General features: G+C 40.2%; 2 protein-coding genes, 1 long non-coding RNA gene and 6 other non-coding genes across 9 annotated transcripts; 7 read left to right on the top strand and 2 right to left on the bottom strand.

Annotated features, from left to right (window-relative positions):
* The first annotated feature begins 35525 nt into the window (after positions 1 to 35525).
* Positions 35526 to 35597, top strand: Trnap-agg. Its single transcript has one exon. It is a non-coding gene; the product is annotated as a tRNA-Pro (tRNA).
* A 2038-nt stretch (positions 35598 to 37635) lies between these two features.
* Positions 37636 to 37756, top strand: Trnal-caa. Its single transcript has 2 exons — positions 37636 to 37673; positions 37712 to 37756. It is a non-coding gene; the product is annotated as a tRNA-Leu (tRNA).
* A 249-nt stretch (positions 37757 to 38005) lies between these two features.
* Trnal-caa lies at positions 38006 to 38132 on the top strand. Its single transcript has 2 exons — positions 38006 to 38043; positions 38088 to 38132. It is a non-coding gene; the product is annotated as a tRNA-Leu (tRNA).
* A 289-nt stretch (positions 38133 to 38421) lies between these two features.
* Trnal-caa lies at positions 38422 to 38544 on the top strand. Its single transcript has 2 exons — positions 38422 to 38459; positions 38500 to 38544. It is a non-coding gene; the product is annotated as a tRNA-Leu (tRNA).
* Positions 38545 to 54061: 15517 nt separating this feature from the next.
* Positions 54062 to 114731, top strand: LOC115769383 (slit homolog 2 protein). Its single transcript, XM_030714178.1, is given in 5 exon segments — positions 54062 to 54173; positions 66808 to 66864; positions 78188 to 78264; positions 97129 to 97423; positions 110947 to 114731. A coding segment is annotated over 1 exon segment (2412 nt). The 5' UTR covers positions 54062 to 54173; positions 66808 to 66864; positions 78188 to 78264; positions 97129 to 97423; positions 110947 to 111273; the 3' UTR covers positions 113686 to 114731.
* Trnad-guc lies at positions 76517 to 76588 on the top strand. The gene has a single exon. It is a non-coding gene; the product is annotated as a tRNA-Asp (tRNA).
* LOC115769384 lies at positions 87249 to 88179 on the bottom strand. Its single transcript, XR_004018746.1, has 2 exons — positions 87714 to 88179; positions 87249 to 87620 (listed from the first exon to the last, which is right to left on the bottom strand). It is a non-coding gene; the product is annotated as an uncharacterized LOC115769384 (long non-coding RNA).
* Positions 114732 to 115726: 995 nt separating the features above from the next.
* LOC115769411 lies at positions 115727 to 121527 on the bottom strand. Its single transcript, XM_030714217.1, has 3 exons — positions 121445 to 121527; positions 116415 to 116799; positions 115727 to 116358 (listed from the first exon to the last, which is right to left on the bottom strand). Exons 2-3 carry the CDS (start codon positions 116787 to 116789, stop codon positions 115828 to 115830), a joined length of 906 nt encoding a protein of 301 aa, XP_030570077.1. The 5' UTR covers positions 116790 to 116799; positions 121445 to 121527; the 3' UTR covers positions 115727 to 115827.
* Positions 117097 to 117178, top strand: Trnal-aag. The gene has a single exon. It is a non-coding gene; the product is annotated as a tRNA-Leu (tRNA).
* Positions 121528 to 144179: the final 22652 nt, after the last annotated feature.

Below are 144179 nucleotides of genomic sequence, written 5' to 3'. Positions count from 1 at the left end.
TTGCTCAAACAGATAAATTCACTTGTTAACACACGCATTCCACAAAAGCAACTCGCATGGCTTTGAAGTCAAATATTCCTTTATGTTCAAATCATATTCAAACCACATAGAAATCTCAGCTTTGTTATGCAATTTCAAGTCAAACTTCAACGACGAACAACGGCTGCAACAGCACAGATCCAATTTCACACAGACCCAAAAGCCAAAAACCACAGCACCACAAATCTTTCACTGCAGCCGCACCAACATTTTTTTTTTGCTTGCCCCAGTTTAAGCTATACACAGCCATTCATATTTATACTCTAACAGACAATATTATGAGCTTATCAGATTATTTGTGACGGCCTGAGATATGCTTACTTAAATATATTTTAGATGAGATCCATCTTTAAGCTGGCTAAGCATTTTGATATAATTCCGAAAACAGGCTATCTAACGTCTGAATATTGCTTAATTAATAACTTTTTAATTTCTGGTAAAACAAGGCTTTGTTACATATGTAATTTAATTAACATTATGAAATTATTGTTAAGTTTTTCAATCATAAAACTAATGAATTCATTGCATAAGAGTATTTCGTTTTCAACATGTCTAGTTGGAAAGCATTTTTTTTGGCTAATTTTTTTCTATAAAAACCCCAGCCAAATCTCCTACAGAGCGTTGGGTGGGTCTATATGCGTGTGCGGCGCTGTTTGAATTCAAACTTTTGTGCCAACCGCTTTTGACTCTCGTCGAAGCCAGCACGCGAGCTCTGGCGCTGTGGAGCTGGTAGTAGGGCTGGTGACGCCTTTGCTCTTGCATACACACACACACGCACACAGGCAACAAGCAAAGCGCGAAAGAGTTAAAAGGCACCACACACACACACACACACACAGAAAAACGGCCGAGCAGCATCAGAGGAAGGCAGCCGAAGCATTTTCACCCTATTATTTCGAGCAATTTCATCAAAACTAGATGGGGTCCGGCCTCTGCTCCAAAATTGTTGCCACAACCAACAACTATCCAGTTGCTAGTGCAACTCCCAGTTTCGGGTCCCGTCCAGTCCAGACAACCGCTGCTTTTTTTTCCAGCTTCGTTTGCTTTTCCACTTTTTTTTTTTGGTTTTGGTTTTTCCTCTGTTGTTGTTGCTGTTGTTGTAGTTGGACTGCTCTCAATAGAAGCAGGCAGCAGGTTTCTTTCTTTTCAATGGCCAGCTCCGACTGTCGACTGTTTTTTTTATTTGGTTTCCACTTTTATGTAGATTGGTATTTATTTTCCACGCGAAAAACTGAAAGAAACACAAAAAAAAGAAGCAGAGTGGCAGCGGTTCTCACACTGTGCGATTTTCTTGCTGGTGTTCCTGCCAGAAGTTCCTTAACTCTCCTCATCGCTCTTATTATCGCGTCAAGCTCCAGCAGCAGCAACAACAACGATGGCAACAACTAAAACGCTGCCAGCAGCTCGGCTGTGCAACTATTTTGCGGTCCGTTGCCTGACAAATGGCAGCAACGCCATCGTCGGAGCATTTAGCCAAAGTCCAGGGAGCCGACGTTGGTTGCCATTGCCAGAGCACAGCCACTGACCGCCCCTGGGTATAGGCTCTGGCGTCCACTTTTCTTTTATACTCTACTTGAAGGTATATGGTTCTTGTTGCAGTCATTAAGCTGCTCTAACATGTTCGATTCTAATAGTTGAAGAGATAGTAGTATACAGATATATCAAAATTCTCTGAAAATTATGCTGATTGATTGATGCGCGAAATCAAGTTCACATTCTTTTCGTTCTTACTATATTTATGCCCTAAATTGGTTAGCTATTTTATATACTTTTTATTTTAAAGGGTGAATCGGTTTCAGTTAGAATTGTTGTTTTTTTTTTATATATCATAATCGTATTAAAGAGAATTTCAGCTTCGTCATTCTTATTGAGTTTCGTTTCCTGCTTTCGATGTTTTGCTTTGCAGTCGCGCTGGTTGGTAATTAGATTTAGTTTAGCGCACAGATTTTGATACGTTAATTGTAAATTGTGCAAATACATATAATTGTGTGCTGCCTGAAGATAGCTGCCTCCGATTTGCCTGGTTGCCTTCGTACTCGTTCTCGGACTTGGAGACTCTGTCTCTTATTTCTGCTTTAGTTTTGCTAAATTAGCGACCGCCGCTGCTTTGCCCCGCTTCCTTCACTTTCATTGTGGCGTGAATAAGACAAATGCCTGGCATTCTTTTCTCAAGCCTTTTGGCTACGCTTTTGATATGTGACCGAGTCGAGAACTGGGCATGACCACTGGAGTTCAGGCGCAATTAATAGGCACGACAATTGCCTCAGTTGGCTCTGGTTCCCACGTGTCCATATACCTAAGTCTACCTATTTATGAGTCAACAAATTCGTTTTAATAACAATCATTAAAGGCTTATAGGAGCCTAATTGGAGTACAATTCATTTTGGATTTTATATAATACAAAAGTGGACTGGCTTTGTCCAAATCATAAAGGCTCCCATTATCCTGTGGTGGTAGCCTAAGCATCTCAGTATAATGATTGCAAATTAAATTCATGTCGGCTCACAAATTCTATTGGCAGTTCCTTGAGCTGAGACTGTGCCAAGCGAGGGATGTTTAAAAAGTTTTACGTGCATAAATATGCATACAATTCTACAATGAAACTGTTAAGTTTTATTTAAATAATAGTTCGATATTTCAAAGGGTTCGGCCAAACTTTATTTATTAATTAAATTATTTAATCCTGAATTTATGTAAAGGAAGATATATTTTTTGTTTATTTATGAACTTTTTATTTTATTTTAGTCAGACATTATTATTTTTTTTTACTAAATAAAACAAAATGAGAAGAATAATTTTTTTATAATTTAATTTATATACATTATATATATCCTCTTTTTGATAGTTCGGCTATTTCCAAGCACAAAATCCTTCTGATTTACGTATATTAATATTAAAAGTAATCATTATCTTTAATCCCTAATCTTTATCGACTTTGGCTTTTGGCTTTACATTACAAATATTCAATAAGTTTCCTCAATGAATACTTTCGATAATTTATCATTCGCCCCGACGGCTCTGATGACAAATCAAATTATCAGCGCTACAATAAACCATAAAAATACAAAGATCCAATTTAATGAAGATGATACACGCGTGTTTTGGAAATTTTATTATTTTTGTTGTTTAGCCAGATCCGACATTTATAATGAAACCCCGATCGGTGGTGCACTTGGCCACATAATGGATCTGAAAATTCCTGGAACTCAACCTTTTGCTACCTTTGCCCAAATTATGCGCTTCAATTTAAAGCGCTGCATAGTATGCGGATGCGCAGTCGCCTTGATATCCACTTGCTATACGTTTGGCGGCCGCATTTTGCAAAAGTTTCGCCGGAATACAATAACAAAATTATCATTGTCTCCTACATCATTGGCTTAATGTGGTTCCATCAATCTGTGTCCATGCGTCGAGCGACTGTCAAACACCGACGTGGACGACGGCGACGACGACGACGACGACGACGACGACTCCGACAGACGACGACGGACCATCAATCGCATTAAAACCATAAAAGGATTGCTCATATGTAGTCAAGACTGAGAATTGGCGATTCATTGTTGTTGTTTTTGTTGTTGTTATGGACTGTTTATTCTTTGGACTTTTTTCTTCTTTTACATGCGAGAGCGGCGGCTGTTTAGGCAACTGATGAAAAAGAATTTTTAAGTCCATTGTGTGTAGTGTTAAAAGTGCCCGAAATGTGCGAGTATGTGTGTGTGTGTGTATCTTGAGTGGCAAAAGGACAAAATGTCACAAAAGCGTGACGATGTGTCGTAAAGTACCCAACACTAACCCAAGGGGCGGATGGCTGAGTGGGTTGTGCAGGGTCCGGTGCGGCGTCTGGGACTTGGCTTTTTACTACTTTGTGTTTGCTTGGCTGCGCTTTTTATGATTTCCATGTGCCACACTCGGCTGTCGGCTGTCAGTCAGCCAAGAGGCCACAGCATGCAGAGGGACCAAGATCCAGATACACACACCCAGCGACTGACCCAGACCCAGTCCCAGTCCCGAAAAGCTCGCGCTTCACTGGCGGCTTAATCAGTTCAGTTCGAAAGGTTGCCAGGCACAAAGACTCGTTGGCATTGGCTTGGCATGGCTTGGCTTGGCTCAAAAGCCAGGACCAGGCTCTTTGTTATCCGAAGCATTCATGTGCGACATACCAAGCAGACATACCAGCTCACCCGCTTCATACATACATATGCATATAAATATATATGTATATCACATATACATATGTATATGAGTATTTTATAATGGGCTCTTCTCTTGGTTTTACAGCAGCTTCTTGCACGCATAAAGTGTCTCCGCATGGTCCGACTCTTTAAGCGTTTGTTTGTTGATTTTTCAGCTGTCCAATTAGTCATTTTCATCGGCTTAAAAAGTTTATTGGTAGCCACGAAATGCGATTTAAACTGCCCTCCTGCCTGTCAAGATCTCTCAGCTGCCTTTTATTTTGTTTTTCTGTTTTGCTGCGCTCGAGTGGTTGGCAATTAAAACTATAAATGTCCAAAAAGCCTCACGATATGCCAGCCTTTATGACCAATATACTTACAAATATAAAAAAAAAAAAACTGTTGTTGTTGTTAGCCCACTTTTACTATTGCTTCAGACAGAAGTCTAGACGAATTTTGCAGTGCTTTTAATTGCATGTTTAGTGCCACTTGGGCAACATTGGGCGGCATGTTGATTTCTGTGAGCTATTGAAAATATTGGGAAGTAGTTGCGTGAAATCGAGTGCACTAAATCTTTAATGGAAATGGTTTAAAGTAATGCAACAAGCGGCAAATAGCTGTAAAATTTAATTAGCTTTTTCCCATCGCCGATAAAAGTCTAACAATAAAATATTATTTTAATTACTTTACCAAATTGATACATTATGTAATCCCTGATTTGTGGTACTATTTGTTGCTTAAAATCAAAAAATGTAAATATTTAAAAAAAATGAACTTTAGTTCGGGACTCTTTAATATAACCAAATATTTTGTTTTAGAATATTCGCTGATCAACCATAACAAGAATAGTTTAATTAATAATTGGTTACCGCTTGAATTTATGAAATATATATTGAAATATATTTGATACATATATTATTAATTATGAGATAATCTTCTTGACAATACAAAAATTGAATAAGTTAAGCTCATTGTAGTTAATGAAATTAATTGCTCTATTGCCAGTCGGCCGGCATGTTTTTCCCTTTGAAATTGGCCTACATAGACTAAAAAATGATGTACAGAAAACTCGAACTAAGTACCCTGCAGTCACTTGTGATATCTTTTATTGTAGTCTCTTTGCTGCAGTCGTGGCTGCGTCTTTTGCATCATCTTGTTGTCGCTGCGCGTGAAATTCACAAGAAATTAACACAATTAACACTTTAATTGCAAACTTCCGTTTGCGCTACATTTTCTTTGGTAAGTTCCGCCACTGAGCAGCGCCACTGGGACAAAGACGACAACGACGCTCCGCCACATCGCTCCCAGAGTCTTTCGCACTGTCGCCGCGGCAGCAGCACCGGCGGCGTCGCATCCTTCTTGCGCCCCTTCTTCACATATGTGTATTGCAAATACACAGCAAGAGTTTGCTCTTAATGTAGATTTTGCCTCAAATGAAAGCAATTAACACTTTAATGACACTTGCAAATTCTATGGCGATGCCTGCAAAGTTTGTCTCGCACAAAGGCACCCAGAGAAGTTGGCGAGAAAAGAAGAATTACAGCCTTGGGGCAATACCTTCATTTTCTCAGCACAGCTAGAAACTTATTTTCGCATAGGCTTTTCTTTCAATTTCTTACTGATCTGCATTCAGTTGGGTGTGAAAATCTGCAAGCTGTTGCACCTTTAAATGCATTGAGTCCAATTTCGTTGCTAGAATTAAAATAGGTCAAACTACGAATTGGAATTCACTTTTATGCTCTGCTCGCTCCTGGCCAAACGATTGGATTGTGCTTCGATTTATAAGGATGCTATTATGCGTTTTGATTATACAGAACAGCCGCAAGCTGTTGTCTTTTACGTGTGCAGGAAATTGGCAACGGTTCTTGGTCTCCTTCTGGTTTTCAGCCCAATCTTGTTTATAGACCGACTCTGTGGATGATGTGAGGAGGCAGAATTTGATTGCTTGCAACATTTAATGCGCACACTTGGCACTTTTCCTTTGGTCAAGCGATTGGACTTGCATGCCACAGAACTGGTCTTGCATCGTGCAGGAAATCAGAGTTGGGCTTAAAAGTAAAGCTTTCAGAGTTTTCCGATTGTACAAAATATTTAAAAACCACTTTTAACAAAAACATATTATCTAACTATTAGTTTTTGTTTTGTGTGCCTGTTATTGTTCCGACTGACTGATTGCGGATCAAGCCGCACTAAGGCGGAGTTTTGATACATTTCACAAATGTGAAAAATTGAACATTTTTGTTTACCATCCAGCAGTTAAACTAATGAATGCCATTTTTATGTATTTTTACGAAACGTGATTATCCAATTGCAAAAATAAAAGACCGATATAACTACTTCAGATCTACTTACTGTTCTGTTACTGTTCTTGGAAGATGAAAGCTAATATATTTGAAGCTCGTGTGTTTCGCAATCAGGAATAAATTTTCTCACTTGCTGCTATACAGACTATATCCCAGTTGATATACTCATGTTGCTACAGTCTAAAATATTATTTTGCTAAAAGTTATATTGAATTCTGTTTGGATAATCCAATATCATATTTTTAGACAATAAATTGTCTCGACAATATTGGGATAACTGATGACAATATCTCACGTCTTCTAATTTAGTTTTACATTTGACTCTTCTTGTGACAATTGCCACTTCATATTTGCAGAGTGTTGCTTAATTTAAACCAATCCAACAGATCCATGGTTTGCTATTTGAGGAGTAAACATCAAAACCTTCAGAGCTTCCTTTTAACATTAAACTCACACCCGCCATGAATAAAACATATTTTAGCTTGTGGCACGGCTCCATGCGCCTTTTGCCGCCCTTTGTGGAGCGCCTCCTGGTCGAGTGCCCACCCGGAGGCAACTGGCAACTGGTAACTGGCCTGTCAATGCAATAAACGCAACAGCCAAAGGAGCAACATCATCCAAAGCTTTCTAGCCCACTCCAGAGTTGTTGCTGCTGCTTGCTGCTTGCTTGCCTTTTTCATGTTTATTGCAAGTATTTCAATTCGGCGTTTCTCATTTGAGCCAGAGCTGGTGAGCTATCCGCTATCCTGTTGCCTGGCTTGTTTGCAACAATTTTTTCTTTATACTTTGCCAGACTCCGACAAACAACAAAGAGGAGCCGGAGTCGGCGGCGAAGCCGCAGTAGGAGCCGGAGCCGGAGCCGGTGCCAGGACTGGGCATATTCTTATTTGCCTGCTAAAGCAGTTGCTGGAGTCTCGGCCGGCATTGCATATGGCAAATGGCTTGGCTGGACACGGTAGCTGCTGCCCTGCTGCTTTTGCTTCTTTACATACGCTGAGCGCCATTTTTTTCTTGCGAAAGAAGCTTTTTAGAGGGGAGGTAGTCATATGTTTTGGGAGCAGCCACGCCCACTAGACAGCCCGCTGCGCTGTAAGTAATTTGTGGTTTCAGGCAAATACTCTGATGATGTTTTTCTTAAATGCTTTTTTCGCTACCCTAGCCCGTGCACTTGTCGCCCTCTCTCCGCTTTTCAGATATTTTTTTTGATGCTTCCTTCCGCTTTACGGGGGTTTTCTCTGGCGCTTTTCTATGGTCGCCTTTTTTGCCGAGCTGTATCGTTAAAAATGCCTTAAAGGCATTTAATTTCTTTTGTTCATTGGGCGAGCGCTTTCTAATGGGGGGACGCTGCGAAAAAAGGCAAACCATACACACACTACCCCACGCATGTACACACGCACACTGAAACACACACTGTATGTGTAACAGTGAGACCTCAGCCCCACAGACCAAAACCGAAGCAAACAAATCGACGTTGCATATCCTGCTCTGTATTCCTCTGTCCTGCTTTTAACAATTTCAATAGAAAATTAAAACGCAGCGGAATTTGCTTTTCTCTTTTCCATTCTTGCTGTTTTTTTATTTATTTTTTTTTCTGGGCGTTAGCTCAAGAAAAATTGTTGTTCTCTGTGTGTGAGTTGGCACTTTTTGTTACTCTGAGCCGCAGCTGGACCGCCCTGGAGTGGGCCCTATGTAAATAGGCGTCGGTTTTTGGGAGTCCTATACAAATTGCACAATGTTCAGCGGACTGGGAGGGCAACTCTCTTTTTATTCGATGTTTGTGGATAGGGAGAAGTGTTTGCCAGCTTTTGGTAGCCTTTGTTTGCAGTTTGTTGAACTCGAAAAGGGCTGTGAGCAGTGGTGGCCGAGTGCTTGCTGGAGATATAAATGTAACTACTTCGGCATTTCACTCTGGATTAACTTAATTTGCGCAAAATTCTTTGAAACATGTACTTGCGAATTACGGCTTTTCATTGCCACAAATTAAAGAATTTAATTAGTTTAGTTTGTGTTGTGCGAAAGTGTTCTAGTTGCGTTTGTTGTTGTTTTCATAACCATTTCATACCCAAGCATCGCAGCCAGTAATACGTTTATGAATGCATACAAATAAATATAAAAAGTTTATCCCAAAAGCCTGACAACTCTGATGTACTTATAAGAAGTTTAATGCCAAACCAATTCATTTTAAGCCCCCGCTTGCATATATATCTAAGCGTATTTCCATTGCGTTGTCTGGGCTTTCCATTTTAGCGATTCTGTCGCAATTCGGATGATTTCCTGTCATTTCTGACATGCTCTTGTCCATGTTTATTAATATTGTTCGCTTATGTATTATTCTGGCACCCCCATAAAATTGCATCATGGTCAATCAGGGTCGCCATTTTCATTTGGCCCTGCCACCCCCCGCCGATGTTTTACTTAAGAGAACCCAACAGACTTTTTTGAGCTAACATACCGCAGCCACACTATTAGACATAAAGACCATATTTCGATTTAACACACAACGGGGGGGATAATTCTGTAGCCCGCACGCATAATTCTCGTCAGCTTTGCGCTAGGGGCAAGTTTAGATTTTCTAAAAAAAAGAGAAAATGCCGAAACCAAGGCGAATCTTTATGCAATCAGGCAGTCGAGAAAAAAACAGAGTTCTAACTTTTGACTGACTGACTGAACGAATGGAATGAATGAATGAGTGAGTGCTTGAGTGAATGGAGTTGAGTTCGGGGCGAATGCAATTTTTTCATTTCGACAATTTACGAGCAACGCTTTGTCGCCTCGGGGGGCGTCGAACGAGCGCGAAATCAAAACCCGACACAATTGCACAATGCAACATGGGTTTTGGGTCCGATTCCGACTGTGTTTTATTTTTGTTTTTTTTTTTTCGTTGCATGTTTTGAGAGACAGTGCCAAGCATTATAATCGGCTATAAATTGCAACCCTTTGTGCTGCAGAGTTTGCGAAATAAAAGCGGAAACGGCAGCAAGAACACACGCACCCGTTGCAAAATTACAGTTATTAATGCATGGGGTGCGAAAATACTCTACCGTGTGTAGTGTGTGTACTCGTACGTGTCGTACGTCCGTGGAACGCCCCGTGGATTTTCCCTCTTCTCATTTTTTAGCAACGCGACAATATAATTTACTTTGGTACTCCGAGCAGTTACTCCTTTTCCTTTTCCGCAAATGTATCGCACTTTTTCTTTTTTTTGGTGTGACATGTCACAATAATCTGACAGCTTAATTATATACGCGGAAATTTATACACTACCCCACTGTCCGAATGGGTTTTGGCCTAACCATAAACGTAACCGTAACCGAAACCGAACCCGAAACCCCCTTTAGCAATTTCCTATACCATTTCTTTGCTCCGGCTCCTTACGTATCGTTTAGCAATTCGTGGTTAAATCAATTTTGCACACTTGGTTCTTTGCTCGTTGCCTTCTGCCGGTTCCATTTACTTTTCATTTGACAGTTTTGGGTCAGCTTTTCCAATTTTTGGGGGTCTTTTTTGTGTTTCGTTGAAAGGTTACGTCTAGCTAGGCAAGTGAGATTTTTTCGGTTTTGTTGTTGGCAGCATGCACAGTGAAGAAGTCATGAATTACTTACTTACTTTAGTTTGGTTGCATTGAGGCAGGGCTACAAGGACATAGGTACTTAAATGAAGTAATTCAAACATATAATATGCAAATATAAATGTTGCAAAGAATCAAGCTGTACCAAATTGTATAGCTCATACTACATAAGCAAAGTCAGCTGATGAGAGAATCAGGAATCAAGTTCTTTAAATAGCCATAATTAGAATTACACTGCCACATAAAGATATAAAGGCAATATTTATCCGGATTTATGAAATAAATTCACTCTCGAGCACAAGATCAGATATATAAATTTGCGAATCCGACGCAATAAGAAACTTTAAATTTTCTACTCATATCTGACGGAAAGCCAAAACTTGTATTGCTCGTTTGTTTTATCCCCGTAAAAATAAATAAATAAAATAAAATATCTTATTAAAGAAAGGACCAGGCGTGCCCAGCATGTTACGATTTTCCACATTTCAATATATTTCGGTTGTTCTTGTATTTCTGATTTCCTTTCAAACCATCCACACTTTGCCTTCAAATATTTTCTGATCCTTAGCAATCTGCCTGTCACATGACATTTCTGCCCCTTGTGAACTTTGGGTTTAATCTTCGTGTGCCATGGCCCCCTTTAAAAGCTTTACGCTGTTGTTTCGGCACTTCCTGAGCGCTGCTTGCACATATGGGTCCATCTGGCCGAACTTCCGCAGCCTTTTGAAACAACAACTGCTGATGTTGCTGCTCAAAAATTCGATACATCATTCATCATCAAGCGCGTGGCGAGGGCCCATCAGACAAAAGCCATCCCATTAGAGCCAAACATAGTTTCAAGAGCAGCAGCTCTTACGTTGAAGTTTTTCGCCCGTAATCCCTTTCTAATCGAATTACGGCAAATCCCTTGAGCACTTTTTGTGCATTAAGGCAAATTCAAGCGTAAGAAACTAATTTGAGGCGCCGCAAACTTATGCATATGCGCACTTTCAGCTCTCTAGCTCTCTCTTTCTCGCCCCCTCCCTCTCGTATCTGCAGCCCGATACCAGTCAGCAATCTAATTTAATATAACTGCACCAACCCATCAGTGGAAAGTCATAAAAATGTTGCGGCTATTCAGATATTTAAGAATTGATAAAAAGCGTCGAATCAGTAAAAACCCACGAGAGGCAGATTAGCCAGCAGTCGAGTCGAGCTGTGGAACTTACCCCTAAATGGGTGTTCCCACAGGACTAGCAGCAGGGACTGGCCAACCACCAAGCGATAGCACCACCCCCTCCCCCTTCCATGCTCTGATGCTCTGATCACATTGTTTTCCCAAATCGGATTTTAGTTTTACACTAATTTCTTTGGTTTAAGACTCGCTGGCTCGACGGTCCACAGTCCTTGCTGCTCGGCATCTGATACCCGCTCCCGGCCCTCGGTCCTCGGTGGTGCTCTATTCGCTGCTGTTGTCTGGTGGTATTATAAACGCTTCGCTGGACATTGCTGGTCCTGGGCTGATGAATCCTCTTTGATTGCACTAAACTGCAATCGAGACGAATGCGCAAAACGTGCAATGTCATGCGGCAGGCTCATCGCTACGGGTTGCTTGGATGGTTGGTTGGTGGCTGCTTCTCCCGGTGTAGCAAACCCTCGATTCGAGCATCCGCTCCGGGTGTGGTGTGTGATAAAATTTCATTCACTTGACGGCTGACTGGCCAGGCCCTTATCACAATGCTCGGATCGTGATGTGTATAGTAGTATCGGGGCTTTAGTTTTACTTCCTAACGTTCCTTTCGGTTGCACATTTTTATGGCAAGGACAATTTAATTGGTTGGCAAGACAGTTTTTTTCCTTGTATTTTTTTTTTCTTTTTGGGGACACTAAGCTTACATTGTGCCAGATTTTGTGTCTAAAAGTTTGGCCAAGTTTGATGGCGTTTGAATTCCGGCTGAGTCATCTTGGCTGAGATTGATTACAAATTGCATTGGACACTGGGAGGAGAGCAATAAAATTGCAGAAAACTGTTCAAAATTTCTAGATATAAATATCAGATTAAAAAGCCATTAGACTTTTAAAGACAGCCAAAAAAGTAAGTGAAAGTTAAATACGCAACTTAGAGCAAACATACTTCCATTCAAAACGGAATAAGCACACTGAAGAAAAATTATTCTAACTCTAGGCAATTAACAGCTTCAAGCAATCGTTATAGAACAGAGTTTAATTAAACTTAAGAGAACCAAACTATTTTGTCTCAACACATTAACGCGTTCCTTGTCTGTAAGGTATTAATATATGATTTTAGAAAAAAATTGAAATATTAATGAGCGGGAATTGTCGGCTATCAAAATTGTCCAATTCCGAATTAGATTACTTGACGTTTCATATGACCGAAGGCACTGACTCACCGTCGACTGCAACTTGAAGTGCAACTGAAACTTCTCCAAGTGCCGGGGATGCTTAAGCAGGCAGCTGGTTGCTTCGGTGAGGCAACATCTTGACGTGATCGTTGTCGCTCCAATGGCACTTAAAATGCCAGAACTTATTTCCATTTGGCTGGGCAATTATAATATTTTGTGTGTGCCCCTGCACAGCTCTGCCGGAGCGTCTCATAAACTTTCGCCCTGTGTCCGCAGGCACAAAGAGATGCAAAAAAAAAAAAATAAAATAAAATGCGTTTACGTTTACCTTTTTGTGATTTGTGTATTTTACTTCATGAATTTCTCGTAACGGGTTGCCAGACATTTGCAGACGACGACAACGATGAAAGACGTCTTAAATATAATATTGACATTTCTTTTGCAATGTTTTTCTCTGTTTTTTTCATTCACTGGCTCAGGTTTCCGGTGGGTCCACAAACTTTGACTTACGCAGTACAAATAATTATAGACATTTCGGGTCACCCACAAGACGTAAACGGGAGGCGGAATAAAAAAGGGTTAAGTGCTTCTGCTTTGAGTGTCGTTTACATTTTTTGCGGCAACTGTCGCATAATTTGCTTTGAATTATTTAAGAGTGAGCTTTTATTTTTTCCTTTTGCATAGAGTTCGTGGCCGAGTGCGCACAGTGTGGCATGCCTAATTGAAAATGCTAGACGGCATTTTAGCTGATTTCGGTTTCGGTTTTTGCCTCTCACATTACTCATAAAGCAGTGCAATCCATCAATTAGCAGCTTCCCTTCTGCTGTGAAACCGCAGACCCAAAATTCAGTAGAGTGGGGGAAAAAATTGAATGACTCATTCGGCTTTCATCAGTGGAAGCGGCTGTCAATAACTCTGCCAAAACGATCCGCTTTAGTATTATGCACAATTGTTGCGGTGCGAGTTTCAACACATTCGCGCATTCGGACAGCTCCGATAAGCATGGGTTCAACGCAGCTACACTTAAAACGATTCACGAGCCTCTCCATATTGGGTTCTCCAGCATCTGCTCTTTGTTATACTTTATTCAATCGATAATTAGCGTGCAGCTCTTCAAATTGATGTTGTAAATTCAAAATGATGTTAGTGTTTCGCCAGAAAATTGTCTTCGTCTTCTTGTGAATAAGCCATAATAAGAGATGGCCCAAACGGTTGTGCCTCGTAATTTCGCACCCAGATCTTGAATTATTGTTATGATAATTGTGCGCCACACGTTCCCACTTCATGTTTTCAGCTTTGGACTCACCACAGACGGACTCTGCGAGTTGCTGTTAATTTAATAAACACATTTAGTTGGTTTATTTATTTAATATTTGTGCAGCGGAAATTCCATTCGAGTAACGTACACATAGACGAGTTCAAGGCTGTGACTCATGTGTGTTAAAATAATGCGACAACTCTTAGAAAATTATTAATGTCACCAAACCTCGGGTTTTGCACTCTAAATGAAATAAACTGTAAAGCTTATGTCTCTGAGCATCTAATTTTTGTCTACCTTTTATACTATTTCTCAATTTCAAATAGTACTCACAAGTTTTAAATACAATTTGTATAAAATGGACACCAGAATCCATATCAAGTTCATTGTTCTCCCCTAGCAATTTAGCTGTGTTCTCTCACTCTCAGGCACTCATCTGCTTGTTTAATAAACATACCAATCAATAAACACACATGAGCATTGCAAAGAAAGGAAATGTGGAATGAGTTCCAATTAGTCGTGCTCTCCCCCTCTACTGATGAACCCTCTCGCTCTCCTTCACTTACTCAAGCATGTTCTCGCTTTTCTCCTTATAATTCATAAGTATACATACATTACTTGAACTTATGAGAATTGCATAGAAAGGCAAGAAGCAATGGGCTCAATTACTCGTTCCAAATTGCTTTCCCTCATCTACTCAGGAATCGTCTCGCTTTTTTTAACTTGCTCTCGCACAAGATTCTTATTTACTTGATGGCTGTCTCTCTATGAGATTATCATATATTCAACAAAATATTTTAAGGCCCGATCTTAATGTTTTTAATCTTAAGAGATCCTTGTTGTTATTAGGATCACACAAATATGAATATATTAATACACTTCTGGGTCTGCAATTGCAGTTTATAATATGAAAATCACAAAAAGTAAATCAAATACACCTTAAAGCTTCAATTTAACTTTAGCCTTACAACAATATACAATAACTCTTTCTTCCAATTAAATGGAGTGACTCTCAATGTCATGGATGGAAGTTCCATCTTTTGTGTAGCAATTTATTTGCAGCTGTCCAAGCGTAGGTCCAGCCATAGACTGTCGCATCTGTGCCCATCCTGGTTGTTATCCTTGTCGTCTGCGACTTGGTTGTGATTTTGACATGCCTCTGGTTTTTACCACACCCCCACACACACGCACACTGCCCATATGGGTTAGGTTGTTGTTGCCGTTGCCATTTGTAGAGCTCCCATGTCTGATTCTGGTTCTGTTTCAAGCTCTGCCTCTCCTGCTGGCCATTCACTCAATGGGCAGCCAAAGCCAATTGTCAGCATGACAAACGGGCCAGCGACAGACATTTTGTTGCTTGTTTGTTTATTTGTTTGTTGGAGATGTTTGCTGTTGCTAATCCTTGGACACAGCATGGAAGGGTACGCGGCCCCCGCTTATTGGGGCGGTGTCAGTCACCATATTGTTTGTTATGGTGTAGCCCTGAAATTATTGACAAATATTTGTCAAACTTCTTTGCAGAATTATGCGCGAGTTCTTTGGGGGCCATTGTCAATGCTTGGGAAGGGCTTCTCCTGCTAAACATGATTGATTCATGGCTGGGCTGTCACCCAAACCCAGGTCCAGTCGAAAATGCAGCAGCACAAATAGCCAAAGCAGTGCAGTCATGTGGGAATTGGAGACCCTTGCTAGCTTTGGGGTGCAAAACGAAACTATGAATGCGATTCGAAACTCTGACGAAAATCCTGCTGCATTGCTGCTCGCAAATCGAGCGTATGCCTGACTGCGCTGCACAGGACATCAGCTCGGAGGACGCTGACTAGTACTGACAATGTTGACAGCAATCGTATGTTTAAAAAGCATAATCCCAGACGAATGATGATGAATGGTCTCACCGTCCAAAAACCACCCACCACAGACGCTCGCCGTCGTTTAACTAAATCCTTGATGAATGATGTTCCTAGCGCTCCCTGTCCCCTGGCTCCTGGCGCCTGGATCCTGCTGTCTGCTGCGTTTTCATATTTGCAACAGAAAATTTCAAAACGGCAACGACATTAGCAGCATGCCACCGATTCCAACACCAACATCAACGCCACACGAATGCTTTGAGGCAGCCGCCGAGCGCAATTTTCATTTACGCGTCATTTTAATGATGTTAAGTGATTGTGCAGAAAACGAAAAAGGGAGCCCAAACGATATGAAACCAAACGAAAGACGAGACCCAGGGGGTAGCGGTCTTTTTGCATTTGCACCATCCAAAGTTTTCGTAAATAGATTTTTGTTCTGGTCCTGCATATTTCTGGTTTCAGCAGCTTGTAATCCATTTGAAATCATTTTTCACTTTTCTATTTGCTATGGTTTTAGCTCTGGGTCGTACGGTTTAGTTGGGGGGCTTTCAGGTCTCAGCTTCGTTTTGATTTGTTTGGTTAGATTGATAAATGATGTCTGCGCCGCAAAGCAGACACGTCAGCTTTCAGCGAGAGAATATAACCGACATCCCGTAACCTTTGAAAGAGGTGTTGAGTTGATTTTAAGCGGGGCTTCGCCTAGTCTGCCACCAAGATGGGGCTGTTTTATAATGCAAAGGCTTAATAGTTAAGATTCTCTTTAAACGAACAAGGATCGTATGATAAAAAAATAAATTAAAAATCGGACTTTAAAATGCATAGCTTTATTTTAATTGCTTTTTCAAAGTAAAAGTTAATTGAGTTTTTACAAAATTAGGCACGAGTCAAGTTAGCTTGAGATTGTTTTAATTTTTTGAATTTGTAACCAAAGAATATACTTTTTCATCTTATTGACTACTATTTTAGGTCGATTACAAATTTGACAGGCTTGAGTTGACACCACAATCTAATAAATCCCAACGGAACTGGCTCTGCCATGCGTTCCTGCCAATAAATATTTCAATTTCCTGAGATTTTTGGTTGACTTGACACCGTTTTGTGTGAAATTACTTATCAAGTTAATGTGATTTTGGGTTTTAATGAATTTGCTGAAATTAATTTCAAACTCTGATCGTTTGCCGGCGATTGCTGCAGCTGATATCAGGCAGTTGGATGTTTCTGTACCGTTGTTGGTATCGGCATCGGTTCAGGCATTATCTCGAACGGCGTGCCGCATCGTTATAGAGCATGTGCCGATAAAAGTAATATCCTGTAAATGCCACGTGGCGATGCAGTCATGCGCATTTCGTTTGGTTAGCGTAACAAACAAGCCTCAAACTCTCAATGAAACTTTGCAAGTTGGCAGTGCTGTGACTCTGCGAGTCAGATTGGCAGTCGCTGAAGTAAGACTACGAGAAGAAAGATCTCCAATTTGTATGCGTATACCCTAAAGATTGGGCAAAATTGGGTATGTGATCTGCCCGACTTGTAGTTGTTAAAAAAAGCATCTGTGTCAAGGATTTTTTAATAAAAAATAATTATTATTATATAATATGGCAAGGTGGTTGGAAATCCTAGCTGGAAATCTTAAATACACGTCTATATGAGTTTTTGGCGGATAATTCGGCAACAGTCGGACTTTGTGTCCCCCTGCCTTCCACTATAGCCTTAGTTATCCAACTTGTTACCAAGTTGCATTACATCAAGTGCATTCGTTTCAGCTTAGGGGGTTGCTTTGCAGCCTAGTTGTCGTTACTTCTGCTCGTTGTTTGCACAGCGTTGCTAATGTTCTCACTTCAATAAAGTATTTTTCAACTTTTTTTCTTCTACACAAACACACACAAAAAGAGCAGTCCAGCCTGCAGTTGTTGTGCCTGCCACCCTGAAATGCAATTGCATTTGCTGCGACAATGTCCTTAGAGCCCACTTTGCGTCCTGCCCGAGCTCTATTTTTGAGGGTGGTTAAGCAATTGAGTTCGGCTACGTGAATTTATGAAGCATAGCGAAAAGTGCAATGGTCGGTGCAGGAACGGACAATGATTCGTTTGAGCTGTGTGGCAGGGGTTTTTTTTTTTGTGGGGTTTACTCGCCCTTTTATAGCACCAGGCACTCTGTCCACAACATGTTTACTCTGCTGTCGCTAATTGCTTGATATATGGTTTTACTTGTTTATACTTATATAGTTGTTGCTGTTGTTATGGTGAACAATTTGGTGTAAATCATTAAGACGAAACTTGTCTGGGCTTAGCTGGTATGGTGTTCGCTGTTTAGCCTATTGTTAAATGGGGCAGACTGTAGGTGAAATAATATCTAGTACTTTAAGATTATGCCTAAATCGGCTTTGTTTTCAATGAAACTATTGCTGCTGGCATGCTAATGGCATAGAACGATAATATTATAATTTTGGCATAGAATACTAATTGAAGAATTGTTTTTTGCTCATTCATTATAATTTACAAATTAACAGGCAAACGAAAAACTTAAAGTAGAGTACAACTAATGGATAGTCAAATATTAAAACACCTTTAAATATGTTCAATGTAATTTTTGTAACAACAATTTCTATATTGAATTCTGTTTCCTTAAAAAGAAAATAGTTATTGGTTAGATTGATGATTTTTTTTTTCAACTCAACTATTCAGATATTAAGGAAATAAAAAGAAATAGTGAAATAACTTAACCAGGCGCCTAATGACAATCTAATAAAAGAACCTACCATCAATATATATCTGAACGTACTATAAGTAAAATATAATTTTTATATACCGTTCCTATTACATACAAATGTTCACAGCTCTTTAAATTCTTAGCTTTGACACAAACTTCTTCGTTTATCCATCGAATGACCACAAACTTTTTTAAATTACAAAGTTTTTGATATCTTTTCACTTAAGCTTCTGAACTGACTGAAAGGTGGCCACTTTTATCAGTCCGAACAATTGACCCAAAAGCGAAGGTATTATTTATATTCCAAAGTTTTGCCGAGCCCCCACCCAACTTGCCTACTTGTCGTCAGTTCTCTATTCATAAACATCATTACAAAGTTGCCTCCCCAGCGATTAAGGCGACTCCAAAGTTGTTCTTACCTCACATAGCTTGGCTCATATCAGAAACCACCCCGGCCCGCAATCTTTGCCTGCCCAGCCAATCAAATTAACTACTTATAAAGTAATTTGAAGGAACTTTGACTGCGACCTGAACAATGCCAATGCGTCGCCGAAGCTCATGAAAAATTCTATTAACGTTGGCCCCTCAGCCCCTTGCAGACCTTCGCCCTGCAGCTGTCATATATGCTACGAGTGTATGCATTTTTGAGCCAATCAGGCTATGCCGCTGTTTACTTAAGCAGCTCCCTCTCCCCATGCAGCGACCCGTTGTGGTACCTGGCAAGTTTACATTTGACACACCTGCTTTCATTTGAAACTTGCCACAGGGCAATAATTGCAGCGACGAGCCGCTGCCGCCAACACCCACAACAACAACAACAACAACTATAAACAACAAATGAGTGGCAACATTGCAGTCTGTGCCCCGGCATTGTGCAAAACTTGTGCCAAAGAAAGCCGTCGGAAACGCCTGCCTGGTGTGGGCTGTCGGGCCTCCTCCGGCCCCAGCCAACGTCATGTCTGCGCTTGATTGAACGCCAGGCTGCCAAAACGCCTGCAAGCTGTTTGTGCTGGACGGGAGCGGAATTGTGGCTGAAGAGCGAGGGGGACAGCGGATTGGGTGGAGCGTGCGCCTTAAATAAACAATTCACATTTAATTACGTCTAAATTTGGTTTTGAGAACAAACAGCGACGACAGCCGCGAGTGCAGTCAGAACAGGAACAGGAACAGAATCAGGAACTGGAAACAGGAGCAGCAGCAGGAGCAGAACGCACACGTCCATGGGCGTCGTCAATGAATGTCGAACAAATTGGCAACACACGCGATGAGAAATATAGCAGTACGACGAAGCATTGAATGCTGAATAGCGGCCAGGAATAATAAACGGACCTATGCATGTACATATGCCCCGCATTCCTAGGGGATAGAATTATGGGTTCCTTAAGTTACTTCATGCTCTCTCGCTCTGCGCTGGCCCTAGTCACAGTCCTTTTGCCACTTTGGAGGCGAGCCAGTGCTGATTGCATGCAATTCAATGAAAACTTTTTGCCAAGACTTCCTCCACTTTGCTGCCATTCGGCTGGTCCAGTAGGTAATGCACCCTCAAATCGATAGTAATGTCGGTTTGGGGATGTCGGGAGAGTGTATGTGTGTGAGAAGCAAATTCCCAGTCTCAGTTGTGCCAAAGCACTAAATAATTGCCCATATGTGGCCCAGGAGCAAAGACTGACTGAAACCCGAACCCACCCTTTTCAACACCCCTCTGGGGGTTGCACTACCCGCTTTCGTTGTTGTTTCGTCGATATTTCTTTTTTCAATTTATGCTCATTTATTCTATCAATTTAACGAAAATACACACACACTGTGGAAATCTATGGCTGACAGCACCAAAAGACAGCTAGATAAGGAGAGAGAGAGGGGGACAGAAAGAGACAGCAAATGGAAGAACAGATTGCAACTCGTGCGTTAAGTCGGTCCCTGTGTCGACCTAAGAGCAGGAGATGGCAGCGGCAGAGGGTCGACCGACCGCGCGTTGTGTTTTGAAAGCAAATATTTTCTGACAAGTGGAAGTCAGATGTCATATATGAACTGCGAATACGCACACCCATGCCAAATGTCGTTCGTCTCAATTGCTACTTGACATGCACACACAGTCACACAGTCAGAGAGAGAGGGTTTCCCCAGCCACTGCCAAAAGAAGTTGTCAAAAAAAAAAAAAAAAAAAAACAAAAAAGAATAACGAGAAAGTAATATCTTCGGCATGTCGAACACTACATACACTTCTAGAGCAATGGGTTACAGGCTTGCGAGGATCCTCGCAATTGCTGACTTTGGTGAAGATATCTTGAAAATCATCAAATTTTTCCATACAAAAATACTTTAATTGACAGATTTTTCCTAAAGAGCTATATGCTAAAAAAGTCCGACGTTATTAAGGTGTGGCCTATAACAACAAAACGAACCCATGCAAAGTTTAATAATGATAGCTAGAAATATACGTCTGCCTGTGACACAGGCGGATCTGGCTATATCGACTAGCTTTTCAAACTGATCAAGAATAAATAGACCTTCTGAAGTCAAAGATACGGATTTGTTGACATAAATATAATACCCACTACAAGGGTATGAAAACAAAATTGGCAAGTAAATCGTGAATTCCAAAGAAAATGCCAGTCGGAACAGGAAGTGTTTGACAAAAAGAAGGCAAAACTCCAGGCTTAGAGCGACAACAAAGTTGACAATTATAATTTGACAGCTGTCAAGTTTATGGCGGTTGCGATTTCATGATTTCCCGAAACATGAATTGCCAGAATCTAAAACTAAGACGGTGCAATCTTAGAAGTAATTTTGCTTCAGACTGAGAGTCATAAAGCAGACTTTAACATTTTTCACGTGTTGGAATCCTGAAATGTAATTGCATAAACGGAAAAAACCATTGATGTGATACTTTCGTCAACTAACTTGTCTAAATTAGCCGGCATATTATATTTCTCGCAAACGGCTCCGATTTCTAGGAAACTTGCGAAGCATAAACCCATCAGGAAGCTTCATTAGCAACAGGACCCAACCCAGCTGGGGGACGTGCATCACAGCGTTTCTTCTTATGAGACGTTTAATAATTTATGTATTTCCGATTTATGTCCGCGCATTTTTGCGTACGCTTGCTTCCTCCCATCCCTCTTCAAAACAAGCTTCTCAGCCCAATAATTTGGCTTGTTCGCTCATTTGTATGCGTGCAGCGTTGCGCAGCGCACTTATTGCGAGACGGGGACACTTGGGTATTAAAAAATGCCAAAGTACTGAGCTGTCGAACCACCACCCAACCCACACAATGGGGATACCAACCCATCTACAGGGCCAGCACAGTCAACGAACCATTTACTATTTTATTCTCAGTCTCAGTCAAAAATTGTATTATGCACAAGTTGTTGTCGGTTGTAGGTTGTAGGTGGGTCGGTTGGTGGGTTGGTTGGTTCCTGCTTATGTTTACTACCCCGACCCCAAAGACGAGCGCCGGGAAGCGGCTTTTTATTAAGAAATCATCGTTGATTGTGTGGAAGGAAATAATGTTGATTTTAAATTTTACAAGATGGCAACTGAGACATATAGAGTGGGTGAAATAGAACTAACTGGGGGTTGTTGCTCTGTGGTAAGTTTATTATCATAATAGACAGCTGGTACTTTTGGGAGTTCTTGTTCCGCGGTTGGGGAACTGTCGAGTGCAGTCAATTACGTTTGTGTCTTATGCATAGCATTTGAACAGGTTTAATGGACTCACACAAGGGGCAGAAGACGTACCATGTACCATAACCATATTCTTTGTGATTGTGCCATATGGGCTATAGCATATTTATTCGAATTCGCATCAATATTTGAATATTTGATAAAGATTCAGGCAACAGATTTCTTTTTGAAGATTGAGATTGCGCTATAGGAGGAATATAACAATTAAACTATCTACCGTCTAGTTTTCTGTAAATATAGATCTTGAAATGCTTGTATATATTTTATTCAAGCCGATAAAATTTGAACGGAAGCCTTTTATATGCACATGTAATGATAAGGCGACCGCTTATAATTCCCAAGAACCTGATAATTGTTTATATGCACTTTAAGGCGATCGCTTATAATTCCCAAGAACCTGATAATTGTTTATGCGCACTTCATAAATAAATATAATGAGAAGGATCGCTACTTATCACCCAACTATCATCCTGCTACCCAAGTGCCTATACTGTTTTCTTCGTACATTCCATTTGGCAAAAAACAAAGAAAAATAACTAGCCTTAACCCAACTTAAAGTCACTCAGTTTTGATTATTCCGCTTGAAACTATATTTCGTCATGGCTTCCTTTCGCTAGCTTCTTGATGGCACTTAAAGCTCTGGCTCTTAAGCCGCCTCTTACCCTTTTGAACCCGAGCATTCGACATGCCAGCCGAAAATAGTTGGTACCCAAGCCAAGAGAGCAATAACTTGTGTACTACATCAAACCACAGACTTGCCACAGACTGAAGGTTCAGTCAACTGCTCAGCTCGTTTTCCATGTGCATATAGGTACATACGATATCTACGTATGAGTGATGACTCGTTGCAAATATCTATAAATATTGTCAAGCAGCCCCCACCCTGCGTGGCAAACACAAAAGGCCGTCCAAAATTCTTGGGCTTGAAGCATTTTCTATATACATACATATATATATATATATATTTTGCTTGGGTCACCGTCGACGCATTTGCAACAAAATTAACAGAAAATGTGAAGGCAAATTTTCACACTAATCGCACGTGGCAAGGTCCCAGTCTGGCGGGGGCTGATTGTGTCTAATGTTTTTGGGTGTCGTGCATAATCGTTAATGAATTATGGCTGCACATGTGAGGCAACGATGGCAACGGCCACTTTTCCTCTAATATGCGTGTAGCACATGTTTTTGGGTGTTACTGGCCTACATTGGGTGCCCGTCTGTGTCCGTGTGTGTTTGTGTGTGACTGTGTGTGTGTGTGTCAGTCGGGCTTTAATGAAATTTTCCTACGGCCTTTTGTTTTAATGCATTCCACACACCCAAAGGCAAACAGCCCCCAGACCTTAGCGAATGTTGTAGTTGCCTGCATTAAGTTGAACGCTTTGTAGTTATTTCCACCCCTGGCCATTCGCTGCCATTAGTCACGGGCTTATCAAGGTGCTTTCATCTGATGCGTGCTGAAAAATGTTTTGCCAAATGGCGCCCCTGGCTGACCACACCTCGTTTGCCACAACCCACATATTAATTGCTTTCCATGATAATATTTAATTTCTTCAATAAATTCCCGAACGGCATGTTCGAGTGCAAATTATGAAAATCGAGTGTCCAAAATGTGTGCTCAAAGCTTTTTTGACTTTCGCTTAAGTGCATCATTCACACTTTGTTTGCCATCCATCTACCCGCAGCCATCCCTGTCGCCAATTTTTGCTGCATGCATAAAACATTTGCCTTCTTTTTCATTCATTTGAATTGAAAAGCTTCTCGCAGCGATTTGTTATGCAAGTTTAGAAAACAAACAGAAAAAAAATACCAAAAAAAAAAGCATCCATAACGAAACCTGACGCTCAAAATTTGTTGAATGCCTTTCCTGCATCTCATTTCTACATCTTGCATTTACTTGCCTCCATGCTCCATGCTCTTCTTTGTGAGCATATCTTTCTTTTTTTTTTCTGTTTGTTATCAACTTTGTTGCTGCTGTAAAATGTAATTGCATATGCAGCCACGCTTCAAAGCGTCCATAAAAGAAGCCGCATCAGGCGGCAATGTTGGGAGTCGTCAGTTTTCAGTTGCCAGCTGGCAGTCGGAAAAGTTCCCAATGCAGCAGCTAGCACCCTATAGGGTATGGAAACAGAACAAAATTAAATAAGGAAATAAATTAAAGATATACAAATTTGTGAACTGTCAGCACAAAACTATTCCGAGCATAAATATATAATATGACATAATCGATATTTATTAATGGGAGCTCGTCTGTTAGTCTTTTTTTTTTTTTTGCAAAGTAGATTTAAAGTGTTACAAGATTACAAGCTATCTTCTAATCACATTCTAATTACATAATAGACATTTCATTTTTCTGTCAACATGTCTTGTTAAAATGAAATATTTGCTTGCAAAAAGTGTACAAATGGAAACAGTCGCAATTTTCGTCAATCAAATATTTTCTTTTTTAAAATTATATATTTCTTCAAAAAATATTTAGTGTAATAGTTGTTGGAGCTTGCAGACTTAATCATTACTTTTATCAGCTTTATGGGGTTTGTTGTCGAATCTCTTTCCTCAGGTCTTTTATCAGTATAGTTAACTTAACAGTTAACTTTTACTTTGTCTGCAGAGAATCCGAAATTTTCGTAAAGCATTTAAGTCGTTTAATATGCCATACCCTTGGTAGATCCTTCTACATGCACATCCAATATAACTCTTCAACACATTTTCCCATTTTATAAAAAAGGCGCCCCTTCGATGCTCTCCCCACTTTAGTTCACTATTCCATGCGCGCACATCGAACCACTTTCAACTCCAAAGCCGCATCTCTATCCTTAACTTGAAAAAAAAAAACAACAACAATTTGTTGTTGTTTGTCGTGTTATCATTGCCATCCGAGGGGGTGTGTGTGTGAGTCAAAACTATTTTTGAAATGTTTTAAGCGATTTTACCAAAGTATTTAATCCTTTGAATGTTTTATTGCTTAGATAGTGTTTACCCTGCTGCAATGGGTTTTTGGGATATCATTGCCAACATCGCCAGCTGGGTGACCTGGGAGCGAGACCATATATATGTTTCTATGGAATGTATGCGGCTTCTCGTAATACCCGCGCGCATAGTTTCGACTAAAAATATTTGTTAAAAAAGTCAAAACAAACAGTGAACTGAAATCTCTAAATAATAAATTTGTAACGAGAAAAACAAATTTCAACGTTGCATTTAAAAACTTGTTCATTGTCATGTTGTTTGGTTTGGTTGAGTTTTTTACATACTTGCTTTTTGCTCCTTTTGGACATAAGCTGGTCATTTATGTTTGTAATTTTCGATGTTATGTGAGACTTTGATATATGCCTGGCTATGACCCACTTATAAGTATACATCCTTCCATACAAACGGAACTTTTCATATTGCCTCTGAGACTCAACCAATTTTCACCAAGATTCAATCGGAAAATAGACTCTGATACTTACGCTGTACGTTTATCGTTATTTGACAAAAATAACAAAATGAAAAAATCATACTAATTGTCATAAGTTTTGCCAAGCTAGATTCGAGAGCAACAAGTGGCCAATACCAAGCTCATGAGTATACATTTGTCCCCTATCATGAACATTTTTCCATTGGTTAGCCATCCAACTATTTTTAAAATCAATCTCGATATTAATACCTTGTTAAACACAGCTGCAATTTCGTGAACTTATCCGGTGTATTTATGGGCCCAACTGTTATATACATAAATTCAGTGCTCGGATGGCCCGGGGGGCTGTCCGTAATTGGGCTTAAAATGTACTCGTACTTGTCTATGGGATTATGTTTTAATATTATACGTTATTCAATATGTGTGCATTTTCAATTGTGTGCCATCGGCGGTCGAATGCATAAAAATAAACGAACCGATCGCTTTGTTCGCCCTTTAAATTACTTTTCCTACATTCTTTTTATGAGTACACAAATTGTTGCCGCACTGTTGATTTATTTAAATGCTTTTTACCGCTGAATGCTACGTGTCAAAATATGAAAATTAAAATATCAACGCACACAATTTTATGGGCGTTTTTAATGGCATCGCATTTATTCAATGGCGCATTTCCAATAGCCGCCAGCTTAACGGAGGCAGATTTTTGGCTCTATTTTTTGTTTTTTAATCCTTTGATGCATTTACAAGTGATGTCATCATTTATACAGCTCGAGATTTTTTGTCGCTGGCAGCAAGTATATGGTAAATGGTATAGCAATGTATATTGTGATTGCCAGGCTAAGCTAACACTTCTAGCCTTTTCCAGAATGAAATAAATCGGTTTAAACGTTGTCTTAACTTTCCTGACTGGATATATCTTTAATTTTAAGCCCTTTTCCTCTAACTCAAGCTGAAACTATTTAATACCCAACTCATAAATAAAGTTTGAAGCCTCCGCAAGACAAAATTCGCGACTAATTAAATTCCACAAAACAAGCCGCAAGACCATTCCGACTTTGAAGTAAAGGTCAACCGGTCCGTGCTATACAAAACGAACATCTTCAGAACTCCGAACTGTCTCAATATATTTATACCCTAAGTCTAAGGAAGCAGCTCCAAGCCCATAAAGTATAGTACATTTGACGAGCCTAGACTATGTATCGGAGACTGCAAAAGCTAGGAACTTTTCATTCGAAATATATATTCTGGTTTGGCCATACGAATACCGTGTTTACCATTTTTATTTGTCCAATATTTCAACCCATTATTATAATATCGATTTTGATTCATGGTTTTATTTTCGTCCCCATTCTCTGTCTGGAAACACTCATCTTTAAAAGTGGACCCTTCGAATTTTAAACACCTAGTCGGGCACTCCCGACTAGGGCCTGCTTACTTGTTCGGTGTTGACATTGTTGGCTGCCAGGCATTTCTTCTAATTGTATCTCTTGAAAATATGTATATAAATATTTGAAATATTTCTTTTTAATTGTACAAAGTCGAAAAGTTTATTTAAAGCCTTTTTGGCATAATTACCGAAGAGCAGAAAAAGCAGAAAAGAGCAGAAAAGGCTCATTGATGCGAGCTGTTGTTGCTGCATCATCGAGTGGTTGCCACTGTTGCGACTTCCTGTTCCTGGCAGACCAGGCTGGTGTTGCGCAGGGCTGAGGCCATCGGTTGTTGCATATTCAACAGCTCCGTCAGGCAAAAATATTACATAATTACACAAAGTAAGGCAAACACAACAGAAGCAGCGACTCCTCAAGGACTGACTGACTGGCGTTTTGGTGTTTGATGACCCTGTTTATGAATACGTTAGCATTAATTAACTTTGATTTAATTAAACGTGCTGGGGCCAGGACGAGCAAGTGACGACCAGCACCAAGCCCAGGACCCAACACGGTCACTTTCAAGACGCAAGACCCCGCCTCAACTTGACTTGGCTTGAGTTGGCTTCCGTTTCTGCCTGCTGCTGCGACTGCTTCTTGTTAATCTTTTAACCAGTCGCTGGCGCGTTGCGCCTTTTGCGGTTTGGCGCCACAGTTGGCAGCCAAAGCAGCGAACTGGAAGAACAGCAACAGAACAGCCAACAAGAAGCTTCTCAAAAGAGACCTGCGCCACGGCTGATTCTTCGTTTTTTGTGCTTTGTCTTGGCACTCTTCATGTGGAAAATCCTTTTTGCCTATTTACGTGGCCTTAACAAGTCAACACCGAAGGCGTTGTACGAGCCACCTCCTGTGCCGCACTTCGTTGTCTTTTGACTAAGCCTTAATGTGCTTAGAACAAGGTTATTGCTATATTTAGATTTTTGGGACTGTATGAGGATAAGATTACAGTAGATAATTAGAGTAAAAATTAATTCTCTTCTTTTCGTTTTTATATATTTAAGAATTAACTTTTGCCAAGGAAACGGACTGGACTATTGGTTCACAGACTTTAAACTATTTCCATTAAGTCTTGGAATAGTCCAGTTAAGATCTCTAGCTTTGTTTCTAGCTTGCTGATAACATGCCATTAATGGCAACATATTTTTAAATGTTTTGTAAAAATCCTCACAGAAATGTGTATTTAAAAAAAAATTCCAATAATGTTGTACATAATATGGACCTTAAAACTGTACAAGGGCTTATATTGGCGTAAAAAGTGAGCACTAAAAATATTCGACCTGAAAATGGGAAATGCGATAACGAACACAAAAAACTGTGATTCGCATTCGTGTCATGGTGAGCTGCTATGCCAAGATGTCCGAGCGTCGGACTAGCAAGCGAGAGGTTGCCGGCTCAAATTCAGCAGCAGTTTTCAAATTTTATAAAATTGTGCTATTTATATAGAACTTGAAGCATGCTACAAGGTGGAAACCTTTTAAAAGCTCGTGTCTGCCGCTTTTAGGTGATTTTCGTTTTTATAGCTGCCCTCTCTATGGGTCTGTTTGTATATCCAATTCTCTGGATTTCATTTCATATGCACTTTGATTGTGCTCTCTCTTTCTTGTTTTCTATCGTTCTTATTTTGCCACTCTTGTACTTTTGTGTATATTTTGCTGGCTGCTTTCATAAATTAATTAATTGGCCTGCGGCTGGTCAACAACGGCAACAGGCAAATAAATAAGTAAAAATATTTGCTTTAATTTATGTGGCAAGTGGCACAGAGTACTGGATACCCACTCCAACTAAAACCGAGACTGAAACTGAAACTGAGACTGCGAGTCCGACTGCGAATGGAATTGGAACCCTTTGGCCTAGTTACTGGCACCCAACCTGCCTGGGCCTGCCTACTCGACAGTCCACCGACTGTCCGCCTGCGCCTGATGCCATTTACAAATTGCATTAGATTAAAGCGCGATAAAACGGCGGGACGCGCTCACTTGGCATGATTTCGACTTATTTGCACTTACAAAAAGGCCAACAGAAACGGTGGAAATGGTGGGAGGGATGGAGGAGTGGAGGCTTGTTGGTGTAGAAATACGGCCTGGTAATATTTCCACGCCTTGCACATTTTATAAAAGTCGGCCCTGTGGACGCTCTCCGAACGGGGCATGTAGAACATGGTTAATTAGCAATTAATGAAGCGATAATGAAGCCAAGATAAACGACAACACACCAGCGTCGGCGGCAACGGCGACGGCGACGATGATGATGATGACGATAATGATGATGATAATGATGATGATGACGATGACAACGAGGCTGTTGACGTGGCACCAAGGGGCCCAGTCGGGGAAAGCAGCCGCAGTTTGATGCTGTCGAAGACTTTGGCAGGCCCACGCCGGGACCGAGACCGAGGCCGAGTTTGTGGTTGCCGCTGCTGAGTGTGTGTGTGTGTGTGTGTGTGTGTGTTGGATCCACCGACGGCCTTGACGAGGATTCCGCTTGGAGGATGCGGATAAGCGGGAGCTGCCTGTTAGCTGGGCTTATTATATATATTTTTTTTATATTTTAGGCAGCTGCTGGGCATAAGCAGCTTCATTTGTTGCTGCTTTTTATTTTTTGCTAGCCAGCCGTAAAATAAAATGTGCTTTTTTAAGGGTCTCACTCCCTACGTATGTGTGTTTAAGTGTGTGTGTGGCTTGTGCGCGCGAAATTGTATCATTTCCTTGGAAAAAAAAACAATTTTTTTTTCAGGTTAATTAGTTTCCCGGCGCTGAGCATGAAAGTTTCCTGTCACTTGCAGTGGCAAAGGCGTTGCCAATTAGATTGCTGTGAAGGTTAGAAACTGGTCACTGAACACTTGGCTATGGACCCACAGCCAATAGATAGACGAATGGCCTTGGCCCGCAGCTTGTTGTTTAAGTGGAGCAGCCCTTATATATGTACATATGTACATCAATAATTGTAGAAGGCTTTAAAAGGGACTTCTAAAATTATTTTAAATATTAACAATTTATTCTTTTAAGTTGATTGTTTATCTACAATTCTAGTCTTTAACCATAAAAGAGTTTGCCCTAACTGACTGTCGACTAGAAAGTAAGAGGGCTTTTGACAAACTCGGCCAAAGTCAAAGTTTATATGATAATTATAAAAAACACATTTTGGGCTCTACGAAGGAGACGCCTTCGTGGATTTCAAGTCTAAGCCTCCGACTAGCCGGCGACCAAATTATTTGCAGCTGTCTAAGGCTGTCGCACTTCTGGCGCATTTCTTCTATAAAATTATAAATAGCCTATAAGTTAAAGTCAAGTTACATATGGCCAGCTCTAAGTGCAGGGTTACACATTTCTTAGATGTACCTTGATATATCTCGTTCTCCTCTTATATCTCTTCCACTTATCAAATCCCCCAAAACATACAGTTAGTACCTATTTTTCTATGTATTTATTATCGTGCCATCATATTAGCTTCCAATTCTTTCTCCAACCGTGGCTCTTAAATCTGTTGGCAGCACAATCTTTCTGCCACACTCAAACACAGAAGACAACTCTGGTGAATCTGCTGGCTCCCCTGCTTTATGACAGCAGCAGCTGAAGCAGCGGCAGCAATTGCAACTGCAAATGCAAGAGCAATCCCAAAATGCGATCTAATTTTCATGTTATTTGATAGAAAACTGTTGTAGGTATCCGTCGTTGTTCAGTTGCTTTGTGCAGTCATGCCAAGAATTTATCACACAGCCGCAACTTTAATACGGGGCGAAAGGGGAGTCTGGCCTGGGTAACATCGTCTTGGATAGGATGCTGCCTGTGTATAACCAACGCCACCTCCACTGCCACCGCCACCGCCAGAGCCATCTCTTTGAATATTATCAAAAATGGTGTATCTGAAGCTGAAGCTTCCTGAATCTCATATCGGGCATGGCAAACATGTTCAAAGTTGTTGTTGTTGTTACCCGTGGATGCTTCACTGGCGATCGTAACAACAGCAACTGTTGCTGTAGCTGTTGCTTGGCTGCTGCTGCTGATGCTGCTGTTCCTGTTGCTGGCGCTGTACGAGATTAAACAATGATTGCATTTTCATTTGCATTTTAAGTCACGGTGCAAGCAAAACCAAAGCATAAGAAGTCGAGGGTCGGGATCTCACTTGGCAAGTGTTGTTGCTGCTGCTGTTGTTGCAACAATTGCTGTTGCCATTGGAGATGGGCGCATATCGAGTATTTTCAACAATCTTTCATTATTTTGAATTTTTGACTTAATGAAGTCACGACTTAAAGTGAGGATTTCGCAGCACGAACACTTGCATTGTGGAGTTGTGCGTGCTCGTGTCACGTGACCATCTCTAGTTGCAATTGCAGCTGCCTTTTTACTGCTTGACTTCTTGGGGGCCGAGAAACGGGTTTGCCAAAACTAAACACATGCCGCCAGCGTCGCCTGGCTAAGATTGAAATGCAAATCAGTTAATGGTGTTCCTGATGCTGTTGCACTGTTGCACTGTGGCAAGGGCAAACACCATTCATTGGAGCTGATGTACGTGTCTGTCTGCCTGCTTGCCGCCTGCCGCCAGTCGCCAGCCGCCTGCTGCCTGAAAGCCTGCTGCTGTTGTTATTTCGACATACATATATAATTGGCTTGACTCCGGCCAACTTGAATTGTTTCCTGGCTACATCCTGGCGCATACCGTATGACCCATAACTTAAATGGCCAAAATGCTTGGCTTTAATGTCGCCTTCACGCTCATAAAAATGAAAATTTGTGCGACAGATTTTCGGCAACCGACCAAAACACACACAAAAAAAAAAGGAACTCAACGCTAATCTTTGTCATGTAACAGCTGCTCTTTTTCCCCCCACGAAATGCCACCACTACTTTGCTCTGTTGTTGGATACCGCCCACTCATCTCGATTACGAGGTGTAAATTTACTGAAGCACATAAAGCCATTTGGCGAGAGTGTCGCTCTCTAATCCCCTGCCCATGCCCCAGCTCAAAAGCCAATTCATATATTTAACGTTTTGCCAGTCGACTTTAGGGGCGCATTATGCACTAAGCTTTTTGGACATTCGATGCTAGGGACCATCATCATCATCATCATCATTATCATCAGCAACCTGATCATCGTCATGTGAGTGGGGTAAAGCTTTATAAATTTTGATTGTCTGCGGATTGGTGGCTCATTTTGGTAGCAAATCAACGTGTTGCTGGTATTGGGTTTTCGTTTAGTTTGCTAAATGATGTAGATACCCCATGTGTGCTGCAACAGTCCCTGCTACTCCAGTTGATTAAAGTACTCGCAAGAGTTGGCTTTGATTAAGCGAGGTGTATTCAGTTAAATGCAGCTGGTCACAAGTGCGCAAGGATAGCTCTGAGTGCATCAGTAGAGTTTAAATTAAGTACTTCAGAGAGGTAACAGATGATATGCAGTTATAAGAAGTTGAACTAAATGTAAAAAAGCTCACGTCCATTCAATATTTGAATTAGGAATTGTGGTTAGTTGCACATGATAGCAATTAATTTGCTTTCACATATATGGGATTATAAATGTGGAAGGGCCATTCCCTAAATAACTCTCTGATCTTTTAAAAGATTCTATCCGTAATAATATTTTATTTTCGGATTTCGCTTTTAAGGGTCTTAGCATTAAAGAGGTGTTCCCTGCCTTGTAGGTGTCGAACGTATACAATTTCCTGACTTATACATTGTACACACACCCCGGCACTTTAAATTTTTTGCAATTTCCTGCAAAATGTAAGCTGCTCGCAACGTTTGGATTCCAGCTCAAAAGTTTTTGCCAGCGCGCCACCAAAGTTGCTTCTTCCCTGCAAAAGTAAACACGCTCCACACGTTGCCCAGCATCAATAATAATGGCAACAGCAACAACAACGTCTTGTCTATGTTTAACAATCTATAAAATACAATCACTTTCAACAGGGAAAAATCAACAAACACTGGCACAGGCACAGGCCGTTCGGTCTGCCCTTTAAATCATTTTCAGATCGTACGCGGCGAGCAAAAAACGTGCCTAGATCCCGGCTCTCCATGTTCCTCTCTCTAGTAGCTACGTGTAATTTTTTTCATATATATATATATATATATATATATATATATATAAATATATTTCACACAAAGATCGTAATTATGGGTACGAAAAATCTTTGCCAGCATCTCTGGATGATCGACATCGCCGGTTGCGAAATATATGACCGAAAACCTGATGAAAGGGCAGTTAACTTAGTCTTGGGCTGGCGGACCTGGTGCTAGAGCTGCATATGGGAGCGCTTTATATGGTCGTGCATTAAATTTAGCACAATATTTTCTTGTTGTTGCTGTTGCTGTTGATGGTCACGCCCACCAAAGTGGCATGCGGCCATGGTTATGTAAACAGCCAGGAGTTGATGCAGTTGGCAGAGGAGCAGCAGACAAGCTGTTAAAGGCCACAAAGTCGCTTGGGCTTTGAAGATGATGAAGACAACCGCCAACCGAATGACTTGACGACCACGCTGGAGTAGGAGGTGCATTGTAATGTTTGGTGGCCAGAGGGCAAAGGTTGCAACAGCCCTCCCAGCGAAGACACAAAACACAGTGTGCATTAAGTGTTAATGTTATATAAGTTGACTGCAGCATCAACCGAGTCGAGTTGAGTTGAGACGAAGCGCTTTTTGGGTGGCTCGGCAAGTTTGCAAGAGGTGGTGCAAGATTAGCCATATTTGATGAGGGTTTAAAAAATGCATATTTGAGTGAATTGCCTTCTTAGCAAAACTCAATCATGTTCTAAAGCAGCTTCAATTCGGGCATAATTTCTTTAACTTTTACACAAAACTCATTGCCAGCTTTAAACGCCCTCGAAACTCCCTTAACAGCCTCGAATCTGGGCGTGGCTCTACCATTTAACTATTTATATAATTATGCTAGCATTATTATGCTCCATCAAACTCAGACCCGGCGCTAACCAGCCAGCCGGAGTCAAATCCCCAGTGCCATTAGCAACGCAACAGAGCTGTCAACTGCAGTGCTGTACGTAAAACTGAAGCTACCCTTGCCTCAGCCAAAAATAAAAATAGAAAAAGTGAAACACACCCGATGCGCAATTAAAATGAGTAATAGAAAGAAAATCCCCAACGAAATTCAACATGAAAATTCATTGAAGAGCAAAATTACGCACTATGCTAGCTGCGTGAGTTCCGTTGGGCTAATGAATTGAAATGAGCCACCAACTTAATGTAACCTTCGCTTAGATTGAGTGTCTACATATTAATTACAACAACACTTACAAGCCGCCAACGCTGCTCGTTTAAAGAAAACAAGGCTAAATGGAATATCCAACGAGCAGGACGAGACACAAATAAAAATAAAAAAAATCATAACATCTGTGACGTAACAAATGTGCCCAACGGGGGGTTGCCCGCAGTTCTCTGCCCAAAAGCAACCACTTCAAATTGCCATGCAACGTTTTTTAGCAGAATTAAGACATAAAAAACATTTTCTGCGGGGGGTTGCAACCCTCTAAGCACTAATGAAGCCATCAGCTCACACGTACCTTAAAAGTTACAAAGAAATTTTAAGTGTGTTTACCAAGGACATAAATTGAAAAACTGACCATACGAGCGTTCAGTTGTGGGCCAACTTTGATGTGCCTCTTAAGCATTTGTTCAAATATTAGCAGGGCCCGTAGAATAAAAGGCAACCCGTCAACATAAGGGGCTAGGCGGGTTTCGAAAAGAGATAGAAATCTGTGCACAGTGAGTAATATAAATATATAAAATAAATAAAATATGCAAAAGCTAATCATATAAAACAAGAATATATCAATTGTAAAAGCAATTCTTGTCTCCGAAAAAGAGTTATTTACTTTTTTTCTTAATTTTTTAATTATCCTAAAACAAGCATTTAAAAATTTGTTGTTAAATCATAAAATTTATATGATTTCTCAATTTTAAAGTGGTTTCATTTATTATTCACATTTCCATATTTAATATATGTATCATAAAAATGAATTCCTGCATGCTATGAATTTAACCACTGTGCAGCAGATCGCACTGGCAGCCAAAAGACGCAGGATAACCACAGCGAATCAAGTGAGTTTATGCGGGTCACCCTCCACTTGGCATATGATTTGTAACAATACAAAAAGCAACAGCTAGCCAAAAATAAAAAAATACAAATAAAAAAGACCAATGCATTATCGAGCAGCCGCACAATAATGTTAACGAGCAGCGCTTCCACAGATTACAATCAGTGACAAAAGGCAGCTAGAGGCAGCCGAGTCGAAAGGATGTGTGTTCCTGGCTACTCTCATTCGGGGTTCGACCCGTTCGCCTCTTTGGCAAAGTGGCAAATGGACTCTGGCGCATAATTTGAACTCTGTGGCACAGCTGCAGCCAAACTCAGATTTATCGCGTCCAGCATATGGGGCGGGTTCCCAATCAATGCAATTTTGCGGATGTAGCATATGGTGGGTCAAGCTCTGGCTGATTAGCTGTGAGTGCCATGCATGGGAACGAGCTGCTGTTGTAAATCCAAATCAGCTATTAACCAGCTAATTTCGGGCAATAACCACTTAAGTCTTTGACAATGTGACAAAACGATCAAATGAGCTCACCAAGGCCCGCTCTGTAACCAAACCAGTCGAAGACCACTTGAGTGAGTAGCTCCACCAAATTTTCTTGCTCTTGAAACTTTTATTGTGAACGGGTTTTTTTCGCTGAACAAACACCAATTTACATAATATATTCAACATCCAACACAACAAACAACTTGAAAGCCAACATCGCTGCAATGATCTAGCAAAATATTCGAACTTTGCTCAACTGGCTCGTTGGTCTAGGGGTATGATTTCCGCTTAGGGTGCGGGAGGTCCCGGGTTCAAATCCCGGACGAGCCCAAGTTGTAAACACTTTTTTAAAATGATTTTATTAATATGCTGCAAATGTTTGCTAGATAAACAAATTAAATAGGGGTTTTATACGCTTTTAGAATATATATTCTAGATCAACATAAACCGTCGAGATGATATGGCGTTTGGCTGTGAGCTTTTTTTTAATTTATTTTATTATCTCATCAAAACCACAGCTGATTAGCGAAGTGAACTTTTCAAGCTTTGGAGTATTAATTATAAAAAAAAATGCAAAAATATGCGAATATAGCTATAAACAGCTTTAACATCAAGATTAATAAGTTGGTTGCCCTAAAATGAGACCCATCACGCTCATCGTTAAAGACGTCTGCACATCATAAGGCGAACATTAAAAATTAGTTTGTCATTATATGGCCTCTTAAACAATGAGAACAATTAAAGGCAGCATACAATTACGTCGACTAACAGGGTTCACACTTTCCCTTCGGAGAATACCTATTTGGATAAGGCCAACAAGCAGCAGCACAAAGGCGAAGGCTTCGATTACCAGACGATGTTGACAGGCTGAGCGACAGGCAAAAGATGGGAGCAGAGACTGCTGGAGCATTTAAAGTGCACATGTCTGGCCTAGCGCTGACCTGGTCTGGCGCTCTGGTCTGGCTTTGTGGCTATTGAAAACCGATGCCCCACAACGCACTCGAGACGACACAGACGCAATGATCCCCTGTCTGGAGCATCCAATGAATTTATATGCATTGAAAATTAACACAACAAACTTTTTGGCTTGGCTGGCCAACACGGAGCCCCCCTTGGGTCAGTGTCCAATGGGGGCTTATGTCTGTCATTACCGTTTAAAATGCAGAGACCAAAATCCATTTGCCAGCCAGTGGCTGGCTGTATGAGAGAGCCGGTGCACATGTATTCCATTTAGGCTGATGTATCCGATTGCATCCATAACAGCTGGAAGCACGTAAATCCCATTGTTTCATGCGTTTTGCATGAGGAGTTTCAAAGTGTCTGCCCTGTCGATTTCAATGCCAAAGCCGCAGGCGACTCAAACTGCTGCCGGAACTGCATGTGATAGCTCGACCAGAGCGAGCGAGTGTATTGAATACTCTTTTTATAACTGACAAACGCATCCAGAGTAGCAGCCAAGAGGGTTGGCCCCACAGTCACCAGCAGCCAAGCCTGTGGTTAACTCATCTCAACTCATCTTGGACCGGAGCACGCGTCTCTGCCAGCTGCTGCCGCCGCCTGCGGACGCTGCAATTGACTTGAACCCGTGGCGCATCAATTGTTGGCTGCGGTTTGTGTGATTTTTATGATGAGGCCCCGGGGCAGCAACAGCAACAGCAACGGCAACAGCAACAACAACGCGACGACCAACAGCGAGAGTTCGTTTTGATTGCCCTGCCGGAAGCGGCGCTCAGGTTACATTTTAGCAACGTTTAGGCCAAGCATAAAATGTTCACTGAAATGTGAGGAGAAACGTACAAGTACAGTGTTAAGTGGCAAAGAACAAATTGTGCTAGGTAACATAGTATTTATATCAGTGTGATTTTCCAGATAGGAGCTCGTATAGAATGTCTTGACTCAACAGCATTTATCTCTTAACAAACTATTGGGGGGAGCATAAATTTTAGTTAAAATATATATGTATGTATATATATATATATTGATACATTTAGTACATGTATTATAATATTTTATATTATTATGTACATCTTCCGAAATCCGCAATGAATTACCTTAAGTGCAAGTGGACCAAGCACAATGTTCCTTTTCATTAAGATTCGATCAATTCTATGATTTTTCTTACGATGTCTGCATACTTTTGTGTATAGCTGTGTATGTTAACTAAACACATTATTTTAACACACGCACACAATCACATGTTACAACTCGTAATTGTTAATGTACATACATATAAAACATTTCAGTGTTTGTTCGTTTTCTTATCTAACATTTTGGCGCTCGTGATTGTTGCTCTTTCTATAAATAGCTCGCACTCACAAATAAAACGAGGCAAGTAACAGTTGGTCAGTTGGCTCGTCGCTCGTCACATGTCAGGATGGCCGAGCGGTCTAAGGCGCCAGACTCAAGAGCTGTACTCTTGCCCTTTTAGGAGGGTTGTGTGAGCGTTCTGGTCCTCTCTGAGGGCGTGGGTTCGAATCCCACTTCTGACAAATATTATTTTTGTAATTTTTGTCTGACAAATATTATTTTTGTAATTTTTGTTTTTTTTTTGTACTTATCATTAAGTGCATTAAGGCACAAGTTAAGTACGTAAGTAAATGAATGAAAATTTTAGCATGTTTAGGCTTTTATCTCTCGATTAAAATGATAAATGCGTAACGATATTTTTCATATTATTACCTAATGATCCTTTACACAAGGCTGATATGATTTGAAATTTTGTCATTTCGGACAGTCATGTCAGGATGGCCGAGCGGTCTAAGGCGCCAGACTCAAGAGCATTTAACTCTTGCCTTTCATAGAAAGGTGTTTGTATGAGAATTCTGGTCCTCTCTGAGGGCGTGGGTTCGAATCCCACTTCTGACAATATATATTTGGGATCCATTTCCAAAAATTAATTTTTTTATTCTATTTTTCCTTTCAAATATGAATGTCTCCTCAATTTCAGATCTATTCTGAGCTTATGATACAACAGAAATAAAATAATAAATAATAAAATAAAATAAAACTATATAAGATTATGAAAACCTTTAACAGCAATATGGGATCTAGTTAACTATATATTTATCTCGGTTCAAATATACATATCCAAATACATTTGTAGACTCAATGCTTTTAATCTTTAACAAACATTTTTGGCTCAGTTTTGCCACGTGTCAGGATGGCCGAGCGGTCTAAGGCGCCAGACTCAAGAGCATTTAACTCTTGCCTTTCATAGAAAGGTGTGTGAGAATTCTGGTCCTCTCTGAGGGCGTGGGTTCGAATCCCACTTCTGACAAAATGTTTTTGCTTTTTATTTATTTTTTTCTTAAAGTAGTATTGTATCCTTTTCATACAATTATATTTCATTATTGTGTTGCCCGAATACGTGTTAGTATTTTAGTTTCCCTGTTAAACATTTATCTTCAGTACTTTCTAGATTACTTTTTCTGGCTCTCACATTTTAATGCTTCTGCAGCTGCTCTTGTTTTTTAATTCATAAACTACCCAGACTTAAAGCCTGCTTCTCATAACCAAATTACCCGCTTTGCCTTCTTGAAACCCAGCATGCCTGCAACTAATTAGTTTGGTTTTTTTCTGTAGTTGTTTTTAAGACTACCCCAACACGTGTGTGCCTTCGTGTCTACCTTGTGCGATTGGGGAATTTTTCATTCTCTCGACTGCACTTGAATACACTTGTTAAAGTTCTGGGCTGCCACCTACGTTCGGTAAGCCACGACAACAAGAACAAGGGAAACTACAACAAAGGCCCAAGACACGCGTGGCGCAATGGGCACGCAATCACGCCCCTGCTCCTGTTGCTGTTGCTGTCCCTCCCCCACTTCAGAGTGCAGTGGGCAACTCGAAACTCAATTTAAATCCGGTGCATATGCAAAGTGTCACGTAATTTCAATTACACAGAATGGAAAACGCATAGAATAGACGCAGAGAAAACTGAAAACTGGAGAAAAAACTCTCGCTCAGTTTATAAACTAAGCCAAGTGCGACGACGATGGTGCGTTGCATGCCCCCAAAGTGGGCGCTCTCCAGCGCGTGTTGCATGTCAATCACGAGTGCACTTGCTGTCCCCCTCCTCCAGACAATAACTGGAGCAAGGAGGAGAAAAAATGTTAGAGCGAGTAGTCTATTGACTTTGGACAACAATGGAGTCGCGGCTTAGTGACCCATAATGCGTTTGCCAACGGGTCGAATCTCACTTCCTCGCACACACACACTCTCCCTCTCTCTTTCTCTTTTCACTTGGCTTGTAATCTCGCGTCTTGCCCACGCTTTGTCCGGATTCCAGCGCATTGTCATAGTGCAATGTCGTATGCTGGTTTAATTTTTGTTGTTGCTCGTGCTTAACTAGGGCATGTTGGTGATAAAATCTTTGATATCCTTTTGCTTATGGGTGATAATAATAGAGATATATATTTATATACTTTTTATTATTTATATATATATTTTTTTATATTCTTAAAACTCTTTTTACTTTGTATATAACTTTTATCAACTAAGTGACTACCAAGTATGAAGAACCATATACTGTCAGATTTTTAGAAACACATGGCTTCTTGAAAGGGTATCCACACAGTCGAGCGTTTCATCTGCTTGCGTAAACAATTTCCGTTCTTTCATTGAGCAATCTCAAAGGTGACTGGAAATGCACTTGTCCGGTTCGTTGAAGTTTCCGAAATGGTGGTTGATATCGGCGGGTTTCGGCCAGCGGACGCCAGCTGCATTTTGGCGTAACTAATTTGTTGGCGTTACAAATCCGTTTTAAATGCTGCTTGTTGCCGTTTTTGTTGCTGCTGCTGCACTGAAATTGATTTTGGCTTGTTGCTGTTGTTGTTAACTCGCTTGACATATGGACTTTTTGGTGTCGGACAAAAACAACAGGTAGTCATGGCCATGGTGGCTAACCACAAGCCGTTTGTTTCGCACAAAATGTTTCACGGGCGGGCGTCAACGTTACAACGTGTGCCACATGCAACGTGCAACACACCGTTCCGACAGTCCACTACGGGAGCAGCACCTGCCCCATTTACTATCAACAGCTATATCATGTGCTCTGTTGCATTTCGGGGTATTTAGCGGTTTTCGTTGCATCATTAATTTTGATGATGAACCTGAGCTGATGTTTTGTTGTCGCTTGCCTGGTTCCACTCTCAGCTGGACAGGGCGGGCAGGTGAGGTCGTCGAACTTGCGCAGTCTTTTGGTATTCAGTGTTGTAAAAGATGAGATGAAATGAGATTATTTAAAATACAAAATACTGTGAAGCTAAAAGAAATTACCTGGTGGTGCCCGGATTAAATGAGGTACGCTTAATCGTCTATTAAAGACCAAAATTTATTAGCAAGAAACTCTGTTTCAGGAGTTCGATCTCCAAACGTTGCACTCAGTGTGGCTGCTTAATAGACTAAGCAAAAAAGGCAAATACTAATTATTATAAAATACAATTTCTTGGATATATTTAATTATTTTTTATTGCCTTGTATCTAAATAGATTTTCCTAAGTTATATTCCTCAATAATATTCCATCTGTATAGAGCTTCCCGCCTGGTTTGCTCTGACCTCTGTCGCTTGCTTTGTCTGGCGGTCGAAATTCGCAACACTTTTTCAATAGGCATAACCTACATGAAAAATATAAATACATACAAATATTTCTCAACATTTTATGCCACTTTGTGTATGCCACAAATGCTCTCAAATAGACTGCGAAAAAAAAGATACAAAAAATGGGAAAAAATCTTATGCTGACACTGACAAGTCGTGTGAAGCACACCTGCAAGAGTCAAGCGCAGACCGCAAACAGAAACCTAACTGGAACGGGGATTGGGATCTGGGTGCTGGGGGCTGGGGATTGGGTACGGGGCGGTCTGCAATGCTAAAACATGTTGCAAACTGCAGTCGGGTGTCTGTCCGACTGTCAGCTGCGTCGACGTCGTCGACGTGGCCTTAAAATGAGTGCAACATTGGCTGTCTGACTGTGTGCCACAGGCTGGCGTTGCGCCAAACTAGCAAACTTGAAGTAGCGCAGGCCGTGCAACACAAAACAAAAAAAAAAAAACTAAGTAAGGAAAAGAAATAGAAAAACAAATGCCACGGCTTGTTGCAAGCTCCAAGCCTAAGGCCTTTCGCTACTTGAGCACACGCACACATACGCTCGCACACACGCAGAAGTGGCCAGGTAGCAGACTTGGGTGGTGCTAAGAGCCCAAGCCAAGGCATTGTCCTTTTGGCACACCGCAGGCGCTGCGCGTGCACAACAACCACAAGCCGTGTGGCAACGTCGCGCGTCGGCTATCCGTAACAATGTTGCACACTCAAGACGCGCCCGGTATTCGGCTAAGGCGATAATGTGACAAGGATAACGAGCCAGCCAACCAGAAGGCTTGTTATCATGCCCAAGCTCCACTCTCGGGCTCCTCTTAGTCGCCGTCGATGTGCGTAATGCGCTCATTACGTGACGGCATCGCCAACTTGCAACTTGCAACTTGCAACCGGCAACCGGCAACTGGCAACTGCCGAGTGGCAAGTGGCAAGTAGCTTAGTGTCTGCAGCAATAGGTAGTTGCTGGACCATGTCGCTATTTTTCACCAGTTTTCGGCATCGGTTTTAAGGTCCAGCAGCGAACACGACATTTTCATTCCAATTGCATGCCTTTCCTATTGGTTTCCCATCGCTTGCTGCTGCAGTTGTTGCTGCTGCTGCTGTTGCAGCAGCTAATTAGACAATTGCCAGTGGACGATAAGGCAAATGGATCTACGCATTGGATTTTTCGGGCTCAACTTCAACAGCTTTGTGTAGTAGTTGTGCTCTTCGGAATGCGAATTTATTGTAAATTGATGGAATTGTTTTGCATGCAGGCGATAGAGTTGACTACTAAAGCGATGCATTAGAGCTTGGGTATGCGAAAATAAATGCATGAGCTCAATAGAGAATAAAGAAAAACAACTGGAATGTATACCAATCAGCAGTTAAAACTCAAGGAGACTAGAAATATTTTATGGGAAATTATATACCTAAAAGTCTCGACAGAAAAGCTTTAAATAAAGATAAAGTAAATAAAGGAATAGGAAAAAAATTTGAGTGAACAAAATGCAGGAAAAATTAACAAAGAGAGTTGCGCATATCTAAGGAAATTGAGAATTACAATTTGTATAAAGTAAAATAAATAAATGAAGAAAATGCAATAATGAAGGCAATTATGTAACTGGGCTTAAAGATAAAGTGCCGGACGGTATCAGTACCTTTTAACCAAAAACAAATCAAAATTACTTTTACTTTGCGTGTGCATGTGTACTTTTACGCTGTATTTTTAAATAACGCCCTACTACGTGATTCTCATGAAATCAAGGCTTTCACGCTATGATTATGTGCATTATATTGTATTGTATTGACAATCGAATTCGCTTTATACTTACTGCATTACAAATCCGCTTTCTTATTTCCAGAAATGTTAATAAAAGACTTCTTCCTTCTACGTTTAAATGGCAAACAACTATTGTACACATGTGAATTTTGGGGTAAGTATTTATTTGTGCATAAATAAACATATATGTTAATGCGCTTCACACCTGTACATGTGTTATCTATTAGTCGTTTGTATAGTATGCGATATGTTCTTTAAAGAAGTCTCCCTCTCAGTTTGTCTCTCTCACTCAGTCCTTCTATCTGCTTCAATGTAGTAGATTGTTGTATTTGATCATGGTGCAAGTGCATTGACCGTCACTTTAACTGTCTTTTCACATATCACATGAGGTCTGTGCCCCCTGGTTGGTTAAATTAGCATATGACTGAGCCAGAGAACAGCCAATTTACTAAACTGCGCCTAATTAAAACTTAATCGAGCTTGAAAGGCCTCAAAACTGCGGACTGAAGCAAGTCGAGGCAGCTGCACTAATTAGCCCGGCTCTCACAAACAGATTCGACTGTAGTCGTTGAAAGTCGCTGTCACATGCCATAAATTTTCATAATTTGACAAAAATTGCACATTATTTCTAATAGTCGGCTAGGCTAGGCTTATGGCGATAAAAATCGCCTCGTTGCACAATCCTCGAATCAAAGGAGCGCGCGCACTCTCTTCCTGGCTGGTTGGATGGATGGGACTGATTGTGAGAGTTGCGGTCTATTAATTTGAAATGTCTTGAGATAAATTACTAAATGACTACCGCTTACGTGTGATCCATCCATCAATGCCATCATTAAGCCAAACATTTGACAGAAAACGAAACGAAACGACGACGCAGACGATGATGGAGCTGAGAGAGGCGACGGGCTTGGGCTTCAGGATTGGTTACTGAACACTGGGTACGGGGTACTGGGTACTAGGTACTGAGCGCTGGGAACAGCAACGGGAACGGAGCCCAGCCCAAGCAGTGCTGCTGTTCAGTTTAACAGCGGCAGCAGCGGGGACCCCACAGTGCGACTGTGTGACATGACGACGTCGTCAGCCACATCAACCACAACGTTTGGCTGCCCGACGCTGCTCGCGGATTCCTAGCTAGATTCGTAGGGTGCTATCGATGGGTATATAGCCCGGCCTAGGTCTATTCACAAAGGGAGCCGCCATCGCCAGCGGTCGTTGCAAAAATATTTGTGTGCTTGTCCCTGACGGCAGTTGCCAGCTCCGCCGACTGCGCCAACTGCACTCAGGCGTGTCCAGGTATTTGTTGTTGATTATGTTGATAAGTGGCCGTCACATATTTCTCAATTGCACTTGTAATAATTTGTTTGCCACTCATGTTTGGTTGCTGTTTTTTTTCTCTCTTCACTGCCGCCGCCGCCTGTAATCAATGCCAATGTGAAGTGAGGCAAATTCTTGTGCCAAGTAGCTCGAGTCACATTCCAAACTGGCTGCGGCTGTGGGAGCCACCAGTGAGCGAATCGTCACCCCGATTTCCAGGAAATCTCCGCCGCACCACTCAACGCTGCCGATTGCGTGCGGTCTTATCTTTTTGATTTATATATATATATATATATATATATATATATATGTATATATATATATATATATGTATTTTTTTGATTTTAATGAGTTTGCGTTGAATTTTAGCAAAAAAAAGGTCTGTTCCTTTTTGTTTATCAATGGTCTTTGGTCGAAGTTTGGTTGTTGTTAGCAGCTTTCTGGATGTATTCCAATCAAAGCTTTGATTTCCCCCTGAGATTTGTATTTTGCAAAATTAACAAAACCTTCGAGAATACGAAAACGCAACTTTGATTATAAATGTGAAATATGCTAATAAAATCACAGATTGCTTCGTTAAAAAAATTAAATTTTTATTAAAATCGTACCAATTCATTGCAAACCTAAGCCCCTAAATAGATATTTATAAATTCAGACTGAGAATTGTTTACATTTACAAAAGGATAACAACAAAAAATTGGCATTGATAGCAACAATTTAAAACAGAAAGAATAAGTAATTTAAACGAGATGAATTAATTATTTTAAGTACTCAAACGAAATGCAGCAGCTGAAAATCGTAAATTTGTGCTAATCCCATTTTGCCTGCAGTAATAAAGTAATAAAGCGTTACTCTAGCTAAATCTATCTGCAATATTTCACATATTCCCTGAATTTTTAAGCCAAGAATACACAAAACTGAACTGCTTTGCTAAGCACACAAGCGGCCGCTTCACTTATCAGAAATCCCAACTTCTAACTCACCTGACCACATGCGAGAAAACTTCCAACTACCCCCCACCTGCCAAACAACCAAAAGTTTAGATTTTTTGCCCAAGTGCAACGTTGCCGGCAACATGAAGGCAGCAAGCATCCTGTATGCAACCTGCTGCTAAGTAAATTTTATGTTTTATTATATTTGGGTCAAAGTTTTTAATAGTTTTGCATGCAGCTCAACTTTTTGCTGGCCCATAACAAAGTTGCTTTTATGGATCGCTCCTGGTTCACTGGTGGGCAACAGAGCTTTTTGTGATGCAGGAGATTTCTTTTAAGAGCTTCAGCCCCGCCCGAGTGTTGGTCAATGCACGTAAGTTAATTAAATGCTGGGGTAAATTTTATTTATTCTATACTCTGCTGTGTGTTCGTTGTCGCATGCCTGGCAAATCAATTACAAAGCCTGCCCCACATTGGCTGCATTTAACCGCTTTTAATTGCAACAAGCGGCACGAAATGTCAACTGCAACGGCGACGCCGATGGCAACGGCAACGGCTGTGGCATATTTTTCGGCCTTCTGCCTGGGTCCGTTTGGCTGGCCTGCAGGTGCCGTTGGCTTCAGCAAAACTTTACTTTTTGCATTCAAACTTCGCTCTGTGGCTAACCTAGAAAAAAAAACAAAACGCCGTCTTTTTTAGTTTTGGTTGTTCTTTTTTTTCGTGTACTCGTTCAGGTCTCTTTTTTTTCGGTGCCCGCATTTAGTGAAAGGCACAAAAATCACGTTGACGTCGTTGCTATCGTCCGCGCTTTGAGATTAGTTACACTTGTGCTCCATTTAAATGGCCCGGCAACTAAATTATGCGAAATTCTCTGCATCTATACCCTGCATCTATAAAAGGCGTCAGACTGAGTAGAAAACATTCAGTGCAAGCGCATGCCGTTGAGGGAAAGTGTTGTATGTTTTTTCCAGTGTTGCCAATTCTGTTAATTTCTAGCTAGCATTCGGCCGTTTGAGCGGAAACAGTTAAAATTTAAACTAATTTTGCCTTTTTACGCAGCGCTGTCAAAGGTTAATTTGAGATCAAAAAGCTAACTCAATTAGTTTTAGCACTGATTCATCTGAGTCAGCATCTTTTTTATAGCGGCGCTTGTCAACACTGGGAGACAAGAATGTCTTAAACTATTGTTTTTAATACTTAAATATATTTGAAAATATTTGAAAAATCATTATTAGACTCAAATATAAAAAACTTTTCAAATTCTTAATAAGTTTCAGTATTTTATTAATATAAAAAGAAAGATGGAGCATAGCTAGGGTATACGTTAGTCATGCACCATTTGCAAGAGCATTCTAAGTGTATTTTAATTTTTGATTTTTGTGGCGAGCTGCAGTTGCTGCAGTTAGCTGCAAAGTTTTTTGCAACGACTCAAAAGAAAAATAGAAAGTGAAAGACGTGGCCAAACCAACAAAAAAAAATGCAATCAAAGTATTTTTGCAGTTAATGTTGATGCCGCCCTTTCCCTAGGTGAATGTCGCTCGATCTAGAAAAGAAACTTTCGCCAGGAATTCTAGGCGGGTCAATTGAATTGCTATTTGAGTAGTTGCAGGTCTCAACTCTATAAACGTTTTATGTATTAAAACTTGCCGCTTTGATCACTTGACTTTCTCAATTTGCCGAGGCTTTAAAATATCGATCGCATTGTTATGAGACAATTGAAAATCTATCAAAACAGCTATAGATTATTTTTGTATACTGAAAATTTACAGGAAAACCAAAAAGTAGACATAAATATATCATATTCTTGTTCTTTTTCTGAATGGTAACATTTATAAATGAAAAAGCACACGCCATTTGTTAATAACTCAACCTAACTACAAACATCTGGCCAATGTGTGCATTATAAATCTTTCTCTTTCTCTATCAGCCATTGTTCAACACTTACCGGTTCACAGTTGTAGCTTTCAGCTGGCTACCGACTGGTTGACAACTAACCACCTAGGGCAGGATGTCTGCAACTCTGCAAAAAAACTGGAGCAAAAATAAAAGTTATGATTTAGAAATTAAAGTTTGGGTCGTAAACTTTACTGTGTGAGGATGCGGGTTTGCATATATGGAAAAGTGGTTGCTGTTGCTGTTGCTGAGTGCAGGAAAGAGTTTTCAGCTGAATACCATAAAAAATGGCTAATGACAAAAGTATAAGAAGTCTGGCTGTTGTAACTGATCCATATGGAAAATATGGAAAGTTGAGGGAATGTTTGAAACTTTTGCAGCCGGCATTTGATGTTCTAGGAAGTAAAACAATTTTTATATTTTATTTTTGTATATCCAAAATGGGTCACTTACAATGTTTGAAATGGGGCAAAAGTAAAGTTGTTAAATTGTACACACAATTTTGTTGAATACGAACTGCAAATGCATGCACCTTAACTTTAAAAAGGTGTTGTTAAATGTCACAAAATGCGGCAAAGTAAGTTTTACAACACTGTTTTAGATTACCATTAGAATTCGATGCGCATACAAAACTGTAGCTGCATATTTACGTGTGCAGGCACACGTAAGCAAGCAAGTGTTGGGAAATGCCACAAAGCAGCCACATGACTTGCATAAAACAATTGCACCTGCATTTAACTCCGTTTCAATGCCAAAATTAATATGCTCCCATAAACTAGCCTGAACGACCAGTTCACTATATATTTAGAGCATCCGCAATCTGCCTCGCCTCTGCGTCTGTCTTGTTTGGCCAAGTCCGAAACCATCCAGGAAGAACCCAGCACAAGCAATATGTAGGAGGAGAGGAACAAGAGCAACCACAACTATGCACATGACCAGGAATATTCCCTAGGTGAAAGTATGTGAAAGCATGCCATAAATCGTTTGCCTGCTGCTTGAATGTTGTGGGTGGTTATACAAGAGAGATAAACCTCTCTCTATATATTCATGTGTGCGTGTGTGCGTGTGTGTGTGTGTGTGTGAGTTGGTGTTGGCTAAAGCTACAGGCGATTAGAATTGATGTGGGTTACTAAGCAAACATGAAAGGCTATTACGTTAAGCGTTACGTTATGTTACGTTCCGTTGCGGCATTTTACGAGCTGCCTGCAACTTTTATTGAAAGCGAAATAGTTTTGACTCTGGTATGTCAGTGAATTATATACCATATGTGAGAAGCCCCTGCACGGACTTTCCGCGCTAAACCATAAACTTAACAGATTGAAATATTGACTTTCGCTCAGTTTTTCAATTAAATCGTTGAGATTTGCCCATTAGCTCACGTGTTCTGTTAATTGTGCGGAGTGCGAAGGCGAACGTGAGCCAACTTGGACTTACTTCTGATAAGTCATAAAGCCCGCATTAAGTAATTGTGATTAATGTAGAACCAAATTATGTGCTTAAAATAAGGCAAAGAAAAATTAAAGTTTAAATTGTAATGATTTCTGCTTGCAAATAAACAGAACAGTTCAGCGGGAATATTCCAAGCATAAAGTTAAAATTATCTATTATTGTCTCTGCCTAGCTGGCTGTAATTAAAATATCTTACGTGCTTTAAATCCTAAATTCCAAGCGATCATAAATGTCATAGCCCATTAAAAAGGCCCAGTGTTGTGTAATAATCAAAGCGCATTCGAACACCTGTTGGAATATGCATGCAGCACACTCCAACAAAATTCCACACAAGAAGAAAAAGAGTATAACAAAAAACCACTTGATATGGGTGCAATGCCAATTTGTCGTACATGCCAGGCTACAAGAATTTGGTAAATGTCAAAGAGCATAAAAAATAAAGCTCAAACAAAATTCATATTTCTATGCACATGTAAAAACAAAAAATATAAAAAAATAACTACCACCAACAACAACTGAACTTACAAGTGTTATAGGTTTATGTTGTTGTTGTCTTTTTTCTAGTCCCCTCCGCCTATGACAGGTCTTTGACATCCAACTGTGATTTTTGGACAGCCCCAAAAGCTTTCCTTGTTGTTTCTGTTGTTGTTGTTGTCGTTGAAGTTGTTGCTGTGGCATATGTAAGTGTGTATGTTAATATGATTTTGGTGTCAAATGTTTTGTTATTTCGTTTTCCCTCCCATTTTTTATGGGCTGCACTTTGCCTGCGCTTTTATAGCGACCGCAGTTGGTACGTCAAGTGTTTGCCACGCTCTGTCTCCCTTCTCTCTCCCACTTACTCCGTCTCGCTCACTCTTCAGCCATGTCTTTGTCTGTGTCAATCGGCTTGATTTGCTTTTGATTGTGCGCACTTATGTCTTTATTGACAACGCCGTTTGGATATGTTAGATAAATAATTTATTTCATGCCAACATTGAGCAATTTGTAATTGAACAAACACATACACAGAAATATCCCATATATATATATATATATATATATTTGTGTGTGTGTGTGTGCGTGTGCATATAATTATTCATAGTCGCGCATATGCATGAGAATGCTTTTGAATATTTTCGATTTCCCATCAAGTGCAATTGAAGAGTCTTGTTAAACAAAAGCTAAGCGCAAACATGTTGTCAAGTGTCGCGCTGTCCGTAATTAATGCATCAATTTTTAAATAGTTCTCGCAAATTAAACAACACATAACTTTAATTGCATTTTAATTAGATAAACAACAATGTAACCTATAAATAGAAATGGGGCCTTATCAATTAGTAACAGGAGCTTGTTGTGTGCTTTAAGCTCATGTTGATTTATGTAAATTTCCGTTGACAATTCATTAAAAATAAATTATAAATCGTTGCATAAAACCCTTCCTTAATAAAGTCTTTAATTTTGGCAAATTTTGGCAAGCACTTTCTTTAATTATTTCTGTATAAAGACCTCAACAAATAAACTCTTTAAGTTTTATAAGCAGATTTTTATAAGTTCTTAAAATTTTAAAGCCACTTTTCAAATTTATTTCCTTGTAAAAAGTAACTTGAATATATTTTTACAAGATTTTTAAATGAATTCTTAATAAAAACTATCTTAAATAAGCTCATGACATTTTTGAAACACTTTCATTTCGTTATAAAGAATTGTTAAAACATTTTGAATATTTTTCATCAATTTCTAAGTAAATACTTTACATTGTTTAAACACTTTCTTAAATATATCCTTTATACTGATTTACTTAATTAAATAATTAACACTTTTGAATCCCTTTAAAATATTAATTTTTTACTTAAAAAGTTAGATATTACAGTTCCAAAAATTGTGCATCAAACTTAAGCTTTTATGTCCCTGACTTTTACTTTAAAGGCTATAAAGGATATTTTTCTGTTCACATTTTGTGTCAGATTTTCTCGTTTGTTCCTTTGTTGCCTTTTTGCAAGCAGCATATAATAAATTATTTTCGGAACAGCGAACAAAACAATGTCATTTATTATGCCGCAAATTATTTGTCACTATTTTGTGCACTTGTTATTATATTTTCCGTTTTGTTTTTACTTTTGGCCACATTTTTCTGTTTATCGGCCCGAAACGCGCGGCACACACATCTCAGATCTGGGCCCATAATTAATTTGGCCACAAAGACATTCACAGCCAACTACCGTGTGGCCTCCAAACAATGGCAAACAAATTGATTAATGACAGCGTATTAAACAATAATCGAGATAGGCCGCCACCGCCGTTTGAGCCCCGTTTTGGCCCTTAACGGCTTGAAGCGGGGCGGGGTTACGTATGAAAAAAAATATGGTTCGCCCACGCGCAAATTTTTTTGCTTACCACACACAGAAAAGGTTTTATCAACGACCAAAAATTTGCTGTTATTGTTATTGTTATAGTTGTTGTTGTTTTGTTGTTGTCCGCTCAAAACAATTCATTTAAATAATAGCCGGTCCACTTCCCAGGCCAAACTGGAGGAAGCACATCATTTTTCATATTCTTGTGCGACGGCGGCTCCAGCACGGAAATTAATAATGTGTAATTAATATTTGCTTAAACGGAATCGTAATACTATGTGCAAGCTTATATAGGTATTTGAGCCACAGTGAAGCCTAGAAATGTGGACATTAGAAATCTAAAAATTCATTTAAAATCAGTTACTGAAAATATCAAAGAAAAAAATGATGAAACTCATTTGTAATTAAGAATCAACTTCAAAGGGCGACAGAAAGTAAAATTCTATTGTAATTTTAAACTTAAAATAATTTTTGGCATAGAATTCATTTGTAATTAAGATGAGGAATGAAGTTTTTCAAGCTTCAATAAGTGGCAAAATATGGAAAAATTAATGTGTAATTAAGAACTGGAATGAAATTGATAAAACTTCAATAGTAAAGTCCAAGATCTCATTTGTTGCATTGTTATACCCTTGAAAAGGGTATTATAATTTTGTCATGAAATGTGTAACGCATAATACTCTCTTAAACTTGTGCCATTTTCCAATATGTACATTTGTTGTTATTAAAAAGGCATTCACTCACGCATACACACACAAACTCCAAACATGCATACATTCCATTCAGTGGCACTCGAACTGTAATTACAGCTACTTAGGTTTGGCAAGCACTTGAAATTCCCATTTGCAGCAAAGGATCTTTAATTTCTGCTTCAAAGCATATTCTAGGCAAAACTCTTGTTCCGCATGCATACGGATAATAAATATGTCGCAGACACTTGAGGCACATATAGTCCCCGGAGGCACACTTCATTTATGCAGGCGCGCACACACACACACACACACACGCACACACACTCGCACAACCCACCCAACGTGCAACCGAAAGCTACCCCCAAAGGCAAATTTTCAGCTCCCGTTGCCCATTCTCCATTCCCATTGTCGCTCCGAACATGCACTTCAACGTGCCACGGCTTGCACTCTCAATTATGACTTAATTCGTATCTAATGGATATTTTCTGTGAAAATTTCATGATTAATCGCTGCCTTGAGGGCTGCCCGCCAGAAGGATGTCATCGGGGGTTGCTAGCCCACGAATGCGGCTAAAGCCAAGAGATTGTGACTGTGACTGCGACTGCGACTGCGACTGCAGTTGTTCACACATGTTCACAAAGAGCAAAAAAAAAAAAGTGTTGCCAACTGTGGTTTGGGGCAACACTCGAACAAAGCCCAAAACGCCTGAACCAACCAAACCACCCGCCCGTGCAATAACTCAGCTCCCAACTTTCAAGTTCTTTTTCCATTTTGAAAATTTGCGATTAATACTCCCCCGCACATGTTTTTCGGGCGGTTGGGGGGTTGCAATTGTTGGGGTGTGTCGGGCCGACAACAACATCGACATCGTTATGCTTTAGGCAGCATATGCGTTAGTCTACGGCGACGTGTTGCAACTTCCGGCAGCCGTAGCGCAAAAAGAAACAAAAAACGAAAACTGATTACGCGGCAACACTTGGCGACACTTTTTGCCATGCACTTTCCAAGAATGTGACTTTGAGTCCCGTTTCCCCTAGATTTTTCACACTTTTCAGTTCGTTTTGCCGGCTTTTTTTGTAAACAGAAAAAATATAGAAGAAGAAACGAGCTGCAGCCAAATTCAAAAGCAAAATAAAAAAAAAGACAACAACAACAAACTGCAATCGAAGGCGGCTTTTCTTATCTACGGCACATCAGCGCCATCTATGTGCGTTTAGCTGAACTAGCACATGCGAGAGGGTTGGGAAAACTTGATGCGATTGCATTTTTATCTAACCGAGCGAGAGAGAGAATTTAAGCTAACTGAGGAGTCCGATTGAGTTGAATGCCGGCAAAACAGAGCAAACTCTCGCATTTTTTACTCTCTCTCCCGCTCTCTCTCACTCTCCGTTTGCCGTGCTTGGGCTCTCTGTTTATCTTTGGCAATGCATTCCTCTTCTTTTTAGTTTTGCCGCTGTTGTTGTTGTTGTTGTTGTTGTTGTTCCCATGACCGCTCCCAAAAAATCTGATTTGCATATTGTGTGCACTTCAAGCCGCACTGAATATCTATTGATATTTGCTGATAGAGCGATAAGAATTTATGTGTTATTAACTTTTTAGACAACATAACGAGACTCTGTGTAGAAAAGGGTTCCAATTGGACGATATTTGAAGAAAGAGGAATAGACTTTTGGGACTTAAAAATTAAATGAAAGTAATGTTTACTCATTTCTACGGGAAATAATAACTGAGAAAGTATATTATAGGCAGTATTGATAATACTTATATAACAAGAAGTTTATTTATTTATGTTATTGTATTTATTTTTTGCAAAACCCAAGTGATCTTTTCCTTATCAAAGCCAACAAGAATGTGTTTAGCTATGCCTTTATTTATCTAGGCTATTCTGCAACTGCTTCCGAATGCTGTAGACTAATTTGTTTGCTTGACAGCTTCATGGAATCAGCGGGCACTTTGTCTCACACGTCGCTTTTGCACACCTGTGCCCACTACACCCATAGCGGGCCAATTGAGCACACACACACACACACTCCATTGACACCCACGAGTGTCGTAAAAATCAACAATAGAGCACAAAAAAAAAAGCGAAAACAAATGTTCAATGAGAGTTTTTCAACGTTTAGCCAAGTTGCGAACCACACGTTTATCTAACTCAATGAGAGTCCAGTTTGAATCCAATTTGAGTGCGACACACGCTCTCTCTCACTCAATGCTTATCAGTGACTCTCAGATACTTTTTGGCCTACCCAATTCGTTGGGTTGGTTTCGTGCGCGTCGGCTTTCGTGCGCTCGTGTTGCCGCACGACGCGAGAGAGCGAGAGAGAGAGGGAGGGAGAGCTCACGAGCGAGCGAGATACTTTAGTTCATAAACAAGTTTCGTCGCGTGCGGTGCCCGCCTCGCTCTCAGATACTTTTTGCCAGTTGAGCCGAGTACGTGAACGTGTCTGGACGTTTTTATGGACAAGCGAATTGAGTGCCCCCCAAAAACAGCAACCGAAACCGAAACCGATACCGATACCGAAACCGAAACCTAATCCAAAACTCAAACTGAACCGTTAGCCAAAACTAATACAGCTGCCGATTTAGTTCGAGTGCCGCAGTCCAAGTGCTACGCAGTTTTTCGCGCGTGTCCAAATTTTCCGCCCCACCCTCTGCCCACTGCACTGGCGGCCTGTTGTATCTGAGCGGTAACTCGTTTTCGGTGCGGCGTGTGTGCGAAAATTAATGAAATGCTTGCGTCGCGTTTATGAATGTCATTTTTTTGCCAATTGCCAATTGCCAAACGCGTATCTCACAGATACATTTGCCATCAATAGAAAACAAAAATCGACCAAATTTTTGCGTGTTTCTTTTGTTTGCCGAAATTCGCGTTTGTTTTGATTTTTGTGTGTCGCGCAACAATAAATTCACGCCAAGTGTTTTCCACGCACAGTTTTCTAGCGTAAGTTTTAATTAAGTTCACTTTAAGCCTTATTAATGTCCAACATCTTGAATTCTAGCTTGGCTTTTGTTTTGTTCTCATTTGTTTTTTCTTCCTGTCAGTCCACAGCTTGCGTGTAATTTATATCTTTAGCTTCGAGCTTGCAGCTCAGGAAATTGACTCAATGAAGTACTGACAGTTCTTGTTGTTGTTAGCTAGCGAGCTGAGCGATCGATAAGGTTTTATGAGTTTTTCGGTTTGTGAAAATTTGTAATCATTAATTATGTCGTACCCAAATTTTTAGACAGTGGAAAACAGGTTTGCGTTTCGTTAGAAGATCTTAAAGCTTGTGCAATTCCGGGAACTTGTTAGGTGCTGTTGTCGTCCTCCTTGTGGCCGGTCGTGTTTGTTCTCGCACTTAGATGTGAATCTCTCTTTCTCAATCTTCATGAATGAAGCTCGATCTGAGAGGTTCAGCTTCGGCTGGAGCTCTGACTGGGCGGCTGGGCGTCGACACAGAAATGTTTGTGTTTTAGGTCTTTATGTGGAAGTGCTTGACACTTCTGCGGAACAGTTGCCATTCCCGGTTTGTTCTTGACTGATGGAAGCTGCTGATGTTTGCTGGGCGTGTTCACTGTACGTATGTGTGTGTGTGTGTGTGCCTTTGACTTAGAACAGTTGCTTAATGGCCTAAACGTGAGCTGACATAACGTTGGGTTTGGCTTGTGTTAGCTGAATGTTGTATAACATTAGAAGAACTCAATTACTATGCGTTAGCTGAGGTTTGGGTAATTCGGAAAAATTGCTGTAAGTTGTGTGAATTCTTTATAAAAATAAGAGCAGCTGCAGAGATGGAAACCCAGGCAGAAAATAAAGTATAAATTTATTTAACAATTTAAAATATTTAAAGTAAGTTCCATCTTTGACTGAGTGTAAAGCAGATATTCTGGCTTAGATCAGAAGGCTAAGGGCAATAAGGCAAAAATTCACTTGACTCATTTAAATAATATCTGAAACTATCAAAGATTTAAACCAAGTTTTAACATCGACTTAATTCTAAGCAGATATTGCAACTTTGATTACAAAAACCAGTTAAAAAAATCCAATATTTTCTAAAAGCTAATCTCTAGCTTTTATTAAATACTAAGCAGTTATTCTGGTTTAAGATTTTAGCTGACAGTTATTTATTGTATATTGTTCTACATTTTGCCCCAAATATAATTTTAAACTCTTCCACTCCAAAAGAGCTGCCACCAATTACATAATTTAACATTACACAACACTTGCACAACTTCTAATGACAGCTTTTAACACTATGTAACACCCACGCACACACACGCACACGCACTTTTGTAATCGCATTAACAAATTTGCGCGCAGCAAGCAAAACATTCGCAGTTTTCCAATCATTCGGTTGCAACATATGAAAAATGTATGGAAAATTGAAAATGTATGTTTACTATAAACACACACAGAAAGGCACAACAGATAAACAAACGCAGCTAATTACGTGCCTGTTGAATGGGCACATCATCAATATGATCAAAGAATATATCTAGATGATATTTATACGCACATATATACATATATATGTGCATATATATTTGGATTTTACATTTTCGCCGCTTGCCACTTGAAAATGTTGCATAAGCAGCAGCCAGCGGCAGCCACAATTTTTCCGGCATGTGCCACATGCTTTTTAACCTTGATTAAGTTGACGCTCTAATGATGCTGCTAATGCTGCTGCTTGACGATAATGATGCTAATGATGATGACGATGATGACGATGATGATGGGGGCACCCATAACATCATTAGCAGCTTCTCTCACAGTTCTTAGCAAGACTTTAACACCGGGACGTGAGTCTCGGGTATTTTTAATTGCCGACTGGCACTTAGCTAATGTAATTTATATTACTCCTTATGCTCTAAAAGCTTTAAGTAGCCAAAAAGAAAACAACAACAAGAACGTCAGAAAAGCAGCAGCAAAGTGCTGCAGCAGCAGCCAAGTTCTAAAAGATACCCGAAATTGTTGGGGAAAAAAAACTTTTGTTTATATTTACCTAACATTGTACTTGAAAGATATTTTCGTTACTTTTTGTGGCACTTCTCCCCCTTCCCCCAACTAACCGGCTCCACTCCACTCGGCTCTTCACAGCCTGTTTACGGCTCTTCGTGTTTGTTTATCTAATGGCTAAAAAATATTTAAGCTGTAAAATTGTAGCCGTGAGTTGGCTAAAAAAAAAAAAAGTTGACTCTTGTTGAATTTTGTTTCTGGTATTTACACAAGTCATAAATACATTTTGAGAGCCAAGTAAAAAAATTGTAAAGGTTTAGGACAGCCGGGAACTCAAACTCGGACTTGCATCGGAGCTCGGCTCCTCGTCTCATCTCGTCACATTTCGTCTTATATTGTCTCGTCGTGGCGATAAAGTCGCACATAAAACTTAAATAATACACAATTTTCCTCTTGCTATATTTGAAATTTATGTAAATTTTCTTGCTGCCGTCCGACGCTGTCGCCGCTCCAGCCTCCGCCCCACCCCCAGCTGGCAGCCTGTCTCCACTGACTTTCGGTTATCTTGAATGTTTTCCTGTTGGTAATTAAAAAGTTTTTCCTTCTCTCATTTGCGTCTTGTCTGCTTAGATTAGCTAATGCAGGTTGAAATTTAAAAATTTGTAAATGTATGTGTCTGTGCGTGTAAAATGGCCTTGAAATTGGGCCATAAATCTTGTTAGTGTTAGTTTTGGGCGCACTGATAACATGGAGAGCTCCAAATCTTGAGCAGAGCAGAGCTTTAAGCAGCGGCACCTTTGTGTGGCAGTAAGTGGCATTTTAATTTGGAAAGTTAGCTAGAGGCTTTAGCAGGTGTTGCGTGGGAAATTCCATTAATACAGTATAATATTGTTATTTTAGTTAAGATTTTCTTGAATGCCTAGTACAAATTACTCCAACTGAAATAATAGAAAAATTAATTATACATGTATATATTTATTTCGTATATGATAGAATTTTGTCAAATAATAATTTTTATATACTTTCTTAAAATTATCTAATGTAAATGTGTATATGAATAGATATGTTTTAAAATAATATTAATAATACTTACATTATAATTAGTCTATAATTAACTGCTCAAATTATCTTTTAAGTAGCACATAAGAACTTAAGTACACCAGGCTTTCCCTAAAACTAAGCACAGAGTTAGTTCATACTTAGCTAGTCACATATTTTTTAAATTTTAATAATTAACAAATATATTTAAATATAACCAATGCGAAGGATTAAGCTATTAACTCACTAGAGCTGAGTTGAGCTGAGAGCTGCCCCTTCTTTTTTCCAAACTAACCGTCTTTCAAATAAAACTTAGTTCGGGCTTTGCTTCAGCTGTTTTTTATTACAGCTGCTTTAGTTTGAGACTCGGTTCATATTACAAAATAAAATGAAATTCCGCTTTGGAGCCGGCTTGCAGCCTTGGTATAGACAGCTCTACTTAGTAAATGGTAACAAGTTTTTCCATATCATATTTTTGCCGTTCGCAGCTCACATAATTACTCAGTTCGGCACATGTTCATCCATTTCTGCTGCTCTTGCTAGACAGCCTGTGTTTAGCGTACATTTGCACATGCCCTCAATCCATATTTGGCAGCACTTCCAATGCTGTAGCTCACACATTCCAGAACCATATCATTTGGTCTATCAATTATGAATTCTGAAATGCCTGCGAGTGGCGCGACTTTTAGCTCGGACTTGGCTGCTAATCAGATGTTGTAGCTGCAGCAGCGGCAGCAATTAATAAGTCCACACACATATTGACGGGGCCCAAAGACAGGCATGTTGAATAGCTTCGTATCGGGTTTAAGTTGAAGACTTGACCTTGCCGCAGAACGCGGCACACAAAAGATCATTAGTTGGAGCGTCTAATAAAAACGTTTGATTGCCCATAATTATGGTTAAGTTAAAATGACAGAGGAGACGCCGCCGGGTCTCAAGTTGTTAGCCCTTGTGCCAAAATTAGTTTAAACGTCTTTGAGATGAAGGCAGGCGGAAAACTTGTTCGCAAACTTTCATGTAGCATGCATTTTATGGCTTAATTAAGCGTCAGATAGAAATGGAAAACTAGAGAGAGACAGAGAGAGAGAGAGAGGGTGGGGTAAATAGAGTTTGTGGAAAAGAGCGAGTATGTCGACTATATAATCGAGACAAAGTGAAATAAACAAGCTGAAGCTGACACACACACGCACACACTCACACAAGGCTATTTGTGTTGTGTGTACAACGCGTCGTATGCATAATATAATTAATAACCATAAATGTTAATTGCGCATACGCCACGTTAGTCAACTATTCGCTACGACCTGTACAAGTTTCACGCTTGCTTTATGCCCATCTCCGTTTGGTATTTGTTTCCCCACAATATTTTGCCAGCTGTGAGCTTGTCAATAAGTTTTACCCAGCCTATTTGTAGGCACGTGTCCTTCGTCCTGTGCTGCCACCCGCAATATATGTTTGTATGCATTCGCCTAGGTGAAAAGTGTGCGTTATGAAAACATTTTCACGGGCTTCTACCAGTCGCCTAGTCGCATATCCTTTGCGGCGTGCGTATGTGTGTGTGTGTATGTGTGTGCTTTGTGCCGAAAGTTTTTGTCAGTTAATTAAGCAAATATTTTTTGTTTACCCAGTTAATTTGCTTTGTAGACCCAACAGCCATAACCCCCTTTCCAGCCAACAACAAATATTGTTGACATGTGCGGGTGGCTTAGTTGTTGTTGTTTTCGAAATTAACTTGGCTTAATTTGGCAAGTGGCTTTGGGTGAAAAGTTTTGGCTAAGATAGTTTCGGCCATTTAATCGCTTTGGCTGGCTTAGTGGCTTAACTATTTAGTAGAAAGCCAAAAGCATTTAATTTAAACTCTTCATTTATGCTACTAATTGCCTTATCATATGTAGCTTGAATATTTCAACAAGCGTTCAAATATGTACTCTTCTTGTCAAAGGCACATCGAACTGCAGATATCATTATTTGGCATTTACTTATAACAATATTCCCAATTTGAATCATTTTTCTGAGCTAAATAACTAGTTAAACAAAACTTATAAGCTGGCAGCCAATGCCAAAGAACTTTCTCATATTTTAAGAGTTTGTGGTCTGGCATTTGGAATTTTGTTTTGTTTTTGGTCATTTTGTGAAACTTGGCTGCTGATAAAGCAAATTTAACATTGTCACAAGTATCAATAAACCCATAAATTTTAAAACAGAGCACACACAACTTTACACAAATGTGCTCGAAAAGAAATAAACTAAATAGAAATGAAATGTTTGTTGTCAGCCCATATTTCCTCGCATTTAGTTTCATTTTCATTTCGGTTCATTGTTGTATTTTGTTTTATTTGGCTTGCTTTTATTTATGGACCGCTTTTATTCCGGGGGCGTCAACTATGTGGCCACAGCATCAGTTAAGTTCCCTTGCTTAGCTTATCTATATTTTGTCAAGTTCGAGTGTAACAAATTTTTGCATATTTTGTCATAAATTTTTGGCCACGTCTGTCCCAGTGCCATTTTATGAACATGTTTTCGCCCATGTTTGCAGTGTTCTGCTCTTTAGTTTTCCCTCATTTTTAATATATCTTTTTTTTCTGTTTATTTTTGGTCAGGCCCCTACAATGTTCAACTATTAAATGCCTCAACAAATTTTAAATGTATTTTCATTGTTTTTATGGTCAGTAGTATATTTAGAAATGTTTATTTCTTTTTGCTTTTTGGAAAATATACACATATGTAGATGTTTTGAGCTGGGCCAAACAATATTTTATATGGTCTGTCTGCCAGCATATAAAATGTGCAAACAGATGGTTGTGGAACTTGACATGCGGCCGTGACATGGGCGTTGCACGCGAGAAGGCGCTTGGGCAAAACTATAATTCATGTGCTGAAAGTTAAAGATTAAAGACCAAATCGAGCATCGAATGTTAATGAGCCATATAAAAAGAGGCTTTGTAACAAATGCGCATCAGTTAAATATGTACTCTATATTTCGGCCTAATTATGTTTTAAATAAACATAGACCGCATATTTTAGTTTAATGTACAATCGAGTTAATTAATAACATATATTTTTTTTATTCGTATGTATCTATTTGCTTTTTGATCATATTTTCCAGGCTGCTTTGGGCTTACTTTGCCCTCGCTCTGAACCTCATTGTATCTCTGCTGGATGGTCATTCGACCCCGTCCCAATGTCCCATCTTATCTATACATTATTTCTACATTATATTCTGGTTTGCTCAATGCTAAGCCAGCTTTGTGCCTAGTCCATAGCAGCTTTTGTCGCCTACTCCGCTGCCTAGGCGCGAGTATACACAAATATTGACCAAGAAGAGTCAACGTGGTCGGACCTATATGAGTATATATATAAGTAAATAGAGTCCATTAGCACTTCCAGAGTTCGATAGTTTCTCAAATACAACGCTTGCACAACAATTGCAGTCACAGTTTATAGAAATCAGAACTGGCAGCGCAGCTAGAAGTCAGCTCCTCTGCTACACACAACTGGCTGAGTTTATCTTATCGCTGCTGCTGACGGCGCCTTATCAGCAAAAATGGTAAAGGTAAACAAAAGATAAAGCAAAACACGCTGAAACACCGAGTCGAAGTCGACTCATTTGCCTGCCTGCCTATATACAGATATACATATATATATATACATATATCTATGAATATATAGAAATATTCTCTAGAGCAAAGTGACGCATTGAATTCTTATGGCCGCCAGCCAAAACATTTAGAAATTTATAAATACGCATAAAATCATTTTAATGGCTTAAAACTCAAGACGTTCATCAAAATGCCAAGAAAATTGAGTAAAATTTATTTGGTGCTTAAAATCATTAACTTATAAACCAATTTCTGGCTATATCATTGTCTATATGTGCAGTAAAATCTCTCGCCTACAATTGCGATCTTTTTATGAATGCAAAGGTAAAGGTTGTGCGGGGTACAGACACATGCACAGGTTAAACTAGGCCTTTCTCGGCCGCTTTCGATTTTAAATTCATTTACATTTTAATTGGGTCAACGTGAGGGCAATTATTAAACAGACGCATGGCCAGCAAATAATTTAAATTTAATTTACAATTGTTTGAACATTTTTTAATTTGTTAATCGGAGCAGCCTGCACAGCTAACTCGAAAATAATAGTCCAAATATTGGGTAATTATTATTGCTTGTCGCTCAGGTTTATGTTTCAGTTGTTGTTGTTGTTGTTGTTTTGTGTCTCCGACTCGGTTCATTTACAGCTGGCGACGTGTTTTGGCTTTTATTTTCAGTCGCTGATTTCATTTTTTGATTGGGTTGTAAAAATTAATTACAAAATATGTACTTTTAATAGACTTTGGCTCGGTTTTGAGCCCAGTTATTAAACTGATTACGTCTAGCAAAAGGAAAATTGTTTTGACTTTGAGTGGCTTGTTTGTTGTTGCATGCTCAGAATTCTGAACTTTGTAAAATTTAGTTTAACTACTGAAATTATGCGAGTTAAGTGATGGAAGTTGTTCGAAGTTTACGGCTGATAATTATACAGAAATATTTGCATTAAAAGTCAAGGCTTTGTTTCGTGTAATTGAGATAACAAGATAAAGGCAAAGTAATCAGTTTGTGCTACAAACAATTTAAACAAAATTAGTTTTGAGCTTATTAACAATAATAATTGGCATATTATTTACTACAATTATTACAATAACTTGTTAACGTATTATTGTTTTCTCTTTTGTCAACTTATTTGCAATAGAACTTTTTTAGCTTAGCTTTCAAGACCTGTTTAACGGCTTACATCATATCAATTAAATTTGCATAGCCTTCGGGTTTGAACCAGCATGCAAAATAAATGACATTTTCATGTCTGTGCCGTTTACACTTAGTATATCGCATAACACAAATTTGCATTTAGCTTTCAGTTTGTTTTTATTTATTTATTTTAGATTGTTTTTCTTTTTTTGTTTTTTTCGATTCGTTTCGCTTCGCATTTTGAATTAATTTTTGTATTTATTTCTCATGCATGCGAAACGTGTTGTGCAATGCCAAAAATGGCATTCACAGCCATTTGACACAGTATCTAAAATTTCACAGAGTTAGAGCCCCGCAGTCTAGAGACTGGGTAAATACAAATTTGGTTGTTTTTAACTGAACGCTCTTTAAACAAATGACTTCATTTGATGTTGTTGTTGCTGTTGTTGTTAAGTTAACTGACTCGGACTTGGCTGTCAAGGTGAGTCGCGCCGTTTGTATTTAAATATCGAGACCCTGTCGGCTGAGAGAACTTTGCATAATTAATTAATAATTAGCTGTTTCATTGTTGGACAGGTGGCGTCTGCGCCCTACCACGCCCCTTGTCCGCATTTAACTAAAAGTTAAAACGCCTGCCGCTTGCTTATCGTTAAATATTTAAATGGACTAGATTTTCGATTTCCATACGCACATCGCGCTTTGGTCACACTCGATCTGTACGCAGCGCCCTTCTTCAAGCGTCTGTTTGTCTTTGTCTATTTGGTAAACATGGGATCGACCCAATAATTAGTTGCACTTAAGTACACATTAGATAAGTGTGCGTTTACAACTGCAACGCCCGAAGAAATGTGTTGACATTTCCTATGGTGAAATTGATTAAAAGTAAATATAAAGTTGTATAAAATTATATTCCCGTTTTTATATACGCCTCCGCCTCCTATCTCTAACACTCACTAAAGGGTGCGTTGTCTAAACCACAAATTACACACTAACCACACTGCCGCGGGGCAATTCAAATTGTTCGATTCGATTTTTCGTTTTGGGGGGGAGTCACCCGAAAATATTGATTTTCCCTATGCGAGTTTTGCTGATTTGTTTTGTTTGTCTGCTTAGCGCTGTGCAGCTCGCTGTTTGTTTGTTTGTTTATTTAATGTTTGTTTGACTCGAAAATTATTTGGGTTAAATCAACAGAAATGTAATCAATGAATAGACGAAAGCGCCGAACAAAACCAGACAAATATCCGTACGTAGAGCCCATGACAAAAGTTAAAGAGTGAAAAACGAAACCGCATTTGAAAATGAAAATAAAAATATTATATTTTTTGTTGGCTGCATAATTGCTTCCCGATTGTTGGTTCAAATTGTCGTAGTTCAATTTGTTTAATCATTTCGGTTTTTCAATTTTCTTTATGCGGCCGGTTCAACATATTTGATTTAGCATACGTTTTTCGTGAGGTAGCTCTAGTCGAGTCTAGAACAGCCATGTGAGCGTAACGGGAAATTTGTTGCTGAATAAGAAATTATTGAAATAATTAATTAATATATATGTTTACATTAAAAGTTCGATGCGAAGGTTAAAAGGTTTTTTGATGTAGGAATAAATGAACTTGAGTTTAATTATTTAATTAAATTTAAATGAAAATATATTTAGTCTAATTAAAAGTTATGTTCTCTGTTAAAGTTAGGCAGCTGTTGTTGATGTCGAAGAAATACCCGAATATTATCAATTATTTTATTACAATATTATAAGTCTCATTGATTTATTAGAAATACAAGAATGTTTTATAAAATATTTAATTAAAATGTAAGAATCTTTATAAGAAGAGGATTCAAGCTTTTGTCAATGTAAGAACTTGAAGATTAGATTAAGAGTTTTTTGCAATTGGTTACCCCTTTTAAAGTCTAGAGACTTCCGCAATCTATCTGTGTACTCACTAAATCTTCCAGCATTTGCTATTCAAAAGTGAGTACATTTTGAATTGCTTAAGCTCGACAGCTCTCGGGCTCGTGTCTTATCTCTCATTGGCCTCTAAGTGCACACACTTTGGCACAGTTGAGTTGTCACAGCTGAGCGGAAACTCTGTGCTGGAGGGCGACCCCTCGGGGGTCTACATGCCTGCTTAGGAGAATTGTGCGCCAATTAAAGGCGACCCCTGAGCTCTTAAAGTTCGGCCTCGGGGATGACAGTTGAACTTAAAGAGCCGCCAAGTCAAACTAATAACTGGCTTAAGCTAAAGGCGAGTGTGCTAAAAGGTTTGCACACCGTCGAGCAGTGTTGACAAACAGCCATAAAATGCCAGACACGGAGGCAAAGGCTTCTAACAAAGGGTCGCGAAGGGGTGGTGGCTGCTAAGTTGGGGCACGTAGACAAGGGAAGCACATTGTGTGCTGGCGAAATAAAATGCTAAAATTATTCATTTTGCAAATAAGCAGCGTAAATATTTAATTAACAACTCAGCGCACACACACATACATGCACGCTGGAGGGAGTGTAAATGTTTCTCACATGTGCGACGTGGATCTAAGGTTTCCTCGGAATACGTTTGCATGTGTGTGTGTGTGTTTATATGATGGTAATATAATATTTATTTATATGTCGCAGCCAGTCGGAAGCAGTCACAGTCACAGTCACAGTCAGAGTCAGAGTCACCTACGAGTAGAAGACGACGCGCTGTGACGTCACAATATCCCGAGCAATGACATGTGTTGCCTTTGCCTCGGCAGTTGTTTTATGTATCGGTTAAGGGTCTCGGGTCGATGGCATTTATGATAACTTTTATCAATTAAATCGATCGCTTCACATGAGCAACTAGTCAAAGGTGATTCAGATTTATCGCTCAGGTAACTCGGCAAGCGATTGGACTAGTATTTTTTATTTAAAACAAAACAGAGTTTAAAATTCGACCAGCAGCTATATAAACTGGTCTCTGAACTATGTATTTATATTGGTAAGGTTTTTTATTGTTTTCTGTTTTTTCTTTTTTAATTTTATTTATATTCACATGTTTTTAGGCTCTTTTATTCTATAAGCGGAAATATATTCATAGGCAAATTTCTTATTTTTTTCAAGCTAACAGTTTCCATTAAATATTTCTTTATTATATTAGGCCTTCAAGCAAATTTCTCCTGCCATTCATTTATTTCTCGCACCTTCGAGGAACTGCTCTCATGTGCGAAGGCTTTGGTTAAGATTGTATCGCTCCAAGTTTGATTTCATTAACGCAACTGGTTGCCCAGGTCCAGGGCCTGGCACAGAACCAAACGCTTGACTGGCCCAAAAGACGCCGGCTAACTAGTCCTCGCACCCGCTTTTCCCCATGCGCTCGGCTTGTGTGCCCTGACTAATTAAATTAGTGTAGTCTGCAGCAGAAATTTGCTGTTATTATATTATTTTTTGTTGTTGTTGTTATTGCTTGGCTTTAATTGCTGCTGTGCTATTGTTGGGCTGCAGAAATGACTAAATAGATTTAATGCCAGGTTTCCGGGGCTTGCTGGTTACGAAAATTTCATTTGTCGGCGGTTACTTTTGGTTTGGGGGACTGAAACTAAAAGCGGCTTTGGGAAAATCGATGCGGCTGATAACTAACAAATTCGTAGCAAAATAAAGCAATTAATAACAAATATGTTTATGCATTTTATAAGCCATCAAAAGCGGCTCAGCACGTGCCAATTGGCAGCTGGCTGCTTGGACCCGGCTGATTTTATGTGCAGGTGCTTAAATATTCCATTAAAAGCGCGTTAGAAATGAGCCCAGGAAGTAGCTGAAGGTAGCTGGAAGCGCGGCACTCTGGACTCACAAGCAACAAAAAAAGGCGAAGGCAGCAGTAAAATGTTGGTTTATTTCATTGTTTCAATGCGTTGCACAAACAACTCGTAAAAGTCAGCAAATATTATTGCCTAGGCTTTGGGGTCGAGCTATTAAAATGTCATCATGCTGGCAAGGGGTGAACGGGGTGAGCGGGCTTAGCCGGTGAACTGTGAATGATAAGTCAAAACACGCAACTTCAAATCGTGCGCCTGCTTTTATTGGCAGTCCAATTCCCAGTACTCCCAGGTTGACGTATTTATTATTTAACACCTTCCATCAGCCAGAGTGCCCCAGAAGCAGAAAGTGAAACAGACACCCAAGCGGAAAATACCTATAAAATGTTGACCTTTTTGCACACACCCACAGCCGAGACATCGGCCCACAGCCAGCCCACGCAAGCTGGGTGGTCTGTATGCTTTTTTTTATTGGGTACTCTAGTTTTTACGAGTCGGCACACCATAGGTTAAAATATTTAAAAGTGTGCTTAATTATGCTGTGAAAAAATAAAGAACGTAAAATAAAGAAATTCTCAAGACACGACAGCGAAGTCTTTTCAACAATGTAATTTCCATGGCGTGACGAAAGCTTTTCTTAGAAAAGAATAGAACAATAAATCTGCTGCTTACAATGAATAACGGCTTGATTCAATGCGCGAAAGCTCAACGTGTTGGGTGCATACGCAAAAACTGCACAAATTCTCGTAAGTGTGGTATCTAATGTTTCATACTGAACATATCTATATGGATATTAGTAATTGCACATGTATTAGTGTGCTTTTGACCAAAAAAAGCTCTTAATATGCCAGTGCTATCTACGCTGTGCTTAAAGCTCGTAATGTTGTAGTATCCGTGTGATATATGCATGTAAGCTTAAAGCTCTACTTCACTCGATTATCTTTACAAGATTTATTCTAGATGCATTTAAGGTTAATCTAATACTTAAAAAAAACATATATTAAATTTTTTACCAATTCTATTCATGCTTCTTACTTAATCAAGCTCATCTTGTGTTAAGTGTTTAACTATTTATATGTTCTAACTGTTCTTTTAATTTGCTCTATTTACAGTTAAAAGCCGCAAGGCAGCAATTTCAGCACTCAAGTCCACAGCTGCTAACTTTTGGGGTAAGTTTCAACTACATATCGATCTAAACGCACAACTCTACAACTGCCCAAGTGCCCAAGTGTCCAAGTGTCCAATCTGCTCTGTTCACGTGTTGTTTAACACGCTCTGGCGGCTGCCTGTTACCAATTCCCCCAACCCAGATGTAAACTGTAACCCAAACCCGTACCCAGATCCAAACTCAAACCCAAACCCGTCGCTTGCTATTCATGTACGCTATCATAGAGACTCAAATTGAATTACAACAAACACGGGACTGACAGCCGAATGGCTTTGGATGTTGGCAGCGGTACGAGATGTGCTCGTTCGCATAAAATATGCAATTGCAAGTGCGGACATTGGAGGAAACTATGCAGACGATGGTCGCAGGTCTCAGGTGATATATCGCAAAACTAGTTTACGCAACATGTGGCATGTGCATTTTGCATGCCACAAGCACACACAGCGAGTGGAGAGAGAGGATCGAGAGAGCAGACCGAGACGTGCCACAAAAAAAATTGACATTTTGACATGTGGCGGTACCTCAAGATTTGCCACAGATAAACTACAAATGGTCACCGGCGACCGGTTTGTGGCTGTGGCACCAGAGTAAAGCGTATTTTAAATACAAATGTTATCTGCTGACCGAGCCCCGGCGAACAAGCAGCCGAACAAATATCAAAATGTGTGTGCAACCGTACGTGCCACGTTTTGTGGCTGCTACAATTTTTAATGGATTGACGGCAGACAGCGAATGCGCATTAGAAACCGGGCGGGTCCCGACTAGCACAAAGTCCCAGAGTCATGCACAAGACATGAGCATCAGTTGAACCCCTTGGACATTCGGCAGTTGTGCAGATGCACTCCCAGACTTGCCGCACTTGCCACACGCCGCTTGCTGCCCCTCCAACTGGCTTTGCATGCCAAATTTTCGCATGGCTACTGCAATTTTCTTTCAATAACTGGCCTCGGTCCAGCCAGTTGCCCGTTGGCAGTTGCCCGCTTGGTTAGGCACGTTCGGGCTTAAAGTATCTGTTGGATACTTGAACTCGGTATCAGTTAACCACTCGCCCGCTCGCCTGGGCTGGGCGCGGGGGTGTCAATGGGCGTTGCATTGCGACTATTTGATATTGCATATATTTATTTTAATTGCATTCGTTGTTCGCATCGCTTCGAGTCGCTTCTTGAGGTGTTTTCTCGTCGATAAAACAATTTCCAATGTTGCAGCATGACTTTCGACTTGTTCGGTTTTTGGGGCTCTTGTTTTTCGTTAAGCTAATTGGCAAATTTAACGGTAGCTTCGAGTGTTAGATCCACTTTTGAAAACGTTTTCAGATGAATGCTCCTCTAGAATTTTATGAACCTTTAAGCAAGATTTTTAAAAACATATTGCTTGATAAATTGAATATGTTTTTCTGTAAACTATTAACTAAGCGCTCTTTTTGTTAGACAGCAATAAATATTTAAGTAATATTTAAATAAAGTTTTGGAGTAGATATTGTACTGTAAAAGAAACATTTTGAAACTTGAAATTTACTGGTAAACTAGTTGCTTTGTGAACAAGTCGAGGGCAAATACAATATATGTGGGTTATAGGAATGTGCACAGGCAACATACTTGACATATTTAACATTTTCGAAAGAAAAAAATAAACAACTCTTGATGCTGCTCCAGAAATGTATTCCTCTGCATTTGTACCAAGCCCAATTATCCCTTTTATTTAACCACTTCTATAGTGCCTAAATTTAAAACCTAGCTAACATCTTAGACTGCATAGCATCTTTATCTTCACTTATTTGTCTCTCAGTGTAAAGCGTAATTGCTACATTTGCAGTTGTCTAAAGAGAAATTCTGTTACAAATTGAAATCGTGCATTTTTCATGGAAACAACCAAACATTTTTGTCTAAAAGCATTCTTCATTCTGAGCTGCAGCCGCTCGGCGGCTAGACGTCTGCTTCCAATAGCCAGCACTCGACAACTGCCCAGCCCAGCCCAGATGAGCTCAGCTCGGCCCAGCCCTGCTCCTTCCTGTTGGCTTAGCTCAAGATAAAGTGATATCTGCCTGGCTTATGCCCACTCAATAGGTTAGGGAATCGCAGGTCTCATAATTGATATTCATATGTGGATTTGTGTTTGTCGTTCGGCCGCATCGCATATCCTTGAAGGAGCCTGGGCTATGTGTCGAGTTACCTGCGCTTATAAATAAGCACATAATCGGGCGACAAAAGCGTCGGCAGCACCAGCAGCAGCCGCGTGCATAAATAAATAAATAATTTGCAACAATTACCATAAGTTGCGCTGACATCTCCACTCGCCGTAAAAGCGCGTGTGTGTGTGTGTGTGTGTGTGTGTGTGTTGGCATTCAAGTTATGACTAACTTAGAGGCCAGTCTCTGCGGCAGATGATGATGTTGACTATGATGATGGTGTCAGTAGAGAGCTACCAGTCGATAAACATAAATAGCTGCCATGAGCAGCACTTCCCTGCCTGAGCCCCTCTCACAGTCAATTCACCCAGCAGCAGTAAACTGTTCGACTTTATGGCCAATGGCCGACAGACGCGTCTTAGCTACAGCTCTGAGTCTGTGGAGTCGGCTTTAATTAGCGCTCGCCTCACAATTAAATAATATTTTTTCGCCAGCTCTCTATCTGAGCCCTCGCACCGCCCCCCACACTTTGGGTCTGTGATGCTGCCGACTTGTTAACTCGCTGCCTGACAGTCTGCCAACAAGTTTTAATTACCAGCACGACAAAAAAAAAAACACACACACACACAACCAAATGTCTCCCGGGCAGTTAGTTTTGATAGTCGCTGCCTTTTTTTAATGACACTCAACTCGATTTTTTGTGTATGCAAATACTTGCATTTTTTACGTAGTTTACGGCCTGTGATTGTTATCCGCACGTCGTTTTTTAAAGCATTTATTAAGCTTGTACACGTTTGGAGCTGAGTGCTCAGAGCTGAGGGCCCCGTCACTCTTCATTTGTTGCAAGGCGCTGTTGGCTTTATATATATATTGTTTTATTTGTTTTTGATTTGTTGCTAATTCGAACAGCAGCCCTTTTTGGTTTTTATTTGTGTTATTTATGCCCATCAATAGAGAAATATGAGTTCTCGCCTCGATATACGAGCTCTGATTATGACAGGCCTGTAGGGCAATTGATGCTTCTGGCTTTCGCTTTTGGGGCGTTGATTGTCTCGCTTGACACATTGACATGCATTTTGTCAATAAAACCAGCAGCAGTTTGTCATTTGATTTGATATTTTTGATGAAGGTCGTTTCTGTTAACGCTGTAAAGTGACGGAAATTTTGTGGCGACCTTAGCCAATTTGGCCTCTGGCAGTGGCAGGGCCTGTAAATAAACCAAGTCTGTTATCGAGACCAATAAAATATATTTAAATTTGAGTGTGCTCTAGATTTAGCAGGTGGACAATATATACGTATCAATTTATACAGTTAAATGTGTGCAACTGTCTATAATAGAATAAAGCATTTACGAGCTGCACTATTCTCTCTTAAAGGCTCTGAATATTGCGCTAGTTAAACACATTATACTGTACTTGATGTTATATAAACTACTTTAAACGGGATTTAAATGCGTTTGCCTCGCATGGAATTGACATGTATCTGGAAATGCAATCTCTGCGCTACTTGAGTGTTTAACTCATTTTCCTTGAGCACTTTGAGTCACTTTGAAGGCACCTCCTTTTAGCTGCCATCACAGCAGCAGGACACGCCCGGCTGACCACGCCCTCGGCTCGGGACATTCGGCCCGCAATACGCGAATTGCTTCTCTCTGCTCGCCGGCTTATTTACAACTTGACATTTCACTTGTCGGAATCGCGGCACTTCAATGCGCCCCAATTGCATTTTATGACAGACCAAACTGACCTACTTAAAGGCACTTTCCAGCGCACAGACACAGATACACACACGCACGCACACACACACTAACACACAGTGAGAGAGTGGGCTGTAACACCCCCGCAATGCTGGCGCTTTCGTCGTCCTTTTCAATCGCATTATAAATTTAATGTGTTGACCTTTTTGTTCGGCCTCAGCTCGACCGCAATTTCAATAGATTGGCTGCAGAAATCGGGGCTAAAGCGACGCTTAAAACCCTCGTAAAATTTAACTAAAATGTCCATAAGTAGTTGCTCGGGCCAAGGAGCTGCAAATAGAAACGAGCTACAAGTGAGCAGCGATTTTCAAGCTGCACACTCTATTAAATGTATCTTTGAGATACGCGCGCTTTAAGCGACTCGGTCCAGGGTTGTCGCATTTCACGCTCGCTGCACGCACGTTCGGCCCGCGTGCCCGCCAATATCCTGAGCCATTTCCTGCTTTGTTTTTCGCCCTTTTGTTAGAAGGTCGCCACTTTTTCTTGGCACTCGCTCAAGTCATGGGTAAAAATGTTGTCACAAAAGCTGCGTACCGGGCTTCAGAGCAAAAAAATACGAGAAAAACGAGAAAAAATTACAAAAAAACAAAACTTTCTAAAGAGTTCTTAGTTTGTTGTTGTTGCTGTTGTTGTTGTTGCTGTTGCTTGGCATTGAATAAAACGTCTTCAACTAGAAGCAAAACATTGTAAATTGTTTTTCTTTGGCACACACAACAACCGAAAGCAGAAGAAAAAATAAACGCCCCCCTCCCATCCCCGACCCGCCCTACACATGTTCGGTGTTATTTTTGTTAAATTTTTCAGGGGCTGTCATCTTTGTCTCTTTCATCTTCTTCTTTTTCAACCGGTCTGGTCATGTGCACTTCAAAAGCAGCCTGGCAAAAAGAAAACTTTTCTTATGCCATTGCATGAGAGGCCACACGTTTTTAAGGACTGCCCCACGTATATGCTCCACCTCCACCTCCACCCAGCCCCGCTTGATCTCTGTGTTCAATGTCTTTGTAGCTAACCGTATCGTGTATTTTTGGTATATTGTTAAAAAAAATGTCTCGAGTCCTGGCGCTGCGCTTGACTGAGTTTTGCTCGTGCAAATATTTTATTGACTATTATTTTGGCCGTTGTGCGTTGTTGTATTTTAAAGCTTTGTGTTTATTTTTTTCTTTATTTCCTGCACACAAAAAATCAGATATATATTTAAAAATTTATTTTTAAGATGAGACGCAAAATGGGTAAATCAATAATATAAATGGGAAATCAATAATATCTTTTAGGGAAATCTGAAGTTTAACTTTAGTAAAATATGGTAAACTTCCATTGCTCAGTACTATTAAGTCCATAAATATAAAATATTTAATGATGCGATTTACCTAATAACCCTCTTGTAGGGGGAAAGAAGGTCCGTTGTCAAACTCATCAAACAAAGGGAAATGTCTATAAAGGTATTAAGTACTCAGCGTGTCACAGAAATCCCTGTTTTGTCTGAAAAGCCTGTTTTGCCAAGAAATAATTAATAAAATAATTGTTTAAAGACCTCTTCGAAAATATGGAATATAATTAAACGATTTTCAGTAATAGCCCAAACGTTCACATGAATAGCCAATAGCTATTCGATAAACATTTTGTTATTAATCTATCAAAATGTTAATCATAATAAACTGTCTAAATTGCTGCTAATTTTGAGCGTTTCAAATTTTCGCACATCGCATTTGATCGTGAATTGCGGCAATTAAAACATTTACCACGCATTTTTATTCACACACGCACACGCAAACACACAGATACACAGCACAACAATTTGCCATCACGACTGCGAATATAATATTTAAAAAGCATTTTCAATATTTTATTTGATGGGTTTCACTCGGACGATTCGGACTGCGGCAACTAATTGACTGATGGTTGGGGTCTCATAATTGCCGCAAGGCTTTTTTGAAGCGCTTCAAGCGGTGCGAAACTAATGAAAAAATCATCATCAAAGACCGGGAGAAACAGAGCAGGAGGAAGGGGGAGAGAGAGTGAGAGCAATTCGTATAATTGCGAAGCGGAGCGAGGAAAAACTGTTGAAAAACATTGCGTTTTAAAGCCATTTCCACTAATTTTATTAGATTTTGGTCCATGCCACGCTTGTTCTTCTTCTTATACCAAAATGATTATTGCAAGCTATATAAAAAAAAAAAAACAGATACAACGGCAAGTTGGGCGCACAGCTGGCAGCATTGCGTAAGTAAGCAAAAGGAAACCATCCTTGAAATCTATTGTCGCTCCTCTTGGGGTCCAGAGTCCAGACAATGCAATGAAGCGGGCAAATGGCAAAAAGGGAGGAAAAGAAAGAAAAAGGAAAAGTCGTATAAAGGAAAAACAACTGATGCCGCCCCTACATAATTGAAAAACATCAAAACAAACGCGCAGACATCAAAATGAAAATCAAAATATCTATTAGATACAAGATAAATGCAATTTTCAACTGGAATTTGCGACTTAAATTGGCAGTCTAAAATTTAACTGTTATAGCGCTTAGTGAGGGTCCTGTCTGCGCATAAATATATATATATAATTAGTGCAACAAACGGTTTTATTTGTTGTTTTCCGATAAAAGAAATACATAATAATGATGATGCTGCAAATGAAAAGAAAACATGCAAAACAATTAAAAATAAACATGCAGCATGTCGCAATAACATTGTTTGCCCCACCAAGCCGCAAGTAAAGCCAAGGCCCTTGAATAATAACAACAACTATTTAATATAAGTAAATATTTATCTCGAAATGTGCTTGTAAACATGCATAAACTTGCAACACAAACTAAATGCATAGAAATGCGAACTGGAAAATGGAAAATCTCTTTATTTTCCATTGTCAGTTTCACGAGACGAGGTCAAACTCGACTTCTGTTTGTTGCAAGTGCTTCAATTTTCTAAGCTTTTGCTATTTATAAGCCCGAAAATAATACTATTATGTAAAAGTAGAAATATGTATATTTTTGCCACAATATTATTCGTAAAATAGCAGAAATTTTATTAGTACTGGAAAACGTTTAAGATATTAATTGAACTTTTTGCAATTAAATAATATTTAATTAACTTAAAAGCCACTCGCTTCAATTAAGCATGCTGAAAAGTTTTTAAATGCATCTATAGATTTTATAGGGTATGCATATAGTCGCACATAATTATTAAATTGCCCCACAATCGCTTATTGTTATGTCAGTAGTCATATAGTCATTACCGTTACATTATAATAATGAAAAGCTTTCACTTTAATGCAAAATCCGCAGCTTGTCAAATGCCGCAAGCAACTGCGGTGTGTTTACACTGTGCAACAGCAACAGCAACAGTAGCGGCAGCAGCAGCGGCAGCGGCAGCAGCAGCAGCAGCAGCAGCAGTGAAAAAGTAAATGCCGCAACTGTGAAATTCATGTGTGCCCACATGTAGGCAGCCCACACACTAACACACAGACACACACATATAGCAACTACTGCTACTGCTGTTGATGTGTGTCTGTTACTGTAACTGTTCCAGTTACTGCTGCTGCTGCTGCTGCCGCTGCTGCCTGCTGCCTGCTGTTGCACGTAGGTTTGCAGTGGCCATAAACAAGGACACGCACGCAATTAATTGCAGAATTATTACAAATTTCATTACATGCTAAAATATGCAAATTGTTTGACGTTGGCGCTGGGCATCCCCAAAGCTCTCAGCACTCCTTGCCAGCAACGACAGCGCTGTCCATGCAATTAAATGCATTTGCATACATAATAAATAAATAATGCAGAAGCAGCCGCAGCAGCAGCAGCAAATGCGGCAACATTTCGCAGCAACACCGAAAAAAAAGGAAATACTGAAATGCCTTTTAATTATCATTTTAATGTGTTTATGAAAATTAGAAATGCATGCGAAAATTGTTCGTTAAACACGTCGAGCGGAGAGCGGAGAGTGGAGAGTATAGAGTGTAGGCAACGCAAGCTTTACACTGTAAACAGTTGAGCGAGAGGGGCAGAGCGAGCGAGAGTGTGAGCGAGAGTGTGAGCGAGAGTTTTGAGGGACAGCTGCATTAAGGGACATTTGCAGTACAATAAATGGCGAAACACACAGCTGCCCGCCCAAAAGCAAAGGCCCATTCAGCTGAGCTGTGCGGCGGGGGTAGGTTTGTCTGTTGCGAAAAAACAAACAAAAAAAACAATTGGAAAAAAATCAACCCATTTGCAAAGTAGCAAAAGTCCATTACATCAAAAACGTTGCTGTTATATTTGTTGTTGCGCCCGCCTGTCTGCTGACTGTTATTGTTATTGTTGTAATTGCGCCTGTTTGCAGTTTTGTTGCTCTTGTTGCTGTAGCATAAATATTGCATGTCTACAAAATATTTGGGTTAAAATTTTGCACGCACACACACAAAGGCATGCATATAAAAAATGTTTTATTTGCATGATTGCACACAAAAAGGGAGTGCGAGCGCACGAGAGGGAGAGCTGTCGCTGCCGCTGCCTCTACCGATGCCGCTGCCAGTTGAGTGTCAGTTGAGTGGCGTACATGCTGCCAGCGGCGACAGCAGCGTCGGCTGCAATCGAATTGTTTGTGTAATTGTTTCTACTATTTTTTTTTTGTTTTTTTGCGTGCATTTTTTTTTCTTTCATCCTTTTGCCGGTGGTTTTGCAACAGCAATAACACGAATAATAATAACAGCAAACAGCAGAAACGCACCTTGCGGTTTCTGTGGTCGCCGCGTGCCGCTGTTCCCACCTCGCTCGCTCTCGCGCTCGCAAGCGTACCGAGTGAATTGGACTGTGAGATACCCAAAGCAGTCGACGTCGAGTCACATGTGGAGCACTGAGAGGCGAGCTTTTATTTTTTTTCTTTTATTTTCGCTTTATGCTTTATGCATTATGACTGAATGGTTTAGAAATCGTTTTGGGACTGCGGCACTTTGTTGCCAGTTGTTTGATAGTTTCTGTAATAGGTCTCTAAAGAGATGTTATCAACAAAGTTGACGTGTTGACAGCTTTTGAGTGTTGCCAAAGTGGAACGAAGGAGAAGGTGCATACATTTGTGCATTTAAACCTACGTACTGCATAAATATAAGTGTCGACTCAGTTGTTTGCGAAAATGCATCAAAGTGCATACAGAGCCAAAAATTCATTTATATTTAAGTAAGTAATATTACTATAGATATATTTATGTAGTCTTTGAGTTTGTATAGGTCTTTACATGCTCAAAAATACAAATCATTGCCTTCTGAAAGCAGGCAAAGTGCGCTATATAAAAGTAACACATTTTAAATAGAAGAAAATATAAACAGTTTCTTACATACATTTAATTTCCTCATCAAATCGGAAGTTAACATTATTGATTTATCCAGCTACGTATTTGACAGCTTAACTCAATGAACCAACCACAACAATCGTGACGTCACATCTCATAGAAATTATCTTGCTTTGAGCTTTGCCGCTATCGAAATGCCAAAAGCCGAAGCACTCATAAGCATAAAATCAGCAATGACGTCGCATAATAAACAGAATAAAAAGCAAAAGCAAATGGCAAAACTTACGCAAAAGCTTTATTCGCCGTTCGGGCTATTTATATCTGCATAAATACATACGCCCAACTTGTTAGTATTTGTGTGATTATTAAACGGTTCACAAACATGAACTCTCGTACCTGCTGCTAACGCTTCCCACCGACGTTGTTCTTGTTCTAGCTTTGCTAATTCAAACGTATTTGTTTTTTCGTAACTGCTGCTTATGACGTTTCATGTTCAGTGTTAGACTTCCAACTTTCAACGTCCTCGATAGTATAGTGGTTAGTATCCCCGCCTGTCACGCGGGAGACCGGGGTTCAATTCCCCGTCGGGGAGAGAATGAAAAAGTTTTTTTTTCGTATTTTTAATTAACAAACTATTTATATAAACTGTTTTTGAGCACAGACCTTCTATATTTTATTGATTTTTAAATTTTTGTACACATTTTTCCGTCAAACATTTGGCCAATTGCCAATGTCACCTCGGCCCCGCAGGTCATAACTCGTTGGAAAGCTATGCACACAAGGCCGAACAAAAGCCCCACCCACCCACACATAACGACCCCCAAAAAGCGAGTGAAAAGTGCGTTCCGATTCATTTAAGCCTGTAAAAAGTAACCCAAAAAAAAAAAAAAACCTAAGCCAAACAAAATCTGCGCAAAACCGCAAAACAATAGTCGGAATAGTTTGGTAAAATCTATGCCACTGGCATTGCTCACCCCCGCGGCCCCCTCCGCGCCCGTTCGACTTCTGACATGCGGCGGACCTGTGACCAGCGGACCACAAAAATCACGTTATTTCAATTTAAATGCCAAACAATCGCCGCTCTATCAATGGGTCTATCTCCCAGTCCGGTTATCTATTGGGCTGCGTGTGCGTTTTGTGGCATTCTTGAAATGCTGGGACTTGGGCGGGAATTTCGGTAACGCCCACGTGCAAAAATGGAAATAGTCCCCAAGTCGAATGCGTAATATCGCCAATTTATCACCAGGCGTTAGGCTTCCCACAACAACAACAACAACAACAACAACAACAACAACAACAACAACAGCAACAAATGAAAGCGAGTGTGGGCAGTTTTTGTGGATAGCTTTATGGGAGATTTGGGGGAGTCGCTTCTGCTGTTTCACTCTCGTTTCGTTACATTTGGACGCCTCTTCAGTTCCATTATCGGATGCGTGGCCTAATGAAGAATTATGTTCATAATTTCCAAATTTATCGCCGCGACCCTCTGACAACTTGTACTATGATCATGAAGATGATGATGATGATGCAGGCTGTCGGAGCTCTGTCGAGTCGGCTGTCTAACACTTAAGTGTGTCAAAATGTTGTCGCTATGCAGAGGCTGCCACACACAAATTGCTGTGGCATGCAGGCGGCAGCTCTTCCAGTTCATGCCCCTGCCCCAGCTACGAGCCATCAGCGTGTCAGTTACAGGGAGACACACTTCGAAATATGTGTATTATTTATATTTATGATGCCTCGACTCAGAGCTCATCCTAACTCAACTCCGCTCATCTCGCTGTTTCGGTTCACAGTTCAAAAAGTCATTTCAAGTTTCTTGTTTCAACAAATTTCAAGTGAAAGTTTTTTTTTTTTGTTTTTATTTTTGTATATCTTCCGCTTTTGGTGGAGAGCCAGCTATTAATTTTCACTTAGTTTAAGTTTTCGTTGCGTATTAAATTTCGTTGTCAATCCTTTTGCTTGGTTTAAAACGTAACAGATGACAAAACATTTTCCACATTTCGGTAGCAACATGTTTTTTTGTAGTGGTTTCGCTTCCACTTCGACAGAATGAATTTAATTGGAAATATTTTTAGATATTTTTCGAACACTTATTTGTATTCGACTTGAACGATTTCGTCTCAGTTTTTTAAGTGCAGCGGAAAATTTATGGGACAGCATATTAAATTTATATGTTTGCTCTTCATTACAGATTATACGCAGCCCAAATTGTGTGTGGATTAGTCGACGAGTGGATACACATGTTTGAGGGCTTCAGAAAGTTTATGGGTAAGTGCCATAAAATAATTGGACTAGAAGTAAGCTTTGTACGAATGTTTCATTAGAAGCATGAAAATATTTCAGATATATATATACATATATATCATATATCTGATATAAGAAACTCGTTCTGCTTACGCACTATGAAGAACATTTTTATTCTCTTGCTTTGAATTTCTAAAGAAAATTTTTAAATTTACATCATAACAGCTTAAACTGTATTAATTTAATATAAATTTGCGAGTAGAGCTTATTTGAGTTATTGATTGTTTAGTTCTAATAATTTTAAAAGAAAAAATAATTTGCATAAAAATACATAAAATATATAAATCATAAGATATTGAAATTTGTGAAATTAAAATGCCGCAAAAGCTAACCCAAGCCAAGACAATTATTTTATAGCGAATTCAAACTTCACCAAGAACATTATTTAAATGAATTATAAGCCAAGCTGTGACTAATCCTTAATTATAGTCACACATTAGCAACATTTCAAGGTCGCCCATTAAATTATTTTTGGCTTATGACAATAAAACAGGTTCCAACAGCTAAGTACAAATATAATTTAAGACAAAGACTGCATAAAAAAAAGTATCATTGTTTTTGTAAGCTGAGCTCAGACATTCAAATGCCACGCTCATTATTTAAAAGAAAAAAAAACGCAATAAAGCAAAAATAAGCGAATTTTTGAAAATTCATATAAATATGAAAACAATTTGCATAATGCGGCAAATGTTGCGCTCAATTGGGCATAATTTGAGGCAAAAGTCGAGGGAAACAGCTGAAAGATATTACGAAATCGAGTTGAAATACAACTGCGCACATTTTGCAGCCAAAAAGGAAATGCATTTAACATGCTTACGAGCGCAGCGACTGAGATACTTTGCCTGCCATCCCTGAGATACTTTTTGCCAGCCGCTGCGGCTTAGTCAGGACTCAGCTCGACGTTTGCCGTGCACACGAGTATGACAGCAAAATTTGACGGCTCTTCATTCCTTTTTTTTTTTTTTGCCATTTTTTAGTGGCATCCCTTGTGGGAGGCACTCCCAGCCTACCCCTATCCGCTCCAGAGCCTGCTGCGTAGCGTGTGGCGAGTCGAAGCCTGTTTGTTATTTACCGACAACTTTATGGCCACATGTCGACGTCAACGAAAAAAATTGTCATCATAAACAACAGCGCTTGAAAAGAAAATCAGACAAAAAAAATTGTTGCTTACATTTTTTTTTGCCTCGTTGTCTGCTTTCCTTTTTATTTTCCTTTTTGGTCTTTTGCTTGCCCCGTTGTTGTTGTTGTTGGTTTTGTTGTTTTTCCTGGCGAGCATGTGTGAAAAATAAGCAGCCGCTTGACTGTTCAGTTGCCCCAGTGGATAATGTTGGGGGCGTGGCACGGCTCGGAAAAGCGCCGCAGCGTCTATTTAATGAAGTGCCAACCCAGCCAATTCATATGCCCGTTGCCAATCCCCGCCCTGGTCTGGCCCAAGGCCTTTTCTCAATTGTCGTTGTTGTTTGCCACACGATGGCAGTGTGAATTTTCACATGAGACTCGCGGCTGCAGTTGCGACAACTGCTTTGCTGGATTGCATAAAGAGCCGCCATTCAGTTGTGTTTTTGTTTATCTTACCATTTGCTCAAGGTGCTAGCTTGAGGCGTGGGATGCGGCAAAAATGAGGTTGGCAAAAGGCATAAATCACCTGTGGAAAACTGACAATACATTCAAATTGATGCGCTCAGGTCTTACCTGCTTGGCAGAGTTTTATTGGGTATCTATCAATTGGGCTTTTATTTTTTAACAAATTGTTGTTCACAGTCCTCGACATTCAATTCACAGTATTTTTGTGAGCTTCATTAGTGAATTTATTTGAATTGTGAACTTATTTCAATTGTGTACTATTCTTAGGACCTGCATATACTGAATATATCTGAATATATGTATAAGTTAGAGGCTATTATTATATGTTAATATTTAATATTCTAGTGGCGCTCTTCAGAATCGCTGGAACCGATCAGGACCTGACCTTATAGAGATAAGAGAGATTGGTAGTGACCAAGAATAGTGTAGCAACAATTTTGTAGTATTTACGATATATGATATTTACCATGAAGGGGATTAAGGACAAAGCTTAATACCAAAGACAATATAAACTCTAATATGAGTGTTTGTATTGTCTTTATAATGCATTGCAAGGTAAGGTAACTGATTCGCCTCATGGGCAGGTTGTAGGTCTGAAACCTTTCAGCCAAGAATCTGAAGAAGTTGATCTGAGCTCCGACCTATGTTAAGCAGAGATCGCATTCGCCTTCAGAATCTTTTTAATGAACCTCACAATATGCCCTTAATTTTTGTTTAGACTATCAAAGCAAGTTTTATGTGGAAACCAAGGCGCATTTCAGCTGTATCAATAGCAATTTTATTTCTGTGTTTATTTTTTTAAGTGTAGCACACGCGCACACACACAGACACACACACATATACATTTATTAAATTATGCACAGCTTCGACCGGAGCCTCGACAGGCAATTTGTTTAGCGTACAAATATTTATTTTAATAATTTTTTGTTGAAATTCTTAACATGTAATTGTCATTTTGTCAGACAAACAATAGGCTCAAGTTGCCGAGCTCGGGGGCCCACAGCTGAGGCCGGAGAGCTCACGACCCCACCCAGCACCCGGCAGCAAGTGCTAAGCTCTCCATTGTTTGTCTTTGCTTGGGGACTTGGGGCATACAACAAAAAATGCACAACGGTCGCATAAATAACATGAAATTAGCAGGCAAATATGTCAAGTCGAAGTCGAAGTAAAGTAGGCAAAAATAAGACTTGAGAATAAATCTAGAAAACTTGTTTCTCTTTTTTTTCCACATTTTTGTTTTGTTTTTTTTTTTTTTTTGAGTTGGCATCGAAACACCTGCGTCGAGTTGCGGTTGTTGTTATATTTTGGTTCATGTACTAAATCACCTGCCTGGTAAAAGTTTATTTTTATCTAATTTGAATTTATGCGCGTAGATCTTTTGCGCTAGATCAGAAACAGAAACAGAAACTGGTTTCGGTTGGCCCCGCTCGTGATTTATGCCGCACGATGAGAACTCGCCGCCAGATTGTCACTAAAGATATCGCAGCAATGCGATGCGGCTTATTGAAAATGATATATGCCAGATACCCTGCCATTTGATGTGGATTCTATGTAAATTGTGTCATTCTGCTGACCCCCAAAGTCCGGCTCATTAGCCCGAGCGGCAGACCAAAATGTAGCAACAGGTGCGACTCGGTTTTACGCTGAAAATAATATACATATTATATATATATATTCTTATGAAAATTGTATGGGCTGCATTGCATTACTTACAAGTATGTTGATGAAGGTTTGAGGAAGAGTAAAAAGTGTTAAATGCTTACTTATGACAAGCATAACTTGGTTCATCGATATGGTTGGAAAAAGGTTGAGATATAAAGTTAACTAGGGTAAAGTTTTTAATAAGTAAATGTAAGGTTTATAATACTGCAATGTTTATTTAATTGAAGTGATTCACCTACCCTTAACATACAATTATCTTAGGCTAGTTTTTAGACAAACAATTTTAACAATTTTCAGTATTTCATCAGATATATTTATATGTATTTATAGAGTGTATAATTATAGAGTTTAAGAGATGGGAGACAACCCTTAAGAACAATAGCTCCAGGTATAAGGGCAGCATTCGAATTTATAGTTTGAATCTTCAACATAGAGATTTAGCTACTATTTGGAGCATTTGGCCATTAGCTGAATATTTTCAGATTAGGATTAACGGACTGTCTGGGATACGTCATCCATTAGCAATATTATATCTGATTTTCTTGTTGTGCTTGGATAATGTTTTTTAATATGCTTGAGCACTTTCTGTTCCACTAATAGAAGAGCAATACAACCAAATGCGATTGAACAAAAGGACTGGCATATTCGCTTTAACAATGTTTCATACAATATTTATCCCATTTACACACACTTCAGACACGCACTCGCTCAAAAGCGAAACCCACATTCAGCCAACCATTCCATTGATTTTGCGGAATCTCTGCTGCAACAACAACAAAAGAAACAACAGCAACAACAACTCATAAGACTACAACATACAACATAATAATCAACAGTGAGTGAAGTAATTGGAGCTCCAGCCGCGCAGAGCTTGTAGAGTTCAACAGCAGAGAATCCCAGTGTGGAGCAGGGGAGTTGGGTGCCGTCCGCGTATAAATCTCGAATAAAAAAGAAATTCATCTTCATAAAACGAAAAAAAGTATGTACATATATGTATACATGTATAACCGGCAGCGGCTGTTAATGCAGCACTACCAGAGACCCGAGACCAGAGACCCACAGACCAGCTGGGAGATAGTTTACTCACGATAATCACACCAATCCAAAAAGCCACACAGTTGCCTCAGTTGCCACAGTTACCCCCGGTTAAGCCCGGACTCGTTCCACTCGTCCCACCCTTCCAGAGCTCACCATGAAACGTCATAAACACTTGAAAAACTGTTCAAATTTGATGTGCACCACTTGCAAGTCGAGCGGCGGCCGACAGTTCGATTTATGTTCCGTTCCATACCCTCTTCCCAAAAAGTACACCAAAAGGGGTATATTTATAACGATTGTTACAGGCAGCAGTTGCTTACAATAAGTCCAGCAACATATTCTCTTAAGGGTATTTTAACTTCGGCTTACTGAACATAACTCCCTTCATTTTTCCCCTTTTTTCATATTTATTGACAACGCCTTTGGATTTGCGGCGGCTTCTTTTGGTGTGGCGATCTTGGAAAGCCGCTGCTGCTGCTTGAAAATTACATTTAATGTGTTGTTGCACAGATTTTGGCTTTCTTTACTTATGTTTTTTTTTTTGAGTGCTGTCGATAGAGGCGTGAACCTGTTGAAATACGTAGCCAGAGATTGTGTGTGCCCATAGTCCAGCATCCGTTCTGGCCGTGGGCTGTTTGTCTGTGTGCCGGCCGTGCCGGCCAGAACTGATTTGGCCAACGCATTTTGATTTTGTTGTCTTGGCCCACATCAATAAAACAACATAATTATTTATTATTGCGCTCAGAACCTGTCGATTTATTTCTATTTTATTACATATTTCAACGTATTTTGCTTTCGGGCTGGCAGCTTGTTGACCTTAATCACATTTGAAAGTTATGAGCAATGGAGATTGGGTAGTCGCGTCTGATATCTGGGATTTGTTAATTGCCCGTCCGTCCACTGTCAGTTAACATTCGGACGGCTTTCTTATTTTCACTGCGCACTTGGTGTTTGACTACACTGGGAGCTCTTGGCTAATTGCCATATTAACCTATGGCCCCCATCCGACTGATGATGATAATGATAATAATAATGAAGATAGCTGCGTGCTCGATTTGTAAGTGCTGCTGCTGCTGTTGTGGCTGCTGTGGCTGCTGCTGTTGCTTATTTGCAAGATTGAACTCTGCTCGACATTCTGGCCAAGTGAAAGTAATTAGTTTGTGTTGCCTTCGGGTGAAAGCTGAACCTTTAATTGTTTTTATTTTTCCCTCTCTGACTGCCCTATAATCAATCAATGCTCCAGCATTCGCATGACTTTTGTCTGCTAGTTCCCTGCGGTTTTTTTCTCTCTTTTATTTTGGGTGTGTCTGGGGTGGGGAATGGGGTTTGGTTTGGTTTGGTTCAGCGAAAGTGATGTTAAGTATATTCTGTGTATATGCTGGTGATATTACAAATTTGTAGTTAACAGAGAAATTTACATAAATCAGATTGTGTTTCGGCTTGTTAGATAACAATATGTGCAGTTAATGATTATTGAAACAAATTATTATAAATGATGGCATATCACAATCCGTTTTTTAAATGAAGCTCTACAGTTATTGAAATAAGAATTATTTTGTAGCATTTTTTAATACGATTGCGTTAGCTAGTGGGCTGAGCACTATATAAATATATGTTTATATATTTAGAGGCAGATGTGAATATTATTAAAAAAATATAAAGTGAAGCTTTTTGAATTTCTTTCTAACTTTTCTATAATTAAGCAAAATATATATAAAGATTGTGAAATAGTTTATTTAAACTCGATTCAATGATCAGAAGCTGTGATAAGTTTATACCCAAGCCAATTTAATTAATTTGCTTCAGGTTCTTAATTTGTTGTAGTAGAAATCTTGACACTTAAGTAATGGTATTTCTATTCGATCGACAGCCTTGTTAAATTTATAATTGTTTACTAAACATGGTCCTTCCGGGCAGTTGTTAATATACTTCAAAAATAAATTTAAAGCTTTGAAAATGTGCTCCAATTGCTTAACTTAACTCTTGGGTTTGGCCACCCAGTTGGCTCTTCAATAATTTGTCTCCCATCGTTCGGGCTCTCACGCTACAATGTTCTGCATATATCAGATAACGATCCCTCGCTGGTAGAATCAACCCCCAGCACAACATTCCGAAGCGTTTCACGGCAAACTGTGCCAGCTCAGTCAGGCGAGAGGCGACCTAACCAGGCCGAGGCCTGCACATGATCAACGATCGGGCGATCGAGTGATGGCCCCATACCAACATAAACATTGCAACCGATCTGGATCAGCAGCGGGCATATCCCGAAAGGAGCGCGAAGGGGGCAAGTGAAATGAACATCAAGCAGCCGCTGATTGTCATAATTAAGGATGTTGTATGTTGGCATGCCAGACTCTGAGACAGCGCAGACGCGCTCCACTCGAGGCACTTGGAAAACCAACAGATAACCGTAAGAACAAATTTCCAAGCTGAAGCTGACAGAAGAAAAAAGAGACCAAGCCAAAGCTTCCGGTGGCGGCTGTGCAGGTTTCTGCCTCAGCAAATTCAAGATCAGCCGCAACATCTCATAATTGCAGTTAAGCAAAATTATATACCACGGCCAGGCAGGCCGAGATCTTCACAGATCTCTCAGCACACATAACAACGCATGTGTCATCCTCTCGAGGGCCCAAAAGGGGCAGCGGCGTTTCCCTTCTCGTCTTCAATCTGACTCTGACTCTGACTCTGTGTCTGTGTTTATGTTTCTGTAAATATGCCGGCGGTGCAGATCTTCGCTCAGCTGCGATCCACCACAATTACTCAACTCTTCTTTGCGTGTGTGTGAATGTGGTTGCGGCTATGGACAGGGCTGTGGCTACGTGGCAATCTGTGGCCAACCGCTTGCCGGCCTGCACTCGAGACAAATGTATATCATTCATCAAATTAAAAGTTCAACAGCGTTGCAGTTGCCAGTTGCCTGCCAGTTGCCGTGAGGCAACATTCAAACGGGGGTAGTTCAAGAAACTTGTAGGAGAAACCAAAAAGGGGCGATCAATTAAATATGAAATGAATTGTTTTTCGTGTTTTTTGTTAGCATATTAAAGACAGTTATCGAGAGCACAAAATTAATCCCAAATGTGGACTTATTTTACATTTTATATTACAAAAGATAATTATATCATTCCATACATTCGTAAGTCGCTTAATTTCGTCTTAAAATTTATGAGATAGAAGTTACTTTTGTAATCCAGATCAGTTTTACATGCTAGCTGCATGCCGGCATTTAGTATAACAATATTTCAATTAAATTACACAAAGGCTGAATTTGAACGTTAACGTGAATCTCGAAGTTTTAAAGCAGCCCTCGCTTATGTCAGCACAGCTAAGCGACCGCAAGTCAGAGTAACTGACAGAGCAACTGTTGCTCTTGCTCTTGTTATTCTTGTTGTTGCTGTTTTTGCTGGTGTTGTTGTTGCTGTAGTTGTTGCAGTTGTTGCTGGCATTGCTCTATTTTACAGCCGGTCTTTGGTTAGGGGTCTGGGACTGCCAATCATTGCCTGACTGGGCCTGACGTCTGTTGCTCATCTTTGGACTTCATTCACTCAAACATCAGCTGAAGAGGCTTCTCTCACTAATTCCCTGCTGCAGTGGCACCGCCCCCCTCCACGCACCAGCCAAACTCGGCCACTTGTTGGCACTGCAAGCTAAGAACCCAGCTGCAGACCCCGGGCCAATGCTTATTAAGAGGGCTTTTCAACTTGAATGGTTTCCTGGGCCACTTTAATACAATCCGCATACATATAAATGTGTATATATTACATACGTACATATATGGGGGCAAGTCGAACTTTTGCCCTTTGCTCCCGCTCCGAGATTTGTTGTCTGTATTTTAAAATAGCATTTATGAGCTTAGACGGCTTAAGAAATTTTATTGGTTATTAGTTTGTTGCCAGAATTTATGTCTCTTGGCTGGTTTTATGTGGCGCTCACAAAACTTTAGCCATTGCCCGGTTGAGACTTGAGAAATCAAAGCATCTAATGAGCTTAGCACGTGTTGGTCATCCATTTCATTGCTCCTCCCCCTCCCCCCAGTTTGTGTCCTGGATAGTTTCTATGTTGTGGTTGTTGTTGTTGTTGTCGTTGTGGTGAGACTTTAATCTTTAATTGCTTTTTGGGTTCCGTGTATGTTTGCCTTGGACATGCAAGAATTTCTGTGTTGGTTTTTGTATTTATAATGCCGAAGCAGGAGACGTTGCCATTTAAAATAGTGCTTCAACTGAAAGTAGAGCACAAGTGTGCTGGAATCTAGTTTCAAATGTTTTCTAATTGGACTTTATTTAAAATCACAATCGCAAATATTTTAGTTTAAGTTATATAAATTTGGCCAGAATTTTCAAAGTATCAATGCCATGTTTTCTATTTTTATTATATATTTTAAAGCATAAAATTGTTGCAGAGTCTGGCTCGCTTTCGAAATTAATTTTCTGCAATGCCAAAACAATAAAAACAACTTTTGCATAATACGTCTGTCAGTTGTATATCCGCAACATACACCAAAAAATTTCCGCAAAACTTTTGCGAGCTTACAACGATTTCCATTAGCAAATGCAACCGAACTGACCACAAAAAAGCTGTTCAGAGTATTTTTGTTTATTTTTTATTTTGTATGTGCTTTTTGGCTCGCTCTACTAATTTTCGTTTAATAATTTGCACTTAACTGTTAGCTGAACTTCGGGTTCGGGTTTCAGTTACTTTCATAGAAAATTCCCTTTCATAAACAAATTTTCAACTTGGGCCGCAAATTGAGAACGCAAACTGGCCATGCGCCTGACGACGAAAGTTTTTGCAAAAATCCACAACGAATCCACAAACAGCAGGGGAATAGATATATATAGCTGGGCAGGATTGCGAGGCGAGCTGTGGGGCGAGTCCCGAGTCCGGGGCGGGGCTGGCTTAAATTACGTGCGCTGCACAATAGTTCAATAACGGACACGGCACGGCACGGCATGGCATGGCAAAAACCCACAGACAGGCATCCAAAAGATACGCGCCGGCATGTTGAAATATTGCAAAAATACTGAGATACATCGTTGGAGCTGTGGAGAAAACCAAGTTAAGGCCAACACACAAAAAGACAGCAGCTACGGATATAATAATAACAACAACAATAGCTAGTTTTTTTTATTTACATTGGCCAGCATACAGCAGACACAACTACTAAAGTACAAATACTGGAGCAGTATGGCAGGAAAAGCACACACTGAAAATATTTCCCGTAGCGCTTACGGCTTTTTGGCCTGACACCACACATAAGTTATTATTTGCCCTGGCAATAAGTAAAAGGTAGATCTGATGCTCGGGGAATGCGGTGCAGTTCCTGCCAGTGTCCAGGATGTACAGCTCCAGTTTGCCAGTCAATTGTGGCGCGGCCCCTCGCCAAGTTGTTGTCGTTGTTGTCGTTGTTGTCTTGGCTGTCTTGACTGTCTCTCTGACTCTGTATCTGTCGCTGAGTCTCTGTTTCTGTCGCGCCCGCCTTTCAATACAACTTTCATGGGCCACCGATTGCAGTTCCCGCCGGTTGTTCGATAAGTTTCGGAAATGAACTGATTTAGACGAACGCAAAGTTTGTTTCATGGCCTAGGGGCCAAGCGTCGAACTAATAAGCGTGAAGTCGCCGGTTGAAATCATGCAGAAACAAAAGACTAAGAAGTATTTTAAATGAAAGGAAATCGTATTTTCAAATATTTTCTCCAGCCAGAGCTACTTATTTTGGAGCAAACTCTCTGAGGCACATCTCGCATTGGCCTTACATTGTTTTTTGCTATTCGGAGCTGGCTTTTGTTTGGCACTCCTCTGCTGGTAAATAATGGTTAGTTTTTGATTTCAAACAATAATTCAATGGCTATAGCAGAGCAGGGCCAACTGTGTAGAAAAGTATCTGCGAGTTGGTCGCATCTACTGCGGGGCCGGCAGTCAATTTGGTGGCGCTTTGCTGACCATTTTTGGGTGGCTACCAGTTCCAAACGATGCGACGCCTCCTCTGGAGCCGCACGCGTTCGTTGTTGTTGTTGTTGCTGCTGTTGTGGCTGCTGCTGCTTGTGGCCATAAAAAGTAAGACAAGTTCCAGAGCGACGCGTTGCCAGGCTGTCGCCTCAGTCGCCTCTTGGCCGGGCCTGTCAGCTAAAGCTGTTAGATACAATTACAGTTAGCTGCGACGATACAGACGAGACGTACTGTAACTACAGCTACGTAGTGTCGAGTTTGGCGGCACTTCTCAGTGCCTTTTGATGTCTAGTTGCCCCTCCGGCTTTTTTTCTAAGTCATGTGCGGTCTCCATCTGCAATTTCTCTATGCCGCATGTGTGTGTGTGTGTGTGTTTGTGTGTGTGTGTTTATTCCATCTGATATGAACGCCTGTAAGCCGAGACAAAGAGCGAGTCCAAGCCAGATTTTATTGTTTCAAATGATTTGCTTATCGTGCTTAGCCAGTATCTGTATCTGCATGTTAAGCTTGTGCAACTGCAGATACGTTGAGTCAGCTGCCACCTGCCTATGGCATCGCACAATTTGATACAAATACAAATATACCTAAGCCGTGTGAATCATCAGATACGTTGTTTGGTAAATGCACATTAAACTGCGACAAGTGTTTTTGGTCTGTAGAAAATTGCATAATTGCTCCGCACCGTGGTCAGCCCATATAATCGCCCAATGATTCATCAGTGTGCACACACTTAAGAGTTACTTTGGCTCTGATCTAACCTTAAAGATATGCAAAGAAGTGGGTAAAGTTGCAGGCAGTTCACACCATTGTTCCAATGGTTGGGCTATTGATTGCATTAGTTTGTTTTGGAAGTTGCGGTCATTTTCGGATAGAAACTGTTTCTCATCATGACAAATTTTTGCATTTTACGAAGCAAATTTCAAGAGCTGGCCCCACCTAATGTGTTTATTATTTAAATTTATAATTCTGTGACATAAATATATGTGGCTGTTAAATTTTCCTTGACTGGACTTTCGACTCTTCATAAATAAGATTTAGGCATGTCTAAAAGAAGCAAGAATAATGTAAGATATATGTATGTAAATATTGATGCATGGCTTGCAAAACTAGAGCTTAAAGGTTTTCATGATTGAATATGTTAAATTGGCTGATGTTATGCTTTTGTGTGTGTGATTGTGTATATTTGCTTATGTATGTATGTAAATATGCATGTTTTATCATACTAAACATTGACTAAGTACACTTCCTGTTAAAATTAAATTAAGATAACTTATTCTTTAATATTGCCCTTCTTTGCGATTCTCATAAATTCAAGTAAGAATTGCAGGTTTTCATGCTTCGAATATAAGTGGTTTCTCTGTTTGCTATCTAATCGGTATATCTAATTTGTATATTAAAGTAGGGAGGTGTATGTATATTTATGTATGTATTTATATTAATTTATGTATATGTCTGTACGTATATGTGTAATTCTTATTCTCTCTCACTTGCTCCTGCCCTTAATCTAATCGGCAATCTTCTCCTTTTGGTTTAAGTGAAAAAAGGACTGTCTCCCTTTTACTAGTAGATGATCGGGTTATCGTGCGTATGATTGTTAATTTTTGTGTAAGTATCTATGTATCTATGTATCTATGGACATGTAATAATATATAAGTACGATGGGTAAAGGCAATTCAGACTTTGGCAAATTATATTAATTTACCAATTAATGAATATTCACTTCAAAGTCATGCTCGGATATATTATGAATTCCTAATAGCAAATAATTGGGAATCATATCACTTCTTATACTCAAAATAATGTTTCCTTCCGCTTTTAAAGCTAACTGTGTATCATTTTTGCAAGAATCCAATCAGACAGAAACATAAACCTTAACCGGGCAGAAAATAAACAAACATTATAAAATTCAAAAGATGGCAGCGAAAGCCAATGGGAAATATGAGAGCGAAATGAATATCATGCAAGCAACATTTTTTTTTGCATGTTTCCATCTTAAATAAAAATCAGACAAATTTTGTTCCCAAGGGAACTGAAATAATATTTATGCCATTTTGCTGTTGATACAAGAGGATGTGAATGTGCCTCAATTTCATTTAAAATGAAGATATTTACATGAGTACTGAAATGGAATCGCTGTTAATCGCCTTAAGGGCTGTAAATATTGTCAAAGGCAACAGTTCTTAACTTACGCCTGCACAAAATCAATTGATTTCTTATTTATAAAGTGAATGTGAATGCCACACGTTTCAGGTCTAGGCTGTATGGAGGGTAGGAGGATTTCTAGCTAGAAAAGGAGCAATTCCACTTAAGGGCTTTGGGAAGCCAAAAACCGGCACCTTTTAAGCACTAGACAAACAAGTCGCAGCACACAGATGAGCAGGGAGAAGCCTCGCAAAGAAGTAAACAAACAAGACCATAAATAAATTATTTACATTGGCCCAACGTCAGAGCCGGGCGGCGTTTGACTACGAAACTAGGCAGCCCCTCAAGTTGGGGAGGTGGTAAACATTTTTTTTCGCTTATATTTTTTTGCAAAATCAACAAAACTGAAATGACAAAAAGGCAGTCGGCCGGCAAAAGCTGACAATGCCATAAGACCAGGGCGTCTCGGGTCTACTACGTGGAACATTATCAAGGCAAACAGAGGCATAATGGACGCGCATAATGGAGCGTCCAGGACTGGGCAGCAGCAGCAGCAGCAGAGAAAAAAAAACAGACTTAAATTGAACAACTAATAGTGGCAGCAAAAACAGCAAAATCCCAGCTAGGAGGCGATGTGTGTGGTCTGGCAGCGAAATTAAATGAGGCAAGGAAATGACCGGAGGAGCTCTAGGAGAATAGGAAAGGGAATAGCTCGGCCAGAGTATGCCGAATAGGGCTGGCTCATTGTGATAATAAATAAATAAATAGCCGCAACGGTGGTTGCCTCGCATCGATTTGACTTACGGGCTTACAGGAATATGCAAAGGGAAGGGGGGCAAAAAAAAAGAAGAAAATATGTACAATCCCTATAAATACAACAGAGGGCGTGGCTGGGCTTAAATGCTTAATGCGCTGGGCTTAAAGCTATCCCAACCGAACATTAAAGCTAATGCAATCGCGATGATTTGCATTTATACGGATTATAGAATAAATTGGCATAGGAATTTAACCATTTGCTAAACAATCGTTAATGAGGGACATTTCATATAAATTTATACTCATTTTTTTGTTTTTAGACATTCTTTAAAAAATTTGAATCAGTCCGAAAGTTAATGTGCCAAAATCAACTAAATTTTTATTAATAAATATTTAACATAAATTATTATCGCAAGCTGCAAATTGCAGATAAATGTGCGAACTTGTGAAACCAGTTGCTTTAACAAATCAATAATAAATTGCTTTTTCTGTCTGTAAAAAACATTTGTTTATGAGAACATGCAAAATTGAGCGTTAGTCTGAAAATAATAATATTCATTTCAAGCAACTCGTTATCTCGGCTTTGTCTCTGTTGTTTCCTCGAACACAGCTCAATGCGCAGCAGCCCCCAATTAACCTTTAAATAAATTTACAAATATAAATAAAAAGTATTTTTGTTTTGGGCGTCGTGCGATTATCAATTAAAACACGCTTCCCATACCAAGCTGTATATTTAATCATAGACTATATATAATATAGGTATATATGTATGCATTTCCATTAGATAATTACGCTAAACGTTATGCGCATTTGTTTCACATTGATATTATTTAATTTATTTATGAAACAAATTTGGTTTTTCATGGCTTTTCTTCGATTTTTTACGTGAGCGTGGCTGGCTGCTTTTTAAATATGCAAATCGTTTCGTGTTTTAAATGCGTTTTAAGTTAAATATGCAGCTTACAAAGGACCGAACTAGTTAGCCAGCAACATTTTATAAAAATTGACCAAATTTTTGCATAATGCGCCAAAAAGCTTTTCGAACTAACCGACTGACTGACGGACTGACCTTTTTTTGGCTTGTCAGCAAGATTAGATGGCCATAATGAATGAGAGCGACCCGGGGCTCTGACCTTAATGAGCTGCAGTCGCTAAGGACAACGTAAACAGCTCCGGACCACCGGATGGTTCAACTTGAAAGCGTATCTAATCAAATTTAAATACGAGCTGCAGTTGGCAACAGACGTTAACAATTTCAGATTCGCCTCTGATGATGTCATTAAGTGACCAGCTCATCCTCCCCCCATTTGATATACATTGACCCAATTTGTTTATTTATTGAAATTGCATTTTATTTCAATAATAACAAGTGAGAAATAGAGCAGACGAGTGAAATATAGAGAATGTTTGTGTATTTATGTGTTTTTGTTTGCAATCAAATGCATTTTGCCTCAATTATTATTTAATTTTGCCTGCAATTTGTGGGACATCTCAATTTGTCACAGTATTTTGCACTATTGGGGAATTGCTTGTGTGATATGGCTGTTTAGGTCGTAGCCTTGCCAGTTTAGCATATGAATGCGATTTGATATTCAATTCAAGTGGCCAAATGTCACGATGCCGACGCATTGAGGTTGGCCAGAATTGAGCACATAAGAAAGTGGATTGCATTTTCAAGGCTAACTGAAAATTATTCATGTATAATGTCATTTATTTTATATTTAAATTTAAGCAGCTTTTCTTTGAGGAGAGGGCATTAAGGTCAACAGGTGCCTGCTGTTAGTTAATCACAATATATAACATATATTTGCCAATATATTTAAATTATCAGTAAAAATTGTATTCAAGCATTTGAAGTACATTTTAAATAACTATTTAAATTACTTTTCTAGCAGTAATTTTGATGGAATATTTGCAAAATTGTATACCAGCAATCCCACAAGAACCGCAAACCTTTCGATCTATAAATAAAAAAACCCTCATATACTAGCCGGGCAGCTAATACGCCGCTGGCCTAGCTCAAATCAGTATAAATTACCTAGGGTTTCAAAATTTATGCACGCACTTTGTGAACTTAAAAACGTTTTGTGTGCTGTTTTTCAATGCGCCGCCAACCGCTGCCCTCCCCCTCCGCTGTCAGCCACGAGTAATGTCGCCTCTGGGCGCACAAATTGTGCGTATTCCCCAAGTTTGTTTACATTTTGGATGGTTTGTTGTAATTGCTCAGCGTAATTTATGCGAGCGGCGGGCCAAAGTCAATGTCGTGCCAGCCAACAACTACAATACAGCAAAACAACAAAATGAAAATGAGCAACAACAAACGCGAAACGAGCAAGAAAAAACCTACGAAACCGAGCGCAAACACACTGGCGACAGACACGGAAAACCGTTTATCTGAGCAAATGTATCTCAAGGCAGTAATTACAATTTATTGTTGGTAATTATGTAATTTCGTGTGGGGCGACAGCCAGAGATACGAGATAGTTGGCCAGCGCGGTAGACTGCCGAGACCAAGATACAAGCCGGCGCTGTGACAATCCAAGTGCGTGTACAAACCAATTGCTCCATAAGCCGAGTGCGTGTCTAGGTCAGTGTTGGTGCCCACTTACTGACAAAAATGCAGCTAACCCTCTGCCATTTTCATGCGTGCGCATTCAAATGAGTCTGCCGCTGAAAAAGAAGTGCATTGGAAAAGCTGCTGCACTGTGCAAGCCCGGGAGGAGTCGATGCAAACGAAGAGATCAGCAGCTGCTGCCACTTTTCTTGACGGCTTGTTAGCTTTTGGTGGCGGTAGGCGGGTGGCGGGTGGCGGGTGGAGGCTGGCTGAGCGGGAGTAGGAGGAGCCCAGCACGTTGCATGCTGCATGCAAGCAGCTATATGATTGCCATGTGTTTGAGTGGCCACCGTTTGCCGCCTGATCTTCCACTCTGTCCAGTTAGCTGTGGCCTGCTAGCCAGCTAGTTAGGTTTTTCTCTTTGGCCTTTTCCATTTATTTCTGCATGCATCCGAAAGCTGTTGGATTGCCTGCACTTTGCTTGTTTGTTAGTCAACAATGTCGTCATTTCCTGTTCACGCATTGGGGCTTACTTTCATGTCAACTTCCCTGCGTAATACACGCATTTCCGGTGGCTAAAACGCAGCTTGAGAGATTTCTTTATTTTAAAGAGCAGGCAGAACTGGAATATCTTAAGCGTGTAAATAACTTATCATCGAAGTCAATTTAGAAATACTTGAGACTAGTTGGGCAAGCATCACGCCATCATCATTTAAAGCAATTTTGAACAGAGCATTAATTTTAGCCACAAGCACGTTTAACTTAATTTAATTCCATACGTCTATCTAAATCGCATTAGTTTTAATGGCAACAGCTGCCCAACACAGCAAAACACTCAACTGAGGGGTTCGGACCCTCAAAGTATTTCCGTTAAAAAATTTAAAATTGAAATTTAATTTACGCAAAAAATTCAACAACAAAAAAAGGCACACAGCTTCATCAACGGCATTAGTTTGCACATATTCAAATCAACTAAAGTTTCTTCACTATTTGCTATTTTCTGATTGAAGAGAAAAAAGAAAAATATCATTAAAATAAAAACAGCAAAGTGTTGGACCAGTACAGAAAGACAGGAAATAACTACGTTTGGCTAACTGAAAAAACGTTGTCAAGGGGCGGGACGGTGGGGGATGAATATAAAATAGAAAAAACCTGGAAATCATTGTTGGCTTCGTTGGAGCCCGTTGGATCATTAACATACATTTGAAAACGCAAATTCCTATGCTGCAATGACTGTGTGTCTTGTGTGTGTCTAACTTGGAGCCGGTGGCTGTGCGGCCGCCGCGACGTCTGTCCCACCCCCTTCGGGTGATAATGTGGTCTTGGCTCTGTGGCCGCCACATGAAAATTTGTAAGTATGTTAGACCTGTCACTTGCACACTTCATGCCCATATTTGTCACATTTGCGCCATGTTCGCATGGACTCGGGCTCGGGCTTGGGCTCTGGCACTGGCACTGGCACTGGCACTAGCTCTGGCTCGGGCCCGTGTTCGGTTCCGGGCACAAACGCAGAATGGCCCGCGGCACAGCGTCCGGCCCTGGTCCTACATGGATCCTAGTCCTTGCCCGTTGTCAGCAATGTTGTCGTGGTTGTTGCTCGTTAGTTTCGCATCTGATTTGCCCAACTACGACGACAACGACATGGAAATTCGTTCGCTCTGCGTTTTCTTTTTCGCACCTATATGGGGTATACTGCAAGCAGCAGACCATTTCGGGTATATGGTCAGAAATAATAATAGAAAATATACGACAAAAGGAGCCAGCAAAGGTCGCTTCAAATCTCTTTGCTATAACACAAATGTTTACTTTGAACCAACTTCAGCTGCTGCTCCTCTGAGTTTCCTCAATGCAAGTCGCTTTGCAGGGTATTTGGTAGTCGTTGGGTTGTGTGCAATTTCCTTGTGACTTGTTTTATTGTTTTGCCTGCTGCTGTTGCGGTTCCTGCTGCTGCCGTTGGCCATATTTGTATGAATAAATGCGTATTTAAGCACATACTTACAACACTTGCCATGTACATATGAAACAGGCCCAGACTCGCAGTGCCAGTCCCCGAGCACCGAACCATACCCCGTCACAGTTCCAGCTGTGGCCGTCGCAGTCTCTTGTCGCAGCCTCTCCAGGCGCGCGTTTTGCATTTCCCTTTGCGCTTTTCCATTTCCACTTCTGCAACTCTTGCGGTTTTTGTCGTTGTCACACATTTGCTTTATGCTCTTTATGCCTTTTAGCTGGAACCTGCTCGTTTTTGTAAATTTGCGGCATATTTTACTTTTTTTATAAACCTCATTCAAAATAGTTTATTAATTATGCTCGCACAAATTTCATAACTATTATTTTAATTTTTTTTTTTTTGCGATTAATTCAATTGCAAAATTGCATTTGGTGTAGTTAATTGCATACAAAATAATTATTCATGTTTGTTCGTGTTCAAATCAGGGCATAAATATGTTTTAATTAAAATAAATAAATATTCCCTGACAAGTTAAGAAATATGTTAGCTATTTAACATGACAGTTTTGATGTGCTTTCGTAAGTTAATATGTATGCCATATGTATGAATGTTTTGATAAGAGCATAAAAAATGTTTACTACGTTATCGAATGCCTGCTTAAAGGGACTTTTTTATACAGATTGTGACTGTATTCGTTAACGTTTTGTGATAAATACATAAATTTTCGATAAATTAAAAAATAAATGAACAAGAAATATTCATATTATGTTTGCTTTAAAAGTATTTTTATACATTTTTCTAGTATTATTGTTTTTAATATTTTTATTATTAAGATTATTATAAATATTTTTATCATTATTATTATTGTCATTATTATTCTGATGGCATTCAAAAATCGAGATACTTTAACTGTTTATCCCAGAGATAGAACGCTATACTCTTTTATATGTAGTCCATTGGACCATTAAAAAATTGTCATAAATTATGGAAAAATGTTGAGTGCAAAAGCATAATAATAGTAACAAAATGCGTTGCTGCAAGCGGCCATTTAAAATATTTTTTTAATGGACATTTTAAGCTCGTCATAAATTGTTGGCATCAAACTGTGACATTATTAACAATTTACCACTGCCGCAGCTGCAATTTGTTGTTGCTTCAATAATTTATATATTCTTTTTTCTGCATTTTCATATTATTGCAGGCGGAACAACAAAAACAACAACAACAACAGCAACAACAAAGAAATAATATAATGCAATATGTTTGACAACAAAGTTCCGGCATTGAAATTGAAATTAACAAAATAAATGTTTTAAATTAAAAGCAGCAACAACAACAACGTACGAGCAGAAGTAGAGTGAACCACATTTTGAATTGTTAATGGGCCACAAAGAGTGTTAAATGTTGATGACGTCGTCGTCGCTGTCTCCGTCGCCGTCGCTGCCTCTGCCGCTGTCAGCGTCGATTATTCAACAGTGCTGAAAAGTCAATTACAGGTAATCAAATCGAAACTGATTGCATTACAATTCCAGCTACAATCACAAACAATTTTAATACCCATTTATAATGTCAGTTATGTCATTTGCTAAATACAACAATTAATTTGGGCCGCAAATTTCGTTGCGCGCTTTCCGACACCTTGAAATTGATAGTTAGGGGTTTTTGGCGGTCGCAAAATCGTAAAGAGCTCAAACTGCAAATACATACATTCAGCTTTTATTGCAGCTCAAATACTGCTGAGGAATTTGTATTGATTGGTCATAAAATCGTTTTCTGCTTTGCAGAAACTTGACCTTTTATTTGTGTATTTATGCTTTCGACTTAAATGATCTAATTCTTGGTAAATTGCTGAATTCGAGCGCATAATTAATGCGTTCTTGGCTCTTCAGCTGAATCGAGTGCGAGTCCCTATCAATGCATGGCAGCTGCAGCATTTGTAATCGTATACAGAAGCTTAATGAAAGCGTGAAATTGCAAGAAGCTTTATAGAATTTCAAGTTGAGACTGCTGACATTTAATTCTCTGCATACCCTGCACTTTTCTAGCACAATCACACCATTATCAACTTGCGTATTTCCTAGAGCTGGAAAGCACGTCTTGTTAGCGTCAAAGAATTCGACGCGTTCTTTGTGAAATATTCAATTTGGGCGCGTTTCTTACGCGAGCTGGTCACAGAAATTAGCTTCCGCATTGATCCAACAACGAAGGCCATTGGCCCCAGTCGGTCTGCCTGGGGCAATTGCGTGACAATTATAACAGCTGCCGCTGAATGTGCGCCTCTCTTTGCGCTTCTCAAATTGATTATGACTCTCACATGCCGCCGTGTCTGCACACGCACTACGCTCCAGTTAACTTAATTAATACCAGACCGTAGCTCAATAAACCATAAGCATAGCAACAGATCTAACAGTTTGTCAACTTTCTTCATTAATTTAATTACTGTTTTCAATTGACGCAACACACAGTCAACGATGCGCAGCAAGTGCATAAATCAATTGATTTGGGTCGTTCTGATGGTAATCGGTAGATTGCCGCTGCCCAATGCACCCTTGCAAATAATGTTGAAACTTCAAAGCAGCTTGCAAGTTGTGTCAGGCACATTTCACATTTCAAATTCAGAGCCACATCATTCATTCATTTAAACACTTGTACATCTGTTCGTTTATCAATTATTGTTTGGTATGCGCCACTTGAGAGTTGCTTTGGGGTTCGCAAAGTCTCGGCGACGTTTTCCACAGCACAGTTGACCGACTTTGAGTTATTGTTGTTGCTATTGTTGCAGTTGCAGTTACTGCTGCTGCTGCTGCTGCTGTTGTTTGTGTGTTTGATTTTCATTAAGTCGCTCCCTTGTGCCATTCAATTGTTGTTGTTTCTATGTTTGAAGCTGCCCACAATCCCCAGCTGGCAACTGGCAACTCTCAACTTGCAGCTTGTAGCTTGCAACTTGCAACTCGCTGTACAGTTGCAATTACTTGCGTCATTAAACCAGCGACCAATGCCGGCATCGGGTTACTTTCTGAACCTTTTGTGTGATTTATATTACTTCCACTTTTAAAGTCACTAAAGATTTTCAATTGAGTTGCCGCTTGCAACTTGCAGCTGCAACATTAACAACTTGCAATTAGTGTGTACAGCCATTTCATTGCATGTGCTCGCCTCTGCTGCTTCGCGGTGACCCCAAAACAAACGGCACGTAGCCAAAACCAAAGACAAACTCCAACTAAACGAGCTTAAAGGATACAATAGATGTCTTGGCAAAACAAACGATAGTTTTGGGAAACTTGGCAGAGCGTATAGAAATTAAATGACTTTGGTCAACAGAAGTTGTGGGGAAACAGTTAAGCAAATAACAATAATAGAGTTATTTATGCGTATATTCAATTTAAATTGAAATTAAAACCCGTTCAACAAAGCCAATTTACTCATGTTTAATCTGTAAAAGGAGGTGAAGTTCATGTTTTGAATTCTTGAAAATCGCAGAGAGGGGCGTTTTTTCGAAAGTGCGAAAAGCGTGAAAACGAGAGATAGAGAGAGCCAGAGTGAGAAAGAGGCTAAAATAGAAAGCGAATTCTTAAAGCCTTTACGTACTTTTACATTATATATTCCAACAGACGGACAGCGACCGCTCAGCAGAAGGGGAATAACTGTGGAACATGTCCGCTCAAGAGGGCTGCCCACCTGATAAGAGTGTCTTTAAATTCCATGCATTGTATTTCCCATCGCTGAAATACACGAATTCACAAACATTCATAAAATCACATATCGAGCATAACTTTGGAATAGAATCCATTCTCCGCTGAATTCCGACAAATCCGCGACTGGGAAGTCTGCAAATTTTGCACATGCCATGCATACATCATCATATTATTATTAATATTGTGTTACTCACTTTCTTTTGGTCTGTGGAACTCATTATTAAATTAATTAAATTCTTGCGCTTCAATTAAAATCTTATTAAGTTTTCGTCGTCGGCCTATGCGCAGTCGTGTTTCTCTCGGGCAATGAATAATGGCTCGAAGAATGGACAACTGGCGGGTGGGCAAAAAAAAGAGCATCTGCCAAAAGCTTTCTTATTCACACTTGAATATCCGTTGCACACAGGCGAACAGGAGGACCACAGGGCCGGAGCCTGAGCCTGGCAAATGCCTTCTTTCCTGTCTTCGCTCTGTACACCACCAGCCCGCTCGCTTGCCTATAAACATTTTTTTCAAACAATATAGCATAAAAAGTCCTGGTAAAAAACGGCGCCTGGGCTTCCCTTGTTGGTCCTTTTTGTGCGCGGAACAAAGTGCGCCATGTGGTCGGGTTGGTTTGGTTTGGGTAGCACCGTTTTGGCTCTGTTGGAGTGCGACTTGTTCTTGTAGTTGCTGCAATTTTTGTAGTTGTTGTAGCTGCTGCTGCTGCTGCACATATTGCTGCTGCATTCTTCGCATAAATTTTAGCAACGCACTTAACTCACGTCGGGGTCTTGACGGCGCAAGAGTCTTTAAATGAGTCTGGCCCACTCTATCTCTCCCCCGTCTCTCTCCCACTCTATCCCTCTCTTTTCTCTCTATCTCTCGCTGCCCCGTCTGTGCATAAACAATGGCACTGTTTAAAGCAAAAACCTCGGCTATCCCCAATCTCTGGTTCCCCGAATTCCCGGACAAGTTCCTCGCACATGTGACGTTTCTGCTGCGGCTGCTGCTGCTTTCCTTCATGTTAAATTCAGATGCTGCAGCTGCAGCGGGGGTAAGTTAAGCGGGATGGCAGTGCAGTTGGGGGCTGAAATTGAAGGCCGACTGTAGGGAAAAGTTTTGCAGAATGTTGAGCCTAGAAATTTAAAAGCGAATGCAAACATTATAGCGCAATTCATTGCACCGTGGTGTGAGCTAATGCATGCCGCTAATGAAAATGAAAGCCATTCAGATTTATAATTTGTAGCTAGCCAGACTTTAAGTAAATAGTAATTTCTTTAGGCATGCGAAAGACGCATCAACTTTAATGAATTATTTATTGCCCAAAACCTTTTGGAACAAACTTACTGGAGCCTTAAGTTTCATTAAACTCTTTCAAATATAAGTTATATTTAAAGGAGCACGAGTTTTAATGAGTTTGAAGATTTTCAGAATGGTTTTGATTAGGTAAGCAAGATATATTTGTAGGTAGGTGGATTGTCCAGCAGTAAACTGTCAGACTCAATATATGATTCAATCTAAATAATATATTTCATTGAATTTATATGCAGAATACCAAATCTGACATATTCGACTTGGCAGCCGTCAAACATATACCAGCTAAATTTGCCCAATTTCAGTGTGATTTCTGAACGTTGCTTTAATTTGTTTAGTTTCAATACTAAATGTCAAACAGTGTTAAGCTTTCATAGCCATGGCTTAAAGGCTAGAATGTAATCAATAATCAGCTAAGTGTCAAAAGCTGTCTTAAAGCTCTTTTCGGCTCACTCGTCGCACGCTATACGCTGCCCTGTCCCCCAATTCGGGTTTATTGTTTACTCCGGTTGACCTCCATTGCTACCCACAACTGAGCTGGGCCACAGTTTGGGGCAACTTGAGAGAGCAATGGCCAACTAAATCACCGCAACTGTGCAACTAAATTTCAAGCGCACTAAATTTCGCACACGCCAACTGCAACTAAACCGACTCCGAGCATGTGCCGTGGCTTCCTGTTGGCCAACAGCAGCAGCAGCAGCAGAAGCAGCAGCAGCAACAATGTTGGCTGCCCGTTCAGAATCGTGTCTAGCTAGGAGTCCCTCTTCTCGCTCTGCTTGGCTGCTTGGCCACACTCGTTCCGGCCCTTTTGTTATTTTCTTGCCGTGCAATTTTCGCCATTTTGTGGCGCACTTTGCGCCCGCCGCGATTTGCAAAGATTTATGGCGCTCGACATGGCGGCGGTCAACGTTTGGCGGGCGCTACTTAGTCCAGGTAGCTGCTCGCTGGCGCAGACAGTCCCCACCTCCTCCCACCCACCCCTTCCCGTCTACTTTTGTCTGCCAGATTGTTGCAGTTTTCGCGTGTCGAGTCAGCAACAAATGCAGCCCGTTGTCTGCTGCCTTCTAATGCCTGTCAGCATTGTCGCAAAGACGTCCTAAGCCCTTATCCAACTGCGGGCGGCGTTAAGTCCTTTACGCGCTTTTAAGTTGGCCTAATTCTCGTTTTCATTTCGTACATTTCCCTACTTAATGCTTAATTTAAACACAAATCCGATCTGCTGGCTGACTTTTTTCGATAAGCAGCCTAAATAATAGCAAAAGTTGGCAAACTTCCCAATTGGAGAAGGGGCCAAAAGCGCAAAAAATATTTATATATATGCATGTATATATGACGTTACCTAGCAATGGAAATTTAATTTGCCGCAGCAACTTTTCTGCTTACATTTTGAAAAAACCTGCCTCATAGCTTTAACTGATTTAGGCGATTTAAATTACGCTCGAAGTTTGCTCCTCAAAAGCAGATTCAGTTCTTGAATATACAAAGTGTTTAACTCAAACTTCTATAAGAACTCTCTTGTCTGCACATCACACACGAGTCATTTTAATTTGAGCCGCATGGAAAATCTTCTTTTCTCATACTGGCAACATATTAAATATAAATATTATTAAATTTGTATGTTCCCTTTATTTCTTTTTAAATCTTCCAATCGAACTTAACAAATTATTTTCTTACACTCATTTTATCATTTCTTAATTTCTTTTTATATAAAATTGTTTTACAACAAATGCAGATGAAATAACTGAATAAGGAAATATTTATTCTTTCTTAAAATCTACTTACACTTAATTTAAATGTAAGTCTCTCCTTCTAAATATTCTCTAGGACAAGAAGCAAATAAATTATTTACCCTCTCAGAATTAATTGGCGACCGTAAAATGTAACGCATTTCTCAAAATTCCCAACCGATAGTATATAATCGAGTTTCCCATTCTCTCTCTAATCGAGCCCAACTCTCATTTTTAACTCCTCTGCCGAAGTTTTCTTTTATTCCTAGCTTATTCCCAGTTAGCCCGCATTAATCCAATCTTATTTTCTCGGGGTTGTAACCCTTACCGTGCCCTCACTTTGTTCCACTTGGGAATTTATAGTTCCATTTTAAGTTGCTCTTAGGATAAACATTGTAATAAAAATTTCGTTGGTGCTTGGCTTAATTTTCAACTCCGCTGCACTAAACGTTGCCCCAAATCCATGGCAAATCTCCAGCCGTGCAAGGTTTATGTTCGACATGCTCTTGCGATGCCATACACCCGTTTATCAAAAGCCACCCAAGGGCGATGGAGAGGGGCTTGAGTACAAACGGGGGCTGCCTGGCAAAATGTGGCAGTATATTGCAGTGGAGCCAGCTAGTTTTCCGTTTGCCATATAAATTTGTTTAAGACATATAGCAAGGATCAATAGCAAGGATTTATTGTCTGCCACACATAACTTTGCCTTGGCTTTAAAGTTCTAGACGGCGGTGTCGGCGACGACGTCTCTCTGGGAAGCTCTAGGAATGCGTGTGGCAAGGTCGCCGGCTAAACTTTGTTACCTACTTTTGGCCTGTCGCCGTTTTATGGGCATGAGTCCAAAAAAGAAAACCCAAGAAACACACACAGAAAAAAAAAAGAACAGTTATGGCTAAAATGGCGACGTCGTCTAGCCCACACCTCTCTGGATTCGGTACTCTCCAAAGTGCCTCGACTCTGACGTCTGCTTGCGGTCGTTTATATGTAAAATATTTGGTTTGGTTTATGACTGCTTTGGGTATTACTCTTTACTTTCTGGCCATGCCAATTCGCAGTGCCTTTCGTCTGTCCTCTCTCCTATTTCCTCTACACGGCTCTTTCGCCCAACCAGCTCGACAGTCAAAGTTTTTGGCGTGGCCGTAAAAACAAAAAGACGGCGCTAGGAATTATGCCATAAAAGCGTCGTCGTCGTCGTAGTGCCAAAGTCACCAAATTCTTGGCTAGAGCTGCAACAACTGGTACGCCAAGTTCTCGTCGCGCCGTCGTCGCTTAGTTGGTGTCAATGTTCAAGGGACACATAAAGTACATTTTCGGCTAAAGCGTTGTTCTTCGGAATGGTCTTATATGTAGTGAGATATTACGGCTTTTACAAAAATGGCAAAACTTACGAAAAACCTTTGGCAGATCCTTAAAGCGCATTTTTGGTTAGCTAAACAGCCAAATCAAAACAGAATTTTAATAATTATAGAAATAATTATTGCTAAAAATGCTTGTATTATGAAATAAGTAAAATTTGAGCCAATTTCATGGCATAACGCGACTATGAGTCGTCGCCATATACATCCTAGAATTTCCATAGCTTTTTTTATTGTGCTTTAATGGCTTACCTGTTTCTTATTGTATATGTTGTATATGCATTGATCATTTTTTTTTCTGGATTTGAGCCAACGACCTTTTGTTAGTTCGACGCTTAGACATGTCAACCTTACAGACTCACAACGTTAGTTCAATGGCTACGTTATTGTTGAGGCTTTTCCTACAAACTCTCTCCAACATTTTCTATATTTTGAGATCGGCCTTTCCAAAATGCTTTTGTAGTGCTCATTTTCGACCCGAAAGGAAGGTTTTCTTGTCTATGCCTTGTCTTAAATATATATAAGTGGAGCTCCCATAGGAAAAATTCTGGTTTATTAGGTTTTTAGATATCAACTTTTTTGGTTTTTCAAATAGTTTATAAATAAAGTCTATAAAAAGCACCCTGCTGGGTTACATTATTTAAGGTTCTTTTATTTTTTGATTTTTATTATTTAATTTGTAATCACGAATAGCTTTCTCTTCTGCATGTTCTTTATGATTAAGGCAATGCATTCTTCTTACTAAAAACAAATGTAGCTCTGTAGCTTTGTGGTTACTTTTACAAATCAGCCGCAGCTCGAGTGTTTGGCAACAAAATGCAATGCGCTCTGCAACATTCAGCTTAAAATGCAAATCAATTGCTAGGCAAACTCGGAAAGCTATCCGAAACTGGCAAGTTGCAATTTGCAAGTTGCAACAACCATGCCGATTGCCATTACCAAAAATTGAAGTAACATGTGTGACGACAACGACGACGACGACGATCGCATTGCAATTGTAAAGCGCCCCCTGGCGGTGGGTAGAGACCAAAGCTGACTTCTCTCGCTACGCCCAACCGAATGGAGCCATTGTTTCTATTCTATTTCTATTTCTATTTCACAGACGACTGACTGTTGGCTCCTGGCTGCTGGCTGCTTGGCTGCGACTTTCACTGGCACACAGCCTTCAGCTGGGGCGATTGGGTGGAGTGGGAGGAGTTTTTCGCTGGGAAGTGCCCCAAATAGCGCGCTCAACTTGCAGCGTGCGTGAGCTTCAAGTAGTCTGTGTTTTTTTTTTTTGCTATTGTTGACTATGGTTGTTGTTATTTCTAGAGCATTGCAAATATTTGACTGTGCTTGTTTAGCAGCAAAAAGTATCTTATAGATGCACACGCGAAACTCAAGTCGAAACTGTAAACTGTGCAAATAGTGAGCTGGCGAGTTAGCGGAGGGCGTACGGGCAGGATTCCTCAGCGGAAACTGTGCCAAAAGACGTATGGCACAAAGCAGGATAAATTTGCCAAGTTTATCATAGCAAAATGTTGGTGCAGGGGGGGCAGGGAAGTTGGGGGTTGGGGGCGTAATACGTTGGCAAAACATGAGGAAAAGCATGAGTATAAAATATTGTCAGCGATATTTTAACGCGCGCTCAAGCGAAATTGTCATATAAATAACACCAGGAATGGGTCGAAGGGGCAAAGGGGGATGAGCGAGGATAAGCCGTCCCCCTGTCAACCCCTGGAACAGGAGACAGCGGATATGGAAAGTGGGTTTTGGGTTTTTTCTATGCTATTGGTTGGCGTTACTTTGAAATATTAAACATTTGCCAAAGAACAACAGACCAGTTGAAGTTTATTGCCAGCGTTGATGGCCAGGCGGCGACGGGGGCGACATGGGCGGGGCTGGCAGTTAGTGGAAATTGGAGCAGCTCAAAGATGGCTGCGAAATTAATAAAACTCGGCAAAGAAAGAGTTGAGCACAGGCGGGCGTTTGATTTCGTTTTAAAACTCAGCAGCGCCAGCAACTTTTACCCAAGACTTAAATAAATAGAAAAACTAGAGGAAAACTGAAAACTGGGCACGGGTAATACTCTCCTTTCTATTTCTCTCTGCCTGCTGCTAACACTCTCGTATTAAATCAGAAACATGCATTTATTTAGCAATTTCCTGGCAATGGGAAACAAAAGAAAAACTGTTGCAAAAGTACTTTTTTCTTGCTTTTATTGTTTTTTGGCAAATTTTCAAAAACTCACCCGACTAAACAATAAGCAGCAACAAAGCAAAAAGCTGCAGGGGCAGAGCGGACAACGGGACCGAGAAAACAAAAAACGGAAGTCATAGCGCAAGCGAAAGCAAAGCCTGGCCAGCGGCCGGCGGACCAACAAACCGACACTACTAGATGGAAAAGGCTGCGGGCCAGGAACAGGGACTGCAGCGGAACCAGGCAGACACATACAATAAAAGAGTTTTGTGCTATTTTTTTTTTTATTTTTATTTTAACTTGCCTTTCTCTCTTTTTTGTGGGGCACGGCCGCAAGGCTACACAGCCACAGCTGAACTGACAGCCAAACATTTATAACAATGGTCAGTTGGTGGGCGTTGGTCTGACTCGGACTCGGACTCGAACCAGCACACTGGCTCGGACATAGTCAGAACTAATAAATGAGTTCAGCAAGGGGCAACTGTCGAAAAAGGTTTGCTGGACGCCCAAAACCCAAATAAGAACGTCTAAAAAAAAAATCTCAACGCTCATGGCGGCGGCTAGCTATAAAATATTTAGAGCATACTTTTGAGCTGCAGACACGTCAGCTGGACTGGGCGAGGTCGGATGACAATTTAAATGGTGTTGACTAAAGAGTGAGGTCAGAGCTAAAACTTAATTTTGCCGTTGGTTTTAAAGCAGTTAGCTAAGGGTGTTAGGCGAATGGTGCCTAATAGAGAGGAGTTGAAACGAGTTGTACTATGCAACGAGTAGGTGAGCCAGACCAGTGTTGTATAATGCTCATATAAAGAAAAGAAAAGTAGCGAGTAGAAAAGGTGGGTTTTAAGGGCAGCTTAATAAATATTAACTATAAACAAACATAAAGTAAATGAGGGCAGTGTTGCAAAATGCGCGAATAACGAGGAGTAAGGTAATTTGCAGAGAGTGTTCGGCGGATAGTATCAAATAGAAATTAATTGAAACAGAGAAGAGGAAAAACGTCACTAAGACAATGTGAAAAGTTAGGGGGTGCCAGTCTAGTGTTGTAAAATGCGTGAGTAAGCCAAACCTTACATATAAATACATATAAACTGAAAACGAAATCAAAATACATTAAGGTTGTTTCTAATAAAACACGTTTAATGTTAGCTCGTGTCGGAGCGTCACTTTGAGCTGACCTTTTACCAATAGTTCGTCTACACATGTTAACTGCTAGCCTGGAGCAGGCTCTTCTCCGTGTGTTGGTTTAGGCCAGGTTGTTGTTTCTTTATGGGCCAGCGTTAAGTGTCTTCCCGTGAACAAATTGTCTCGCCCCAAACAAAACAGACGGCTAACAGCCTCTATTTGTAGGGACTAAGCCAATAGAGCGCTGTGCAAGTCGGGTCATGTCCTGATGCCTGCTTAGGGGGCTATTCGAAGAATCTGGCCTGCGGATTGTTTTGGCCATTTAGCAGCATTTCACATTTCAGCAATTTAAATTTGATTTTCCAAGCATATGCAAGCGACCCCTTTGTCAAACCCCCTCAACACACGACGCCAAACTGTGTGTTGACTGACTGCTTAAGCAGCTGCTACCCGCACGCAGCGCACATAAACGAGTGGCAGTCACTGACAGGAGTCGGTGTAGACTGAGAGGTCCTTTTAGCTGTTTTGCTTGTGCTTCATGGAGCTGCTGTCAGTTGGCTGTTTTTGTGTTTTTAAGCTGCCAAATAAAAGCGAGCGGCCGCTCAGTCGCAGCCTCAACAAGTCGCTTTATGGCATATGCATGATAATGATGAGAGACTGCAGGACCAGGGACCTGGCGCTCCATTTCTGTGGCGTTCTTTCATATGATTGCGCCCGAGTCGCTCCCGGGTGTTTATGTGATATTTACATAATAAAAACGAGAGTCAAGTTGGAGCTGTGTCTCGTCTCGAGAGTTGCTGCCAGCAGTTATCCTTTTTGGCGCAGCACAAACAGCACAAAGCCATCAGTTGTCTGGCCCGCCCCCGCCTTGTCCCACCACACCCCATGAAGTATGACCCACATCTATGATTATTTTCATGACGCCTTCGGGGCCGAAACATTTCCATCCCGAACATTGCGTAAAGTTTAAAAATATGAAAAAGGCAGCGGCAAAGCCAAAGCCAAAATGTGTGAGGGGCGTGGCCGTGCTGCTGTGTTTTTCTTGTTTATACGCGCTGTGGGCAGACCAAAAAAAAAAAAAAAAAAACAAAATAACAACAAAAATTGTGTTCACTTTTTGTTTTATTTATTTGATAGACCATTTGGGGTTGCGCCTTTTGCCCATATTCTTTCCGGCATCCTTGAACTTCTCACAGTTGTGCGCTAAATTAAGTTTACTTTACCATTTTGCTCTGCTCCCGAACTGATAAATGTCCCCAAAGCATACAAAGTGCAAGTTGTTTTTCAAGTTTCGACCAAACTAAACTATGTGGCATATCTTTGGCCCCGTCGCCTTTGGGGCGCTGCCATCGCTTGGCCATTGAATGGGCTTCTACTTTGGGGACTCTGAGGCTGTGGCACAAAGGGTTGGCTCACTTGCTAAAAATCCGATAACAGGGCAGGGAAGGGAAGTTGCAGGGCCAAGCAATTTTGTGTTTGCCACTGAGCTGTGGCATGTGGCATGTCTTAAATTCTGTCACGTGTTATGTGGGTCCACTGTAGCAATTTAAATAGATAATTAACACTGGAACTTCTTTACAACTTTTAATAACTTTAAGAGAAAGGGGTAAAAAAGTTGTATGTCTTTAACCTTACACTAAGTCTCTAATTTTATTTAAAACCTGAAGCTAATCCGTTTGAATATATAAAATGTTCAGTACCTTGTGTAAGCTTCTTCTTCAAATCAAACAGAAAAATAGAGTTAAGAAATTGTCTAAAAGAATGGCATTTCTTTCGCTCTTGATAGCCTCTTTTTATATTAAATGCATAACAGTACATGAAAGTGTGTGGCAGCTTCAGCAGCAGAGTCAAGGAGACTCAAGGATACTCAAAGTATCAGATCTCACATCTTTCAGTTTAACTATTAAGAAACAATCTCTCGGAAGGAACACATTAGAGTGTACTCCATATTGGGGGGACAGACTTATGTTCAAAGGGAATCACTACAAACCTGACCAAATGCTTCCAGGATATTCAAATAAGCATCTGGGATATCAAATCTCACACCGCCTTCGTTCACATAAAGGGGAAATCTCCTAGAAAGGAACGGTTCGTTGTGCATTGCGCAGTAGGGATTCTCACATCACCCATCATCATATCATCATATCAAACCCCAGCAAAGGCTTCCAGAATGACCATAAATGCTCCAGAATAATATAAATAACCTTCATAGGCATCTTGGATATCAGATTCACATCTCCCATCACCATTCCATCATGTTAAACTCCATCAACATCTTTCACAATGTCAAAAAAGAAAAACTGCAGACCAATATATATAACCCTCATAGGCATCTTGGATATCAGATGGCACATCTCCACTCCACATCACTATTCCATCGTGTCATACCCCAGGATGTCCTCTTTCATAAGCATATTGGATATTAGATCTCGCATCACTCAGATCAAACATATAGGATAAATCTTCCAAAAGAACGGATCGTTGTGCATTGCATAGAATGGAGGAATGATCTTAGCTTGTACACCATACACCATACACCATACACCATACACTATATACTATACCTAACTCTCATGAGCGTATTGGATATCATATCCCACTTCTCCCAAGTCCTTCACAAAGGAACGGATCGTTGTACATTGAAAAGAAAGCAGATTGTATAGAATTCCATCATGCCATACCTCATCAAAAGCTTCTAAAATGTCCAGAAATACAAGATAACACTACACTCTCGTTGGCATCTAGGATATAAAATCTCATATCTTCCAGTTTAACCATAAAAGGCAAGAAACGCGAACGGCCCGGATCAGGGTGCATTGCCCAGTAGGGAGGAGAGACCAAAATTTATTCATCTGAGTTACAAACCCGGGAGTTGGTCTGGCGCTCCATAACAGGATCGTAACCCAAGCTGATGGCATTAATTGTTAACAGTCCGTGAAGAAATATTCCCTGGAATATTTCGGAAATTGTTGGCACTGGGCTAATAGTCCGATGGTATTGCAATTCTAATGAGACGGAAAGTGGTAACTGTGAAGCACGCAGCTAAACAACAGGACCCCGTTCTCAGGCGAAATTTTTACAACTCTGCCATCCGTGGCATTCAAAAGATGTATAAAAGTTTCGTTTTAAAGTACAAAGCTTAGAAATTTGGCAGTTATAAACTGACTTTACCTATCTATCCGATCTATGGCTGCTCCATTTGAGCCCTGCCCAGTCCCTTCCTGGTCAGGGGTAGCTCGAATCTACTGCCCGATTAAAGCTGCATCTGCCGGACCCCGTTAGAGTCGAATATAACCATTTGGCTTTGCCACTAATTCGAATGCCGTTGGTAATGTTGCTGCCGTGGCCATTTAAATTGTCTTCATTTGTTTACTGCCAGACAAAGAATACAAAATAGAGTAACAGATATAGAGGTAGAGTTTGGAGGAATTGCCGGGGACATAGACGTGGATACGGGGCAAAGGAGGCGGAAAATAATCCACAAAACTACCGATTAACTTGCCGGGTAGCCAACGGGAAGGCGAATGCAGCTGCCAAATCCAATGAAAATCCAAAAGCCAAGCAATTTTGAACTCTAATGGAAAATCAATTTAAAGCGCACATACTAAAACCCATTCCCCATCTCAATTCCTTCCCTTTACAGGCTAAACAGCAGACAGAGCTACACGAATGTCGGACGCCAAATACGAAAGCCATTGGCAAACTTGGCTAAAACGTATTTAACCCAAAATAAAGCGAACAACAGCAAGCGTGAGAGAGACAGAAATAGAGAGAGAGAGAGAGAGAGAAGAGCAGCTGCACCGAGATACAGTCAACGTCTGGTCACAGCAAAGGCAACTAACCAAACAAACCACACCACAGACTAGGCTCACGAAGGGAGTAAAGCTCCAAGCGAGCTTGCAAACCCGTAGACAGAGAAAGAAACAGAGAGAGAGAGAGAGAAAGGAACAAGGACAGGGACAGGAACATAATGAGCAGACGAGGGTCGTCGGCAATGGTAGCGGCAATTACCATGTCGCCGTCATCGTTGCTGTCGCTGTTGCTGCTGCTGCTGCCGACATTGCTGGGGCTGCTCGTGCCGACAAATGGCCTGGCAAATTGTCCAAATGGCTGTGAATGCGATGACGAAACTCTGAAAGTCAACTGCGGTGTGGGCACGCTCGATGTGCTGCCCATCGCACTGAACCCGTCTATACAGCGGCTGGTCATTAAGAACAACAAGCTAAAGACCATCGACTCATCGATGCAGTTCTATTCACAGCTGCAATTCCTTGATTTATCCTACAATGATATGGTTACGATACCGGAACGCTCTTTCGCCTACCATGCCAAGCTGCTGGAGCTGCATCTCAATCATAATAAGATTGGACAAGTGACGAACAAAACCTTTACGGGCCTAACCACAATTACTGTGCTCAATCTGAGGGGTAATCTGATTGCCGAACTGGAGTATCGCACTTTCTCGCCCATGGTTAAATTGGTTGAGCTGAATCTTGGCCAGAATCGCATCAGTCACATTGATCCGCATGCTCTGGACGGGCTGATTAATTTGAGCATATTGTATTTGGATGATAATACTCTCACTACGGTGCCATCGGAGCTGACATTCCAAGCGCTGCCCGGCCTGGCGGAACTTTATTTGGGCACCAATTCATTTATGACTATTCCGGCGGGCGCTTTTCAGGATCTGAAGGCTCTGACGCGTCTTGACTTGCGTGGCGCGGGACTGCATAACATATCGGGCGATGCTCTGAAGGGTCTGGAGGGCATACGTTTTCTGGATCTCTCCGACAATCGCTTGCAAGTCGTGCCCTCGGTTGCTCTGCAGCGTCTGGCCCGTCTGGAGGAGCTGTCGTTAGGCCAAAATGACTTTGAGGTGATCGCAACTGGCGCCTTTGTGGGCTTGCGTGAGCTGCGCCAACTGGAGATTACAGGAGCTCAGCGCTTGCGCCGAGTCGAGAGCGGCGCCTTCACGGACAACACAAATCTGGAGCATTTGAATCTCTCGGCTAACAAGCAGCTCAATGAGTTGCACGCGAATACCGTGGGCGGTTTCCCACACCTCAGCACGGTCATCTTGAAGGAGAATCATTTGAGTTCCCTCTCGGAGAGTCTTTTCCCCTGGTCGGATCTGCAAACGCTGGATCTGTCGGATAACCCGTTTGTCTGCGACTGCCAGCTGATGTGGCTGCGTAATTTGCTCATCAGTAGGAATGGCAGCAATCAGTATGCTCCCGTCATCTGCTCCTATCCAGCCAATTTGAGGGAACTACCGCTGACGCAGCTGGCTGAGCCGCTGCTGGGCTGCACCCACGGCACGGGCAACAAGCAGGCCATTATTGGCATCATGGTCGTCGCCTGTGCGGCGCTGATAACCACATTGGCACTGATAATCTATACGTGTCGTCGTCGCATACGCGAAATGCTTAAGGGCCACTCGGCGCTGGGGCGCAAGGAACGTGAGTATCAGAAAACCTTTTCGGATGAGGAGTACATGACGCGACCGCCACCTGGTTGCGGTGGTGTGCATCCTGCTTCGGGATATCCCTGCCCTAGTGGCATCAATTCATCGCAATATTTGGGCAGCCGGTCGATACCAGTCACAGAGCTATAGCTAGAAGCTCCACCCCCACCTCAGCTGCGGGGTCGGGGTGGTGCCCCCTCCAGTCATAACGGTCCAATGGCATCCACAACCTCAGGAACGCCGCTGCAGCAGCTGCAGGTGCCCAGTGCTGTTGATGCGTCGCATGCCCCCTTCGCCCAACTCAGCCACATCCACTACATGACCAACAATCCGCAGTCAGCGGCAACAACAACAGCAACAACAACACCCCGCTCTCATCACTCGCAACAGGACATGCGACTGCTGGCCAATGGCGGCGGCAAGATACTCGGCCTGAATGCCTCCCTGCCTCGACACATGGCAGGACGCCAGTGCGGTGTGCAGGAGAGCACCCTGTCCCATTACAGTCAACCACTTGCCAATGGCCATGCCGGCATACGCCTAACCCAGGATCACTTCAATCACAATGGCATCGGCGGCGGAGCCGGCGTCTATGCCAAGCCCTGTGATGCGATGGCCGAAGCTGGATATATACACAACAATTCGCACTATTCGTTGCCGCTGGATCATGATATGCCGCCCAGTCCGACACCCACACCGCCGCCGCCGGCGCTGCCGTTGCGCAATGGCATGGGCATGGCTCTGGTGCATGGCAATACGACTGGCAGGCGTTCCTTTACTAGTAACAACAACAACGTGGCAACTCTCTCGAACAACAATCACAATGGCGTCGGCGGCGGTGCAGTGTTGGTCAACGGCAATTACAACACCAACGGCAGCAACAACAACAATAATGGCAGCCTGCGTCGCTATCACTGATATACGCTTAAATCGTGCGGCACCTTGGGCCGCACCAAGCCGAAGCAGCAGGGCGGGGATATTGAGTTGTATCACTTCTACAAGGGCTGATGAGGAATTGGATCACATTGTATTACTTTAACTATGCATTAATTTATATTTATGTATTGTATATTTAGTTACTTATATTCAGGCGAAATCATTTTGTATAAATTAGATTTTAGTTTAAAAAAAGAGAAAAGAAACAAAAGGCAGCAGCAAATGAGCAGAGCTGATATGTAAATACAGTTTAAAATGCATTGCATTCTAGATAGCGGTTAGTTTGGTCTAAAACTGTTGACATATAGCAACACAGTTTTAGTAGCTGCTGACGTTTACCAACACTGCGCACTCTTTTCTTTTGCTGCTTTGTGCAGGGTCTTTTTTCGCATCCAGTGATTTACCTAATAAGTTTAGCCTAGACATTTAAATGCATGTAAATAATTAAATGCTATGCTCAAAAACTAAAAGAATATAAACAAAATAAAGACAAAATACTAAAATAACAACTAATCAATTTGTATACAATTAATTTACGCTGTTAAGCACAAGTCATTAAAAATATATATGTATTTAGCATAAAATATTGCAAGAAAAAGAAAACACAAAACTAAAATTCAAAAATATATATATATAAAAAACAAATGAAACAATATCTAAGCCGAACACCCTTAACAAAGTTTATGCAAATTATAAGTAATCTTCATAGATAACAGAAAAAACACAAAACATTTTTGTAGTTAATAAATTCAATATAAATAGAACACAGAAGGTAAACTTAAATTACTTATTGAAATAATAAATATTAAATAAAAAAGAAGAGGAAAAAAACACAACAAGTTTATGAAATGCAGCGGAATAGCTACAATTATGCAAAACTACACAATATTTATAAAGAAGGTACTACAAATTGACACAATATGAATACAAGAGCAATTTATGCCACATAAATAAATACAAAATATGTGTAAATAAAAAATGTATGCCCGAACAAATTTAATTTTCTGTTGTTTTTATATGGCCATTTGGCTGATTGCTTTCTCGTTTATTTATACGTATTTTATTTATTTTTTTTTTATATTTATTTGTTCATTTTTGTATCTGTTTGTTTTTTTTTTCGTGTGTCGAGTCGGTGGCGTTTTTTAGCGCTTTTGAATAATTGTACATATTTAACAATTTAATGGAACAAAATGCAAAACACATACAAGGGAGTTAAACGTAACCTTAAACTAATAAGTAAAAAATGAAAAAAATAAAAATAACAAATTATAATTGAAAAGCCTATTCAAACGTAAATGCATATTCATATTTCATTACACAACAAATCTCTCATCTAGTTATATACAAACATTTATATACATTGAAAATAAATAAATTAAAATTCATAGACCTTAAGCAAATTACAAGGGACACGTATAGCTAAAAGAGAGCGTTCAAAAATTCAAAATTATAAGGAATGCAACCAAAAATATGATCATATTCTAATATTGTACGAGTATTAATAACTGCCGTTAAGCAGGACAAGCAAAACAAAAAATATGCGATCCATGCAAAGAACTCTTAAATGCTAAAGACTAAGAGATTATATGGATGGCAATTTGGATAAACAATTGCAAACTGTTCAAGAACTAGAAGATTAAATCAAATAAACGACAAACTTAACTGAAAGAAAAAGTATATTCCCTTTGGATCTAATACTAGATATGATTCAACGATTTCGAAGTATATTTGAAATTTGGGACTCATTTCTTTTTTAAGTTGATTAACCATCGTAAGCCTCGGAGAAGGTGGGATTTTAGCCCCTCTGGCAGCCTACGGTTATTTGTTCAGGTATGTATTATGGCTATCCCGAATTCTGAACGGTTGTCCTTCTTGTGTCTGGCGGCAGCTTCATATCAGTGAATTGGCCAACTTGCTTGTATAAGTTGGAGATGTTTACATTATAATAACGCTTTCTTTAGTTTAAGTTATGTCTACTGTTGCCACCTACCACACTTTCCCATCAATTGCCGGAAAAACACTGTTTTAGGTATTTTAAGCTTTATTAATAAATCATCAAAATGTTGACTTCATGGGGAATACTCTTATCGTAACCCTTTTTTTTTTACAAAAACAAAGTCTCATTTAGGAAAATATATTCATGGCCTTTGCGGTCCTTCGGCCATCAGCGATCTCTAGATTTCCGTCAGAATCGGTCGTAGCATAATTGCAGGCAAACAGGAATTTATGCTCATTATTTTGAAAGAATCTAGAAGCAGCACAGCCCACTGAGATATGTTTGCCGTGACCTACAGCCTGATAGTTGCTAGCCTTGTACTCGTTCCACCACGAGTGAAGACACGACTTCACCAACTCGTTATCCGATCGGGCATTCAAATTTCCCGTATAGCTACTTAGCGCTATGTTCTGTGCGGACCTCTTGTACTTCACAGACGCACATTCATCATGGACCACCTTGCACTGCATAATATTACCTTCCGCTAAAGTGGCCAGATCTGCGTTCCAGCGAAGCGGGAGCACCTTTGCAGGTGCACTTCGTTCCAACAATGATGAACTACGTAGGTAGTTGTGTAAGGTCAAAATATAATTAATCAAGACTGGAGTCATTTTAGCCATAAAGGGCAGCGGAGAAGTCGGGCAGTTGGCGGCCCATTCCTAATAAAATTGATAAGTAATCTGATTCTATATACGCATTTCATTCAGCCACTTACCCTGGGTAGACAGGTCGGCTTGGTGGCGATCTGTTGGGCGTTTGGAGCTGACTGTTCTCCATTGTTAGGGGTCTCTTGTCCGTTGGGAAGGATCTCTCTGCCGCTAGAAGGGATCTGTTGGCCGTAGGGAACGAACTCCCTGCCGTTAGGAGGGAACTTTGGGGTGTAAGGGAACTGTTGTCCGTTGGGGAATAACACTTGTCCATTGGGTAGAGACTGTTGTAGGTCGGGTAGAAACCCTATTCCGCCGGCTATGTATCCGCTGGGGAAAAAAGTTTTTCCGCTAACTTTGGCCAGTTTGTCGCTTTTATCTTCCTGTCCAAAAACTATCCCCAGCATCACGATAAGTGAGTATAGCGATAAACAAATCATCATGTAGAAGTACCTGAATAAAATAATATATAAAAGAAATATAGTAAGAAGATACCTATTTAAAATGAGAATATTCATATGGTTTATGTTTTCAACAGTATGTGAACTAGTTAGTTAGATCTGACTTAAGAACTTCTTTTTGATTAAAGCACAAGCAAAACTAAAACCGTTTGACTCTACTTGGGTAAATCTATATAGAATATATGTGAATGATCTTTTTATGAAAAGTTTAGATATGTTCTATGAAAATCACACTAAAACAAATTTATTGTCTACTCATATGCTTTTATATTTCCTCCGTTCAGCATGTGGTAGCGTGGCCGAGCGGTCTAAGGCGCTGGTTTAAGGCACCAGTCTCTTTGGAGGCGTGGGCTCGAATCCCACCGCTGCCAGGGTGTAGATTTTTTATTTTTTCTTAGTAAAATGTACGTAAAAAAAAAAGCTTTTTCCTTAAACATTGTCTACAATTGCAACTGTATGTTGGCCCATTTGTCAAAGCTGGCCAGCCATTTGTCAACACGAATATGTAAAATACGCAAACGCTTTTCTATGCAATTTGTTTCATACGCAGCAGCAGCAGCATCAACAGCTAGCGACATGTTGGCACTCATCTGCATAATTTAATTACATTTAACAATAACAAAGCTTGCACACACACGCACACACACGCGCACAGCCACGCGGTGCGTGCAGCGCTTTGTACACATAAGTACAAGAGCTGGGAGTACTTCCTCCCTTCATATTGCCCTTTCCGTGGCACTCTTATTCTCACTCTGTCCCTTTCTCTGTCTCTCTTCTTGCAGTTGCCGTATTACTTGTCAAGCAGCACAACAACAACAACAGCAAAAATCTCAAGTGTAGAGCGCAAGCGATGCTGGCATAAACATACACATTTGCATGACACGCCTCCTGCGCCCAACTTGTCCCATAGGTGTTGCTGCAGCTCCTGCTGCTGTTGATGCTGCTCCTGCTTTTGTTGTTGTTGTAGTTGTTTGTGCATATGCGACATTAGCGCACGCAAACAACGTACACACAATTAGAAGAATTAACAGTAGTTAAGGCAGCAACAACAACAACAACGACAAATGGCTGCCAAGTTGTGGGCCATGAGCTGGGAGTGTGGGACGGGGTAAGTAGCTGCACCGGAGTGCTGCAGGCTGTTATTGTTGTTGTTTCCCCAATGCTTGTAATTTAGTTTTCTCCCAGAGAGGGGAGAAGAGCGCGTTGCACTTTTCGTACTTCACATAGTTTCGACTTCTACAACGGCCTGTCGTCTGCCAGGACACACTTGTGGGTGTGGCGCACGGGATGTCGCCTTGTTTTGCTTAGGTGAGGCGTGGGCTGGGGGGGTTATTATGCGGCAACTTATTGGCCACAACATGCCAACTTATTAGGCAAAAGCGCAAAAGTTATAAATTGTTTTACGAGGCGCACATTGTTGCGGGTATAAATATGAGCATAACATAAGGCACAGCAAGCCGTAAAGTTAGACTGCAAGGCCAGACAGAGATGGCAACAGCCGAACAAAGTTACAGCGAAGAAGAAAAACAATGAAGGCTTTAAAACGGGACAAAAATAAGCTATTAGGTATTTTTTTTTCGATATTATTATGTGGTTAAGGTTAGCTTAGTTTCTCAATATCCTTTTACTGGGGGGACAAACTGAAATCAAAAGCTGTGCCGGCGGGAAAAATACATAAATATGAAGGTTATTTGGAAAAATATTATTTCTGTATGTTCTGATAACGGAGTAAACACCGTATTTGTTTTGACAGCTACTCAGAGAAAGTCTTTAAGGCAATAACTCTCTGTTTTTTTTTTCATATAATTTAAGACACTTTCTTTGCCTTTCAAGTAACTAAGTCAAGTTCTAATTTAAAAGTTTTTCTTTAAACTTTCAACAAATGTTCGAAAGTTGTTAGCCTGGCTTTTAGTTACGGTATTTGGTTTTCTAGTTGACCACAGCTGACTGACCGGAAATCCGCACAACACGCGCCACAAGCCAAAAATGGGCGACGTCCCGAGTCCACAGGATCTATTGTGTAATATCCGTTGACTATTATTCTAATTTGTGCCGAAAATTAAAAAGTTGCCTATGAACAACTGCCCAAAGCCACCCTCCATCTCTCTCTCTCTCTCTCACACTCACTCTGCTGCGGTCTCTTTTCTGGTGGTTTTTTGTGTGTACTCAGCAAAATTTCATGCAAAATAGAACCCAAAAGTAAAAAACAAAAAAGAAAAAACAACGGTATGCCTTTTTCAATAGGGACACCAACGGCTGGGATCCTTTGCTGTTTTTGTATTCGAAATAAAGCAACCGCATCAACAAAAATACCAAAGCAGCAGAAAATACTCATAATATGCACACTATACGAAATAAATAGAAATATGAAAAAAGAGCATAAAAAAATTAACATATAAATTAGCACAGCAGACAAAAAGACTGAGCGAAACGAAGGGATGGGGCAGGCTTTTGTTTTGTTGCATAAATTTGGCAATTAAAAATATTTTTCGTGCTACACTGTTCTTTTCCCTCACTCGACCGCATTTCGTTGGCTGTTCCAGAAAAACTTTCATTAAATGTGCCTGCAAATATTGCCCAACACTATGTTTGGGTAGTGTTGAAGAAGCAGCATTGTTTCCTTTTAAATTGCTAGCCCATTCTTCGAGTTGCCTGCACCCTAACCTAACAAGAGCTCGTCAGCTGGCATATTCGCATCATTTAAAAGTCGTCTCACTTTTCCTCCTCCACACATCCCCCCACACACACATACATACATATGCAAACTGCTGACACCTTTGAAAAATTTTCACGCTAATAAAATACAAAACATGCCAGTCAGAACTGAGGGAGATAGCGCGAAAAGCGTGACCCAGCCACACACAGAGTGGGAGCGAGATATAGGCGATAAAGTCAAAGCATAAAGCTTCAACGTTGACAATTCTCGGCTGCGGCACTGGGTCAGGGGAAAGGGGTGCGAAGGCAGGGGCAGAAGCCAGCAAAAGCCAGGAGCTGAGGAGTATCACTCCCCAAGCTGATGTTTTGTATTTTTCGCCTCATTTTTGTCAGCCACACAACAGAAAAGAAAGAAAAGAAAAGAAAGGAAGAGAGCTGAAGAGAACGATTTTTCTGAAATTTGTTTTAATGCCGCGCACATTTATGCTTTTCTTTACAACATCTTTTCAGTTTTTCTTTACCCCTTATTGTGTTACATTTGTGCAGCGACAGCAGTAAAAACGCTGCTTTTTCCGTCTCCCCGCTCCCCACTCGCCATTCCCATTCCCCTTAAGCGAACCGCAACTTGTGCAACATCATAAACCCATTTGCGTTTTTAATTAGTAACAGCGCGTTGCCAGAATGCCAGGACATTGGTCAGGGATATGCGTGTGGAGCCGCGCCGCGGGTGGCGGGACTTTCACAATCTAGATGTCACACAGTCGCAGTCGCAGTCTCAGTCTCAGTCGCAGTCCCAGTTGCAGTTACTTTGTGTGTGCAAAAAAATAAATGACCATGCAAAATTTGTGCTGGGGCGACAAGACTGTAGCGCAGCGAATGGCAACTGATAGGAATTTTGCGGGGGAGGCAGATGCGGACGATGCGGAGAACACTCGAAAAGTGGAACAAATAAGGTAAAAATTTTTAATTGCCGCAGCAAAAGAGAAGCAAACGCAGAAAAATTGTTGCAGCTAAAATTATTATTAAGTTGCGTTTTTTGTGGTCAGTCGGGTATGCGAGTAGAACTGCTCACTGAGTCAGTCAGTCACTCAGACAGTCACTCAGTCAGTCAGTCAGTCACTCAGTCAGTCAGTCACTCACACAGTCACACAGTTGGAGTCCACGAAACTAGCCGGCGGGAGAGTTGGTGCAACCTGCGCTGCAGCGGCAACAAAGTTGAATAGTTAAAAGCGCAACTTTTTTCATTCATGCGAAACAGTTTTTTGAATTGATGGCCAGCAATTTGGGGCAATAACCGCTGCCGGCAGTCGGATAGCCAAAAAGATGTGCTCATATAAAGTAGTAACTGATGATGTTATCAGACCAAGTGCAGGCTGTCAATGAAATGGTATTTGCTTGTTTCCTCGATCCATTTACTGGATTATTCAAAACGAGCTTAGAATTGAACTTGGAGTAATTGCGGGATTTACGGATCTTTCTATCACATAACTGCGATAAACACAATAAGTAAGGGGAGTCCTCTAGTCGGCACTATAAGATAGATACGCAGGAATATAAAGTTTATGCTGCGTCTGTGCTTCTTCAGCCTGTTGCCTTATTCTTTTGTGCTGGGCTTTGTATTTATTGACCGATTTTTATTAATTTTGAATTCCCAAGGGAAGGTATACAAAAATAAAAATATGTTGGTTCTCTTTGTACAACACGAAAGACTGCAATCGAATTTGGCGTATCTAGCCCGATTTTCTGAAAACATTTAAAACTAACTTATACTGGAGTTCGAGATCGAAGCGAATGCATCTAAATATATATACAGACAGACGAACGGAAGGACAGACATGGAGTCGCATTCGCCGCGACTTTAGATGGTGATTAGTAATGGAGATGCTTCCTTCTGCCTAATACACACACTTGCACAAAACCTTTTTACCCTTTGTACCGACATAAAAAAAACGACTGGCTTTCATTATTTCAAGTTGTCTTACCAATTGAATTTCTGTTTATAACTATATATTCAGACCACAGCCACAGCACAATAAAAACTTATGCAGTTCCACTCATGCGGTCCGTCTTATAAAAAATTGAAACTCCATATCTAATCGAATATTTCATCTTTTGGTTACGTATACTTAATGTACTTATATCCAGCAAATTGGTTTCACCTTCGTAATAATAATTTCTAATTTTCTTACATAGGTATATGCACATCTGTATATGTTAATATCCAATTAGAATATTTTCACATTAAAAAAATCATATTCCTAAGCTAATCAGTTCCGGTTATATTTTAAAGTCAACAGGAAAGGTTAACAAAATATGTAGATTTGTATAATCTCTTTATGTATTTATGTTTCTGTCCCCAAGGCTCTTTAATAATTTTGGGATCCCAAAAGACCAAGTCCATTCAATCATCTATATATATATTTTTAAATATTTTAAATGTTGTCCTTCTCTGCAATTCTCATAAATTAAAGTAGGCTCTCTCTGGCCCTATCTCTTTCTCTGTCAAAATTGGTTATGTCTTATCTTTCTTTTATCTCTGAAGCTAATTCTATATCTTCTTTTTTTCAGATATATTTTTATAACAAATTTCCTACTCTGATAATTAATTACATTATAAAAATCACGGGTGATGATTTGAGTTTTTGGGTAAGTACACATATATACATTTTTATAAATATATACCTCTTAATATTAATACATAATTCCCTTTAAATGTGTCTGTAAATATTTTAAAGTAAATATTTGGGATGTAAAAACTACCCAAACGAAGAGCATCGTTTTTATATAGAAATTTTGGTGTAGTTGAATTGAAATTTTAATCGATATATTAGTGGACAAGTCTAAAGTAATATTGGCGTGATTTATGGGTGTGCTTGTCATTTAGAAATTTGATTTTTCGACAATAGTATGAAATAAATAATTGCATTATTTGCGAAAATTCGTAAAATTGTATATAAGAACACAAGCTGAAGTAATATCAATACTATGCCACTCGTAACCTAATCGATTAGCTACGGTCGATTTCATAATTTTATAAACAAATTTTATCGCGTAGCCCTCGCAGGGCTCAATTGCCTTTGCTTTGGTTCTTTGTTGTTTGTTGCTATAGCCTTTTGGCAATGTATTGAAAAGTAAATAATGCAATTTGCTACGCAAAAATCGCAGCCACGGAGAGTACGGAGCTCGGTCTGAGGGAGAGCTCGGGGCATTGTTATGGTTGTCTTTGTCTGGGCTGCTGCAGTCAAGCAATTATGTAATTTTTAATAGTCGTCGACTTCGGGGCAAAGCGTTACGCAATTTATGAGGAGGGACCTGCACGGGGCGCGGAATGCTTGTAAAAGTCAAAGCATAATTTATTATTGTCAGTCGGAGCAGAAGAAAAGTGACGAACAAGGGCAAAGCCACCCTCAGAATAAAATGATGAAAAACGATTAAAATGCGTCAAAATGTAATAAAAGCAGCTGCAACTGGAGGCCAGCAGAGGGCGCATGTGAGTGTGTGTGTAGGTGGAGCAAGGACACAGGACACAGAGCACCGACCCGTCGACCCGTCGACCCATGCACCCCACGAACCATCCTCGACTGGGAACTGCAAGCGAGTGACTTACTTGACGTCGCTGCTGATGTGACACGTGCAACGCTTCACGGATTTCGCAGCGCACTCACGTCCCGGACTCTGTACTCGACTCTGGACTCCATCCCCGGCTCAGTAACGATTCCGGGTATTCCGGCATGTGTTAATTGTGATGCTGTTCTGCAGGCTGCTGTCAATTGGCCCTTGGCGAACACAGCAGCGCGAAGAGAAAGGAACTCCTCTCACTCTCCCCCCCGCGCCGATCTACTCGTACGTGCAACGCCCCCGCACGGTGCGGAGCGTAGTATTCGAATAATATATGGCTTGTATATTACGCCAACAGATGGGACTGGGACTAGGACTGGGACTGAGTATGAAGCTGGCGCTGCCACTGGGACGGCTGGTTACCGGCACGGACACATAAACTAGCGGAACTCCGGGCCGGCGCTCGGAACAGGGGAAAGTATTTGCGATTGCCGGGCAAAGCGTTTAGTGCTCCACATTGGTCATGTCCATAAAGTTGTGGGTTTAATAGCTGCCAAATAAAAAGCGTTGAAGCGTTTGGCAAGAAATTTTATATATATATACATACTGATTTTTTTACGATTGCTGATTTTAATGATTTCCATTTCAAAATTGCAGCAAGGGTAAAATAAAACTCCCATGAGGCAAAGGGATGATGATTTTCTTAAGATTTTTACGGTTTCCTTTAAATTCCATAAATTCGTGCATTGACAAAGTGAAAAGTAATGCTAATTATGTAATTTAAGAGATTCGTAAATAATAATAGCGATATTAATTATAAAATACTTGTGTAATAATCGTTAGATTGTTATTACTTTTATTTTTATTATTATTATTATTATTTATTATAATTTATTATTGGTATTATTTTTATTTAATATAATGTTTTTATATTTCTCATTAGAATTATCATTACAGTTATTAAATATTGTTAATTAATTTTATTACTACTTATTATTCTCATCATTATTACTATCATAAAAACTTAATTATAATTATTATTTTAAGTTACTTCTTATTAAATCGCGGTGGGACTATGAGAGAGCCCGAGGATTCGAACCCTGGACCCTCTTGCTAATTTGCCTATAGGCAATCTTCCTATTGATAATATGCTAGATATTATTAGTAATTTAATTTAAATGTTATTAGTATAAAACATTTACTAAACTCTCTTTGCATCAGGTGTCAGCGTTTTCGTTGAACTTTTCGAATTAATGGACAGGTGTTCATATCTTCTTTGGCGGATTATCACGCTGATTCAGTTGAAAAGGAAAATTAAACAATTTGGTAGAAGTTCTCCATTCTCGCTTGCCCTAGCTTTCTGGATAAATAATCAATTGCGTCGCTTTGATTTAAACTTCGATGCGTCCAACAATGCCCTTGACTTTTCTTTGCAACGGCACAAAAGCACATTTAAAGTTTTATTTGTGTTTACATCCACATAACTTGGGCCGAAATATAAAAAATGTGGAGAAGATCGAAAAACGGAAACCCCATATAACAATATTAAGAACTATAAGAACAACAACAACAACAACAATAATAACTTTTTGTATACAATCGAATGCCAACAGACGCACTCCCTTGAGAAGTTGCCCCGTTGATGCCAAATGGACGCTGGGAACTGGAACCACACAAAGTAATTGATTGTTTATAGCAATACAATTTATGTGGCACAATTTGATGTGTGTATGTAACGGTCGCTGGCTGCTAGGCGGAGCAGGGGAAAAGGAAGGGGGAGGTCTGTTACAAAATATTGACCATTTGCTAAACGATAATTCAAAATGTTAAATCGACAATTTCAATTTGAAGCGAACAACTCGCCGACTCCCTGGGGCTGAGTACACGTACATACATATAGAATAAATGTACATGCATATATATATTTATATACATACACACACGCATGTGTCTGTCTTGTAAATATAAACATAAACTCTACACTTAACAAAGGCGCGTAGATGTGCCCCACACTTGGTCCCCCATACTCAAGAGTTTTAAAAAATCAATCGAACGTGTAATAAAATGCATTTTTGCAATGCTTCTTTCCTTTGTCACTTACCGCACTCCTCGTCCTGCATTTCATTAAAATAAAAACGAGAAACTGAGAGTTCGTTGGCACGCCGAAGATTTTATACCCTTCAAGTCATTTGCCATGGTGTAGCTCGTAAGTAATGAGTTCGATGATAACATGTTGCTGCTGCTATAACAGCTATATAATATAGTGGTCCGATCCGGCCGATGTACTGCCTGCAACATAAAGGCGGAGCTCTGCAAACTTTCAATATGATTGCTTTAAAATTGAGAGAATAGTTCGTATAGAAACAGACGGACGGAAAGACATACCTACATCAACTCGACGGCTGATCTATAATGTATGTACATATGTGTACCTATTGGGGTCGAAGATGTCTCCTTCTATGCGTTACACATTGTATTACAGAACTATAATACCCTGCAAAAGGGTATAAAAACACACACACACATGTGTAGACTTAGCCGGCACCCAATCAGTCCCCGCCTAGTCCCAGTCTGAGACCCCGTCTGCCTATTGGGGGCTTGCATTTACCCTTTTGCACTTTGGGGTTCAATTGCTGTATAAATGTTGGCCAGTAGTCGTTGGGGTCGTGGCTTGTAAAATAAAAAAAAAAACCACACAGTTGCGAGCATTAAAAAAAAATAGACTCCATGTAATGGTCATTGTTGTTTTTGTTGTGTATTTTTACAAGCAATTTAAACAATCTGTTTGCTGCGGGTTTAGCTTAACATGCATGTAAACACGGCGCAGGGATTTTAAAGCTCAAAGCTGTTGTGATTTTAAATTTATGCAATAAATAAAATATTTAAATTATGCACTTTTTTTCTGCATATTTAAACTATTCATTTTTTTCTGATAGTAATTTATCAATAACAATAGAAGTAATATGCAAATTTATGGTAAATTTGATAAATAAAATTAAAATAAAAAAATGTTAGTCTTGAATACAAATATGTTTGCAATTTGCCTTTGGCAAAAATAAATAATTAACTTAAAAACACATTTTAATATTGATTTTGTATGATAAAACTAATTAATTAATACGTTTAAAATATTGCAATTATACTTGTTATTTCATTTCTTGTTACTCTTTATATTTTTTTTGAGCAGGAAGCTGAACATAAATAATATTTTTTTACATTATAATTGTTTTTGTGATTATTTCATATTATTTCATTCATAAGAATATCTTTAATACCGCTTCACTTAAGTATCTAATAGCTTTTCAACTAGTCAGTTTTTATTTTGATTCTATTGGTCTACAAATAAGAATGTTAACTATCATCTAGAATACATCTTAATTGTTGTCTTAAGCATGTGCTATCCGCGGCTTGTCTTGAACCCAATCAGAAGCCAAAGCTATTCACACGCTGCCTGTTAACTGATATGCCAAGTTGGTAATTTGCTTATGCTTTTCCCTCTACGCATAATTATGGATTATTAAAACTCAATTAAATGTTGTAGCTTTTTTGGCAATGACTGAGTTGTGCACGTTTCTATTTTTATAAGACCTAAAAAAAGGCGCGGAGCTTGGGTTGCGGGAGGCACCCACAAAAAAGCTGGCAAAGCACCTGCCCTCCAACAGCTGCTGACTGACCCCAACCTGACCAACTGGGTAATATCTAGTCACACATTTTCCTGCTGCTTTTGGGTTTCTTATTTTAGTAGGTGTGTGTTGCTTTGTGTTTTGGAGCTTTGATTTCGCTGTGCTTCATAATTATTATTTAATTTTGATTAATGATTTGTGTAATGCGGCGATTAAAACGTGACTTTGTATGAAATCGCAAGGCAGCCAAGTTCGACAGGCAGACCGACTGGTGAAAAAGTTATTGGACTGTGAAACCGCCAGACGATGGATTCATAGAATCGCAGCGAGTCAGGTAGGTAGGGGGATATTTGCCGGAATAGGAGCAGCTTTAGTCAATATATACTGCTGTTGTTGTTAATATTGTTGTATTTTTCTCCTGCTGCCTCATTCGTCAGCGTCGCCCATAAAGTCTATAAAACGCTTTCTGATTGTAAACAATACAGACGATTTAATATTGTGCGCTCGTTGACTCGACTCGACTTGACGATTGGACTCCCTAGTTCCACTCGATTCTCCAGCTCCCAGCGGAAACTTCAAATAAGCAAACAACACGCTGAGCACGCCGCGTACCAGGAATCAGCACAAAACATTTTAGGTTAACGGCGTCCGACTAACAGATACCCTGTTTCCATGTTTCTTTGTTATATTCACTGGAACTGAAATAAATCCCTTCTCTATTTCTACCCCCATATAGTTGGATCGAGTTCTTTGAATAAATATAAATAAATATAAGTAATATTATATTGTTATATGAGTTAACTTAAGCATGTCACAAGCTTACTTAATTGTCGATCATACCCTCTCCACTTGCACAGTTGTACATGGCATACAGAAATGAACAAAAAGTTGAATTGAAACGCATGTGCGCAGTGGATTCACAAGGGGAAGGGGCAGAGTTTTTCTGTGTATGTGAATGAAAATGAAAAAAGTTTAAGTTTAATTTGAAATGGCAAAAAACTCGACAGTAAACGAGCAAATGCTGAAAAAAAAATGGATAGGTTAAAAGTGATGAAAAGCCAGACCCTGGACTAGGAACGCGAGCAAGAGGTATGCGTTGTCAGAGGGCTTATTGGCAGCTGGATGTTAGAAGTATTTAGCAATAACAATCTAAAAAGTCAGCCAAGAAGAGTGTTGAGTGCCACCAAAAAGAGAAAAACAAAAAGTTGAAAATGGTAGAAAGAGTTTTAAAATTGAGCTTAGAGGAGAGATGTTATTTTAATAAAATATAAGCAAATAGTTGTATGATATTAAAGAATATATTGTGGAAGGCTTATGACAATTTGCTTAGAAAAAATTGCAAATACATACCTGTGTATGTACATATAAATGTTAATTCATATAAGTTATAAGTTTGTATGTGTGCATTTATATACATATGTATGCATGATTGCTTTCTTATAACAACTAAGTAAACTTTATATAATAACAGAGCTGCGTTAGAAAAATTAAAAAAAGTAGTATTGCAGCCTTCCTATGCTATTCTCATGAATTGAAATAAATAATTTAAGTTTTCTAATTTACTTTATTGTTGCATGTGCATATATATGTGTGTATGAATGTATTTGTATATATGTATATTTGTTTGTGTGTCAACAATAAAATCCAGCAATAGGTTGTATAGATATAATTTAATATAAAGGGACCTGAAGCATTGTAACGAAAATGAATTTATGTTTTAAACATTGTGAGTTTAAAAAATAGTTTTCTCTGCTTACTTCCTGCTATCGATTTGAGGCTCGGGCCCATATTTTTTGTATATTTCTAACTGCTGGCTGGCATGCGAAGAGGCAACTTGCAATCAAAGCAGACCATTAAAGTGCACTTTAAGACCGACTGAGTGCCGTTTGGTCGGCTTGGGCTTTAAGAGGTTTTGAGCGTCTTTTGGCTTTTGGTGAGCCATAAATAATAATCATGACAATATTTAGCCCAAGGCAATGTGAACTGTTCGCTCGATTTGAGGGCTCAGCATCTCTTCTAGGCACCGACAACTGTTGAGGCGTCCTTTGTTTTTTGCCGCCGCGCCGCCGTTGACAACGGCCAAGTTTCGAGCTGGGCCTGAGAGCTGCAGGGCTCGTACTAGAATTTGAGCCAGCTACTGCCTGCTTATCAAAATCGCATTGCTGGCGCATCAAAGCGAAGAATGCTAGCTAAAAATTGTTGAAAGAATAAAAGCAACGTGAAACTGAAATGAAACTTACACTTTTTAGCAACAAAGCAATGGCAGCAAAGCCAACAACACAAAACGAGACACTAACAAAAAAAATGCAGTTTGGTCGTCGGCATAGCCACAATTCTTGACATTCGTTGGCGAGATTAATGCGCCTTTGGTTGCAGCCGCCAGTTTCCAGCCGACAGTCGGAAAGGGCCTACAGTTCAGTGGCCAGTTTCCCCTAGCCAGGGCCAGAGATGCTGGCCAAAGTTTTTTGGCCGACGCTTGCATTGTCCGACCTGCGGCCTCGTCCTCGGTCATGGGCTCTGGTTGCGCAACACGAGGAAGATGGAGAAGCAGCCGGGGCTGAAATTGCTGAGAAGGGAGAGTGAGAGGCAGACACAGCCTTCCACAAATTGTTAAAAATAATTTATATTAAAACGCAGCATAAAGACAGAGCAATGAAATTGTGCAAACAATTCAAAGTCGCGCCGTGCAGATGCACTGAGAAATGTGCAGCCAGATGCAGTTCGGATAGATTTTGTTTTTATGGAGGGTAACCGAATCTCAGCCCTGGCCTGGAGTAGCCGCAAACAAATGTCCAAATGATATTTTGTCATAATAAATGGCACAACTATGATTATTTATGACTCCGAGCAACAATTCCGAAATGCGATCGCTGCTCGCAGTCAATTTAAGTCTCATAATCAGCAAAAAACTGCAAACAAGCAGCAAAACAACAGAACAAACAGCAAAAAAAAACCCAAACAAAAAGTGGAAAAAAACTTCGGTCATGATTTCGATTTCTTGCTTGGCTCAGCTCAATGGCATAATTTATAGTGCCCGGTATATTGAATAGCGCTTGGATGAGTTGCACTTGGGCCTGGACTAAGGCCGTAGCCGATGCTGCTGCTGCTGCTGTAATCAAACTAGAACCGGACTGGAGACGGACACGGAGATGGAGACAGAGCTGCAGTTGAAATTGTGACTTAAGCCACGAACTTGGTGCATTTCTTTGCCTTGCTTTGATTTGGCCAGCTAACGTTTCTTTTAGTACCGCGATTTTATTGCCAATTGCAGTTGATTGTTGTAAGGCATCATTAGAGGCACCTAAATCAAACAGTTTGTGCACCACAACAATATGATTGTTGCCATAATAATGCTGCACTAGTTTAAAGCAATGCATACTAATTCACAAGGCATTTAAAATGCATTTAAATGTTGCATATCCGTTATCTGATTTCTATTTACTATACAAAAAATATGGCTTGCCACGAAAAAAAAAGAGAAATGCAATATATACATACTTCAAATGATTTTAGTTATTTATCTAAATTTAAATTGTATTTTGCACGTATTTTTTAACTACTTAATTTTTTCACACTAGTTAATTTAATTTTTTTTTGTTTGCCATACTTTTATTACTTTCGTTTAAATAGACTATATTTAAATTTATCTTAAATTATTTGTACTTTATACTATGCCAACTATTCGACAGCAATTCAAAACCAATCTACGTAAAATCGATTGAAAACTCATCAAATCATAAATACTTCTACCAAAAAGAAATGTATAATTATAACACTTTCCACGCGAACAGCCGCACAGAAACAACTCACACCCCCGGCGGCTTATTCATCCCATTGTCTATGCCGGATTGGTCCCAACTAAACCCCACAAAGCACGCACTTCAAAAGGAATTCGTATTATTTATTATTGAGCGCTAAGTGGAGAGAAGCGACGGCTCATAACTGTAGTAAATAACTTGGCCAGGTTGTAAATATTAATAACTCGAGTCCAACTCCACGAAGGGGGCGCCACACTGGAATAGAGGCTGACTCGCTGGCAGCAAATGGGACATAATACCCCCAAGTTGAGGAACCAATTAAGCGCATTTCAAGTGCTACGAAAATAACGCCATGTAATAATAAGGTGACGATGCGTACAGTTTGAAATGAGGGAGCCCTACAGCAGAATCCCAACTCAAACCTTTCGCCCATTACATAATATAGACAATGAGATGGGCAACGGCATTGGGACAGGGCAGGAACTGGAACAATGGGAGCTGACATTAAAAAGCGACGCGTGCACCAAAATTAAAAATAGACACTCGTCGGCAGAGGGAAGGGAAACGCGACTCACTCGACGCCGTCGGCAACATAAATTAGGCGTTCCAATAGGCAGAGGGTGGTTGAGCTGCGGGGGAAACGATGAACAGCTGCTCTTCAGAGTGTGTATTGAACTGCAGCACATTTTAATTAAAAATGATTTTAAAACGAAAAAGAAAAAAAAACCAGCACATGGGAAATTTGTAGCAGTTGCAAGCGCAGTCCATCGAAAACCAGGTGAATGCCATTGTAATGCGGCAAGTGAACTCTAGTATGTGCAGCTATATACCGCAGCCGGCGCACTCATTGCCAACCAAAATGAAAGTAGATTCTCATGTCCAAGCTAAGGAAAAAAAAAACGCTAAGAATAGGCTGAACCCGCACATGACCCAACAAATGTGCCACATCTCAAAAAGTAGGAGATTCGGGCGAGCAACGTAAAAGTTAAATTTATAATATCACGTCCACTCTGTCCAGGGCTCATTTCTTTCAAATGCATAGGAAAATTCTAAAAGAAAAAAGAAAAAAAAACGGCTGGGCTTGAGCGTGGCATGCGAATTGCATGCTGAAACTTTGGGTCGCGGGTGGGGCACAGCTTAGATTTGGAAGCAAGCTGCACGACTCGAACGGTTTTGATGAATGCGACGGGACGGTACCCAACAGAGCCGCCCAACTGCAAGTCTGGCTGCCACCTGTGGGACTCGGGACTCCAGAGCGGAGCATTCGCCTGATTGCTGAAATTCACGCGAACAGACCACAGATCCCGAACCGTTGCGACCGAAGTTATGAGCTTTAGTTTTAGTTTTAGTTAAAAGGTTTCGCTGGGCCTCATAAACAAATTTTGCCGGCCATAGCCAGAGCCAAAGCAATGGGAAAGTAATTTAAATGCAGCACAGTGCAGGCAAATTGTGGCCATTTAATGAGCGATTAGAGCGGCGGCGGCGACGGCGGCGTTCGCCACATCGATGGCGACCAGGCACGACAACGACTACGACAACAACAAATCACTGGGTCCGGGGACCGGGAGAGACAGCTGGACGCCCTGGACGGATCGTTGGCGAGCCATTTGGCAATAAGTTCGAGATGCCGTTATGATTTGAGTTAAGGTCTCACTCGCTTGTGGCTCTTGCAGCTTGTCAAATTTGTTGCAACGCTTCGAAATAGTTTACAAGTTATGCCACATCGAAGAACTGATGAGTGCAGCGTTAATTTCCGCTATTTGCCAAAAATTTTAATATATACCGGCGAGCCCCTATTTAAATGATTCCAAAAATTTATTTAAAGTAGAAACTAGAATAAAGCTAGTAAAAGATAGAGAACATGAAAGGCGAAGCAAATCTACTTAATACATTTTATTTATCTCTCAATTAGCTGCTTATGAACCAAAAAGCTAACTAAAAAGCCTTTGCCTTCAAAAGATATAACACCTTTTCTCTGAGCTAAGTTTCAAGACGCGTTTATCCACATCTTAGTTGTAGAATAGCTTTTTCCGAGTCGATAAAAATCTATTTTGGTGTTGGCTCTGATTGGCAAAGCCCTTAACATGGATTGTTCCCATGTCGCCGCGGTGGCTTCATTTGCCGTTAGCTGAACCATTAAACCTCTGGTTGATTACCACGCCCACACACACACTATGGGAATGAGATTGAAGTTTAGAGAAGCTGCCATCAGGCGCATAGCTCAATACTGCTCTGTTCAGGCACCACACACGACCGTCTAAATTACCAGAAAAAGCTACGACACGATGAATAAGAAGCGGCAGAGGACAAGAACGTGGCGCACTTTTTAAATTAAAAACTAAAATCGATTGACATTCAATTTAGGAAGGCAACAACAGCTCCCGACAGACTGCGCCTTGGCTTGAGCCTGGAGCTTGGCGCATGGAGCATTGCGGATAAAGAAATGGGGAGTGGAAGATGTCTTCGTCGTATCTCAAGTCAACATTTGTCGCTATAAATTTGCCACTGCGCAACTTTGCACATTTCCTTGACTTGGCCGTCGATGCGTGTGCGTGCGTAAGATTTAGCCGAGAGTCGAAGAGCTTCAGCGGTGCAGAGCTGACGAGCTCTTAGCTGTTAACTGGAAACTGGTAGCAGTCAGTGTGTATGCCATTTCCTTCCTAACGACAACCTTGCCAGCAACCGACGACGACGACATTCAATACACGCTGACATGTGTGCCAGGCCAGAAGTTGCCTGTCTGCCTGCCTCACTGGGTCTTTACTGGGCATGTGTATCTTCTGCCATGTGGCTTTCCGCCAAGTCGCGTGCAAATTTTGTGACACTTCACCCACGGGAGCGCTGCCAGTCTCTAGCTTCCCGCTCTATTAATGTTGGCTGACGCTACACTGACGCTGACAAACTGTTCGAGAATCAATTTTGAAGCAAGTAACTTTAAGCTAAAATGACACTAGCTGAGAATAAATAAAGTTTTTACAGAATTTGGGGAACAGTCAAAAAAAGTTTTAAAAGCACATGAATGCTTTAATTAAATTCATTAAAAGTTCATGTCTGACTAAGCCCACAGTCAAATTTTGATTTTAAAATGAGCAGCAGGGAAATTTATGAGATTAATAAAAATGGTTCAATTAATGTGCTTTCTGACTTTATGGAGTAAAGCTTTGAAAGCACACGAGAACTTGCATACTAACTTAGCCCACAATCGGACATTCAATACTAGCTGAACAGTTTACAAAATTTTCGGATTAAAAAATATGATGAACTATGTGCTTACCAACTTTAAAATATAGCAATTGTTCAATGTTTTAAAAAAAAAGAATTGTTGGTAAGAGCTTCAAAAGCACATGAAAGCTTCAATTGATTTCACACGAATTGGATTCAAATAGACCATTATTATAAGTTTAAAAACGTTAACATTTAAAAATTGTATAAAATAGCGTGCTTTCAGAATTCAAATTTTAGCTAGAAGCATTTGCAGCAATCTGATTTGTATGTTTTTTATGTTTTACAACACTATACATTTTTGCTAAAGCTTTGAAAGCACATTATAGTTAAAACAATCTACTTCCTTAGCTTAAACAACTATTTTAAAACTCATCCCTTCACTCAGAGTCATTTGAACTTTGCGTAGCTAAAAATATCCCGTGCATAGCGACAGGAAATTGCTGATTAAATTTCAACGCAGTGTCTGAAGAGGGAAGAGGGGGAGCGGGTCAACCCTTCATTGGGCGCGACTCGACCCGCTCATTAAAGTGGAAAAATCTGCACCATGGAGGCGGCGCTGGAGGCTGCATTCATTAGACAGCCACTTGATGGCGTGTGCATAATTTGCAACTAGAGTTGAGTTGCAAGAGCTGAATGCAGTGTAAGCAGCGAGCAACAAGTTGCAGCCGCTTTTAATTGATATTAATTTAATTGACACTCGAGTCGAGTTTAGGCCTCTACATTCACTCTGTTCTCCTCCCTAGCCCCCGCTCCATCGGGCTTTGACTAATCGACTGACATCGCGTGGGCTACTCGGCCGCTTGGAAGCGTTGCATTTACAGTGGCAGCTTCAATAAGCTTAGCATGTTAACTGTTTACACTCTGTGGCGGAGCAGGGAACGCTGCAGTTGGCGGGGGCGTGCTAGGGCTTCCTTTTCAAAGTGCATTTTATGAGTTTCCGTTTAAGTTCAATTATGCTGGGTTTGCTTTGCTTTGATGATTAGCATAATGAGCAAGTGGCGTGAAACGAGTGGAATCAAGTGCCCTGAATAAACTTAGCCAAAGGGGGAGTCGAGTGTGGGAATCAACTTGCAGGCAAAAACAAAAATTTCTATCTCTTTTATTGTGATACTTTGAATCAAACAATTTACTTGTCTTACTTAAAATATATAAATTCTTTAAATAATGTTCAGAAAGAAAGAACGATATACTAAGGCACGCCAATGATTTAATACCCTTGGTAGACATTTCTTAAGGCTTTGCAGATATGTAAGCTTGATGAGAACGTCTTGAAAAACAGCTAAATGTATCCATGAAGTCATTCGATCGTCTTTTTCTAGAACTATTTATATAATATAGTAGCCTGATATTCATTATATTTGGTTCATTTGTGTGGAGTGTGGGTAAGCTCTTAAATTTCAAATGTGGCCAAGATCTTGAAAACAGTTTTTCATCCAAGAGCTCTCCACCGACCATCTATCTATATAGTGTTGACAGGATTCTGCTTCGACGTAGTTCAAACTAGTTTGTTAGTTTAGTGTTTCCGAATTTGGTCCATTTGGGAAATGTATTTCATGCAAGATCATGTCTGCTATATGATATTGTAGAACGATCCGGCGGACATACGTTTTCCTCGCAGCAAAAGGCGGACTTATACAAAGTCTCATGACGGTAGCCAGAAACATACAGGCTGACAGACGGACATGTCCCCTACCTTGTGTTACACATTTTTTGACAAAATTATAAAATTGTACATTTGAAATATTTTCAATGACTAAGCATATCATTGAGTCTAACAGTTGATACATATTGTAAATGTGAACTACTCTTAGGTCTTAATGTTAATCAATTGCATTTGTGAATGTCAAGCGCATAATTAAACAGCTCAATATGCACAATCATGTAGAGCTGGAGAAACCTTTGTTTAATAATCATAATTAGTTTAAACAGTCTGTGAAATCTAGTTGAGTTCAGGTGCCAGACATTACCACATCAATAAAATATTATCTGTTCACTCTGTGTGCCCTAATGGGCACGATTGGAAGGCGGAGACGGAGGAGGAGGAGGACGTTTACTCAGTTGACTGGTGTTAATGCGCTGGCTAAACGGGTTTGCAAATTGTAGCCGCATTAAATCCACTTCCGGCTTGGGCCACGCTCGGCCCGCTTCCGTTGTGGAGACACACTTCGGAACAGGTGTAAACTCTGACGCCCTGACAGTGGGCAACAACACATTTGGCAGCCATTCAAGTGGAACAATAATAGGGGAAGGGGAAGGGGAAGGGGAGGCGCAATGCGTTGGGCATGGGCATTGGGCAAAACAAAAGGCAAGCACATCAAATTGAATAATTGTTGCATGGACGTGCATGGAGATTGAGTGGACTTTAGATAGCTGGACAAACAGCCGGACCTGTGATCGGCAATGGCAATATGGCTAACAAGCCTAGGCAGCAGCAGCAACAAAAACATTGATGCGATGCTAAAGCGACAGAAGCGACTTCAATTCAATCAATTGAACGTGCCGCGAATGGTTAGCAACAAAATACATGCATAGAGCCTCGTCCTGCAGGACGCATTCAGACTCACAGTAACTGGCGTGTGAAATTCACAATGTTGTAGGTATCAGGCAAAAATATTGTTGCACGCGACAAACGACCAACATGTGAGATTAACAGGCACACATATAGGCACACACAGACACACAGCTGACACGTCCCTGTTCTATGTGGCGTGTGCCTGTACGCGTGTCCGTCTGGCCAGTGTCCATTGATTGACTAGGATACACGTCATTCAGTTGCCAGCTCGTTTGGCTCACCATTGTTGGGTAAATTTGTATAAAAATGCGAACGAGCCGCGTCAAAAATCAAGCAAATAAAATCTATTTAGCTTGTAGACAGTCGTCGGGCTGTCGAACTGGCACTGGCCGCGACACAATGATGCCTGTGATTTTCAATATTTGCAACGGGCTGCCTACTACACATGTACGCAATACCTTATAGCAGGTGTTGATATGTTTATCGAATGGGTTTTGGGCCCGACGTGCCAGCTACGTGCGTGCAATTTGCACAAATTGATGACCACAGCCACAAATTGGAGCACAGACGGCACGAGGCGACACCACCTCAATTCCCCGGCTCTGTCTAGCCAGCTGATGCTATATAGGGTTTCAATTAAACAATTAGTGGACTATTATTTGAATAGACGTAGGCGGCCAGGGGTAACTGGAGATAACACTGTGCACCTGGGTCGCTTCAGAATGCAAAGCAATTGATAATTGATTGGTTTTCAGCTGAAGCGATTGATGTAGCTGTGGGCTAAAGTCGTTCGGCAAGCAATTCTGGGGGCAGTTATAAAGAGATATGAGCTCGAAAGCTGTTGGACAAGCATGTAAATCAATAAAAATAAATCGACAAGCTTTGTAAACTATGTTTTTTGACAGACACAAAAGTTGTTGATCAACCTGCTGCCGATTATCTTCCTAAAAAAAAAAGGACATTTTTTTGCAACAACTGCTGGCTCTATGAACCGTAACACATTTTGAGTAATCGATCCTACGAGATAACAAATATAATTAAAAACAGAAAATATAACTAACAGACCTAATACAAATTGGTCGAATCTCTTCTTATCTTTCATTTCTGACCCCCCTTTGTATAAACTATCTGGGTCAGATCATTTTCCAGTCTGACCAACTATAACCAACAGTGTGGCCAACTTCACTATAAAATTATCTGCCAAACACATGAACAAACAAATGAGACCAAATACTGAATTCAAATTTGCAATTGTCGCTTTCAATTAAATTTTCTGGTATTCGAAATTTGATCATATTTATAAATCTTTGGAAAGGTTTCTGTGAATTATTTTTAAATTACGCGTTTTTTTAAACAATATACTCAGCTCTTTCCACATGTCTAAACCTTGTCAAGAGATCCTGCTGGTGAGTTCTTTATGATCTGCACTGAAAGCTAACAACGCTACCGACAAGTCGACTTGTGTCCATCCTCTCGCTCTTCCTAAACTTTATGACCAGCTAGTGCATATTTTACACGCTGCTAATTTCCGCCAAGGCAGCGAGCGAAGCTCTAAGCCCAGATGGAACTTGTGGAGATTTCCCCTGGTACAAGCTCTCTTGAACCTTAACAAATAGCGACGAAAATTGCAACAAATGTGTTACGAATGGTTCGTGATCGTCATGACAGAATGTCGCCAGCAACAACAACAATAGCAACAACAATAACAATCAGAGAATAGTGGACCAATGAGGAAATCGCTGCCTTGTCTTGAACTACTAACATCACGAGTTGAACTCTTAACAGCCTGAGAGAGTCCAGGTTTGAGGCGAAGATGCTGATGATGAGGACGTTGCCGACAACGACGACAAACACAACGTTGGCCAACTTGACAACAACAACAACAACAACAACAACAACAGCAACGGCAACAACAAGATTAGCGCGTTGATGAGGCTGCCGAAATGCCAGAGACCAGATACTGAGTACTCAAGACTGGACTGAAAACTGAAGAGGGAGAACCGAAGACTCTGCAAACTGAGGTGGTTTGTACTTCGGGCTCGCTTAGCTGGTAGCCTTCCGAGCTGCTGAGGTTGCTTGTTTTTATTTTTTTATTGTATCTCTAGCGATTACAACGTTAGCGAATGTTTGTTGGTGTTGTTGTTGTTGTGTCTGATGCAATAAATCGCTGACATTGTTGTGTTAGGGGCCTGCGATAAAATTAAATCGTAGCAAGCCAAGATCGTGTCGCTTCCAAGGGCTGGCCAATTTTTAGGATCTGGCCGTAATAATGTAAGATCTGGTATAATTAAAGTTTTGCCCATGCAAATTGCAAACAAAAGCAGAAGGGTTTCTGTGCTTACTGGCCAATACAAATAATTAGAATAGTTCCCAAGTAAAAACTAGTCAATATTCAGCTTTATTTATTATAGTCAAGACCAGAAATGCAGAGGAAAAGAAAACTCTGCATTCTTTGGCTAAAAACTTGAAATTTTAGAGTTGTGCTTGGAAAATTCTTGCTAAGCACGCAACCATTCCATATTCTCCATGATTTGAAAGCAGTTGCTCCTTACAATTTTGCTCCAGTTTGTGCTTTTTCCCACACGCTGAATGTCTTATCAATTTCATATTGCCAAACAAACACGTAGAAAACTTTTTGCACAACTCGTTGCGTATCTTTTGTGTGTATGTGTGTGCTTGCGTGTGTGTGTGTGTGTGTGTGTGTGTCCATGTGTGGGATGGGGCTGAGGATGTTGCAAACTTCTGATGTTTGGCATTTTGAGAAACCCCAAAAGCGTTGCGTTGGCGTATTCTAAACTTTGCGCCACTTTTTGCTCAGCTAAAGTCATTATCATTAAAGCCATACTTTTTGGCCAGGCGAAAACTTTCACTTGTGTGCGAGGCGGCGGCGAAAAATATTGTAAATTGTATCTAACAGATACTTTATCGAGCCGCAACAGAAACTTTTGCCATTGTCCGCGAGCGTTATACTGACACACACCAGCATGCCAAACTCAGCATGAAAGAGCTGAAAATTGCACTTCTAACATAATGAGAATGGGAGGAGTTTGTTTAAGGGCGTGGCAGGCTCTGACACAAACTTATTCTTTAGTGCGATTCGCATGGCAATTTATGAGCAGGTTGAAGGGACTCTGCTGCTAGCTGTATGTAGTTGCATTGTTTAATTTGTATAATGCGCAATTTAGTAAATGAATAAAAATAAATAATAAATATAATCATAAAATAATAAAATGATAAAATGTGTATTTGTTTATAACAAACTATTGACATGAGGTAGTAGGATACACAGAGCATGGCCGAAGTAATTGTACGCAAATCCATTTCCCTTCTAATATAAAGATTCTAGAGCCATGGGGCAGCCGCAAGAGACCCAGGTACACAATCATAATATGTCTTCATTGGCCAGGAACTGACAAGCCCCAAACATAACGATCGAGTCATAACCTCGGGCCATGGAAATCAGCGTCGCGTTGTTGCCATAAAATTATAGCAATGCAGCGCAGCGACAACAAACAACAAATCGATGCCAAAGATGCCAGTGATGGCTGTGCCAGGCCTGTGCCTAGCCAGGCTCTGGCTCGTATCTAACTGTAGCAGCGGAAGAGTGAAAGGCAGCCAGAGTTGATGCTGGAGGAGAAGAACATTTGGTACCAGCTGGTCGAATTGTGGGTCCGCCTGTCAGTCTCAGCCTAAGTCCCAGTCTGTCTGCCTGCCTGCCTGTGTGTCGTTTGGGCTGGTAACCTGATTCAATGAGTTAGCGAATCTATCACTTTGCCTGGCGTGTTGCTGTTAGCCCCATGCGGGCCTTTCTTTTTGCCACATTTCTTGCACTTTATTGCAAACTAAAACTTGATTGACCAGCCGTTGTTTTCTTTTTCGTAACTATTCTACATATAAAAACCTTTACACTCGTACTCGTACTTTCTAAAGTAACCAAAGCTGGCCCGCAGTTGTTTTATTACAAATTGGAAATTTGTCTTAAATGCTGAATGCTGGCAACAGGATCTGTGGAATGATTGCGAATTGGCCAACCAGCTGTGGAGAGTCACAAAAGTCATGCGAAATTTGCATACGACTCAGTTACAAATTTGTTTGGCGCACTTATCGTCTTCCAAATATCTCAAATGTAGCCACGACAAATGTTTAACTACTTTTGTTTAGCATTGACTACATTCGCTGTGATTTCTGTTTGTCTTAGGCAAGCGCTTAATTAGCCACAGAAAAAACAAGGTAAGCACTGCAAGGAAGGCAGCTACAGGAAAGGGCAAAGCCATACTGTCTGTAAGAAAGTAGAAACACACTTTTTATCTATCCAAAATGCTTTAATCGAAATTTTGAAAGGCACTAATAATTCTCTTTAAAAATTTACATATCAAATAAATACTTTATTTATTCACATAGTTGGTTTTCATTTCATATTTTAATAATAGCGAAATGCATGAACGCATATGAAACCAACTAACCAAAAATTTGCATCTAAAAAATGTTTATTGCCTCATGATTTTAATGCGCTTCACAACATACCAAATGTATATTTTTAATTGGTCAGCTAGCATAAAATATGAATATATATCAACTTTTAGTCGTTATCTATGGCAGGTTTTAGCAGTGCTTAAAGATTCAATTTTAAACTAGAAAACTCTGTTTAAAATGTGTTAAAGGTTTAAATATTGTTTTGCTATACTTATGTATATTATCGTATAAATATTTTATTATTATTTAGCGCCATCTGGCGCATATTTTTAATATCAGCAAGTGCATCGTATATAATTTGCATACTTAAGAGAGCAGAATGAAAAAAATAGTCCCAATTGATTGTAGCCTAAAAGCATGCTTTAACTTTCCCTTGACCTTTTGTAATATTTTCTTTAGCTAGCCCCATATATATACACAATTTGATTTCATCGTTTGATTGGTAGTCAACGCTCAGCCTAAATCGTAACATCTGGGAATGGTTTTTAAAAATATCTCCTGCAACTATAATGCATTGATTTTAAACGGCTTTATGAAACTTTTTTCTCATCGCCTTGGAATATATCCAATACTTGGTGGGTAATAGCTGCCATGCATGTTACCTTTTATTGAATGTTGACCACATTTACTTCTCGTTTCGTTGCAAGAAAAACAAAAGGTTTATACATATTGTACCCTTCTATGCGAATTTTCATTATTGGTTGCTTTTACACGCAATCTAATTTTTCACTTGTAGTCTATTTGCCCATTCATCCCCGCTCTCACTCCCTTGCGCCCTCTCCCTCATTTTCTTTTGATCTCACACTAACCGGCTCTTTCTTTTTCAGAAAAGTTTTATATATACATCCTACTAATCGATGACAATAAAATAATTGTACGCATTTTTGGGTAAGTGTCTATTTACAAATATAATATATATACAATTAAGAATATGTTTTTAAATGCAATTCAAACCTGGGTACCAGTTATCACTTAGTATTTAAATATAAATATAATTACATAAGCTAACATTAAGAATACAAACCCATCGATTATCCTCGCTTTATATGCAACCGCTGCAGACTTTGTTCTGAAGCTGCTTATTGGCCACGTTGCACGAAGCGACCACGCAGCAATTGTGACTATTCCAAGCAACTGTATTTGCAATTAGCAGCCCAAGATTCTTGTTTATTGTTGTTCCCGTTGTTGTTATTGTTGTGACGGTTGTTGTTAGTAGTGACAAATGCAGCGCCATATGGCGGTACAATGACCCACATTATGTGGCGCTGTTATTAGACAACAGCTCGCGATGCACAAAAACAAAGGGAACCACAATAGTCGCAGACAATAGCCATAGGACGACAACGTTGTCATCGTCATGGCGCACACACACACGAAGTCATATAGATACACAAACTCACATTAAGACAATGCAAATGTGGCACATGGCATACACAGGACATTAAACTCGCAAAGGAGTCGGCATAGCAAATTCGAGGCATATGTGAGTCTGATTGAAAAACAGAAATCTTAGAAATGTGTGTGGAAAATATTTGCTAATCTATAGAGCAGGGTTGCGTAAGGATGTAATAATCAATAAATAGCTTTCCTGCTGGTAACTATGACTAAATATTCTTGATATCATTACCAGAAACAGTTTCAGATGATATTCGATAGAGACCATCTATTGAATAGAAAATGTGAACTCTTAAATGTTGGTTAGGCGTTTGCTTTGCTTTTGAATGTCGAAAATAGAATAAAACGATTCATAACTCATTTGCCTTTTACCCAAAATCATAAAATAAATTAATATGTTCGTCTACCGTAGTCTGACAAAATCCTTTTTCCAAATAGAAATTTAGGAAAAGTTTTCTCCCATAATTCTGCAATGAAAATTGGCACGTTGCGGCACCAAGGGACAATATAGATTTAAAGTGGTTGTACGGCCAAAAAAATTTTATATTAATAGGCACAGAATTTTAGGTGAGTCCTTGCGAGGAATGTCAAATATTCAAAAGCAACGTCATCAAACGTTCTATCGATCTCCGTGATGTCACTTTTTGTGGCCTATCAAGTAAAACATTTTACTATATATGTAGCTCTGCAACACAATTTCGAGGTATGTTCGTATCCTTTAAAGGGTACTCCCCTATATACAGAGTCGAGTCCAGAGCAGCAAGGAAGGCCTATTCACCATTGCGGTCTGTTGCTTGTATTATTCCAAGGGCATCTCCTGCCTGCTGCTGCCCACTGTAGTCATTCGTTTCCTAACATGCAATTGGGCGAAGTGCGTATGCATAGGGTTCCAGCTGTGCAGCAAGTGAGTCTTGTCTGCACATTTCTGCATTTGTCGGACTTACTGGGAGACTTAATGATGTTTTTCTACTGGCCTAGAAAATGTACCACACATTGGTGCCAGCGGGCATTTTACTGGACATTGCAGCAGTGCCCACGTGGGCGGCCATCTCGACATATATCACATAAGTGGGACAGATTTCTGCCCAGTTCTGATGTTATTACACTATTTCGTACAAAATTCGGATTCACTTGGCAATCTCATTGCCAGCATCGGTAAACACAAAAATCTGGCATCATATGTTTTTAATGCATTATTTGTTATTAATTATGTTGAGTTATAAAAGACGATATTTATTAAAAAACTAAAGCAGGAAGTTGAGCAAGCAGCTTTCGATTTTCGAATCCTTATAGAAACATATCTCATTGAACTCATGCTCAGAGGTAAAACTAATTTTGGGCAATATCATTTGGCTTGTACCCCAAAGCCTTCATAATTGCATTTATGGTGAGAGTCGCCCCCAATGGCAAGCAAAGGGCATCAGTTAGGTGAGTCAACCACGACAATGACAACAATCATCAGCAGGAGCAGCAGCAGGAGTAGCAGTGGCGGCGGGGCGCAACACTGCACATACCGGCAGTAAGCGGCAATTGCAACGAAATGGGGCCAGTTAACACGTGCAGTTAGACCAGTTGGCCTGTGGCCAGGTGGCACAGCTCGCAGCACGCAGCAGATAGCAGGTTGCATAGCTTCAACTATGCCCTGGCCTTTCCATGTAATTATTTGTAATTTGTTTGCCAAAGTGCAGACACCAAGCGCCAGCTGTTGGCACCCATATTGTAGTCTTGTTGTGCTCAGATTTAGTTAGTTAGTTAGTTGTTGCGCTTATGCTAACTGTTGTGCACTCTGTTAATTTAAATGTGCTTATTATATGGCTGCTAATAACGTGCTTAGAGAGAATGTCGTAATTGTAAACGCCACTTAAAAGATTTTCCCTCTTGTGATAAGCAATGGGAAGCCGCCAATGCTTTTGTATACTGATTCAGATTGATGATACCATCACATTCCATTGACAGTCTCATGGACAGAGGAAACGGAAACGGAAGGGCTTACACTGACAGACGACATTAAGAAATAATTAACGAAACGAAAAGATGGACGAAGAGTTTCGGCTTCACAAATGCCTCCGCTAAAAGCCTATTGCGTAATTGTCTAATGGAGTCGAACTACGGCACAAAAAGGCACCAAACGTCCATATTTGGCAATGGAACTGAGCTCATAAATTATAAGCGA

This window comes from Drosophila novamexicana, unplaced genomic scaffold, assembly GCF_003285875.2.
Source record: "Drosophila novamexicana strain 15010-1031.04,08,12 unplaced genomic scaffold, DnovRS2.1 tig00004554-arrow-pilon, whole genome shotgun sequence".
NCBI lineage: Eukaryota > Metazoa > Arthropoda > Insecta > Diptera > Drosophilidae > Drosophila > Drosophila novamexicana.
This window is presented reverse-complemented; position numbering and strand designations above follow the sequence as displayed.

Excerpts from the sequence above, each read along its gene's own strand:
- LOC115769411 (XM_030714217.1), bottom strand. The coding sequence starts at position 116,789 with ATGATGATTTGTTTATCGCTATACTCACTTATCGTGATGCTGGGGATA. Across the intron at positions 116,359-116,414 it reads AGCCGACCTGTCTACCCAGG|GAATGGGCCGCCAACTGCCC; the intron begins GTAAGTGGCTGA and ends CAATTTTATTAG.